Genomic DNA, 144,179 nt, shown 5'->3' with positions numbered 1-144,179 from the left:
AGTAGTTAAGCTTCCTGAGAGCTTCCAAGCCCCTATATGGAGGCTAGGTCAGTAACTGGAATGGGCACATACCCGGTTTTCATCTGGTATGGTGGCTGCAGACTCAGCGGGAGTAGGTGAAGGAGGAGTTCTTAGGCTTTTCTCCACACTAAGGGGCTCAGCCTGGCTTGGTGAATCCTCTTTCAGCTCCACAGCAGCTGCCTCAGGCTCCATCTCTGGCTCGGGTTCAGGCTGGGGCTCAGGGGTTACAGACAGCTCCTCCTGAGGAACCTCTGGCTCCACACTGAAATGACACACACTTAAAATATACTTTGACCTCTGAATTGATTGATGCTGCACTACATGCCAAACTGTAGCCTCCTAGACAAAAGGTAAAGACTACCTTATTCAGACAATTTTGGCTCCCACAAACAATTAAACGATCAACTTCAAGGCATGTACACTTTGCTCAAGTTGGCTGACATTAGATATTGGCATCAATTGACTTCAGTGCATTAGGTAAGATCAGGTCTCTAACAGTTACCTAGGTGGATTCAACTTCTGAATTAATTTTTTTTTTTTTTACTCCTTGAACACACCGACCATTCCCACCCATGCTCACAGACCACAGCCCTGCCCCAAGGATCTACGGTGGCCCGTAGAGTCGAGTGTTTATACAATGACTGACAGGAGGCACATCATACACAAGCATTCGGGACCATAAACTAGCTCTCCAAATGGGTTTTCTCAGCCACTTAATACACTTATGCAGGGGCCATTGCTTAAACCCTTCAATTGCATTATGTTTTCGATATGCTCCAGGTTATTTGTACAAAGACTTTTTAAATTTTATTTATGGGCTTGCCCTTTAAACCACAAGCTCAAGCCATGTGTTAACTGTATTTCTAACACTGTGAAACAAACATGGCTTCATTAAACTTAATGGGAAATAAGTCAAACTTAGCCAAGCAACTGATTAATCATGACTTTAATAACAAGCAAAATTAAACCATACCATAAAATAAAACCCAACCTTGTCCACACATAGTACCTAGAAAAAAAATAAATAAAACTCCATGTCCCACATTCCACTGAATGTTTTCATATTAACAAAAATAAACCACCCCCCACTGCACTGTGTGGGTAAATATGTAGTGTGCAAGTATGTGACTGTGTGTATACATAATGCATAATCTGATTACTGCAACAGCCACACTTTCCCTTGGGGATCATTTAAAGTACAGCCATCTATCTACAATTCTGGCCATCGAACTTAACTACTGTGTTACTGGCACAAGACTTCTTTTCCGGCAAGTGGACAAAAATAGAAAATGGGACATTACCAAGGACTCTGTTCATAGAACGCAGCCGCCTCTTCCTGCTGCACCTCAGGCGAGTTCACCCTCTCCTCCAGCTCCTCAACTTCCTCCTCGGACTCTGGAAAGGTAAGAGATGAATGATGCCATCTGCAATGCACAGAGGCTGCCTGCATGAAAGCACCTTAAAACAACATGCAAGGGGCTCACCCTCAGGAGGTTCAGAGTCTGAGTCCCCAAAGACCTCATCCTGATAGCGGAAGATGTCATTGTGTACGTAGAACTTGTTTGCAACAGTGCCCTGAATCAAAGGATATTTGGAGCAAACAACAAGTAAGTGTAGCTGACATGATCGAAAGATCACAAAAATACAGATAAACACTAGCCACCAAAATATGCATCTTCACCAACTCTACTGGTTGGCTGCACAAATGTACTAACAGTTATATTTTGAGTTTATATTTATAAAAACAATGAAACTTATGGCAAATTACATTTCTAAGAACTCCAGTGATGCATGAGGTTATAAAATGATGAAAGCTTTAGAATGTTGGATGCTGTACCTCTGGTGCCAACACAAAGGTCTGCATGAACTTCCTCATGGGCTGCATGTTGTTGGACAGCTCTCCCATCACCTGCACCACAACCCCCTCATTCAGAGTGGCATGAGCATCCACATGCCTGATTTTAGTGTGGCAGTCACGGAAGCTCAGAGCCATCACCTTTTTATGAATTTCCTATCCAGAACGATAATTTTTTTACAAACCACCACACTTTAAGAAAAATAAATAAATAAATAAATAAATAAATAAATTTAAAAAAACAGGCGGCGTACATACCGATTGGCCATAGACTGCCTCTGCAGGTTTGCCATTGTCCAAACCACCATGCACATAGGAAGAATTCTTGCCATAGAACCTGAAAAAATTTTTTTGATTAAGGCATAACTTATGAAGCAGAGTTCTACTGAAATATTACTTTGCTACGGCAATAAATTACATAATTGTTTCATTTCATAAGGATTTTTCTGAAAAGTTACATTATTTCAGAAACAACTGGTCAACAGGATATAAACATGCATTTTGGATGTTTTTGCAGAGTTCTTGTCATTTCCTCATGAAAAGCCATACAATCAATTTTATGTTTTTTTTTTTTTTTTAACTTTCCAGGCTTGTTCTTATTTAGTGAGAGCACTTAATCTTTAGAGGTCATTTTTAACCAAAACACATGAGACCTCCATCAGGTCATATTTAATGAGAATAACAATGTATAATAAGACATTTACAACCAAAGGGACTTGAATCTGTATCAGTTCATCTGCACAACACCCATAATGACAAATGTTTCTTTAAAAGTTGATTAATTTTTCTTAAGTAATGCTTTTTGCAGACCCATACAAGAACCCAAAAACTATCAAAGACTTTGCCTCGACACAGTCACACCAGCCACCCTGAGGTCCAGCGTCTGTGTAGAATGAATTGTGTCAAAGAACAAGATCATAAACCTACTAAGTCTGCACAAAATTATTAATGTAACGATCTTCGTTTGTTTGTCAGTGCAACTCAATAGATGTTGTACCACGTGTCCTCAAACCTGAAGTACAGTGAATCTACAGGAGGAAAAGAGGGACAAAGGTTTTTACATTTTAAAAGTGACCCAAACACCTGCTTGTAATGAAGGGAAAATTTGTCCCAAATAAGATGTTTAATACTTTAGACCGAATATTAACTCTCCTGTTTTCAAAATAAGTTATTAAATGTGTAATGAAGGAATGAGGTGAGGGAGTCATGGCTACATGTGTAGTCTTGTCAAAAATTGCCAGTAACACATTATACATGCCACATGTTAATCAAGACTGATTTTCTTCCACAAGTGGGCTAGGAATACTTTTCAGCAGATCAGAAATACTACCACAACTAACTGTTATTTATGATTAATACATAACTACTAATCACTTAACCAGCTGTTATTTCTGGTTTCCTAACTTTAGATAACACACTGCACACTCTTAGCACACCAATATGATAAACTTTACGACACTAAATAGCAATTTCCTAGCTCAGGATATAACCTACTGCAGTACAAATCAGTAATTCAAAACGCAGATGAGAAGTCGTACACAAAGAGCCAGTAGGTCCGCTACTGCAATACAATAGTTTAATATACACAAATATAATAATATAGTTGTGATCTCATTTCACCAAGAATCAAGGGCAGAGGAGTAGGACAATATAAACAGTATAATTCATTTTTTTCTTGAGATATTACAGGTATTGTGATGGATAGTATCAAAAAATAACAATGGCAAACTCTAAAAGTAGTTGATTCAATGTAAATTTTTGCTGTTCTGAAGGTCTAAAAAAGGTTACACAAATTTATGAAATTATTAGATTTGTAATTTGTTCACAAAAATTTTAGTTTTCCTCCTTGTCAGGTTTTCGGCAGCAGATTGGCATTAAACCTATATAGTGAGCAGAACGTACTGTAGAAATTGGCAAGTATCATGATGTGATATTTTTGTTACAGATTCCACCCATAATACAATTTGACGTAAACATGTTTATTTCCTTCTTTTCTGCCACAAAATGTCAGACCCTTATATTTTTGCCTTGATATCATGATACCATACATACTGTGCATCATAAAGATGTCCAGGATCATGATATTATGTGAGATCAACCACCCCTGTGGGGGAAAAAATGAACATTTCATTGTCTTATTGGGTCATATTTTGAGCATTTACCTGTGCAGGTAGTCAGGAGCCTGGTTCAGAAGGGTGTAATACTGTCGGACAAACTCTCGCCCGACAAGCTGGGCACTTGGCTTCTCCATCACCATTTCTTTGGTCAGCGGGTTTAAACTGAAACAGAAAGGCTTCAAAAATCACACCTGCTGGCAAAAAAAAAAACCAAGGCCATCTGCCCCATTACCAATACAAGTAAATCCTTTAAGCCAAGATGGAGGCGCATGGTGTGCCCTTATTTAAGATCAACTCAACGTCAGCATCAAACCTGTGTTTCCGACCTTCAGTAAACGTTTGTTTCCATGGCAACACAAGACACATTCAGTTGTAAAACAGTAGCGGGGTTACGCGTTACCGCTGGGGCTGACGGTATGCAGGCCAGGCCTGAGAGAGTCGGCCATGGGGAAGGATGCCTCGCTACTAGCTTGGCTTTGCTATAACGTCAGGTTGAGAATCATGATCGATCTATGAGATACTAATTAAGACAACAACAAAAAATTCGGTTGATAGACAGCGTCGAATAAATTTGATAGTTTTTTTTTTTTTTTTAAGCACGTGTTCCCCATTATTTCAGATCAGACTCGATAGCTAATTAGCGAGGCGCTGCGTCGGATATCTGACACCGCAATCGCAAAGTACGTCACGCTTCATATCCAACTACACGCGAGTGATATAAAATAAAAAAGTTCCGACTCGTATTGGAAAAAAAGCGACAAGCGTCAGCCTGGCGATTAACTTCACACTGATATGCTACAGCTAATTTCACTGTATCCGGTTACGTGAATGCGGCGCTGCGTTCAGTACAATGGTTTAGCTTAGCGCGCTAGCGGTTCTTACAGTCTAACACACTGCATTTCTAATGTAGTGAAATTCAATTAGACTACCTGATACACGCAGAAATATCAGATATAAAAACCAACTTATTTCCGAGTCAAAACTGAATATGTATTTCACACGGCCGGTGTTAGCAATGCCGCTAATTAGCTTGGCAACGTTATACAGCTAGCTAATACACTCGTACACCGATGTCGCTAAGCTAAGACGAAACGTTAGCCAACACGGCTAACTAACTAGCACGCTGTGTTAGTCTTAAAAAAACCCGCAAGTAATATTCTTACATGTCCTCTACTCATTCACACTACTCACCAGTAGTAAGGTGTTGTAATTATTTAGAAGAAATCTGGAGAGAGCTGAATGACTTCGCCTCGCCACCGGGTGGAGTAAGAATGGCAGCGCGTGCTTAGCCGGTTTCAAACTGGCACTAACTGCGTGCACGCGCTGGAGCGGGCCGCAATTAATGAGAACCAATAGATGGCCAGGACAGGGCTGCTCCGACCAATCACTGATCTAGCTGTCGAAACGTTCCAAGAATTAACCAATCATCTCCAACTTTCTTATTTCCAACAACCTATTAAATTGAATTGGGGTGGTATAATCCACAAGCAAGGTTGTTAGAGCGGCGCTCTCCAGGTGGCGTTCAAAGACAGTGTGAGAAGGACGTAGATAGCGTATCCGGTCGTATAATCGTTGTATAAAATGACAACAATATTTTCAGAGACCAATGATAAATATGTACCAAATACCATTGTATTAAAATTGAAGACTGAAGACTGGACATTCTCCTTTCGAATTTTCTGGTAGAAAGAAGAATTCATGTTTCCCTCAATTATTGCAATTTGCCCATGCCTTGAAGCAGCAAAAATCCAAACCAAAGAATCCCATACCATCACCACCATGCTTGACCGTAGGTATGATGTTCTTTTTGTGGAATTTGGTGTTTAGTTTACACCAGATGTAACAGGACCCCTGTCTTCCAAACAGTTCCACCTTCGACTCATCAATCCACAGAACATTCTCCAAAAAGACTTGAAGATCATCAAGGTGTGTTTTGGCAAAATTCAGAAGAGCCTTAATGTTCTTCTGGGTTGGCAGTGGTTTTCACCTCGCCACTCTTCCACGGATGCCATTTTTGAGAGGCCTGTAGGTCATTTGTCTGTGGGTCTTTTGTGACTTGCTGGATGAGTAGTCACTGTGCTCTTGGAGGAATTTTGGAAGGTCGGTCACTTCTGGGAAGGTTCACTACTGTGCAGAGTTTTTCCATATGGAGATAATGGTTCTCACTGTGGTCCTTTGGCATCCCAGAGCCTTTGAAATAGCTTTGTAACACTTCCCAGACTGATGTATCACCTGAAATCAGCTTCTTCCTCATAATTTCTGGAATTTCTTTCAATTTTGGCTGAGTGTGTTACTGGGTAAGACCTTTTAACCAACTTCATGCTGTTGAAAAAGTCCTATTTAAGTATTGATTTGATTGAACAGGGTTTGCAGTAATCAGGCCTGGTTGTGTCTAGTCCAACTGAACCCCATTATGAATGCAGTTTCATAGATTTGGGGAATTAGTAACTATATAGGGAAAATACATACTGAAAAAAATACATACATGCATACAGTATTGAATGCGCCAACATTTTTTTCAGTAATATATATGTCCAATAAGGCTATTCACATGAAATGTTCACCAGACATCAGTATTAACTCAAGAAATCTGGAAATATAAAGAATACACAACATTAAAGACCATAAATAAAGTTATGTGTAATAAAGTGGAATGACACAGGAAAGATGTATTGAACACGCTAAGAAAAATCAGTTCTCCAAGGTAAGGTAAGTAATTATACCTCCTATCTGTGCAAATTAATATCAGCTGGGTTAGTAAACTGATAGTCTATAAAAAGGCTTTTCATTACCAAGGTGTCACACAAGAAACATCTCATGATGGGTAAAAGCAAAGAGCCCTCCCAACACGTGTGCACACTTATTGTTGCGAAACATATTGTCCGCAAGTGGAAGCAACATCACGCGGTCATCAACCGGCCACGCACAGGAACTCCTTGCAAGATTTCTGAACAGGGAGTCAGAAGAATAGTCAGAAGAGTAGTCCAAGCGCCAAGGACCACTCGGAAAGAGCTCCAGAAACACTTGGAGGCAGCAGGTGCCATCGTCACAGAGAAACAATTGGCAATGCACTCCACTGCTCATGCTCACCCCGCAAGACTCTATTACTAAAGAAAAGGCATGTCGAAGCTCACTTAAAGTTTGCTGCAACTCATTTGGACAAGCCTATGAAATCCTGGGAGAGTGTAGTCTGGTCGGACAAGAGCAAAATTGAACTTTTTGGCTGTCATACTACACACCATGTTTGGAGAAGAAATGGCACAGCACATCACCCTTAAAACACTATACCAACAGTGAAGTGTGGAGGTGGAAGCATCATGGTGTGGAGCAGTTTTTAATCACATGGTACTGGCAGACTTCATACAATTGAAGGAATGATGAATGGAGCCCTTTACTGGGAGATTCTTGTGAAGAATCTGCTGCCATCCACCAGGATGATGAAGATGAGAAGTGGGTGGACTTTTCAGCAGGACAACGATCCAAAGCATACAGCAAAGGAAACTCTCAACTGGTTTCAGAGAAAAAAAAAAATCAAGCCATTAGAATGGCCCAGTCAATCACCTGACTTGAATCCAATTGAACAAGATTTAAAGACATGTTTAGAAGAACAAGCCAAAATCACACCTGAGGCCTATTAATTTCTTCATACAGGAAGCATCTTGAAGCTGTCATTACAAACAAAGGCTTCTCCACTAAATATTAAATAAATTTCAGTTAGCGTGTTCAATACTTTTTTCCTGTGTCATTCTGCTTTATTACACATAACTTTATTTATGGACTTTAATGTTTGGATTTCTTTACATGTGTGGTATTTCTTGAGTTAATACCAAAGCTTGGTGAAAATTTCATGTGAATAGCCTCATTGGAAATATGTTTACTGAAAAAAATGTTGACACGTTCAATACTTATTTCTCCCACTGTATATGTATATACACACAGTAATATATATACATATATATAGCACATTATAAGGTACATATATAATTATTTAATCATTTTGCGCATTCTTGTTCCTTAGACTTAGAACTTAAGTCCATTTTTTTATTTTTTTATTTTTTACGAAGGTGAGAGTACAATTTTTAAAATTCCTCTCACTTTCCTGTTGAATATTTTTGGTGGGATACCAGATACACACCTGACATTTTCAGAGCAATAAGTCCTCTATAATAACATTCTGCTGTACATATTTTGTGCTTGAGATTCCACTTGTTACAAAGCTAGGGCTAGTAGAAATCTGGGGAAAAGCCTACCTTATTCATGCATTTTGAGATATGTAATATAAGCATAACAAATAATAAAAGTTAATGTTATTTTACAGTAATTATGTTTGAGTCACAATGGAGAGGCTGAGATGGATGTAGTTACAATTGAACAGTTTTTAATAGAGAATCAGCAGACAGTTCCTAAACAAAAGGCAAGTTCTGAGTCAAAAGCAAGCAGAGGGTCAGGCGAGCAACAAACAGGATATCAGTATCAGCAGATATCAGAAGCTAAACTCTGCACGACAGTGGACCTCAAGGACAAGATTTAAAGAACCCTGATCTATCATGTTACATGTTACAGGTATACAGCTGGTATGTGTAAATAGATTTTATCCAAATATGGAATTACTGTGTTCAGATGGGGTTTTTACAAATGAACAGTGTCATAAACAGAGCTATGGAGTTGTTTCACTTGTGATAAAAGCAGTATGTGACTATTAATGAGACACTAAAGCTTTTGAAAACCACATTATCACTGAAAAAATAGTGTTTAAGCTTAACATTTACTGGAATATTGACAGTAGGTCTTTTTTGTTGCAACATTTCAGATTTAAGGGAGAATTCTGGAGAGTCAGGAGCTTAGTTTTTTTGGTTGTTTTCCCCACATATATTTTGGTGCAAATCACAGTGCATGCATGTGTATATATACAGATAGGTGATTGCACATGAAATGTGGAACTTTACAAAGAAATACATCATTCACCCCCTTGTTTGTGTAGTCAAATATGCTGTGACTTTTGTTAGAAACTGATTGAATCTGACTGATGCAAATTTCGTAACTGAATGTCCTCCAAATACAGTATGTACAGTACACTATGGCGAAAGCGATTATTTATACTTCTGAACACTGAGTGCCTTTTCCAACAATCTGCATTTTTTTGGTAAATATATGGAAATATACTGTATCTCTGCAAAAAATTACTGTATTTATAGAGTCCATTAAAATATTCACTTTTTTAGTGTGAATTATCACTGTATCACTCTTATAGTGTTTCTGTCTCACAATTCCAGGGTCCCTGGTTCTATCCTGAGCTTGAGTTAATGTATTTGCAGAATTTCTGTGTCTATGCGAGTTCCCCGTTTCCTTCCCACTGCCCGAAAAACATACCAGTGGGGGTATTTACTACTCTAACTTATCCCTAGGTACTGTTTGAATGAGTGTATGAGCATGTGTGGATGGTGCACTGTGATGGACTGGCATCCCATACATGGTGTATTCCCTCCTCATGCTGTTCCCAGGGATTAGGCCCTGGAGCCACAGTGACCCTGACCAGGAAGTGGTCACTGAAGATGAATGAATCATGTCAACATTCAAAGTTTTACCGTATTAGCTGCATTACACAATAGTATTTGCATGTTTAAATAGCTCACTTGTCTAATTTGTTTTGTGTACCATTTTTTGTGTTATGTGTGTTTGTTTATGTGTGTCCTGTGGAACGCATGTACACAGAGTAGTACACTAGTACGTGCAGAAATGTATGAGTGTGCTATTCAAATAAACACAAAATCGTAATGGAAGCTGTTCTTCCACTTGGGGGCGACACTTCCCAGTCAGCAGGGAAAAAGTCTCAACATAATCTACTTATATAAGGTCAGCCATTCAGTCAATGGGTAATGATTAATTTTTGACTAAGTATGTATCTGAAAAGAATAGAAGCAAACGTTTTCATGTTTAACAGGGCACGATTCAATTTGTATTTGCACTAACAATCTTTTAGGCCCACGTCTACACTAACTAAATAAAAATGCTTTTTAGCAATGTTCTTTGATAGTACATTCCTCTTGTACAGATTTACATGCAAATACACTTTTCTGACTTTTTTCCATGGGCTTAAGCTATTCTGAATTGCATTTTGCTCATTTGCTGCCATGTAGGAGGAGGACTGGAAAGCTGAGGCTCTCTCCTCCCTGCTGTGTAAGGGGCCGGGCCTCTCCGTCTCCAATTCTTTGTGTTTGGAGCTCTGCCATTGTTTGAGATTCCTGACCGGCGTGTCTGGCTGGAAGGGTAAAGCTGGAGACCGGGTGAAATTGGTTCTCTCTAGAGCAGGGCCATTGCCTTACCTGCATTGCTACACTGTAACTCAACACAGAGATGTGTCTCACATTTCCCAGGATATGGTCTAACAGACATGTGTTTACAGAATAAGACAAGGTCCTACATTTGGTTTTTAGCTTTAGGTAGAAAAGGTAGAATTTAGATTTTGACTGGTTATTACAACACTGACCCCAACATATACCTCTAAACAGCAGTTATGGCTGTTTTTATATGTATATCCTTAAACATCAATGTTTGAATTGTGGAACAAGCAGGAAGTTCCTTTTTAAAAATATTCTCTTAAGTATAGGATACAGAAATACCCTCTTTGCCCAAGAGAAACATAACACAGATGCTTACTCCACCCTTGGTCAAAAGGGAAATTGCACATGTGTTAATCGTTGCTAGATTTTTAAAATGCAAGTTCCCAAAGTTCTAACTAATATCATTTTGGATTGCCCTTGTTTATATACAGTAGTCTAGTTTTATGTAGCTCTCACAGTTATGCTGTCCCCTTGAATACTGTGCTTTAACCCTTTCAAGCATAATGTCCACACTTATGGCCAGTCAGCTAGTTTAAAATTAAAATATAAGATGTAAATCACCTCCAAATCAGTTGAGACTTTAACATAACTGTTTTATGTAAAAATCTTATTTATGTAAATATTTATGTACAAATTTATGTAAATATTATGATCCTGATTTCTGCTGCTGTCTCGATTGTTTGCTGTTCTCAGTGCTGGTTTGTCTTTAAAAGCATTCTATACAAAAATTCAAGTTAAGTAAAATGAAAAAAATGTTCCAGTCTCCAAGGAACACCTTAGCTTTTTATTTTTTTAATTATGTGTTTTTTAATGGAAGTTCTGTTGTTGCTGTTTGAACTTCAGAAATCAGCTGCATCATATAACAGTCCTAAACTATGTAGATTTTGTACTTGACCGTAATATTACTATATTGTATTTACAGAACGATATATTCTATAATTTTGGTAATCAACATTATATATTTTAGACCTGAATGTTAAGAGTTTTTGTTTATGAACAAATTTCATGTAAAAGGTTGAATCCTTTTTATACATGGTATTCCAAAACATGGACAGTCAAGAAAAGTGAATAAGTTAAAATATAAGTTTAAGATGGAAAGAGTCTGGATATGTTTTAAAATAATTTATGCATGAAAGGGTTCATAAGAACTATTAACATATAATTATACAGTTACTTGATCCAAGTCCCAAAAAATAAGCAAGAAAAAAAGGGTCATTATATAACACTCAGCTTGTTCATAGTGTTTTGCAAGCTGTGTTGGATACAAACAAAGATATGGGAAATCTCATCGCTGAAGCAAAAGGGAGACAGTGCAGATATCCAGAGCAGAAAGATGAAACATTGAGAGAATGCATGCAATGTTTGGGTTTGGACACTTCATTAGCTTTATTCGTGTAAAGAAGTTCAAAGAGCTCACATTGTGGCAAATACTGCAAATGCACGTGAACATGATCGAGGGAGAAATTTCTCATCCTGCGAGATACTTTCCTCTTTGAGTCCAATTAATATTTTCTTTTCTTGTCCAAATTTTTAAAACGCTCAACATTTCGCCCTGACAAGAATCAACAGGAAAATACACATCAACTGTTTTTCTACTCAGAGCTCAAATCTAACAAAGAACCAAAGACAGTGTATCCCCCAGCAAAGAGTGCAATAAACAAAACTAAAAGGTTTATAAAGCAAGCAGAAAGGACATTTATTTGGAAACTTTATTTTTTTTTCCTTTTTACAAGTTCTCCTCAATATCTTTAAAACTGACATTAAAATCAAGCCCTGATTCTTTGAAAACATATTTAACTCTTTGTGCATAAACATCCAAACAAGGCTTCCGACGTTCAAAGTCCATCGTTTATCTTGCCATTCTGATGTTCAGACATTTTAAATGTCCACTCTATTCATTCAGTTAGCTTTACCATTTGCACATTTTGGAAAAAATAATGCCAACAAGAATTTTTTTTTAATGGGAAGCTATTATCACTTACTGTGATTGTTAATGTGGACTGTGCATTTTTCCTTTTTAATTTTTTTTTTTTTTTTTAATCTTAGTGGTATACATAGGTTACTGGAAATTGCAAATAGCACCATTAATGGGAATTGTTAGCACCTCGTCCCAATAGCAGGCTAACTAGAAAGCATCAATGGTGGCCAGTTTTTAGACGATAAGGTCCTTGTCGACATCCTCTGCAAACAGAAACAAAAAAATGGATTAAAGTCAATAAATCGTTTTTTAAACTACAAGGAAGAAATCTCCAAAAATATTTGAAACTCACGCTCTTTAATGCCGAAGCAGTTGGCCCACTCCTCTAGAGCGATGTACTTGTCCTGATCAGCATCACATGCCTCGAAGAAGCTGGTGGTGCAGTGCTCCATGGGAATGAGAGGGGCACGCAGAGGGGCCAGCTCAGTGTGGGACAGAAAGCTGAAACACATCATTCACACATTTGTAATGAAGATGGTCTTTTTTTTGGAGGGGGAGCGGAGAGTATTTTGAGAGTATTGTACCTGTAAAATAAGCAAACACTTATAGCAAACGGATACTAAAACCTGTGAGAACATACCCATCAGAGGGGTGCTGATCGAGCTGGCCGAACTGCCAGTGCACAGGGAAGACATACATGTTGTAGTTCTTCTCAAAGTCCAGGACCAGCAGATCCAGAGAGTGGTCACCAGCCTGCAGACGCTTCTCGTTCTCAAAGATCTTCTTTACCTGGAGACAAAACACACCTTTCTTAAAACCTAGAGCATTTCAACTGTGGTCAACAGTTATAATGCAACGTTTGTATAAAAAGTACTTTGCATCCTTTATTACTATGCATTTTATTTTTCAAAATAATCCTAATGCATTCCAGCTAACAATTTTAGGTTTAATCTGTCATTTTTCCTGGGTGTTCTGGTGACATATTTACTTATGGTTAGACAAAAAAACAAACATTATTGAAACTTTAAGACTGATACAAATAAAAATGCTACAGCAAAATTGTAGGACTCAATTTTTACAAAAACGTTATATGTACATTTTATATTATGACAAATGTTCGCTGAAACTTGACACGTTGAACAGTCTTAAAACCTAGAACCAGAACATTCAGAAAACATTCTGCTAAACTAAAAATGTTAGTTGGGTTGTGAAATGGGAATTTATTGCAACATGTACTTTGCAAACATTGCAAGAAAATTCGTTCTGAAAAATCATTGTGCTCTCACCTTTAAGCCTGCTTAATACCTTACTGAATATTGAAAAACGTTCTCTGTTAGCTGGCATGTTTGATATTAGTGCATGTTGAGGAAATTTATAGTACCCTCACTGGAATTCAAATATGCAATAACGTATTAGGGATAGTATGGGAACTAATGAGGTTCTGAAGGGCTAATGAGGCAGAGAGAACTTGGACAAACCCTCAGCTTCTGTTTCTCATTCAGCAGATTGTTGTCCTCATCACGCTCATACAAAGTGACCATCACGTTCTTCAGCCAGTCCCTCATACGCAGGGGGAACTCACCCAGTTCATTCTCCAGGCATGGAGCGATGTCTAGATTAGATGAAGACAAACAGTAAAAAGTAATTAACATGCTTCTTCGCACTTACTGTATAATAAACATCTTGACAGACTGTAAACCAAACAATTCTTTATGAAACATTTATGCAGCCATGGTCCTGGTGCTAAATATATAATTAAAGTATAATTTACAACCTTAGGGCCCTGGGTCGCATTAATGATATTAAGTCATGTCAAAACAAATTTTCCTCAGTTTATCTGTGACTATGCAGCTCCACTTTGTTGCATGGCTTTACCAGAGGAGTAGCTCCATCTGGACCCTTCAGGCCAGACAGTCAGGTGATTCTGCACACACACACTCTCTCTTGCACATGTTTAGAAACGAATTCTCCTTGCTTTGTGGGATGGAGTAATGCAGACTTGTCAGGACCTGTATTTTCCCTATGAGGGAAGCCTAGAGCCTGGCTCAATCACAGTGAAACACTCAGCTTTGCACAACGTTTATGGATGATGCTGTGACTGGCTTAAATGTTAAACATTCTCTGGAGGAAAAGGCCCACATTTTGGCATGATGGCATTTTTCTGAAATCTGCAATGATGTGCACTTACATTTGCAGGGTCCAATGTAGTCCAGGTGCAGCTTGTGGCCCTTCTTGGTGCCCTCCAGAGCACATTTGGTTGCAAAGAAGTGGCAGGAGGAGTCATAGGTCTTGTTGTCGGTGCCACAGACCTGTTAGATACAAGGACGTGAAAGTAAATAGGAGAGCATGACAGGATTGATACTCCTCAAAAAATTTTGGGCATGTCTGGAAGAGGTCTGGCTGTTTCCTTTGTGATTTATTGAATGGAACTTGTTGAATTAAATTTTTCTCTCAGAAAAATATTGTCTCTGTAGTGCTAGGCATCATTGCTAAATCCCGTTTATAGCCTTTTAAAGTTAGAAAGAAAAGAAATGTGTCTCAGGATCACTTCAGTAAAAACTCACATGCTCAAACTCTCCTACTGGGGCAGGGCACGTCAGGGGATCCTGGCACACACACAGGGGCTCGTTGTTGTCATCAAGCTCACACACCTTGCCCTTCTTGCAGTGATAGTTGAGGCAGGGGTCTGGGAGAGGAAGCGCAAAAAAAAAGTTTTTTTTTTTGGTGCCCATTTCCGTCTTGAGTAAATGTTCTAAAATACAGTTTTTTTGGTTAAGACATTTCTATGACACAACTGTGAGACATGCCATGTGGCTGATTTTCCAGACTCACAGTCCAATGCACTCCATAATTATAGCTAGTCTAGTTTAGGCTTAAGTGAAGCCTATCATTACCAGAGCTTTCATGAACTTGCTGCTATATAATTTCCTCATGCTATCATCACACAAATGGCACAGAGAAATAAACACAGATTTTTATAAAGTAAAGAATTCAGAATATCGTAACAAAGTAAGATTCACTGGAGAGCCTGTGTTCTTACATGCATCTGTACTAATAACTCCAGCTCCTGAGGTTTTTTAGGATTTTTCAGCTTACTTACTCTCTGCAGCAACATCCTCCACAACCTCAATGGCTTCATCAAACTCTCCGGTCTCCACTTGAACTGGGTTGGATCCTACTTCTACCTGCTGGGTTATGAGATAAAGAGCAGTGTTGGAACAGTGTGTATAATTGATGGTGACTTGATATTTTTCAGAAACATTCAGTCACTATTATAATCTGCACACTGTTTTATCTGAATGAAGACTGAAAGAAAATAATAGGTGTGAACCGGAAAGGCAAGGAGGTTTGAGGGGGGTCAGGATTGGATGATGTCCTTATACACAAAATGACTGATCCCATATAGAGGATGTGCTCATTCTCTAAAACCCAACAAACTATTGGAGAGAAACTGAGCTGCAAGATCTCAACCTGATTGCTCTGTTTTATATCCAGATCAATGGCACTTACCTCATCAATGACTGGCTCCTCTTCGGCCTGCAAAATAAATGTACACAGTAAAAAAAAAAAATGGTGTGATTAGATGCTCACTTTTGTTTGAGTCCTTACAGCTGACCTCAGAAACTTGGGCTTAATTTAATTAACTTAAGCAAATAAAACTCCTCATAAAACTAGTGAATCATCACCTTCACTTTTTATTAGTGAGAATACTACGACCTCCAAGTGCATAACACACATGTTTGTCTTAGTATTCTTGTAAGGACCTTCCAATGACACAGTTATGCAGCTATTTTTTTTGCTATGCTACACCTAAAGCTAACCCTAACTTTAACCTCAGTAAACAAATGAAGACATTTTGGCTTATTTCTTTATGTATGTATTTGTTTGTTTGTTTTACCATTTAAGCTTTTGTAAAAAGCTTTTCTCATGAGAACCAGCCAAATGTCCCCACAATGTCAAAACTGTCAGATATTCCTATCCTTGTGGGGACACTTGTTCCCACAGATATATAAAATAAACATGCTGTACACACACATACACACACACACACACAGTAAAGGTAGTGAACTTACTGGGGCAGCCAGGGCCTTTCCAGCAAGGCACAAAAGGAAGACGATCCACACCCTCATGTTGGGATTCAGGCTGCAGTAAAACAAACCAAAAGACCCAAGTATATCACAGTACTCTAGTGCATACATTCATATCAAGGATCTGGCTACAGGAACATGCTCCATGTATTTTACATGATGTTTGTGCATTTCAACCTTGACACGTTCACAATCAGGCGTGAACGTGCCCAGGTCTGTGCTGTGAGATATATTACTCCTGTTCACATGCATATTCTTATATAATCCTTATAGCTGCCTTCAGTGGACAGATTAGAAGTGATTTCACCAACCAGATCGGCCATTTATTCTCTCTGAGAGGCAATTATACACAAATGAGTCAGCTTGCTTAACTCTCACATCTGGGAGTCCATAGCCAGGAGGTGTTTAACACTGAGTTCCTGTGTTCTGTTTGCTTCATTTTCAGGGAGATCCCTAAAAGAGATGTGCTCTCTTTATGAATACACACACACACAAGCACACCCCCACCAGATGCAAATGAAAAATGAGGTTTGATTTTCTCGATAGGATCTAAATCTATATCTGGATTTCTGTAAAGCTGCTTTGTGACAATGTCTATTTAAAAGCACTATACAGACATGTCCCTCATATAAAAGGTAGATTGTGAGTTCAGGAGATCAATTTGAATCCAAAAGATGCCACAGCCATCCATGTCTGTGAGTACAAGAGACCATAATCATGGGTGTCTGTGAGGTTAAGTATGTGGAGGAGTGCAGTTAGCACTTTCCTCTGAACATGTTCAGCTGCTCTCTGAAAATGAGCAGCAGTTTCAAAAGCAGTGGTAGTGGTGGAGAAGGAGGAGGAATATGCTAGCCCTCATCCCTGGTTGGTAGGCGTATGATAGTGCCGAGGCAGGTAGTGAGCAGGAACTGGCAAATGACCAAACTGGGAGAAAATGGGAGTAAAAATAAGTGAATAAATAAAGGGAGACTTTGTTTATGTTCAAAAAAGGAAATACATCTGCTGTGCTGTGCTAATGCATCAGATGATCATGGTTACATGTTCTAAAAGTCAGCATAGATGAAAGCTTCACAGTTGAGAAGCTTTTTCATGGGACTATGACATGGCAGACATTCACTTTCAAATAGAAACTGAGACGTTGCAAGTGTTTAAGAGGGATCTGTGCTTTGTGTGGTGGCTTCTCATTGGGACCACAGGAAGCATGTATTCTTCAAACTCATTTTGAATATGAATAGGCTACACAGTAGAAGGGTATTGACGATTATATGCTTGGGAAATGCATTAAAATTACATGCTATATTGACTGAATATGGAGAGGGATTATATCACTTTATGTACACATATATGATTGGCAGAACTGTAACATTCTTCATGGGATTTACAAGCTTCTTGATTAACTTGGGGAGGATCTTTTCTGGTGCTTTGCCACAGACAGAGGAATCCTTGTTCCATGAACAAAGAGTTCACATTCTTTAGGGAAATGCGCGTGGTGGGATGAAATTAAAGATGTGAATCACACTTTGTGTGCTTTGTTATGTTATATCTTTAAATATTATACAGCCATTGAGTGTCCATTGGCATTTCAATATCTTCTGAAAAAATTCAGAGTAAGCGTTCACATGACTCAGTAGTGTGCAATGTTCAGGGAGTAGCCCATTATTAGTATTTAATCTGATGAGCACTTTAAGATTCAACACTCCAAATGTGCCTTGACAAGTCCTGTAGATGCAGATGTTTGCTCTTGTGTCGATGTGGCATGATCTCACGTTTCTCCAAGCAGCTGCTGGGGAAAAAGACTTGTGCCAAATGGCACTCAGGCCAGCCAAACTCAAAACAATCCCAATCGAGGCCTCTTCCCCCATCTGTTTTTTATTGGAGAGGGTAAAAGTGAGCTTCTGCTCAGGAACTGATGTCAGCCAGCCATCTCTAATGGATTTTGTCGTGGAAAAACACAGAGTTTGCCCTGCAAAGGCTGATGACTCCAAACATGGCATACAAGGACTCTTCTCACCCAGTTGCTCAGGAAGGGGAAAATAGCACAATTTCCCTAGGAATACACTGCCCTATAAAAAAAAGTTAAATACTTCACATCATCTGTAGTGTTTAGCTTGGAAGGATCATTCCTTTCCCTTCGAGAGACATTTGTACATAAATTTGCATGTTTATTTTCACAGATGAGGCATGTCGCTGTTAGTTCGATGGACCTACTTACGTAAGAGCAAAACAAGCTGTTTTATTTGGAAAGTAGTGCTCATACTCAAACAAGCTTGAAATTAAGGGGTGGCAGCAGCATAAAGGATGCCTTTTTTGCATTCACTATTTGATTTAGAGGTTAGTTAGGTAAGCAAGCTGTGAGACGAAAACAGAGGCACAGTGCTCTGCTTCTTCAAAGACACTTTCTCCCCTCAAAGTGCCAGAATTAGGAAATTCCTTCTGCTTTTCTAGAGTGACTTAAACAGGTGGTCTGGAAAAACAGTAGCGTTGACACACTGTACAAATCCACAAATAAAGAGAGTCACTCTTTCCCACTGTCCATGCAATTTGCCCAAAGAAGCTTGTTTCTTCAAATGTGAAACAAACAAGTTTATTCTAAATTATAGAGTCCAAAATAATTAGGAAAGAATATTTAAGCCTATTCTGTATCATTCATGGCCTCAAAACATCCACGCTAATATTTACCCTTCTCAACAAGTGTTAAAACACCATAATTTCTGCCTAGTCCTGCATCTGTGGGCACAAAGGGTGGCACAAGAGTTCAGTATTTGGAACAGGAAACCACTGAGCAAGCCACCTGTCCATTTCCAGGTAATTACTGTGCTTCGTCTGGATGATGTTCATTGCTGAGCATTGATATCTCCACTGAGTATACAAAACAGAACACTTGCCAGCAAGTCAGCTGGTCAGATACAAATACGATCTAACCTGACAAAAGCCAGTAAGGTTTTTGAAAGAGGTACAAAGGACGACCACAGACAGCACGGCAGGCGCTCTATTCAAAACACCAAACTTGTTTTGGTTTGACTCTGATTATTTGTAGCTTGAAGGTAATCAATGGATACTTATCTCTCCTCTTTTCCCTGCATTTTAAGAATATCCTTCAGGTAGCCTTCATTTTACTGCAATCGAAAGTCAAGAGAAGGAAGTAGTCTTTGTCCCACCCTCTGTTAAATGGGTTGATAGAAATTAAGCATACTGATCCCAGGGAGCTCAGACATGGACAAAAGAGAGTCAGAGAAGAGCAATGGAATCCATGTAACCTGAGTTTCTAGTCAGCTGACCTTTTGGAGCCCTTTCGCCCTTCCCCCAGTGCTGCTGGGACATTAAAACTCTAAGTGATTTACTCTCTAGGTCAAATTTTCTTATGCCAAAAAGAACAGCTGTGGAATCTGTTGAAATGGGAAATTTTTCCATTGAGGAAATTTGGGCTCCCATGGTTTTCTCTAAAAGTGGAATTCATGCTAAAAGCAGTCTCTTATCTCAACAAGGCTTAAAGGCGATGGTGATGAGGTGATTATGATGAAGTCAGAAATATAGCCAGTTGGTGCTGGTCCTTGACCTGATTGTTTATTAATTTCATATATGTCCCACTAATAGATTACAAGACACATCCATTTTGCATTCTGGCTCCATGCCATGGGATTGGTTTGCTCTACAGGTCAATCCCCCTTTGGGGATTATAAACCAGAAGCCGTCTTTGCCTTCATCCAGACTTCCATTTAACTCAGAGCAGACATCAAGCCAAGCTGTTACTTGCTGAATTTAACATTCCCATTCACATGTCAGTGTAACCCAAGTGAAAAGGTGATGGCATGTGGAAAGCCCTGCCCTCACTGCACAAACGCTTTATTTGGCGAGTCTTTAGACCAAGACGTTTCATATATGGTCTTCTAATATTTGCAGCCTGGTCGTGGCTTTCAAAAGATCACTATTAAGAAGTGACAAATGAAATGAGCCTTTTACCCAGTGGCTTTGAAATATACCACAATTTCAGTTTCAGATTTTCATTTCTCTTTCTTTACAGTCCTAAAGAAAAGCTGAGATAAAATTGTTATTATTGGGTGACATTTTTTTCCCTCTCTAATGATACTTTGAAAAACATCTGTGCAGGTGTCTAAAGTAAGCCTGATGTTTCCCCATTAAATAATAAATGAATATTGCCTGGATTAAACCGGCTGCTGTGTAAACACTGTTTCTTTTTTTGTTTTTTCTCATTATCCCACTTCCATGTTTTTTTTTTTTTTTTATCAGACAGGCCATCCAGCAGCTGTGGACATTTAGTTTGTTCTCACAGTGTTGTTGTTTGTCAAGAGAACTGACATCTCACAATTTTAACAGCTGGTGTGAATGGCCATGGCAACTCGCATTCCTTTTCATAGGAGTAACTGGGAGGGGAGGGATCTATGTGAAAATGGACCTGCTTTCTTTCTCTATGTCTGCTTTTTTTCTATCTCTCTCAGGCTTTGTACTCCTTTTCCCCTCCCACTTTCCCCCAAATACATGGTCACCCCTCCCATTGCCTATGTGGCACACAATACTTTAACATAGCTCCTTAGTTGAGTGTCAACAATAGATAGAGATGTTCTCATTTCTGGCAAACATTTTATTAAAGTGTCCTCAAATGGTTCCTTTAAAAATTGAGAGATTGTAACATTTGGAAGCAAAATAGACACAAGAAGCTCACAGACATATAACATAACACTGGAACCTTGAAGCTGTTCTCAAGAAATCTATGACAATATCAAAATAGTTTATCTGATATATTTAAGTTGCATATAAAAGCATTAAACAAAGCATCAAAGCAGTGATGATATTAGAAGACATGTATTTCTCTTTTGCAAGTTAAAAAAAGAAACAAAACCTCACAGCCAGCATAAGAACTTAGGAGTCAGGAAATGATGGAGTGGTCTTACCTTCGCTTCAGCAAGCAGGCAAGCCAATGGAGAAGTCAGCTAGAGCAGGGGTCTGGAACTATCTAACAGCAACACAAGTTGACACAGAAGACATTTGCAGTGGGCAGGCCCAGTCAAACCATGGAGTGGGACGTCCCACTGTTTAACTCTATGTAGTCAGCTGAAGCTCCAATTCAGGCCATATAAATCAGGCCTGCTGTGCATGTTTAAATGGGTACAGGAGTGGATTTTTTACTCTAATGCTTTAGGTTTGCTTTTAAATGTTTGCAAATATTTAATTTTTTTAAAGAAAAACTAAATTACTTTGGGAGAATGCATCAAAAGTACAGCTTGCAAAATTGCAAATGTTTTATTTCAGACTTGAACCGACCAGATTTGTTGTTTGACTGAGACATTGCTCCTGAAATGCCATATCTTTATTGTAATTAACTTACAATTTGCCTAAAATCATGATGTTGTAGTGTCACTTTATGTTGTGTTTTGTGTATTGTTTTTACAGGATGAAAAAAAATCTTAGCAAGGGAAGATATTTAATAATTGAATAAAGGAAAAGTTATCTAATGCAGTATTTCACATTATGAGACTATGATATAAAAAATGTAGGACAATTAAGCCTATTTCTAGACATATTTACTAATTTCAAGTTTAAAATTGCTTCCTTCTAGAACTAAATGCTTAAAATAAGCTATTTATCTGCCAATAGAATAGCAATAGAATAGACCATTCAAGCTAGTCTATCTTTACTTTATTAAGCTGGTCTTAATAATCTTATATTGTTTATTTATTATTATTTTTAAACATTCTAGTAAAGAGAAATTTTCGTTGAATTTGCCTATATTAATATATTTGAAATATTTCACTTGCCAAGATATTGTTTTTTGCACTGTGATCATCAGTGTTAATTCTGTAGGGATGTTATATTGATTTCTCAAAAATGAAAACATGGCATACAAGGACTCTTCTCACCCAATTGCTCAGGAAGGGAAAATAGCACAATTAAAAATAAATAAATAAATAAAAAGGCAGTGGGTGTGATATTTAAGAGAAAAACACATATGTTTAGTAAATTTTCAACAAAAGTAATTAGTGGTCCTCGTATATGAGTCTAGAGTCATTAATGGTCATTATACTTCATATAAACTTGCACATATATCTTAATACTACTCTTTGTGAACATACTTGAAGTAATTATATCTAGTATTTCTAGAGTAAACTTTCATATTGTCTCTGTCTTCTGTCTTTCTGTCTGTCTCCCTCCCTCCCTCTCTCCCTTCTGTGTGTGTGTGTGTGTGTGTGTGTGAGAGAGAGAGAGAGAGAGAGAGAGAGAGAGAGAGAGAGAGAGAGAGAATGAGTGGGGGAATTTGGGGGGGTGGACAGAGGTTGGATATGTGTACTGTGGGTTACTAAGAATTTATCAGGCTAAAGTAATCCTATATGTTGTTCCATTCAGCTTTTGGCACCCTTTGCCTCAGAGACTGCAGTCAGAGACACTCTGCTCTGGATTGCTAATGCCTGTCCTCTCAGCGTCTGTTGAGGAGTATGTAGAAAAACATCTGGATGTGAAAAAGGCTGGGAAAAAGTAGCAGCTATGCAACGTGGCATTTTCCATTCTGGCTGCAGCAGACACAGAGCGTCAAAGCAGATCAAACCATAGAGAAGATGTAATTACTCACTTCTCCAAAGCTGCAGACGTGGCATTGTCTACAATAGCCTAACATGTCTTCACATGACCATAGGCTCAGGGAAACCCAACCATCCTATACCCATACTCCCCACCCACCACCCCTGGGACCCCATCTAATTACAATTAAGCCTAATTATACCTGCTGCCATCTGCAAATTGCAGGCACAAGGACCTAAGCTGTGTGAGGTTATAAATTATGGGACACCTTAGCGATCACCTTAGCGATTTTGGATGCACTCAAAATTTGATAATGCTACTTTAAGTTATAGTGGAATCAGCTTGTTGCATCACTGCTGTGGGGGCTTGATTTAAATGTAGCCCCTTCAGAGCCAGTTTATGGGAAATACCTCTCTAGTGGCTTGTGTGAACATAGTTAGATTCTGATTCATGCAGCAAATGATACAACATCGACCATCGTTTCCTACCCAGACTCTTAAAAGGATCACAACCTCAGCTGAACAAGGCTTCTATTCATTCTGGTTCCTGTTTTTGCCTCTGTGTAAACTCTGGGCATACTGAAATCCTGCCATAGTAAATAAACTATAATATGAGCATGGGAGCAGAATAAACCATAGCACCTGTGCTTATAATGTAGATAAACCAGCCTTACTGTGGCTCTGTTTGGTAAATAACCATATAGCTTCATCATCATCACATGAAAAACACATAATTGTAAACTTTGGCCTCAGAGAGAAATCTCCATTGAGAGTCTAGTAGGGTAATACAATATAACATGAAGTTCCTCAGGGATATGAAACATTCCTGTAACACAAATATCATTTACATTTGCAGCATTTAACAGACACTCTCATACAGAGTGGCAGAGAGAATTCTCTATCTTAAACATTAGTACAAATAAGTCATAATCTAATGCTGTGTCCGACTTAATTTGGAAGTCTCCATGTTCGTCTTTTGTTAGCAACAAAATGAGTGATGTACTGTATCCTTTCCTCCTCAAACACTAAACTGTATATTCAGTGTTCAGTGTTTTCAATTAGATAGATTTAACAAGCTAATATTTCGGTGTGTTGATTGATCTATTTGTATTTATACCACGGTCTGTCTGAATACTCGATATTGATTGGCTGGAAGGTGTGCGTTCAAACAGTACACTGCACAGGTAATTCCAGTCAGTTTAATCACTGCTCTAAATTAATGTGCTGCCTGTAAACTGTAAATATAGTAACATACAGTTACGGTTGTATACAGTAGTTAAACTCATAGCTTCATCATTAGTAGAGATGAGGCATAGATGTAGGTCATTCACACATGCACACCTCTCTCTCGCTCTCTCTCTAATAACTATTTATTATAATAATATTCATAATATTCATTCAAATAAATGTAATCTTATCACACTACTTTATCTGTGGGTATGATTTAGAGCAGGCACAATTCTAGATCTAATGACCCGTATGTAAAATAACTAACGAAAATTAACTGTTATTTTTATCCTATCAAATTTTGCACTGCACACATCATTGACAGCTTTAACTTGTCAATGCTGGCTAGTGACTATGCTTTAAGCGGGATAATCCACAGCTAGGTGTGCGTTATATGATTGTAATGCGCGCCTAGCCATGGACTATCCCTTACATACAGCTTAAATCACTTAAAAATAAAGAAGTGCTACTTTTTTATGGTTGATGCTGTGAGCAGCCATGTTGATTTGACATCACATGCTTAACTTGGGGATGAGAAGACCTTCAAGACTTTTCTGAGTAGGAATTCCAAGTTAAGCAGATGTTTTCTTTGTTTTTCCCTAGTCCCAGATCAAAAATTCAGATTCAAGAGTTTTAGTCAAACACAGCATAAAAATTCCATAAGGCTAAAACCCTGTTACATAAGAGTTAGTAAGTAATATGTTTTATTTTATAAGCCACATAGATAGTGTTTAGTGAAGGGCTGGGTCTTGAGTCTTCATTTGACATCGTATGACATTCTTCATTTTTATAAAATGAGTCTCCATTACATCTCCTCAAAAGCAGCCCAAAAAAGTCTATTTCAGGATTAATTTTATCAATGTCTCAAAGTCTTTTATTCTGAAATGGCCACATTATAGGAAATTTTAGCTGCCATTTAGGAGATGATTGAGATTGGCATATTAAATATCATCTCATGTTCTTCATGTTTACAAAATGACAACACTCCACATAAACTATAGCAACAGTATAACAATAAAAAACAAAGGGTGGGACAACGTTTTTCTTGCAGGACGTCTGTCGGCTGTTAATGGAGAAAGAATCTTGAGCAGACTATGAGAAACACAGTGGCTGCTCATCCTTTCCTTCCCCTGCGTACTTTCCTATGAGGATTGACAGCAGCGAAATGAAAACATCTGGAGAATCCATCAAAGCAGAGAATAATGACTAGGAGCCAGATGGAGGATATGAGCAGAATAGCAAGCGTGGTGGGTTTGCGTTGTCGGTAGCTTTCTCCTGCAGCTGTTAAGTGGGTGTAATAGCAGCAGGGCAGCACTTTGTTGAAAAAGAAGGGTGGATGAGTGGTGTGATGACTGTAAACGCAAGAACTTCACTGTTGCAGAAGAGGTGACGTGTACAGCAGACATGGCTTGCACATTCTTTTTTTTCTGTTTTAGCTATTTTAGCACGAAGTTAAAGTTCAGAGGATGTCTGAAAACAGCAAGACATATTTATTGTTTGCTGGTATAATGAAAACACTGCAATTTTGATATCTTCAGTAGCTTTTACATATGGTGGATATGAGATAATATTTCACAATTTTGGTTTGGAATAAACTGGGTTATGAAAATTTATATTTTAGATGATATTTTAGTTTAGATGACTAAATGATTTATAGCCTTGGGAGGCTTTCTGTTTCTCTAATTATTTTTCTTTAATGCCAATTTAAAATTAAAATAAATGTATTGGAAAATTTTAGCTTTTCAATATATTCCAATATATCATTCTTCCAGATCAGCAAGAGGATATGACTGGATTAAATGTTATGGCTGGAATAAATGTTTTCCAATTGAGCAAATTATAATGTTTTCATGATTATAATTTTAAGAAATGATACACAGTATAAAATGTCCTATTGTCACGTCATCAGTTTTATTTCAACGGTCTAATCTGCATTTAAATATTGACCCAGCAAGTCTGCGCACTGACTGATATTTAAAGAACATTATATGGATTAGTGTAATATTGTAAAGTAAGATAATCACTTTTGACCTTCTGGTGACTGTAAAAAGGAAACATTTGAAACCTAAACTGTGAGATGTGGAGAGGGAAAATCCTGAAACTTTGTGCACTGTGTGATGGACACGGTGGAGTCTCCAGTGCATGACTGCACTTGCCTCTGCTTGTACGGCATGCCTGCATACACACTCTGTCCTGTAGACTTAAAAATGAAAGATTTTTTAAAATTGTGAGCAGCAGGCTTATCAACTAACACTTTCTTTAACAATTTCAGTTTTCAGTAGCAGAAAAGTTGAAATGGCTTCAGTTGGAAAGCTGAGGCTGTGATACCTCCCAATTTGCCATGTCATATCCTTAAAGACAAGCAAATTAAAGTCAACCTTTCTGTCAGTTGTATTGTTGTTGTCTTTTGAATATAACTGAAGTTAATAAACTTTTATTTATCCTGCCATTTGTTAAATGAGAATATTGACCTTTATTATCTCCAAGGTAGAACAGATGTACATAAAATTAGCATCAGAAAATAGCAGCAGCAATAATAAAGGGAGCAATTAAAATACAGTATACAGTATATCAGGGTGAATGTCGTTGTCATGGAGCAGTAAACAATATTAATGTTTATTGGGTTGTTTGAAATGTCTTCTCTCTGTCCTGATGCTGATGCCCAACTCAGATCTCATTATAGAAGTGAAAAGACTTGAAAAGATTGAACAGAGAGAACACTGTTATGGCATGCCTGCCACTCTTTCCCTTTGCATAGATGAAGTTACTCTCAAGAGGGTAGTCTAAACAACAAACTGTTGAGTCTTTGGCTCACTTAAATACACTGATTTAATCACATAGTCATTGCCAAACCTTTTATATATAATAAACCTTGATAAATAAATCTTCAGATTTCAGACATTTTTACTTTGTAATGTGTTAGATATTTATGCTCTTTTTTTTTTGTTCTGCATTTTCACTCTGTGATCTATTCATCATATACACTGATCTACTGCAGATATGATTAGTTGTACAGCAACTAGAAAGCAAGCTGAAATGATGGTCTGCTGCATGTTTGTCCTGCATGTTTGTATCAGGGCAGGTACAGCCTGTCCTTTAATTCTGCCAAAGTACATGGAATGTAAGTGGAATTTTTCTGATTGGCTACACACTGCTACCTGCTGGTGAGACAAGATGGGTCTTTTCAGCAGCCATCTGTTTTATATGGAATCTCGGGGTGGTGGTGGTGGCGCGGGGGGTTGGGAGGAGAGGGCAGGGGCTTTTTAAGGCAAGTCAGTCATGTTAAGGCAGAACACTACTGGTAGAATTTACGATTTTGTCCATATTAATCATTTTCAGATTTCTGGTTAAACTGTATTTACCCTTAAACTGTAGCAATAAAAAAAAAAATCAGAACTCAGTAGAAATATGCTTATTTCACAGTTTTGTCCACTTTTTGTTACGATAGATTTATGATAGATTTCATACTGACAATGGCATAACAGTTCATGCTATTTTCCCGATTCAATTATAAATATGATATTCCAACAAACTGTTACATAAAAGTTCTTCTTGCTTAGCTTTTTGGTTTTATAAAATATGAAAATATATGAATATTTAATTATATAAAGCATTAAAGTTTTTAAAAAATGGATTTAAAATTTTGAAAAAAGATTGATTGTGATATCTATTGATTAAAAAAACAAAACAAAACCTAATTCGCCTTGAGTGTCCTGACTTACAAATATGATTATGTATGATTTCACCTAATGATCTGATTGTCTTACCATATAGAGTAAGTATATAATTAAAGAAAAATTGGATACAAATTGGTTAATAATTGGTTGAATATTTTCCCAGATAGAAGAAAGTGCATTAATGTGTTGCTGTCAATTATGTTAAAATGTATTTAAGTGCTATAAATAGTCTGTTAGATAACACGTTATTATTCTCAGGCAGATAATGCACAAAGGCCACAGAGCAGCGTACATATGTGTTTGCAGTGTGTCAATATGTGGTGTGTTTGCTGAAAAGCATGAAAGCAAACAGACTCGATTTCAGGCAATCTGGGTTCATGATTTGTCTCACCTTCTTTATGCTGAACATGCTCTTTGGATTACAGCCTGTGTGAGAAGAGCATCATCATCATCATCATCATCATCATCACCACATTATCTGTATTATTCAGTAAAAAAGACAAGACGACACTTCTCTTAAAACAGCAATTCATCTCCTTGTGGATTGTCCAGGAAGAAAATACTGAAATCAGCAGACTCTAAGAGATAAACCTGCTCAGGATGGTGATGAATTGATATTTAATTCAGAATACTGAATAGGACGTTTCGCAGACCTGAGCAAAACAGGAAGAGTTGGATATTGATCATGAAGAACTCAGTGAATGTGATGAGTTCTCTGGTCTGTGTGGAGTTCCTGTTGTATGGTGTATGTCTGTGTGCGCCACAGTGGCTGGTGAAACCAGGGGGAGTATGCGAAGGCCTCTTTGCTATCTGTAACACTTATGAAGGCTTCTCCAGCTGCACTACATTTCCAGCCTGGATGGGTGAGTGTGTCTTGCATCATATCTTTCCATTCTGTAGACATTCCTGATAACAGACATACTTGACAGCAAGGAATTTGTACTTCCAGATCATTACTGTACCTTCGTTCAATAGTTAATATGAAAAACCAATGCAAAAATGTTTTACATTGCTTCTCCTGATTAGGCTCATACAGCCTGACTTGGATATTCCTGTCAAGTTCCTCCATACTTTCCCTGTTCACACTTATCACCATTAGACCAGCTCTTAGCAATGGAAAACGAGCCATTGTAGCTCTTCTTTTAAACATTTTTTCAGGTAAGAAGCATTACATCTTCTGCTTTCTCTTTTGTAATTTCAGTGATTCATACAATTAACAAAAGGGCATTCGTGTTGCATTACTGAATTCCTCCCTCACTCAGCAACATCTGGTGCCTAATAAAACAAAATAACAAATATCATAGATGGTGCCTGTGCAGTCATGCACAGTTGATCTTTTTCCTCATTACAGATGTTCTTTATGATTCGCTCAGAAGGTGGTGTGTCATGGGATACCTGTATGTCAGCAAATCTGAAATAGTTGCACCATTATTATTAAGATATACAAGTATAAATTATGGACTCACAAATATATTTCCAAGCATCTCGTGAAGAACATATCAGGGGGAAAAACCCCTGCAACTTAGCTAACTAAAATGATACAAGTGTACTGTAGAATTCTTGAATCTGATTGGTCAGAAGGTGTGCACTATTTTCAACAGCAAGGCTTAGAAAGTAGTTCCAGCTGTAACAGGAATAATAGCTTAATATTAATGTGCTCGTTCTAATACGTTATTGTTTTCTTTAGTAACAGCTCATACACATGGAATTTTAAGGCAGACGCGCAACATAATCTAAGACTAATAATAAACGGATTTCAAAAATGTATTGTTTAAAAAAGTAAAACCTGTAATAATTGATGTGGTGATGTTTTTTATGGAAGGATTGTAAGTGCTTATTTATCCTGGTTGTAAAGGATTTGTAACAGTCATAGTGTTTTGCGAAGTTTATCGAGAGTTTACACCAACTCTAATCAGAGTATGCTTTCTGGTTTGTCAGTAAAATGACAAGCTGAGAGTGAGAGAGAGAGAGAGAGAGAGAGAGAGAGAGAGAGAGAGAGATTTGCTGCAAGCACGAGCCCACAGGGCAAGTGCCTTAGGTAATCACAGCCATGCCAATATTCGGTATAATCACACAATTGCAAGTGCAATATTGCTGTTATACGACAGTTCTATAAACAAGAAATTAATATCAAGTAAGTGATATTTGGGACACAACATGGTCAAATGTTCTGTTTATTTTTCTTCCGCTAGCAGAAATAGATCTTGAAGCAGTTACACTCACTTTATAACCCATTAGCTAGTTGGCTAGCTAGCGCTTTGATTTGTACTTTCCTGTTAAAATTAGCATCCCTTCTTCCTTTCCATCTTCATCTGACGATCTTTCATATTTTAAGCCAAAAGTTATATTCCTGAAAATTATCGTTTTTCATGTCTGCTGATGATGTCACTAACACTACTTTAGTAACTGTTTCGAACTACCAAATGGAATTTTACGTGGTGAACACAGACAAGCGGAGTGATACACAGTGAAATGTCCCAGTGCGGTTATACTAAATATAAGCACTCTTGGAACACCACTTGACCAAACAAACTAGTGCCCTGGAACTAACTGTTGAATAATCATTACATTACAGTAGGTGACCGTGACAGTCGGTCCGGTAACACGTTATTGATTCTATAGTAACAGGTGGACTTGTGTGGTGGACACTACACATAATCTAAGCCAAATATTAAATGAAATTAAAAAACGTGATTTAACAAAGAAAATAATTATTGTTGAAATGGTGACGCTTTCGGTAAGGGGATGTTTAACATTTATGGAAAAAGTCTTTACTACATTACAAGCTGTGTATTTTGCTCTTATTAACTCTTATTAAAGAAAAAGGCTGGTGAGGGAATGACTGTTTATAGCTGCTATAATGTGAGTGATAACAGGAACTTGTCTTGAGGACTTTCCATAACATTGAATGATTACTATAAACTATAAACCATATACCATGTGATAGTGGCTTGTATGATGAGAATCCCATGAAATTAGTATATTATTTTATGTTGTGTACTGACTGGTGTTTCTATTTTCTCAGTTGCTTTTTGTGCCAGTGCTCTCATCACCTTCATAGTGTCCATCGAGGAACAGATGCCTGAGATGGCCAAATTCCTTGGCTGGGCTTTTTACATCTGCTGTGCTACTCTTGTCTATGCCTCACTGGTGTCTGTGGCATTGGGGTTTGTAGAAGGCTCTTCCAGTGTTGATCCAGTAAACCCAGAGCGAGGTCAGGGCTCGCCAGTGCCAGCCATATTGCCTTCGACATACTCCTAAATGCTCTGTGTACATAAGTCAAATGGTTTTGTTTTATAAATTAATTACCTTAGTTTGCAGCAAATAGACTGGATTTTTGTGTGTGTTCTACTGTAGTGCGTTACAATAATCTGATAATATATAAAATAGCAAAGAATTTACCAGTGTTATTTATTTTATTTTGGTAGGAAACACACACAGGGTTATACCAATTTCCCCCCAGTGTGGTTTACTGTAATGAAAGTGTAATATTGCCCCCCACTGGAAAGTTGAAGGTAATTATATTTTTCCTATAATATGCATAAGCTTTGGAGACTCAGCAAATATATTTAATCTAGATTCCTTACATTCAACTGTTTAATACATTACATAGTTTTTCAGGTTACATGTAATAATGAATGTTCAACTAGCATGAGCCCAAGAGCAAAAAGTCCATAAAGTCACAAATATTACACAACCCAGTAGCAGTGTGTGTCAACATAATAAACTGGTATAATGCACAAATATATAGAACAGTTTACATTATAACAATTTGGCATGAGACATAAATATGTCCATTAATCAGCTTATGACTAATTTCACATATGTCCAGCCTTTATGACCTTCTTCATGTTGTCAGCATAATCATTACAAATGAGTTGGGCTGAACCTTAAGCCTGAAAAATAGTATATAGACATACCATTAGTAGTACAATATGGAATAACATGCAACTTTAACATGCAAAAGCAATGTTAAAGTTAAAAATTATACAAATACTAAGGGATTACAAATGGAGGATGACAGGAATACATGTTGGAATATATGTTGTTGTTCCATATGGACAGTTAATGTTTAACATCTGGTCTATTTAGGACCAATGTATGTCACAGTTTTGCCGGTTTTCTTCAGGGTTTCCAGCAGTACTTCTGTGTCTTTGTCCGACTCAATGAAGACCTTCTTGTTAGGAAGATCAATGTCAAACTTGACATCTGTTGATGGGGGGGGGGGGGGGGAGAACACATTTATGGCAAATGCATATGTTCAGAATTAAACTGTATTACGTATACTGTTACATTAATTGCTGCCGTGCTGCCATCTGGCCAACGCTATAGAGTACTGAGCACTAAAACAAGAGCAACTTTTCCCCCATATGCCATCGCCCTCATGAACAGTTATCTGCCTCCTGTAGATAGACTCTTATTTGCAACCGTACATTCACTGCTATTATTTTATTACCTGTACATACTCCTACCTTCTGTACATTGCATTACCCCTTACAGCACAGCACCATGCCATGTCCATTCTGTCTTAAGCTTATTGTGTCATATATATATATATATATATATATATATATATATATATATAAATAAAATTATGCAATTGTCTGAGGCACATGCAAAGAAATGCTGTAGAGCAAAGATGCATTCAAACATAATGAAATTAAATGTTTCTACATTTAAAAAAAAAAATACTATAGCGAGCAGTACACAGAAATAAATGAAACAAAGTCGATATTTGGTATGTCAAACATTTGCTTAAAAAAATGTTATTAGTAGTCTCCGGTACAATTAGTAGTCTCTGGTACAGGATATCTTATAGCTGTTAAGTTTTATTGACCATCTTGCAGAACCAGCCACAGTTCTTCTGGAGACTTTGATTGTTGCACTTGTTTCTTATTTTTGCAGCAAAAGCCAGCAGCCTTAATTGTGTTTTTGTCTGAAAAGTGGCCTCTTATGTAATATACTTCTTTCTTTACTGACATACAAACTGACATTTTTCTATAAAATTTAATGTTGTGCTGGAAATCTGACTCGATAATATATGTCATAAAATAAAAATCTATAACAAAGTTTGTACTGAAAAAATAGGATGCCTAAAACTTTTGCAATACTGTATGAGTGTGTGTATATATATATATATATATATATATATATATATATATATATATATATATATATATATATATACATATATACACACACACACACACACACACACACAATCACTTATTTAATTCTTATTATATGAGTTACTGTCATATTTGTATACATGTTGTAGGCTTGCTGCAATAGTCGGTGCTCCCAGTGTTACACAGTGTTCTGGCGCACACTGATTACATCACTTGCCCACCGCGGGACCACCCCCACCTTTGTTTTGCCTTTTTATAGTAATAAAAATCATTTAGTTCAGTTACAGAATGGGCACCACAGTTAAAAACTGAATGTATCTGCTCAATTCAGCATGAGCCTAATGAGTCACAGCACAGATCAGCAGGAGTCAGATTTCATTTATCACGTGACAAGAGTGAGGCGAGCTGACTGACAAGACGATGGCGGAAGATTTATTTTCAAAAGTTCTATGTTTAATATAAGCAAGTTTGTTTAATATAAGCAAGTCTTTGTACTGTTTTGTAGTTGGTGTGTTTTCCATTAAGAATAATAATGAACCCACCATTCAAGCAATTGCCTCAAATTCGAAAGTGAAAGGGCTGCACAGGAATTCATAAACAGGGGAAAACCATGCCCCGCCCCTGGCCCCACCCTGCAGGTCATACCGGTATTGTCACACGTCCATTAATTGGTGGGAAAATTTCCTCACTGTCACATCCCTAATATGTTGACATATTTGTGTATGCACTGGAAGCTTCACTTACCAACTCAAATTTCTTGTGTGTATGATTACTCTTGGCAATAATGCCCTCTTATTGTGAACTTCACTGAAGTAAAAAAATACTCTTACAGATAAAAAGGGCTGCATCTCAAAGTCATTTACATGGAATGTAAATAATTTGTTAATAGTTAAGGTGCTTCTAATATGGCTATGTAACGTGCATTAGCAAGTTAGAACAATTGTACTGATACTGTGGATACAATAAACATAATTAGTTTAAGGTAGTTAGGCCGAAGTCTTATTTGGCAAAAAAAAAAAAAAAAGTAAAATACATCACATTAGCCTATGTTGCGTTAACGTACCTATTTTTTTAAGGACGCGAGTTACTGCACCAGAGCATCCCTCACAGGTCATATCAACATAAAACTCGTGGGTCTGTGAAGAAAAAGAAGAAAAGATGAGTCCACTAGAAGAGGTGAAATACTGAGTCGACTTCAACAAACTGAAGTTACCTATAAACTGCTCATAGTAGCTAGCTGGTCTAAATGATCTAAACACAGAATTCAAATTAACTATTGGTCTTCAAACCAATAGCAAACCCATCGGCTTTGGTAAACTCACTATTCAAAGACCAAATACATACTTACAGTCATGATCCGATCAGCGTTAAGTCGATATGCCGCTGAAACACACAAATGAATAACAAACTCGGGCACTTTGAGCTGACTGTAGACGTGTGACTTTAGGGACAATCGATAAATTCCCGGAACTTTTCTAAAGTGTTTATGAACATACACTTGATTTGGTTAAAGGAATATTATGCTTATTGTTTGAACAGTAATTTCATATTCTCAGCACAGGCATAAATCCGTAGATTTATTTATATTAATATGTACCTTTCTATAATTATGTCAACCTTTATTCGGTTTGAAAAAAACTATATACTTTAATGGAAACACTGTATTCCTACTTGAACAAACACGTGACCAGTGACGTTCAACGCCGCGTTTTCGGGGACACAACCACGTGGTTGCTTTGAACTGGTTTAAAGCAACACAAACCACAGAAGATTGAATTAGTGATATAAAAGTATTTTGTTGTTATATAAACAGAAAAGAAACGAGAGCGTTCTGAAGTTTTGGGGAAGAAACTCATAATCCACTAAATAAACATGTATGTGCATAAGATATTAATATATTAATAATTTTACTGACAAAATCAACAAGCACAATCAAATCCTCATACTGCATTTTATTCACTTAAACTCACGCTTTTCATCTATTCATTCAGAAATAAGAGATGGACTAGAGCTGGTTAAATAAAGATGTATTAGTTATTTGTGTGTGTGTGTGTGTGTGTGTGTGTGTTTGTCAGTAGGTTCACTATACATAGATGCATTCAATGCTAGAAATGTCATATTAGGGTATTGTTTTTACTATATACAGCATTACACAGTTGCCTTTCATTGTTCATTGTCCAAAACCAACTGCAGCCTCCACGGTATGCAGTAGATTATTATCTGCGCTTCAGCCCTTTAACCACCAGATGTCACTAGTTTGCACACTCTCGAAAAAGCTTCGACTAATAATGAATTATTTTCCGAAACAGTCCGGAGTTCCAATGCTTCACAAAGCGTCAGTTTGCCATCGCTGCTTTATTAATCGATTCGACTTTTCCACGCAGATAAAAAAAGGCCCCATCGCAAGCAGATTGAGGTCGCTGTACGCTGACACACTGATATATTTTACACAGACGCTCCCTGGAAGTTGTACCAGCTGACTGAGCAGATCACGTGACTGGACACAGTCACGCTACTAGCAGGAAACAACCTAACCGGGAACAGGCTTGTTGTGGAGTGAAATGATCAGAAGTCAGGGTTTTGTTAACACAATGTCCAGTTATTGTACATGTATATATTTTTGCATAATATTTTAAGCTACTTAAGTGATAATATTTGACCGCTGCTGGTCTCGACCTTGTGGTAAGTCTGATATAATAAATGCAGTTCACACAGTAAGATCCAGCCTGTGTTCACTGATTGTGCTGAAATGACTGAGAAAATGGTGAACTGAAATATATGCCAGTAAAACGCGTTTTTTAATGGAAAGGATAAGTGTTATAATGATCACATCGATTATATGTGACTCAGTATTATGAGAATATAATCTAGAATATGTTTCACATTTAAACTCTATATGATAGATGATTTGAAGCTCATGTGAACTTGAACTATATTCAGGTAAATGATGTTCCTAATGTTTTCTTGTGAAACGTGTTATTGTGCTGTTTATTAATGGTAAATAAAGCACTAATTGCCTCATTCCTTGAATGAGTAACAGTAGTTTCTTCATAGGACATAAACCTGGAAGCCTAGGAAGAAACTGCATCTCAGCAAACCACTGCTTAGTAAGCAGTCAACAGTTTCTCCTTGTGCTATATGAAACCAGTACTTCTCATACTGACTGACTCAAGAAATTCACACATTAAAGTCCATAAATGAAGTTATGTCTAATAAAGAGGAGTAACACAGGGAAAAAGTATTGAAAATTCTAAGAGAACTTTATTTAATACTTAGTGGAGAAGCCTTTGTTTGTAATGACAGCTTCAAGACACTCCCTGTATGAAGAAATTAATCAGCTGCAGTATTCAGGTGTGATTTTGGCCCATTCTTCTAAACATATTGTCTTTAAATCTTGTTCAATTGAATGTGATGTGCACTGCCATTTCTTCTCCAGACATGGTGTGTAGTATGACAGCCAAAAAGGTTTTTTGTTTTTTTTTTGTCAATTTTGCTCTTGTCTCACCAGACTACACTCTCCCATTATTTCCCCACTATATCATAGGCTTGTCCAAATGAGTTATAGCAAACTTTAAACGGAGTGGAGTGCATTGCCTGTTGTTTCCTCTGTGACAATGGCACGTGCTGCCTACAAGGGTTAGGGTTAGGGTCACTAAAGATTACCTGAAATTAGCTTGACACCCCTTGTATAGAGTATTGATCAAATTTTTTTTTTTTTTTTTTTTTTAAAGTGGGATTTGTAGTGCTGTAAGAAGCATCCGAATAATTGAAATATGACTTGACATGAAGCCACAGTCATATGTATATTATTATTTACTGTTATTTTGGAGATTTTTGCTTTTTTTTTTTGTATTTAAATCCAATTTGATTCAGCAACTGTGATACGCTATGCACATAATTGTTTTCATCTAGTTCAAAGTTAGAACCGGATAAATAAAATAAATCATTCCTACATGTTCTTGCATTTCTCAGACACCGTGGTTTCAGTGTTGTCTTTTGTCCTTTGAGCAAATTTTGCGTGCACTGAAGCTCAACTGAGGCAACCGGCACTGTGTCTGTGTAGCAGATGGGTTAATAAAAATAATAATATTTGATTTGTCTTTGATCTTAGTGACACTGCATGCAGGATCTCCATAGTGAAGCTTCAGAGTGCTGAGTCAGTTTATAGCAAACACAGCCAAGCAGCACAGCCATGGCTTCAGATATCAACTATCAGGACGGTAACTGAATTTAATGTGCATTAGGAGCCTGTTTTTCGCAAGCCTGCTCATTTTAATCATATGATGATTTTAGGTGTTTGGAGTGTACTTGGGTTTTTTGTTTTTCCTCTTCTTACTGGTTATAAGAATGTCTTTATTCACAGGTTATTTGTGACTGTTTTGTGCTTTGGTGTGTTTATTAGGGGATTTATTTCAAACCTAATTTAATTGAGAATGTGCTTTTTTATTTTTGTCTCTAGAAAACATAAAATGTGTACAACCATATGTGCACATCATGATATTTATTATTAGTTATGCATTTTTGTATACCTGACACAGGACCAGTGTTTTCCCAAATAAACGAGAGCCCAGAAGATAATGATGATGATGAACCCATCCACCCGAACAGTCCTTCCCGCAGGCAGAGCGAGTACGAGCGAATTGGGGGCAGAGCTGGATCCTCGTAAGACTCTTTTTTTACATTTGTTATTCTTGTGTGAACAGGTAGATGATGTTTCATGGTGTTCTATTTATCATCTTTGCAGTTTCTTACAGATATTAATTCATTTACTGAAAGGAAACATCGGTACAGGACTGCTCGGCTTGCCTCTAGCTGTGAAGAACGCAGGGCTCGTGGTAGGATACAGCAAATCATTTCAACTCTATTACATTAATATGCATTTTCAGCTGTTACCTCTGCTCTGCAGTTTGCATGTGTTTGATTGTGCTACATTGTAAACTCTGTAAACTTTCAGCCATGTACATTCTATTGAAAAGACCGAATTTATGTGCAACTTGTTAAAATAACCAATGCATAACCGTTTCAAATGATATTTCATTCATCTCTTTAAATTGTTCTTGGCAGTTGGGCCCTCTGAGTCTGCTGGTGATGGGCATTGTGGCTGTACATTGCATGCACATCCTTGTGAACTGTTCGCATCATCTAAGCACAAAGTAAGAGTGCATCCTGGCCAAAATGGGTGCTTACTGTTTATTAGTTGCCCGTGGAACTTGTTTATTAAGTCAAATTACACATATTAACACTTGCACATTAATGTGCTGATTTGAGACAGTTTTTAGGTTAAAATAAGCAAAATGTAAACATAATAAAAATAGTAGCTATAACTAAACTTATACGTCAGAATGTGAAACATATTGTCCTGGCTTGTTCAAAAGACAGGAGAGAGAAAGGAAAAGTCAAGTCTAGACAAATCACTGTTTAATACATGGTCACATGAATCACTTGTGCAGTGGTCAGCAGTTTTCTGTATAGAATCTCCTTGGGCTATGTGAAAATTGTACTACACATACGAGAGTGAAAAATACTCAGCTAGAATAGAAACACTGCATAACATGATTTTAGGTGCAAGCAAATCTAAAGCTTTGTCATGTTCACTTTAATTTGTGTAGTTTGATCATTTAGGTAAAGTATTATTTAACTAAAGAGAAGACACATGATTACTGGAGGGATCAAATTTAGTAGAGTGTCAGAATCATTAGGAATGTATGAAGCCTCACTGTCAGTGCTGATAATGGACTGAAACACTGAACCAGTAGTGAATCGGATATGGCTTATTTGATTTTACTGACGATTATATGCCATGAATTGAGCTTTGTGCTTAGTGCAGTGTGCCTAGAGGCTTAATAAATATAATGACAGGTAATTTGACTTTGATCTCGGTGGATATGGATGCAGGATCTCCGCAGTGAAGCTGCAGAACCCTAAAGCAGTTTGTGGTAAACACAGTAAAGCAGAACAGTTAGCTCAAGGAAAAACTCTATCTGTGAAACTAAAATGTAAGCGATTAGACGTAAAGGGTGCAAAGCAGCGTCTGACCTATTCCCATCACTTACATTTATAGTCATAGCTTCTCACTCTACTATTTGACAAAGTTCAATCATGTGTATTTAGAACTATGGACAATTGCATCTAGCTAAATTCGATGAAAACCGAAGCAGCTTAGTATGGCAAAAAACACAATCATACATAGTTATTCATAGATTTGCATAACTACAAAACTACGTTTTCTGAAAAATTCATTCTTAGCTATTTTGAATTTTTTGCTGACTGTTTGCTGATATTACTTTTGTACTTGTCATTTGTTCAAGTTCAACAGGTTTGACTGAAATATCTAAAACATCTGTGCTTAGGGACATTTACCCAAATCCTCAAATTAACAGAAAGTTTGACTTGCTGTTTCTTTTTTTTTAGGTTAGGAAAGCCATTTCTGTCCTATGGAGAGGCAGTGGAATATGGGATGGAGAATGTGTCTTGGTTAAGAAGGCATTCTATATGGGGAAGGTGATTGTGCGGTTATTTTATATTTGAAAGATGATACATGATTGAAAATATGTGATGGTGTTGTATATCCTCTAATCTTCTATTTGGTTCTTTTGTGTTGCTGTAAAGTAGTTTCAAAATCATATGCACCTTAAAGGAATAGTTTGGTGAAAAGTCAAATATGCACAATTTCCCGCTTAGCCAAATTGTAGTGGATCAGCTAAGACATGTATGGACATGATTGGTATCCAGTACTTTGGTTTTGCACTTGATCTATGAGGGTAAGAAGTAATAGAAGTCTATCTCAGCGAAAACCTTTCTATAACTACATGCCCAGATCTTTTCCTGTTCGTACTTGCTTAAAACAGTGTGTGTGTGCATGGTGCAATGTAATGGCCTGGTGTCTTACTGAAGATGAATGAATGATTGAATGTTTAAAGTGAAACTAAGTTATCAGAAACATAACATTCAGCATTTTTAAATACAGTTCTACTACCATACTGTGCTAATAAATAAATAAATATAAATAAGGTGATTCAAGTGTCCAAGATGGCTGCCCTATAACAGTATAGCATTTATCACAACACAATGGGGCTCTATTGTGCAGGAATGTCAGCGGGAGAAGGCGGGAACTGGTTTTAAAAAATAATCACCACTACTTCTGGTACACCGTGAGAATGATAATTATTATCAAGACACTGCAAAAGTATCCTGTGGATGCATGCTAATGTTAGTAGTTTGGTACTGATCTTGCAAAAGTTTAGCAGACATATCACATGACTTTTATATAGCAGACTTATAACTTTTAACAGACTGCCTGAGCACTTGTCCTAAACCACATCGATATCATGTGATATTGAAGACTCTTACTAATTTTCCTGCTTGTTTTATATTATTAAGTATTAAAAATGTGGATCATGGCTAAATTAGCTAAAAATACATTTGAATTGTTTCTGTGTTGCTAGACGTCTGGTAAATTTGTTCCTGATCATCACTCAGCTGGGCTTCTGCTGCGTGTACTTTGTATTCCTGAGTGACAATTTTAAACAGGTCAGTAGTCAGTCAGTAGACATGCCTCAGTCAGTACTCATGCTGTTGCTGTGTGTGTGTGTGGGGGGGGGGGGGGGGGGGGGGTGTCTGATTTCTTGTTTTTGTGTATATCACATTCTAAATAGTTTTACATCTTCAATGAAATACAACATAAAATAAAGGCAACCTGGGTAAACACACAATACAGTTTTTATTATTATTTTCTTTTATTGAAGCAAAAAAAGTTATCCAACACCTATCACCCATGAGAAAAAACGAATGGCCCCTTAAACTTATAATCTGGTTGTGCCACCTTTAGAAGCAATAACTGCAACCACACGCTTCCGATAAGTGGAGATCAGTCTTTCACTTACTTCTAGGACTAGGATTTACTCCTATGCTTTGGATCATTGTCTTGCTGCATAATCCAGTTGCATTTGAGTTTCAACTTACAGACTGAAGACTGGACATTCTCCTTTAGGATTTTCTGGTAGAGAGCTGAATTCATGTTTCCCTCAATTACTGCAGGTTTCCCAGATTTATGTATTTCAATCACCCTCTTCATCATCATTTCTGGAATTTCTTTCAATTTTGGCATGGTGTGTTACTAGGTAAGACCTTTTAAACAACTTCATGCTGTTGAATAAGTTCTATTTAAATGTTGATTTGATTGAACAGAGTTTGCAGTAATCAGGTCATTTTAATAGATTTGGGGTATTAGTAACTATGGGGGAAAATACATTTGCACACAGGCCCAGTTGGTGTTGAATTACTTTTTTGCTTCAAAAAATAACGTTTTCATTTAAAAACTGTATTTTGTGTTTACACAGGTTGCCTTTGTTTTATTTTGGATTTTGTTTTCTGAAACAATTTAGTATGAGATACACAAAAACAGAAGAAATCAGCAAATACTTTTTCACAGCACTGTATTACATTTATTAAACAGTATGGAGTTTGACCCAATATCAAGAATATACTGTATGTTGGGTCTCTTTGCTTATTATGTTGTTGCGATTTTCCTTACCACCAGAGGGCACTGGAGCTGTTTGTTGGTATTCTTGTTTTTGTCAAAGAATTAGGCTAGTCAGTAATGTACTTGCACAACACTGTGGTTCCTGTATCCACCCAGAATACAGCTGTTTCTCGGTAGCAAACACTGAGAAACACAATAAGTGTGTGAACACAATTCAATTATTGTCATATGAACAAAAATATTATATTACATACTGGCCTATAAAAATAAGTTTTCCTGCAAAATGTGTAAAACCTGTCAGTATATAGGTGTATATACTTCTGTGACTGGATTTATTTAAATGAATTACTTTTAGACGCACACCTTCAGAAATTCACATTAAGTCATGTTTTGGTCAGGTAATTGAGGCAGCCAATGGGACCACAATGAACTGCAACACTAATGAGACGGCAGTGATTGTTCCCAGCTTTGACTCTCGCATCTACATGGTTATCTTCCTCCCCTTCATCATTGCTCTGGTGTTTACTCGCAACCTTAAGTTCCTGACCCCTTTCTCTTTCATGGCCAACGTGGTCATGTCTGCCAGCTTGGTGCTCATCTATTACTACTGCCTAACGGTATATATACACACACACATACACACTCTGATGTGCTTTCAAGGTTGTAATAGTGATGTACAAATGCACCAGTTATTAGCATCCTTTCATAAGCTTTGAGATGCTTTTCCTATTTATTTATAGTGAATAAGAATTAGTTCAATGTTTTTTCACTATAAAAGCCCAAAATATTATATCATAACTTTTATACTACTTGAATTACTTAAGCATTATTCTCATCAGTTCAAGTTTAATGAAATGTTATTATTATTATTATTATTTTTTTTACAGTTTCTACTGTGATTTTATTTTTTTCTTTAATAATTTTTCATGTTTGTTTTATAATACATCTAGGTGCCTTGATTTAAAAATTAGTTTTGGAAGGAATAAAACATGACGGGACATGATGTTCTATCGGCGCTGAGGTTGAATATTTTCCAATAACAGCATGTCCCGAAGTGTGTTATTCTGTTAAACAGCAGCAATTTGCCAATGATGACAATTAGAAACGTATTAATGAACGACACATCATGTTTTTTTTTTTTAACTGTTTATACTTACATTTAATGTCGTGGTACATTGTGGAAGTTACTTACATTATAACATGTATGTATGCTATATAAATGGTCATTTTGTCACCAGCCCTTCTTCATTTTCTTTAATATAACTATTAAGACAAAAAAATGCAGCTTGTCTTGTTATTGAGAAACCACAAAAAGTGCAAAGCTCTCTGTGATGAAAACTTTCCCATGGTGGAAAACGTACTGACCTTACAAAGTGTACAAAATGTTAAAGCTTCACAATATCAACAACTGTACACTTTTCTTTGTTAAATAATATGTTCTTATTATTTTATTATTAGCCTTAGATTTTATGGATACAAGTCCATTTGAATGAGCTGTTAATGAGCGATAATGTAAACCTGTGATTTGAATTGCAGCCGGCACTGTTGTCAGAGCTGCTGTTATAGAAAATTAATCAACACCCTCTGAAGAATCAAAGTTGAGAATTCAATGGCGCTGTAGTATCATTAAGCAATATCGCACTAGCAAGAGAGCAATTATACCGAATATCAGCATGGCTGTGAGTGGGCGTAAGCACGAAGCTGAAGTCTGAGTGCCGTAGCTAATCAGTATAACCGCACGATTGCGAGTGCAATGTTGCTTTTACACAACAGTTCTCTAAACAAGAAATTAATATCCAGTAAGTTACATTTCAGACACAGTATGCCCAAATGTTTTGTTTATTTTTAGTGGATATACTTGATCCCAAAGAAGCTGCCCTCACTTTATAGCTTGCTAGTTAGCCCATGTTGATTTTGTACATTCCTGTTAAAGGTGCTTCCAGGTGAAATTGGCATCCCTTCTTCCTTTTTCATCTTCATCTGACGTTGTTTGCCTTGTCTGCTGATAATGTCACTAGCGCTGCTGTAATAACGGTTTTGAACTAGGAAGTGGAAATTTTACGAGCAGAGTGATGCACACAGTGAAACCTAGTTTCACAATAACTATAAAATATCTAGTAGTGAGTGTGCTTAGGTCAATTCTCTCCGGACACACTTCTTCTCTTTCTTGAGTGATTGATATGGATGAAAAGGCAAGTGCAAGCAACAGCTCCTTGAGAGGTATTTCACTTTAATCTGCATTGGATTTGCAATGGTGCAAGCAGTTTTGCAGCACAGACATTTTCTCCCTTATTGAGATTCAAAGGCAGTACACACCTCGTCCTCCTCCTCTTCCTCCCCCTCCCTGCAACATGCCGCAACACACCACTGACCTTTTCTCCTTGTTAGGTATTCAAGTGGCTCAGAGGTGAAGATTTGACACTAGCAGGTGACAAAGAAAAGACCATAATTACATGGACCTAGCTTGAGAGAATACTTTATTGATCCCCAAGGGGAAATTTGCTGAAAATTGGGGGTGAAAAAAGCGACTCTATTGTTCTTCAAAAAGGAGAATCATACATGCATCCTTATGCATTCTTTTAGCTGATAAGCTCTAAATGGGCGAATAAGTCTCACAGTTTATTGGATAAAAATTAATCATTTAAATTCCACAATGTGCCCCATTTCACTGCCTTTCAGTTGTCGATTGAAGATTTCTTTTTCTCAGTGCTATCTTTCTGCCAGCTTGTGACACTTCTCATGGGGTTACTAGTGAGCTACCCTGAATCTAGCATTGATTTATTTGCTTGAAAATTGTCTTTACTCAGAACCCACTCTTATTTTGTTTTCATGCAGAACAATGTACTATTCACATGCTTATCTGACTAGCTTTTTCAATATGCTTTGTTGTTGTTTTTTCCTCCTCAGCATATTCCACACCCTATTAACCTTCCATTGGTTGGAAAACCTGGTGACTACCCTTTATTCTTTGGAACTGCTATATTTGCCTTTGAAGGAATCGGTGTAGTGAGTTGTTTTTTTTGTTTTTTTTTACACCATTTTACAGCTTTTAATCCAATATCTTGCTAGAATTATGAATTATTAAACCCATCAAAAGTATGTGTGTGTGTGTGTGTGTGTGTGTGTGTGTGTGTGTGTGTGTAATTTATAATTTATTTATATTTTTCTTTTATAATCTCATATGTAAACCCAAAGGTCCTGCCACTAGAGAACAAAATGCACAAACCTCAGAACTTCAGCAAAGTGCTGTACTTGGGAATGGGCATCGTCACCATGTTGTACATCTCCCTCGGCACCATCGGCTACATCTGCTTTGGTGCGCGCATTGGGGGCAGCATCACACTCAACTTACCCGACTGCTGGTGAGATTTGTGCACACGTCTGCATTTTACAGTTGGCTGAACGCCACATCTTGCCTGCTGATGAAAAAAGTGTGCTCTTTGTATTTTAATCTCCTCAAGACTGTATATTATATAATGCTGTATGGTCTGGACAAGCAAAGCACCACCGGCTGAATGAGTGTTCAGGTGTTGAAGGCAAACACAGTTTCATTTCAATTTGCAGGAGTGTGCCAACTGCTGCTCTCTGTAATCGAGTTCGACAGTGTAGGCAGGAGGTTGCTCTCAGCCTCTCTCCAGCCAGGTGCGCCAATATGTGGTCTAAACAGGTCACTGAGAATGGAGCTGACAAGAATAGCTATTGCAAACCTCAGCACGTGGCTCAGAATACAGTCCGACCTCTCAAACCTGTATGTGCGCTGTTCTCTTCAGGGAACGATGAAGATGTAAACTGTGTGCAAGTTACACAGGCAGAAACAGAGATGTTAGCCAAAGCTCAGATAAACCTATAATAATGTCAAGGAGCAGTCATATATCTATGTTTCTTTTTGTATTCATATTCCAGTTCATCAACTGCATTTTTACACTTTCAAAATGTAAAAAATAAATTGAATTACAAATAAAACAAGACTGCAAAGGCACTCTTGACCTTTCTCATAAATCAGTATGAGCTCAATTGCAAATGTTTATTGGGTTATAACATGGATTTGAATCAACTGAATGCCAAAAAAAACACTAGGTTCTGGGGCAGAGCTTTGTGTATGTGGGGGCATCCTAAAGGAGTAAAAAAAATATTAAAATTTCATTTAACCATTAGAGACATAATCTTGACAAATTTTTACATATCTCACCTAATACTTCTTTAATGATTAATGATCTCTTTAAAGCTGAAACATTATTGTGAGACTCTTGTATGGTAGAATCAAAACTGACCAAAGAAATTACACTTCTAACTTTTTGTAAGAAGTAGCACTTGGTTGTGGTTTAAATTAGTTTTTAGTTAAAAGTAGTTTTAAGAGCATCAATCGCTTGTGAAGAATAAGTAGTGTGCTTCTATAGTAAGCCAGTATGTGATGGGGTAGCATGACTACCAATGTTACTGGTTGACCAGCAATTCAGAAAAGTAGCTGACTAGTCAACTAGTCCTCTTTTTCATAGTTAAAGTAAAAATTGTTTCAAAGCATAGCTATTTTTAGACTTTTTTTTTAGTGGGATTAAATGCAGTACACTGGCTACACTGTTAATGATGAAAATCAATATATCATAGTAATACATCGGTGTATCATATTACATTATTTAAGGATGCACCAGTTCTTCGCACTTGCACGGATGCATGGCAGCTGAAATTGTGGGTTCCGCAAATGAGAGTGCGCAGCATGGAAGCTCATGTCTGTTTAAAGTGCCCTACTTATTGATTATCCTTGGATGGAGGATGGGAGGTCTTTCAAGGTTGCCAGGGTTTTGTTTGGTGGCATATTTGCTTTGTGATTTACTGAACCTGATTTTCTGGATCTACTGTTTTTGTATTTATGCTTCTGTAGGATGTATCAGATTGTGAAGCTGCTGTACTCATTTGGGATCTACATCACATACGCACTGCAGTTCTATGTGCCAGCCGAAATTCTGATTCCCCCAGCAGTGGCACGGGTCAGGCCCAGGTGGGCACTGCTTGTGGACCTCAGCATCCGTGTGGGCCTCGTCCTCCTTACATGTGAGCCAAAATACAAAAAACACATCAAAAAGCCTAGCACATTCCCACCTCATAAAACCCCACAAGTATAATACTTTGTAAAAATCTATATATGTGGCAACCTGTAAAAACCTGTTGGATGTTGTTGTGGCAGAATTTTGGAAAATGGCCAAAAAAGAAACGCTGTAGAAATGTGGAGAATCTTATTTACTTTCTAAACTTGCCTTGGCTATCTATCTGCAAATATTATATTGGGTGCCAGTTTAACTAACACATCAATAATAACAGTCCTATCTTAGTGTAATTTCTTGAAACCATGAATTCCAAGCTTTCATCAAGTTGTCGGATAGAAAAAGGCATCAACCTAATCAATTCAGGTTGATACCAGCTGTCAAAAATATAGATTATGCTCATATGCCGCAATTAGAACAGAATCTTTAAAGCAGTTTTTCACTTTTGGGGAGTGACCAGATTTTAAAATGCTTACTGTTTAATTAAGTTATGTGCAAAAGAAATGCTTAGTTCAGGAAAGCCTGTACTTTTTAATATGTAGGTATACCACATGGAAATTGTTGGCTTTTTTGACATATTTGGAAAAGCAAACATTTGATCATCTTTGAAACAATGCCTATTAATGAAGTTGATATACTTGAATGAAACCACAAGTAAAATAATTTATTCAACAGAAATATCAGACCAAATGGGCCATTCCATAACCCTCCATTTCTTATTTTTGAGCAATTCCTTGGTGGATTTCCAAGTGTGCTTAGGATCATTATCCTGTTGAAAGGTAAACTTTCAGTTCAACTTCATCTTTTGAACAGATGGACTCACATGATCTTCAAGCACTCTTCAATATGATGCAGAATTCATAATTGAATCAATAAATGCAAGCTGTCCAGTCCCTTAGGCAGTGAAGCAACCCTAAACCATAACATTTCCACCACTGTGCTTCACAGTTAGTATGAGGTGATTCTCCTAAAAAGCTGTCTTTGATCTGCACCAAATATGTCTGCTGTTACTGTGGCCAAGCAACTCTCTTTGATTCGTCTGTTCAGAGTATATTACTCTGAAAAGTCTGGTCTTTGACTATATGCTTTGACTATATGCTCATTGGCAAACTGTACTCTCACGTAGGTCAAATTCTCTTTCTGATTATAGAAGCATGCACTTTGACACCAACAATTGCAAGACTTACTAGCAGATCCTGTGATGAAATATTCGGGTTCTTGTTGAACTTCCCATTGGCATGCAGTCTGTGTTCTAGTTCATTCCAAAGGTGTTCACTGGGATTGAGGTCATGGCTCTGTGCAGGCCACTCGACTTCCACATCATCCTGACAAACCATGCTTTCTTGGATCTCGCTTTATGCACAGAGGCAATATCATTCTAGAGCAGGTTTGGACCCGTTAGTTCCACTGAAGGGAAATTTTAATGTTTCAGCATGCAAAGACATTCTGTACAATTGTGTACTACCAACTTTGTGGTAAGAGTTAGCGGAAAAACTACATATAGGTGTGATGGTCAGGTGTCCACAAACCTTTGGCCATAAAGTGTATTACACTACACTAAACTTCAAATATACTATATCTTGCATCACTTCACAACTAAACTACAACTAAACCTCAAACTTAACACCTATTACACATTGGACATATTACACTTCTCAAAAGCTTACATATTCTTCATCTCATAAAATCTCTCATTCCACACTACACATTACAACACACTGTGTAATGGCACTCTATAACTGTACCCTGTACGCATCTTCCACAGTCCTGAAGCAGATATTGATATTTGTGCTATTTACTTTTCTTGGGTAAAATTTAATCTCTGTCAATTACATGCCGAAGGAGCTTGAAATGTTCTCATCATGGATCTTCATACTCTACGTGTGTCTAGCCTTCACATCAGTTCATTATAGACTTGAAGGGTTCCAATAATTCTTGAGTTGCCTGTGTAAAAGAAGCGTAGAAAGCCCTAACTGTCTGTAATACAACAGCTTTTGGTTAGATGACACGGTGGTACAGCAGGTAGTGCTACCACATCACAATTCCGAGGTCTCCAGTTCAATTCTGAGCTTGGGTTAATTGTCCGTGTACAGTTTAGCATGCTGTCCCTGTGTGCTGAGTTCTCCGGTTTCCTCCCACTTCCCAAAGATATACTGGTAGGTGGGTTGGCTACTCCAAACGTCCCCCTGGATGTGTGTGAATAAGTATGTGCATGGTGTCCTGTAATGGATTGGTGTTCCAGGATATAGTAATTACTGAAGATGAAAGAATGAATTTAATGAACTTTCTTACTCCGTGAATTTTGTTGCAGAAGTATGGACTTGTATAGCTGGAGAGCTGTAGACTTGCTTTAAAAGTCAAAATGCCATTTTCTATTCTGAACTACCTTTCACAAAGTATGAAAGATGCGCACTGTAAAAGGTTCTTTTCCTTGATACCTTGTTAAAATACTCATGTGAAGGGGGAAAAAATTAAACCTACACAATTGTTGGTGTGAGAGCCCTCATTTTGGGTGAATTGGAATATGGTTTGGTTAGGAGCAAAAATGCCATCAATCCAACATCACATTCTGAACCTCTGTGTTGTGGAAGTTTATCCTTCAGAAATATCGTATCAAAGCATGGATCAACTTCAATCTTCAGACGATGGTTCATTAGATATCTAGTTCCCTCAATCTTTAGCTACCATTCATTTTTTGTGTCTGAGGGTAAAGCTTTACACCTAATATAAGGTTTTTGAATGGAGGACTACTGAAATGTCCTCACTGTTGTGTGATGTTTAGCTGATGGGCCATGGTGTGACTGTATGGGTGTGTGTGTGTATGTGTGTGTGGGTGTGTGTGGGTTCTCAGCAGGACACTGACAGTTGCAGTGTGCATTGTGAGTGTGTGAGTCTTTGTCTGAGGTGAAAGCAATCACATTCAATCCCGCTGAAAACACAAGAAATTGCTGTGTATTGCCAGTGATTTGCATGGCACGTATGCTTACCATTCCCTTTATAGGTGGCCTATTTTTAGGAGCTCCAAACCATGACATTTCCTATTTTCATGATGTATTGGTTTTTGGATTTCTTAATCCCCATCAGGCTGTGGACTCTTCACATGGCAGCTGACATGGTCCATATCATTAGTAGAAGGCAGTTTTTTTTTTGCATCCAGAATTGTTTGTTTGTAAGCTGATTGCTTTTGCTGTTCCGCGCTCTTGGAATAACTTTTTGAAATTGGGTAGGAGTTACACAATGTAATTTGTATATGAGAAGGGAAGTTGGAAAAATCCTTTGGAAATTATTTTCACATCTCTGAACATCTCTTACTTAAATTGTTACATTTTTTAACATATTCAAACTAGGCATAAACAGACCAAATGTAAACATAGTCATTTTGGTTACCAATGATTTTTTGTGATTGAACGGCTAAATTGAAGGATGCAGGGGCACTGATTGTAGGTCAGTAACCTGAATCTTTATCATATGCAGTGTGAATTGTTTTGAAGTATGTTGCTCTGTGTAGAGGGGTTTAAGATGGAAACCTTTAGGAGTAGTGTGTTTAATCGAAACATGGAGCTACTACACATTTTAAATTGGTACAAGATCACCAGTAGCCATTGAAAACTCATGTTGCCACACATTTACAGTGCATTTATAAGTATAGTAAATGGAGTAGAGAGAGGTGGAGGCCAGAGTACACTAATTGTGCTCAAAAATAGTAACAGCACCAGATTAGACAGAAGTCATTAGTTTTATGAAGGAATATTAAGGGAGTAATACAATGCCACTATCTGCATCTGTAACTGTTTAGTGGCCCAAACATTTTTATCTGTATTCGGATTTAACACAGATGTTGATGGTTATTTTTTGGTTGTGTTTTGGGGTTTTTTTGTTGTTGTTTTTTTTAAAACTAAATATAAAACCTACAACTATGCCCACAGACACACTGAAAAACAATGTGTCGAGTTCATAATTGGTCTCTATTATAAATGTTCATGCATGAGACTGTTCATGCAATATTGTGCAGTTATTATTTTTGTCTCTGCCTGTCTGGTATTTTCTAATAAATTTAGTTGTTCTATTTCTCAAAATAAATAAGTAAGTAAGTAAAAAAAAAAAATTAAAAATAAATAAATATATATATAAATATATATATATATATATATATATATATATATATATAATATATATATATATATATATATATATATAATATAAAAAATTTTTTTTTAAATAAATAAAAATATATATATATAAACTTTACTTCACTTTGAATCAGTATGCACTGATTGATGGGTCAAGTAGGTCAAGGGTTTTATAGCCACAGATGAGATAGATTATTGATTAAGATCCTGTCAAATTTGTTAAATCAAACTTGGTTGGAATTTTAGATTTAGAATTCTGGAATTAATCATTATCAACATGGATTGCATTTTCCCCCACCATTGATCTCACCATTATCTTATCATTGTTTTTAATGAATAAATTACCAAGATGCCCAGGTATGCCTTGCAATCCTGAATTCCAGATGATACATGATTGCAGTTCACTAAAAGATAGAAGGGGCATTATTGAGAAATGAAAGAACATGTTAGATGTAACAAAAATGAAAATCTGTTGCACAATATCTTAAAGCAATATTCCAACATCTTTTAAAATCTTCTAAGGAATATTTGGATTCTCTTTCTTGCAATATAGGGAAGTTTATAAGATTTACTACTAAGTGCATATTTTTATTTAATTGGTTGATGGTTATCTATAGTGAAATATAGCTGTGTGGATTGCGATGTTAGAAAATAATGTAGAATACATTTCGGACAAATCAGCAGCGTTTTTTTGAACTGACAGGTATGACAAATGCACTTCCAAATATTCCAGCATTACATAAAGCAGAGCACTACTTCAGGACCATCTATAAATAAAGTCAAAGGTGTAGAGATAGTAGAAAGGGTAATGGGTTTTCTACCACTTTGACATGTTAATATGGCATAACTAAGCCTTACATTTTTGCCTGGATCAGCATACAATACACTCTGGGCCAGTTGCGCTAAGCTGCTTGCATCTGCTTTTAGGTGAACTTGGGATGCATTCGGTTCATGCGTCATGTTATGCATAAGAGTGGTGTTCAAACTTAAATGTGCAGTTTAGGACAACACACAAAGTGCACTTATCGCCTTCATACATATGCATCGGATCGCAAACAAAGACAGAAATTGGCATGGGGTGGAGAGATGTAAAGAGCTGCTGATTTACATATTCTGTTTCATGTGCTATAGTTTGGCCAATTCGCGGCAGTCAGTTTGTGTGTTGCTGGAAGCCTTGCAGAACTGGGATACTTGTCAAGTTTTGAAATATATGACAAAATATTTGTAATACTACAGAACCATTTTGGAACCTTGGTAAAAGAACTCCTGGTTTCAGTTTGGCCACTTTTCTCAAGCGGATCTGGCAGCCGTGGTCATAGCATGTCTGGCAGGAACACGCATCAGTTTTCCTCACATTAAACAAGATTACATGTCCAATTTTTCAAATATTATCAATAGTCGATCACAATAAAAAATAGAGTTTAATTGTACATTTTTATATGAAGTAACTAGCTCATTCTGTACACAGACATCTTTTTATTTAAATCAATTAAATTGACATAAATGGCGTATCAGCCATATTAATGCTCTCCACACTGTTGTCCTGACACATGTATTTATTTTTTAGCCTAGTATCTTCAATACTGCGCTTCCTCTTAAGCACCGACCTTTTTGGCAGTTCTGGTTGATCATTCCCACTATTTCCCCCACAGTGCCTTTTAAACAATTTGTGCTTAATGCAGAGCACGTGCAGTAGGCAGTCCCACATGCAGTTTGCATGGTGAGCTAGTACCTTAGTTAACTGAATGTTATTTCAGACATACTATAAGCACATTTTGTATCTGTTTGCTGTGCCTCCTCATATATGTACCGCTGTGTTACTAAAGTTTTGATTCGATTCCTATAAACCAATCATTTTATCCCCAAATACTGAACTAAACTTGACTAAAGCTAATATTTGCTTCCATCTGAAAGAATTTCTTTTCAAATTTACCTCCCATGTTTCTTTGAGAAAATATATTATTATTATTATTATTATTATTATTAGATAGTATTTGTAGCCAAGGATCAAATCTGATATAGGTGTTCCTGAAAGTCATTGATGCAATCCAGCACATCATGGGCAGGTTTTGTAAGTCTGCACTCATGATTGGTGCTTCTCTTTTAAAAGATTTAGGGATCCCCAGAAAGCTTGTTCAACCACTTGTTTGACAGGACTAGGCCTAGAGCAGGGATCATCGGTTAGATTTCATACAAGTTTACCTTACATTGATTGAACTGTTTCCATTTAAAAACAGTGCACTTCCTCTGAACTAACATAATAGTTTTGTACCCAATGCTCACTGTTTGATATTCAGTCACAGAAAAAATATGGAGGAAAGTTTATATAAAGTACATATGTACTTGAGTAGGTTATAAATGCTATGACCTACTAAAGGATTAAATTGAACATATCACTAAATGAAACAAATTACCCAATGGTATAATTTTATGAATACATATTGACGTTATCACTACCTGCAAAATAAAAGCAATGCATATGTAGTGTGATAAATAATAAATTATTATTAACAATAAGGTTAGTAAAGATATTCATTTTCATCAGAAGTGGTCCTGTTTAAACTTTTAAAGGATGGGAAAGGATCTCACAGACAATGCTTATGCACAATGGTGAAGCCCTGTTACTATGTTCATACTCAAGTTGCACAGTGATATAGAATCGTGGTGACTGTGCAAAGGAGAGACAGCTTTATCCATCCATTATCCATCCTACAATGCACAGGGTCGCAGGGGAGCCTGGAGCCTATTCCTGAGAACTCTGGGCACAAGGCAGGGCACTGTACAGGGTGCCAACCCATCGCAGGGCACAATCACACACACACATTCTCACACTACAGACAATTTGGACATGCCAAACAGCCTATCACGCATGTCATTGGACTGGGGGAGGAAACCGGAATATCTGGAGGAAACCCCCAAGCAGGGAGAGAACATGCAAACTCCACATATTACAGAGCCAAAACAGTAGAAAAACTACTTAGAGACTGCACTTAATACAATTTTTTTCTATTCCTTAAACTAAACTTTTAATATCTTTTATACCCTCCGGAATGGTTCGTCATTAAAAACCTTCCACACAGAATAAATGGGGGAAAAAATCCCTCATCATATGTGTGAATGTTCACAGTGAAATAACAGCACTACAAGTTTGTTAGACTCAGCAAAGTCTGAAACCAGCATCAAACACCAAAGACTCTCCACTGAATTAATCACTGGAGAGGGCTGCTTTGAGCTGCCTTTTTTTTTTCTTTAGGGAGATGAGAGAGGGAGGAGGAAAAGTATTCTGGCATGTACTGCAGGAACCTCAGATCTGCTGAAAAAAGCCACAGGGCTTCATCTGGTGTGTGGAGCTGGAGCTCCGTTCCTACCTCAAAAGATTGCATGTGTACACTAAAGGAAAATCAGAGCCTGGGTCGAGCTGATACTGTGCAGAGCAATAAGAACAGTATTTTTTTTTAAAAGACGTGGAAATGGGACTGGCTTATTCAGGGGTAGCAGTATAGTTGCCACTTGACTTAACTAACAATGCAATGGAAACTTATTTTGACTTTGTAAGTACATGGTTTTTGAAGGCGGATAAAATCTGTTATGCAATTTTAGCAATAATATCAAGAAAATGCACAAAAGAAAATAATGCAATAATCAGTTTTGCTCCTATAAAGCTCGCCGCTACAAATTTCTCAAGGTTTTTGTTTGTTCTCCAAGTCTGTATGGGAGTTGGAAGTAGCCAATTCAAAAATAATTTGTAGATGTGTCCCTTTTTCTCTTCTTCATTTTTTGTTAGTCCAACCTCATATTTTATTGTTAACTCACAAGGACATGCAATTTAGCCTTAACAAATGGAAAAAATATATTGTTTTTTGTTATTGTAGAAATAGTCCACCTTTTTGTATTATTTATTTGCAGTTTGTTCTACCTCAATATCAGTATTGTATGGAATGAAATTTGTGCCAAAAAGAACATAACTTTTCAAGAAACAAACAAAAATATACAACGAGACAATAAACTTGTGGAACGTAAACAAAAACTCCAGCAGCGCGTTCATAAACCATTATTAGCGAAAAGGAAGCTAAGAAAAGTGGTAACAAAGAGTGCTGTTTATTTGAAGACCATGTAAAATCTTTGCCACTGAGTTCACAGTTTTCCATTTCAGTGTTTTTCTTCTTTCTCATTGTATATTTTTGTTTGTTTCTTGAAAACTTGCATTCACTTCTTTTGGTATAAATTTAATTACATAGTATTGTGTTATTCATATGTAATTTTGCATATTCAAAAAGTGATATGCATGCTTCACTAAAAGAAAATGAGGCAGTGTAATTGATGCATTTGGTCGTTGGAGAGTTGACTGGCCTTCTCCATGGTGCATGTCAAATGCATGAGTTTTAATTTTTCGCCTGTAATAAAGTGATGGTGTAAGCTTCATGTTCCAACTGTCATAGTCTTTGCAGCACATGGTTAAACTGAACATTTATCACTTGACTAAAATGTAAATTTTCCAAGAGTGTTCCCTGTTGGTTCCTTGCTTGCAGTTGTGTTTAGGTATTGATGGTTCATGGACAAATAAGCACTGTTGGTTAAATTGTCACTGTATAAACTTGTAACATGTAATACACATTGTCTTAAAGCAGCTTTACATAAATCCAGATGAATACATAATGAGCAAGCCAGAGATTGTAGTGGAAAAACTCCCTGAGACAAAAGGTTGTTGACAAACATGTTTCATTTTAATTGTTACTGACAAAATTAGCACAATTATTATTGTAGCAGAATGCATTCTCCCTACAGGAAGAAGTGGTCTTGGCTCAGGTAGACCTGTGTGTATGTGTATTCTGTTGATGGAAACCGGAGGGATCATTGCCCGTGCCCACTTTTGTCAAGTACTTTGTCCTGGATTCTCCTGTCACCATTGGCAGAACAGTGACTGCTGAGCACCTGGAACATGGTGTGTTGTTTGCCCTGGAGCTGCTTGACTGACCTCCTGTAGATTTTTCCCATCAGCACGACTGCGTGCTATTCAGCCATGTGTGGAGCTAAAGCAGATGACTGAAAATAGAGAGTCTGTGAGAATGCCAGATAAGAACAGGTGAACATCACTGAAATACATCTTCTATCAGAATATGCAGTAGTCACAAGATGCACACTTATGTGTTGGAGGTTGCTATGTTTATATATCTTGCTGGGGACCAAAAGTCTCTACATTGATGGGAATATCTGAGAGTTTTGACATTGGGGGACATTTGGATAAGCATTAAAAAAGCCACAAAGTTTTAATTTGGTTTTAGAGGTTAGGGCATGACCTAAATTAGCTTCATTAATAATAATGTCATTGGAAGACAAATGTGTGCATACAAACTCTGGGCATACTATAAACCATGTCTGAATTTGGACCAGGATTTTACAGACTTGGAACCCATTAAGCAAGGTAATAATTGGCAGACAGTGGAATTTTAATAGAAAGCAGATAATGATAGCTTATATTTCAATCCATATTTGATTTACTGTCCTAGTTTTGAATGATTTCTAATGTACGTGTGGGCAGTTTTACATTTCACTTACTAAAATCCATTTTTCCAGGTGTGTGTAAGTAGATTTCAGTGATGGAGGTGCTCCATGGTGAATCTCATTAAATTTTGTAATGAATTTTTTAAGTCAAAATATTAAAATGTCAATTATAAAGTCTACTGATAATTAATGACTCAAAAGGCTCAAAATGACTCTAAAGATCAGACAAAAATAATGATAGAACAGTTAGAGAATATAGAGTGAAGTTTAAAAGTTTCAACTAAATTGAGTCCCTAAAAATAAATGATTGAAAGAGTACAAAACACACTGACTGTAAAAGTGTTGGTATTCTAGTCTCATTATTAATTTAAGTAAAAGTAGTCATCAAGAAAATTACTCAAGTAAACAAGTTATTTGGTGAAAAACTACTTGAGCAATTTTTACAAATTACTTTTTCATGTCTATTGACACAACTAAACGAAAAACGTTCTTTTCATTTTGTTCTTATGTTAACTTTGCAAGTAAGCTATGCTGAAGTGAACGCCACCTTGATTATCAACAGCATATAAAGAAAGGTATCATTAGCTGTCTAGCTAACTTGAAACCCCAACTGAAACGCCAAAAGACAAATGCCGTTGAGGTTTCAGTAGAAAAGAAAGAAGAAAGCCTTTATTTGTCACCAAACAAATGCATACAGCTATTGTACACAACTCAAACCAGCTATAATAATCATTATTCTCTGATGCGTTTTAAGAACCCAGTTAGAAATTTGAAGGATCTGGAGAGATTCTCTATGGAGGAATGGTCTCATATCCTCTTGCCATATATTCTCCAACCTCATCAGGCATTATAGGAGAAGACTCAGGGCTGTTTTCTTGGCAAAGAGAGGTAGCACAAAGTATTGACTTTTTTTTACAAGTGCATCAGGAATTGAAATACGTTGTTTTGTCAACCCTAGTGGTTGACTCTATTCCACTCTGTTGGGTGCACAAGTCTACTATGTCAGAGTAATAAGAGCACTTGCTTTGTCATTGTGTACGTATTCCCATCACAGCCTGAACAACAAAATAAAACCTATCTACCTATCAAAATAAAACCTAATAAAAATCCTGTGGGTTTTGATGCCACAATCTTTGGAAATAAAACACCTACCTGTGGATATCGAGGAATGATTGTTAACAGTAAGGGTTGCTACTCCATTCTTTTGACATGACATAAACAACTGAGAATAATGATTTAAACCCCAGACAAGTGCTTTATACTTATTCAGGTGCATGGAGGTAAGAAAGCTGGTTATCAGAATATGAAGAGTGTGACGTGTTTACCACTTCATAGACAAACATAACAGTAGAAGCATCCAGGAATGTAGTTGAAGCAGTTGCTTGTGCTGTGCTATGTTACATAGAAGGTACCTCTTGTAAAGGAGGAACATGTTATTTGGAATGATCAAGTCACAGAAAAGTTTTATTAAACAGCAAGAGCTATGAAATAGTCGAGCAAGAAGCTAAACAAGTTGAAATGTATGAGATTACAAGAAAGTAAAAAACAAAAAGTAAAGAACAAAATTACACATGCATCAGTTATTGATTTCAAAAATGTAATTGTAGAATTATTTGGTTGCTGCAGTTACTTTGCAAGGATGTATCTGCCAAAGTATAATTTATTTTTTCCTAATAGTGTAATTTCATCTTGTAATTTCAGTATTTGCTTTTCAGAGTGTATGCATCCTCTTGATGCTGAGAAGTGTTTTATTAGCTCTCATTTACTTGGCTAATAGTGGCACTGTCATGTCATGATTCTTGGACATTAATGTCTGTTTTCACAGGTGAGAAGGGTGAAGGTCACAGGTACAGAGAGAAGTGCTGTGGTTGGAGCTGAGAGGGTTGGTACGGCTGAAGATGATAGAGTTGGTGTCAATATAGCTGAGAGCATTGATGTGTAGTTAATAGAGGTCGACCAATTGGTCGGTTTTACAGATTAATCGGCACCAATGACCAATTGCTGGAAATATCGGTCATCTGCAAAAATCCACACGATAGTTTTTCCTGGTTGTGTCCATTTAGAGAGCGGCTGAGAAGGGTCCACTGTCATTATACAGTACGAGAGTGGCCTCTAGAGGCGAAATGAAAACTCGCTGACAACTTTTGTTGTGTTATTTGAAGTGTTTTTTTTTTGTTTGTTTGTTTTTTTGGATGTCTCTATTTTTATTTGTTATTTGGAGTGTTACTTTTTGGTTCAGTTTGGATATATATCTTTTATTTACTTTAATATTTATTAGTTGATAATATATATTAATATTTATATATTTCATTTAAAAAGTACAATACATTTTCTTGATACAGTAAGTACTGTTTTTTGTTTTACTTTTAGTGTTGTTTTCATTCAGTATCAATTTTAAAAACGGTTGATTCATTGGCTATCGGCAGGTACTGCCCAATTAGGTATTGGTAAAATCCACTATCGGTCAAGCACTAGTACAGTAGTTAAGAGTGTTGTGTGATTGTAGCAGAGGGGGTTAGTATGGCTAGACCTGAGAGATTTGGTTGTAGATGTAGCTGTAATTGTTGATGTCCATCCAAGAGTGTTGGTGTATGGAGCCAAGAGGGCTGGTGTGTAGCTGAGGGTATTAGTGTGGTTGTAACTGGAGGACTTGATGTTGCTAGAGCTGAGAGGGTTGGTGTGGTTGGACATGAAGGTTTGTGTGTAGCTGAGTGTTGGTGTGAATGGATTTGAGAGTGTTGGTATGTAACTGAGATTGTTTGAGTGGATGGAGATGGGTGTTGGTGTGTTGTTAAGCGGGTCAGTGTGGCTGAAGCAGGGTCATGTTGCTGGAGCTGCAGCGATCGGTGAGAACACTGGTGTGTAGATGAGAGTTGGTGTAGCCAGAGGTCATTAGTGTTGCTATATGAGGAGCAGAGTAGGCTGTTTGAGGAACAAGAATCCTGCCCAACTATGTCATGACTAAATGTTGAAAACATTTTTTTTTTATTCCATCTCCAGCTGAAGTGCATTTTTAAAGCACTCAATTTCTTTGTCCCTCTCTATATACGGAGTGGAGTACTGAGGGGTGAACAAAATGGAGTGATTTTAAAAATACAGACAGCAGATGACTTTCGACAAATATTGGTGTTTTTTTTTTCCCAGTTTCCTTATTTCTCTACTAAACATTTCTGTTCTTCATTTTGACCTAAAAAGATTTCCAATAGCATCAAGGAAGGCAAAATGACTCCCTGATGGTATATTTTGTCTCATTTTATTTTATGTTCCTAGTAGCAAGATCATTAAAAATTTATTTTGTTGAAGCAGATTGAATTTTTTCTATTACTCAGTCAGCCTGTGTAGTGGTTTGAGCTGAGGCATTTCAGCCTTAGTGCTTTGATGGACTCTTTAGGTTTGAGATAATTATTTGGTTTCTCAGCTGAAGGAGAAAAGCTGTTTTCATTAAATTGTGTATGCTCCATTTTTATTGGCAAGTAAAAGTAATTACTGTAACGTTGGTAAACATTTCAGCTGTCCATGAGCTCACAATGAACTGGTCACATTTAAAAAAGGAACACTTTGCCTTGCCTTCACCCATATTAAATCATGGTCACTCATGGACACAGTCAGTTCAGCTGTGTATGAATGTCTGCTGCCTTAAGTAAGGCATTTTAAAGCAAACGTTTAGATAGGTCAGTAGGAAATGCTACACCAAGTCGAACAAATCTATTTTTGATGGCGGGTTTCAGTTTAAAATGTCTTAGTATATTAATTGCTGATATGTTACCATGAGTCTAAAGTGTCCGTAGTGTATGAATGGGTGTGTGAATGTGTGTGTGATTGTGTGCCCTGCGATGGACTGGCACCCTGTCCAGGGTGTACCCCGCCTTGTGTCCGATGCTCCCTGGGATAGGCTCCAGGTTCCCCCACGACCCTGAAAAGGAGTAAGCGGTTGAAGATGGATGGATGTTACCATGAATACCATTGAAAAGGGTCTTTTCCAAACTCATCCACAAAGAGATTAAAGTTCTACCTTTTGACATATAATGAACCCTGGACAAGCACGTCAAAAATCTTCATTAAGTTGTGCAAAGGTAGCCATTAGATACAAAGCTCGGTCATATTTCAGTATGAAAGGGTTCTCCGTATGTCATTTTTTTTTAAAGGATGTCTCTCTCCAGTCTTCTGCCTTATCCAGAACAAAATAGTGAAACTGGGAGATAGATGAATCCTCTAACAGGAGACACTTTACATTAACACTGATTTTATTTTTACATCCACACGTATACTACATTATGCCAGTATCTAACTAGTATAATAGAATCAAACCAATTCTCTTGGAATAACCGAAATCCATTCAATTAATTTTTATATCTGGTTTGCATTTTCTTTTCTGGTTATAAATTGTGTTTGTGATCTTAAAGCAGAGGTGCAAAACATGCAGGATGATGAGTCAAATATGGGGGTAAATCTCCTTAGACAAAACTGACTGATCTATTAGTTTCTGAAGTGGCTCTGCCCTAGGATTTTAATATTTGAAGGCACTATAAAGCCAATCAAAGTAATAAAAAATCATGGCTAGTATTCTGGGCACATATACTCACACTCGTAGACATATGGGTCTGAGAACTTGGCACGGTCCACTTCCACCAACTACAATGTTGAGTGGTAAGGTAGTGGTGTTGAAGCAAAGTATTTATTTTAATAATTTAGCTAATATTATTTCTTATACTTCTGTTAAAGGTGAGTTCATTAGTTCATGCCAAGATTTTCATACATTAGATTGATGGTGTGTAATTTATGTTCTCTGGTGCTAGTATTTCAGTAAATCTGTATCAGATGATTTAGCAAGGCAAATTCATTGTGTTCCTTCTGTAAACAATGACCAGGAAGAAACTCGTTTCCATAGCTGTGTTATCCTTCAACTTCTGAATAGTTGTTTGACAAGTTGATTGCCCCTTAATGATGGTTCCACTTGAGGTGATATCATGGCAAAGCGACATACAGACGAAGCATAATGTACCAGAAGAACATGTTGATAAAATCTCAGTGAAGCTGCAATATCTATCATAGATTTAGTTTGACAAGGAAGCACTGAGGCCTTGAAAGACATAAACATGGTTTCTGTTCTGTGAGTTTTGATTTACAAACTATTTCATTTAAACACTTTACAGTCATTGTAATTAGGGCTGCAACTAACGATTATTTTCATAATCGATTAGTTGACCGATTATTTATTTATTTCCGATTAATCAGATGGGGCGGGGCAAACTTTCAGTATCCTTTTTGTTGTTTATTTAAAATAAAATCCACAAACTGAGTGTTACAAATATAAACTTCAGACTAAAACTTTACACAACTGTTTGTCCAAAACAGAAAAGAACCCAATACACACGCACACACACACACACCAGAATATATATTATAAATGTAGGACTGTAGTTTAATTCGGTGCTTTTTATGCATCCATAAACATAATGCATAATTACTATAAAACACACACACACACACACACACACACACATACATATATATATATATGTAGAATATTATTTTACTTGTGTTTACTTTTGATCATAATGTTTTAATCAGACATTACAGGTCTTACTCGCGCTCCCACACACTACACTGCGCGTGATCAGCAACACGGCTTTGTTACTAATAGATCACTTCCATTATAATAAACAACACAATTTACACTGCAAGCGCGCAAATACAGCATATAATGAAGATAAACTTAAATTAAACTAAACCTTTTAAACAGCTTGCACCAGTTTCCCCTGCCCCTTACACACAGTGGAGCATTTTGGATATAAACATAAGTTTGTCCTCGTGCATCAGTTTGATTTCTGCGGTGTTTAAAATGCTCACCTTAGAGGACTTGGAGGTTATACACGTTCATTCTCAGTCACGTGACGATTTCTCCTCCGTCTGTTGGTAACTGAGGTCATGTTGGGTATAAAAGGGACAGAAAGTAAACTTTAGAAAGTCATTATCAGTAACTCTGGGTGTTTGCTAATGATAGCGTACATAAGACGTCATGCGCCGTCGTGGCTTGTACTTCCGGTTAGTAAAAAAAAAACAAAAAAAAACGCTAGTGTTATATTTGAGATGATATTACGTTTCTAAAATCCACACACTAGACGGTAGTGCATAGTGTAATTGTACACTACTTCATTTGTGACACAACTTTAGTATTTACTCTCCGAAGCTTGTTTTATGAACAGAAGTAACATAATGAGTAAATCTCCCCCAGGCCGCGCGCAGACCGACTAATCGATAATTTCGTTGACAATGATTTTCATAATCGATTATTATCGATTTTATTGATTAGGTGTTGCAGCTCTAATTGTAATTATGATTTGGGTCACGACTTCTAGGAAGCAGCTGAGTCCTCTATATTCAAAGAACATTTACATATTGAAGAAGGCACACACATTAATCTGTCATTCTAGGTAGACTGAGCTTTGATGCTTGTTTACTGTGATGTTTGCTTACGTGCCTATGACCAGATGTGTTATTCAGCTTTTCTTCTAGTATAAATAGCATGCAATTTTAGTATATATTTTAACATTTAATGCTAACCACTGAGCCACCATGTCCACCTCTAAATAATGACACTGTTACCTAATAATGACACTGTTACCCCTGTAACAGTGAGCAGGAGGTGGCACCCTGTGATGCTAGTCCATTGCATGGCACCATGCTCACACACTTTCACACACTCATTTACACATATGGGCAGTTTAGCATAGCTTATCCACCTGCATGCATGTTTTTGAAAGGTGGGAGGAAACCGGACAACCCAGAGGACCCTGAAACTCTGAGGCAGCAAGAATACATAAAAATGAATCCACACCTTCTGATTATTCAGGATCGAGAATTCAACTTAGCAGTATTATAGCCAAGAGTCTGCGAACACTTGCCCATCGCTCTCGTATGAGCTTTTCCCCAAACTGTTACCACAGCATTAGAAGTGCACAGTTGTATAGATTGTCTTTGTATGCTGTAGCATTACAGTTTACTTTCATTGGAACTAAAGGGACCAAACCTGTTCCAGCAGGACAAAGCGACGTCCATAAATGACATGGTTTGCCAAGGTTGGAGTGGAAGAACTCAAGTGTCCTGCACAGAGCCCTGACCTCAACCCCACTGAACACCTTTGGGATGAACTGTAACACTGATTGCATGCCAGGCCTTCTTGCCTGACATCAGTGCCTGACTTCACTAATGATCTTGTGGCTGTATGTGCATAAATGGCCACATTTCATAATCTCTAAAAGGAAATCCTGTTATAGCAGCAAAGGGGGAACCACCTCCACATTAACCCCCATGGTTTTGGAATGGGATGCTCATCAGGAATATATAGATATGGTGGTCAGGTGTCCACATACTTTTGCCTGTTAATATTAATAAGATGAATAGTTTTAAGAGCTTTCATGAGAACTGCCTTTCAATCACCTTGTTATTCAATTACCTCATGACCATGGCCCTGTGACTTGAGAGCTTTCAAAGTGTCTGGGACTTAAATTTGAGTGGACTTTCTCCGGTTTCCATATTCTGTGCTCTACATCTGACCGGCCTTTAAAAGAAGAGATTGGTATGGGCATAAGTTTCAGTATAGATTAACTGCTTTGACCCAGGAAGTACAGTTTTAGTGCATCAGATCTGTCTCCCAATGAGCTATAGGGTTTGCATTTGTTGCCAGTTGTCTCTTTCATTTCTGTGATGATACACATGCTGTGGTGTATTATTGGAGACTGGTCATCAGTGTGTCATGCTGTTTTTTTTTGTTTGTTTGTTTGTTTGTTTTAAACTCTTTTTTGAAGTTAATAAAAAAAATGTAGCTTGACACTAGAGTCCTTTCGTAAATGTTAAATAAACCTGCCCTTCGACATAGCCTCACCACATTAAAGATTATACGTTTGTTAAATAATTGTTTACTAGTCAGCTTAGATTGAATGAGTTGTTACTACAGAAATGATAATGTATTAGAAAGAGAGCATTAATGTACATAAACCTATTTGAATTCTAGATTGCACTACTATCAAAGCTGCTGTTATAGAAAATTAATCAGTACCTTCTGACCAATCACATTTGAGAATTCAAAAGTGTTGTGGTATAATTTATGGTACAATCTTGCATACATTAACTACAGTACTTCCTAATGAGTATTATTATGGCCTAATACATATTTGTTCTTTTATTTTTTATCCTGACTTCACCCTTACCATCATCCTTCCCTGTTCAACACAAGGTCCTCTGAGTCTGTCTTTAATAGCTAAGTAAATATCTACTTAAGTGCTTGCTTTTTGATGAAAAAACCTTGAATGGATTTTCTCCATATAGATTCTCTTTGTGTCCCTGACAGAATGAAAATGTGCTGTTACACACACACACACACACACACACACACTGTTCACTGTTACTGTGACACTACAAGGTTAGCCAAAGCTGTGAAATGGACGAGTTGAACGTGGGCCACAAATGAATAGCACGGATGAGCCCAGCCAATCAAAGGATGTCTAATGGACTCTGTCTTCAGAAGAGTCTTCGGGATGTTCTGTGGTTGAAGCAGTTAAGACTGGTTTTGTCAGTAGCCTAAATCACAGTGAGGATCCTGTGAAAGTCAAGCAAATCACAGAGAACGGACACCATTCAAGTAGACAGATGTGCATTAAAGGAAACTCAATTTTAGTTAAACAAGCCATTGTGAACAGTTTGCAAGCTGATTAATGACCCAACAGAGACAAATGAACTTTTAGATGGTCTTCTCTGAAGAGGAATTCAGGTGCTGATTTATAAATATGGTTGGAGGCCTTGGTGAGGAAAAGACATCATTATGAATCCTCTCAAAAGCTGCAGAAACCCTCCAGATTTGCATCCATTTGTGGTCAATAATTTGCAAGTAATTTCCTCCAAGTATTGTATTAAGTGAGGACCATTATGCACTGGTTTCATTTGATGGCCTTGGACATGTCATAGAATTGAATTAATTTTTCACTGCCTTTTTGTGCTTTATCTTGCTCACATGGGGATTCAGTTTTCTATTTAGTTGTATTCTTTCTGTACTGTGGACAAGTTTGCAGTGTGGTCGATATCCTGATCTGGCAGAGCATTTTACCTTTCCATGTTTCTGAGCCCGGAGCCTTATAATTTAGCCTCACAATTTTCTTACACCACCAGAAACCTAAGGCTGGCTGTAAATGAGATTTTTTGGCCTTAGGGTGGCTTTCTGGATTCCAAATTAAAGGGCAACTGTCTATCTCCCTTCTGGCTTAATTTGAGAAATTTTCTGAAATGGACTACAGCCTCTAGAGTTAACATACAAGTGTCTTGCATCAATTGCTCTAAATATATCACGTTTGCTCAACCGGCCTTTTAACAGGCACTCCAACAGCAGTTTATAAGTGGCAGCAAGGCCCTAAGCAGCTGTGCGTGCTTAAGTGCTGAGGGTAAGAAATTAGGATTTCTTGATTTGCTGCTATTTTTCTAAGCAAAAGAAGAACCCATCAGTGAAGAGCAGCATGACCACAGAGTCAAGATATTTGTATGAGCGAAGCTGCGTGTCCATGCTTCCTCCAGCCTCATTAGAAGTTGATTAAAGTCCATCAGACATGAAAAGCATTCACTTATCAGCATAATGCTTGTTAGGATGCCTTTGGCATCTATTCATTGCCCCCACAAACCTTTAAAACATAGCTCCTCAACCCTGGGGATTTTTACCAACCTTTATTTGCAATGCAATTGTAATGTATATAAAAGTGATGCATGTATTATTTATGCATTATGTTAGATGATGATGATGATTGTTGCTGTCAATAATAATAATAATAATAATAATAATAACTATTATTATTATTATTTTATTTTATTAGCCTTTAGTCAGTTTATAGCTCTTCAATTTTACAACAGACGTGTTTATGTTTACCAAAGTTACCTTGACACTGAAAACTGACCAAACAGCAGCTATAAAAAAAAAAGTTAAAAAAAAGAATAAAAAAAACAAAAAACAGTTTTTGTGGTACAGCCATTGTTTGAGTAGAAGTACTACAAAATAATAATACGCTACAAATTAGAAATTCATACTATATTTGCATAATCTAAACAGCACATCAGAGATATTTCAGTCTGTAGTGTGGTGATGAACCCAACCATTTGCAAGCTCTTATGGGATGCAGGGACCTGTGCTCATCAAATTAGATTAATGCCTATAGTTGAGATATTGCAAGTTCATATCCTGATGATGCCACAGACATTTGGGAGCTATGGGAGCAAGATTGTCCATACTCTCTTGGATGGAGGGGAGTCCATACTCTTGCTGTCAATCACAGTGACGCGGATCAGTTATGTGCATCTTTGAGCTCATGTATGTGGAAGAGGGCAGTAAGCTCTTTCCTTTGAATGTGTTGTGCTGTTCTGTGACCCAGCATGAGCAGCAATTTGAAAGATGCATCTGCCTGGCTTCACACGTCTCAGAGGAAGCATGTGTTAGTTGTCGTATGTTGTTGAGACCTGGCTAGTAGGAGAGAATTGGGGAGAAATGGGGGGAAAAAAATCGGATTGGATTGGATGTAACAGTCATAATGCATGCATACAAACAGTGATCAATAAAAGCATTGTTAAATGTGTTAATATAGATAATCCATGTGCTGTCTTTCCTTCTTTGGTGTATAACCATTTAATGTGATTTGTGATGCGTATTTTTTGTTTTTGTGTAATTTTTTTTTATCCAATATTAATATCAATCTAAAACAAAACATTCTGTGGATTCAGAATAATGCACTGTGAATTTCTAAAGTAATAGGCATATCATTTCTACTTGTACTAATATAATTTAATTTAATTAATTTCTGCTTCTATTTATATTTTCCACTAGGAATTATTTGTTGGGGTCACAAGAATTTTGAGTCCTTATAATGGGGTCAGTGGAGAAAAAGGTTGAGAACCCCTGCTTTGCAATGTCCACAGATCATATTTTCATCAGTATGAGAAAATAACTTCCTTGCCCTATTTATTTTTTCTGCAGGTGCATTGGCTATTCTGATTCCAGAGCTGGACCTGGTCATCTCATTGGTTGGTTCTATCAGCAGCAGTGCGCTAGCGCTCATATTTCCTCCTCTGCTGCATATCCTCACCTTCCACACAGAGGGAATTTTAGTCTGGGTGATAATTAAGAACATTGTCATCAGCTTTCTTGGCCTGGTGGGCTTCGTAGCAGGGACCTATGTCTCCATCATGGAGATCATCAAACGTAGTTAATGTTAAATTTATTGCTCACTGCCATAGTACATTTCTCATTATGGATAATCAGGGGGAAAATATTGAGCAGATGCAAAGTGCAGTTTAAAATGGTCACTTTGACCTTTTTTTTACGTCACTATTTGTTTACAGTATTATTCGGTCAGTACATGTCATGTAATGTGTGGCGGATGCAAGTGCAGATTCACTGAAATAAAGTGCAAAACAAACAACAGAACCTTGAAAACAAGGATATGAACATAACAATGGATACTAGGCAAAAAAACAAAGGCTAAGAACTAGGCTATGGCAGTATGACATGACATGACATGACATGACATGACATACACAAGATAACAACAAAAGCTTGACCATGAAGTGCAGAAACAGTACAATTTATATAGGGGTGCTAATGAGGGTGAGACGAGACACTGGTGTGAGTGCTTGGTGAGAGATGTGACAGGGTCATGTGACATGCTAGGGCTGATGGGTAATGTTGTCTTGTGCAGATTTTGTTATATAAAATTCTTATTATTTACTTGCAGGGAATAATTGCCATTATATTACAAGTTACTTTTTATCACCCTTTTGGTGATAAAATCTATTCTTTATATATATATATATGTATATACATGTGTGTGTGTGTATATATATATATATATATATATATATATATATATATATATATATATATATATATATATATATATATATATATATAATGTGTGTGTGTATAAATAAAATCTTTTTTTAACTCACTGCTTAACAAACCAATCTTTAAAATTGTTTTAATTTCCTTTTTCGAAAGACAAGTAATTTGAAGAGACTGGTAAGGAAAAAAAGATCAATTTCACACCTCTATTTTATATATATATATTTGCTTTTTCCCCCCTCTTTCGGTTCCTCCTGCTCAGGGTTGCCACAACCAATCACCCGTCCGCATATTTGCTTCTGATTTGATCCGAATTATGTCGGATGCTCTTCCTGACACAACTCTCCCCATTTTCTGGGCTTGGGACCAGGACTGAGAGTGCACTGGGTAGGTTCCCTGACCGGGAAATGAATCCGGGCCGCAGTGGTGAGGGCGCCGCATGATGGCCGACAGTGATGTCGCTAGGCCTATTAATATTCATTACCACAACCCCCCTAAGGAAATCAATATATCAGCCAATATATTTCCTTTATTATTTTTTTCTTCAACGGTATTATTCCATCACATTTTAAACCTATTCCCAGGTAGGCACTAGGACCTGAGGGTGTACACACATCCAGCGGCTTTACTGTGGGTAACTCCCGTCGCCGGACAGCAAGCACATTTACATGCACGTTGAAAGTTCGATTTCAGTCTAGCTAAAGCGACAATTCTACTTTTTAAAATGTCATGTAAAGGTGTTAGTCAAACTGAAATCGGACTTCTGAAATCGAACTTGTATACACTTTAATGTATACACTTTAATCGAGCCATTCTGTTGGTCAGTGAATGATCCACACACGACATAGTTTACTGTTTAGACATTTTACATTGGTTTTATTAATTATGCTGACCATTATCACAGTTACAGTTCGGCTGCTCACTCACACACACAGGCAGAGAGAGCACAGGATGTCTTCTCATTTCCCCCTCTCTATGTAAATTTTTCAGTTTAAATCATGCCTTTATTGGCAATTTGTTTTTTTTAACAATATTGCCAAAGCTTTAACTCAAAACAAATAATGACGAGAAGAAATATACAATATAAATGCAATATAAAAACAACAATCTCACTCACTCACTCTCTAAATATAATCCAAAAAGTATTTTGGTTACATAGTACAGCCATTTTTGCCTTCTGTTGGTGTTGGATGTATGGGGACAAAGTGGACTTTAATTTCTTTATTTTGATATAATTTAAGATCAGTCTCTAACACGTGAGACATATGAGACAGGTATACCTTGACCAAAATAACCTTATTTCTATATATTTTACACCCATTGTTACTCTAAAATATATATGACTAGAAATATGTTTTGGTGGCTTTAAAAAATTTGTGGGGGGAGTATGCCCAGATCCCCCTAAAGGAGGCTTAGACACCCCCACCCCACCCCCATTCATAAATCTCCAGTGACATCCCTGATAGCCACTAATCCACCAGGGAACCTGGAAAAACAATTTATATGATTTTATCCATCTATCCATTTTCTATAGAGTGTATGCATGTGACGTCACAGTAGCCAGAACTCGCTGCGGTCATGCCCACAGCAGCATTAGTGTACAGCGTGAATAAGCTGTTGTGACTGTGCTAGCAGATTCAAGAATAATTCAGAGCTATCTTTTTACAGAGTGTCAAAAAACCATTCAGTCCTTAGTTGTTTTGGCATGTGGTATTCATGTACAATGATGAATAATTTGCTACATATTTTTTTTAAGTGCTACCTATTTCCACTGAAATTTTCTTTCCAATTGAAACTTATGTTCTTTTCTTAGATTAAGACTTTTACTATTTAAAAACTGGTTTAAAGTGAACACAGAAGTCCACATGCTAAAGAAGCTCACTGAATTTACTTCATTCAAATTCGTACATCTCCACATGTTTGAATTGAGTGGCTCTCCCCTTCCCCCCAACTATTATCACCTCTCTGTAGCGCTTCTCTTTGAGTAAAATGATTTTGCCTCCATTGCGATGTCATAGACTGTAAATACATACACATAACTTGACCTGGATAGAATTTATGTGACTCTCCAAGTTTTATGCTTCTGCTCCTCCCCTTCAATTTGATGAGCCAAATATAAGATTACTTAAAGATGATAATTTCTTATTAATCGCCCAGTACATTTACATGTGAATCCAAAGCTATTCAAGCTACACTAAGTGAGCATATGCATTTTACTCCCTAGTTTAAACAATTAAACAAACTGCATTACTTTTAGAAAAAAAAAATTGTCATTGTAAAATAATATTGCAAATATTACTTTTATTTTTTGATCTACAGTTAAATAAAAGTTAAACTGGAAAAGTAAATGGTAGGCTATAAAACTGCACCTATTTCTGGACATTGCTTGGTCTAAATATTCTATACAACGAATAAAAATCACAAACTTGTGAATATAACAATTTTATAGGCTATGTTAAAGTCAAAAATATATAATATAGTAGTCTTGAATATCTCTGCAGCTCATCAAAAACATAAATGGGGTGTCCATCAACTGAAAGCACGTTGTCAGTTACCGTACCAACCTGACCCGACCCGTACCATTCTGTTCCCTTGTAAATGTAAAATGTAATGAAGAAAGTTGCAATCAGCTCCCAGCAAGGGATGACATAGGCCTCAGTACTAATGCTTAAGCTCTGGCTGTGTAACTACAGTAGATCTGGGGAGTTTTCTTCAACCAAGCACACCATGTAATATGAAAGAGTAAACATAGTGTTGAGAGACTATCATATCATGAGTTTCTGAGTGAAATCATGCAGGTCATTATAGTATTTTCTTTTTCCTGTTGATTGATTTTATTATTCATTTACTTTTCATGATCATCCAACATCAGTGCCAATAAAAAAGATGTCTCTGAGTCTCTTATGCTGTACTTTATATTGCATTACTGTACTGTTTGTTCATTTTTGCTGTAAGATATTAATGCTGTTTTGTGGAATTTGTATTCACAATACTTCCTTCTAGTTAAATGTATAACTAATTAGTGTTATGTGATCGTAAAAGACATAAAACCATGTAAAATTTCCGTCTAAATGTGTCTGTATGCGTAAGATAAAATTTCAACTCAAGATAGTTACTGTCAGATACTGTTAGCTGGTCTGTAAATACTGAAAGCTAAAAGTGAAAGCACTGTGTTCCAGATCATTGCATGCTTTTTTTTTTAGGGCTTCCAGCACATAGTGCTTGAACCCTACTGTAATTGTTAAGATTATTATTATTATTATTATTATTATTATTATTATTATTATTCTGTATAAATTGTGTGTATATGATTGTACATGATCTGATGTTTCAGAAATACACATATTTGTAAACTATATTAGATCTCCTGATTTTGAACAAATTTGCTACTAGGATCACTGCTGTCAATCAAATCGTTCATTATATGTTTGAGATTATTTTTTAAAAAAACTCATTTTGCAAACTAGTCCTAGGTCTTTCGCTCAACTGAAATGAAGCTATTGCAGAACAATTCTTTGGATGCCTTAGATCAATAATTATCAAAAAAAAAAAAATGTTATCCTCACAAGGGCACATCAAAAAGTTTGAAGTGATGCCCACTTCAAACTTTTTGATGTGCCCTTGTGAGGATAACACTTTTATTTAAATGGCTATAACTCTCAAGACCTTCACAACCTTATTTTTGCAAAACATATTGATGGAATTGGATACAGACGTATTTCAAAATTTCTGAATCTTCCAGTAAGCACAATTGGGGCCATTATCCACAAGTGGAAGCAACATCACTCCGTCATCAACCGGCCATGCACAGGAACTCCTAACAAGATTTCTGACCAGAGTAGCCAAGAGCCAAGGACCACTTGGAAAGAGCTCCAGAAACACTTGGAGGCAGCAGGTACCATCGTCACAGAGAAAACAATAGGAAATGCACTCCACCGCTATGGCCTCTATGCACACTCACCCCGCAAGACTCCATTACCAAAGAAATGGCATGTCGAAGCTCATTTATAGTTTGCTGCAACTCATTTGGACAAGCCTATGAAATACTGGGAGAGTGTAGTCTGGTCAGACAAGAACAAAATTGAACTTTTTGGCTGTCATACTACACACCATGTTTGGAGAAGAAATGGCACTGCACATCACCCTAAAAACACTATACCAACAGTGAGGTGTGGAGGTGGAAGCATCATGGTGTGGGGCTGTTTTTAATCACTTGGTACTTGCAGACTTCATGTAATTGAAGGAACGATGAACGGAACCCTTTACTGGGAGATTCTGTCATTACAAACGAAGGCTTCTCCAATAAGTATTAAATAAATTTCCTTTGCCATTCCACTTTATTACTCATAACTTCATTTATGGACTTTAATGTTTGGATTTCTTTATATGTGTGGATTTCTTGAGTTAATCCCAAAGTCTGGTGAAAATTTCATGTCAATAGCCTCATTGGAAATATATTTACTGAAAAAAAAAAAGTTCAAAATGCTCCAGAAACTGGAATGAAGTAGTCTGCTGTGTCTAAATGTCATGCTTAGTGGAGGCCTGTGTTTACATTTACTTGCTACAACACTGTCATCATCTGAAGTGCTGTTCGTGAGCTCTAGTTATAAATGTGTTCTATATTTCCTGTTTCCTGTAATGCATGATAACTGGGTTAATTAAAAGGTTCAGTTTTGATAAAAATGACCAACTGTTGAAGTGGCTTAATATTATTTTTATTGTTAATGGTAAATGTTTGTCAGCTGGTAAAGCATTACAAATATACAACACTTTCTTTTTCACTTATGTTTTTTAACATAAGTATTTATACATTTTTATGTAAAGAGCAAGTTCCTAGGTTCTGTTATTAACATATCTGTATACAGTGAATTATACCAGTATGTTAATAACATATCAGCACCACTCCTGTACCCAATGCAAACACTCTTCATAATCTACTGGAATATATCTATAAAAAGTATATATACCTGAGAAATTGCATGTCAAATCTGTTATATGCTTATTGTACACTAATATGTCAGAAGGCAAACGCCAAATGACATAAACACCTTTCCCATTAGGGAGCATTTTCAGAAGATCACAAAAAAAAAAAAAAAAAAAAAATCACATTTTTATTTTCACAGAAAAAACAATTACAAAACATTTTCTTTTTCTACAAGTGAAGTCAGTATGTACTATAATATGCACCAGTGTCTTAATGTTCTTAAAGATAACACATTATTTAACATAAATGTATAATCACTGAAATTATGAATCTTTTAATATAAAGTGTTGTTTTAACATCAAGATAGAGAAAAAGACAGGATCAGGGAAGGAATGTTTATAGCTGCTATAATGTAAGCGATAACAGGAACTAATTTGTCATGTGTTAAATGTTAAATATAGTAATAAACTCTTAAAAGCAGAACAATTTATTACATATTAATTAAAAATACAAATGTGTAATGGTTGGCAAATTGCTGTAGTATAAGAGGAATAAAAGATTTAGGGACATGCTGTTATCGAAGAATAATCACGTTCAGGGTGTTAACAGCATCACACCATGGATCTTGCATGGATTGTTTTACTATAACAACATGCCCTGTTGTGTTTTATTCCTTAGTTAATACTTATTAAAACTGACTTTTGGATTAAAACTGACTTTTGGACTACTTATTAAAACTGACTTTTGGATGCTACTGTATCTCCCCTCATCTATATGTAGCTGTCCTGAACTAAATGTTTAGTATAATAGTGTAGTATAGTATTGTATAGTGTAATGCTAAATCTGTGTGTGAAGGATGATTGTAGAGGGCATCATTAGTTACTCAGCAATACAATCACAGCCACTTTCACCAAAAACCTTTGGTGAGATGCAACATTCATGTTTATATGGTAGAAAGATATGGAAGGGAAACCATCAAGTGATTCTCTATTCTTTGCACCATAATTTGTGTTTAGATAACTGGATATGCCTCTTCAGTTGCTGGGGTATATGTTAGCTGCCTTAGCTGTGTATTTCATCTACAGCTTTCTCACTACTTCTGATTTTTTTTTTTCCTCCTTTCCCGAGGCATAAATCTGCCACCCAAGGTATCCTCCATTGAGATTTACACTGTGATGAGCACTATGATGACAGAAAGGCACCATGCAAAGAAATGTCTTCCAAATTGCTCCTGTCAAAACAGACAGACATTTTTTATGAGAGTTTTCGGTATTTTTTGCATTTTATTTTCTTTGCACAGTAGCTGGTTTTCAGGCCAAAATAAATAATAACTGGCTGTAAAACTAACAATGAATACATGTTTTCACTGGGGGAAAAAACAGTTTGCAATTCAAAAATAACGTATTCAATTAATTTCTTAAAGTATGAAAAAATAAGTATCATTTGGTCATCTTTGAAACAGTGCCTAGTAATAAAATTGATATACTTGAATAAAACCACAAGGAAAAGTTCAACAGAAATATCAATTTGAAGGTGTGATAAATGTAGGGTTGTACTTACTTATTCCATTTGACTGATCTGTTTTATTTTTTGTTAATTTAAATTGTGAAAATTACCACAAAATGTAAGTTTTATTTGTCATTTGATAGTGTATCAACTTTATTAATAGGCACTGTTTCAAAGAGGATCAAATGTTTGCTTGTCCAAATGTCAAAACGCCAACAATTTCCATGGGGTGTACTTATTTTTTCACATGACAAATGTCAGTGACAGTATGTCTTCATGTGACAAATTAACATTTTAACATTTCACAGTGAGGTAATATGCATATTATAACATTGCATAGTGATAGCCATTATTTTATTGAACATTTTAACTGACATCATGGACATATAGACATTGCAGATGTCTGTAGTCATGACATTACCTACATTTAAATGATTCTCAATTCTTTTTAAACACTTATTAACTACCAAGACATGTGTGAGGATGGAGAGTGAAATAGTGCTTTGTAGATTTCTGTAACTGGATCAATCTTGTTTCTCTCTCTCTCTCTCTCTCTCTCTCTCACACACACACACACACACACACACACACCCCACTACAGTGTACACAGTTTTCTTTTTGGTAGGAATGGGATTAAAGATCAAGCAAATGCAGAATAAATTAATCATTGCTTGTGCATTTCAAAACATAGAATATTTAGTTTTCTTATGGAGATAAACTCACTACTTATTGGCTTTTGTGAAGATTAATTTTGGACTGGAATTTTGCGTGCAGACTCTGATATGCATTCATGACACCATTATAAGAGTTCATTATGACCATTGTGAAATGCAAATAAAAGATTATTACAGATAAAGCATGCAATAATATCAAATTGAGGAATTAAAGTCTTTAAAGATCCTTTAACAAAGTGTTCATACAGTAAGATAACATTAAATCCTTATTATAATATTCGCCATTCTCTGTACAAACACATCATCCAATAAGATTCAAGTCTTGACTTTCTCTCTTGTCTGATATGTCTATAATGACTTAAATTTTTGATTAATTGTGGTCTTTATGCCTACAATGTCTGTAATAATCTTGTGCCTTTGGTCTGGAAGACCTGTTAATTCAGCTCTGACTTTTAAAATTACTGTGTTTTCAAATGATTAGGTTGACCTGAGTCCAGGCTGACATGCATGTGAAACAGTTATTTTTTACAAACAAAATTAACTGCAGGAGTGGGTGGATAAAAAGTCCTCCACGCTTCATCTTTTGCTCGTCTGAAAGATTCCTGAGAGGATGTATTTGTTCATTTTGAGAGAAAAGACTTCTGACAACCATAAATGTTAAGTCTGCTATTTTTTTTTTAGTTTGCATAAAAAAACTGGACCTTTATTGTCAAATAACAATTTTGGTATTGTTACACATTATTTTTGGATCTCTCAAAAATCATTTAAATACCTATAGTCAAATTATGGAACATAATTCGATTAGATCCAATCTCTGTTTGGAAACATGTGTTTCTACCCAACACTCATTTCACTGATGGAATCCCAGTGTTTTAGCTGTCAATTTTTGAAGTTAAGGTTAATTAAGTAAGACATTATGATAACTGAAACATTCATTTGGAGATGCAGCTGCCATTTCTCACAGTAGCCGCTATCATTCATCATTAGGATGGGGGTATTTCATGCATTCATCCAAGTATATTGTAAAGAGGCATGTTGTTTACTCAGTGCAAACCTAAGCTTACTGTATATAATATTTTCAAATGTACATGACTGATTCTCTGTCCATGTAACGTTTAAGTAAATAGAAAGCATTCTGCCATGAGCCTATGGAAAACAAATAGTCCATCTCTGTCTGGTTGAATATGATTTGTATTCTAGTAAATTCACAGTGCACGTATCCTCTTTGGAAAAAAATACCTTAACAATGAAAATTAAAAAGACAGAGCACAATTCTTTTGTACTCCTTTCGAAAATTGTTGTTGAGTACGCCATAGATAACTGCGTTCAAGCAGCTGTTGAAATAAGCCATAAAGTAGCTGGCTGTGAAGAGCCACACAGGAATGGCCTGGCCCAGCGAGGGCTGGATGGCCACTGCCAGGCCAATGAAGTTCAGTGGCGCCCAGCACACAGCAAACAGCACAAACACCACAAACATGGTGAGAAAGTTGCGAAAGTCATGTGGCTTGATCTTGAGCTGGTTGTCGGGCTTGGCGCGTTTACGCACCTGGATGACGAAGATCCAGATGCGCAGGTAGCAGTAGGTGACAATGCTGATAGGTAGAATGAAGTGCACCACCACTACTATGATGGTGTAGAGAGAGCTGACTGACTGTGAAAATGTGCACGAATAGACACGTGCGTCGTACTGCAAAGACTCCATGAACCAATTAGGCATAATGGCCAGGATGGTGAAGACCCATACAATCACTACGTAGCACACAGTGTTCATTTTGGAGAAGATCTTGTCATAGTTAAGGCTGTGGCAGATGTAACAGTAGCGGTTGATGGCGATGCCCGTGATGTTAAAGATGGAGCCGATGACACTGAGCCCCATCAGGAAGCCACTGATTTGGCAGTGCATGTTTCCTGCAATCCAGCCATTGTTGAAGATAGCAGTTAAGACCATTGGGTAAGGGTAGATGGCAACTACAAGATCTGCCACAGCCAAACTCACCACAAAGGCATTTCCTAGGGAGGGGGAAAGGGAAACTGTTGTAAATTTGTCATATCTTCTTTGACTGTTAAAATAAAAAAAAATCCCTCTGATCAATTCACATATAAATATTTATAATTAACATGTACTCTTCAGTGACATCCAAGATTTATTTTGTAATGCCTTAGGTTCCCTTCCTGCTGATAGTGATATCACTGGAATTTAGGACTGATGCAGAGATGCAGCAGCGCTTTAATCCTTCAGTCTCTTCAGCTCTCTCGACTCCTTGATAAGTTTACTGTGAACACTCTTCCCTCTCTGTTCCCTTGTTAAACACTTTCTTTGTTCCTCTGTTAACTCTTCCCAACCAGGTACAGACAGATAAAAGGCATTATTGTGTATGCTTTATTTGGCTCCAGACGCTGAGTAGTGTTTTGGCATTATTGTAAATAAATAGTATAACCCTATTTTCAAAGAATTTTAAAATATGAGGATAAACCAAGTCCATCTTGGTCGCGTGCACTATTGTTTTCTTTTTTGCTGTTCCTCTTGCTGTTTGAGCATACTTTACCACCACTCTGCACCTTCCTGTTGTCGTTGTTCTGTCTTGTCTTTGCTGTATTTTTTCCTTGTTGTGTGTTATTTGTTCTGTATGTAACTCATTAGACATGGGTGTAAGTGGTCAGTCTAAATCAGTGATAGCACTCAAACTGACAACTATTCAGGAAGTACAGCTAACTCCACTACCCTCATGCCCTCTAACTATCGTAACTCTGATGCTCATGCTGAGTTAAAGTTAACACCTTTTACGCAGGATAGTAATTGTTTGGTGCAAGAGATGGCTAAGTGGTCTGCCAGAGGGCTGACCCTCTCCTCACATCCAAAAAGCCAAATCTAATGTCTCAATTATCTCCTTTTGAAATCATAATGGGCAGACCAGTTCCAACCCCGTGGACTAAAGCTAACCCTAGTGTTTCTTTTACAGGACGCCTGGACATGATTGTCAGCAATTACACTCAAAAACTAACTGAAAAAATTTAACAATATGCATCTTGTCTTTGTGATGCATATTTACCTGCAGAGAAACCTACTCCCCTTTTCTGCAGGTAATACAGTACTAGAAAACCTTTGGGCCTCCCACAACAGTGATAGCCATCGCTCGCACAGCCGTACTTACTGACTCTCAACAACAGTTGATTTATGCCAGTAGACGGAAACGGTGCCTGACCAGAACCAGCTCACTTGAGAAAGGAGAAAATTCACACTCAAGCAGCCCTTAGGGGGGCTCTTCTCTTCTCACCTTAACACATACACATATATATTTTTGAGAACACAAGCAATGACTCGTACCATGTCTGAAGGGAGCTGTTCTAGGCTCATGGATCCCTAGGTGTTCTTCGACACTTATGGGAAGAATGTATGCAAGTCCTGTTGTGACCTAAGAGGGCATTGATAAGTTTATTGTGAACACTCTTCCCTCTCTGTTCCCTTGTTATCACATTCTTTGCTCCTCTGTTAACTCTTCCCAACCAGGTAGACAGATAAAGCATCTCACCATTTGTGCATTCCTTTGTCTCCTCAAACACCATTTGTGAGTATTTACATACCTTCCCAAATAACATTTGCTAGTATTCCTATGATTTCCTGAAAACCATATATGGAATTGCTCCTGTCTTACATTGATATGCTTCCTGTTTTAGGCAAATATGCCCTTCCACCTAGCCAATCAATAATTAACCCACTGTCTGTTGTATGTCAAGCATGATATATACTCTGCCTTACTGTGAATAAATGAGAGACCTTGCAATTTCAACTTTGTGTGCCATTTGGCAAACTCTCCCAAGCGCTTGGTGCAGGAATTGTGTAGCTGAGTGACAGCACAATTGTTTTGTGTACTTTCATTTTCTCTCTTCTTAAGAATCGTAACCCGAAAATTCTCAATTCTCAAATTCAACACCCGGCATCTGTATACGCTGCTCAAACAGATCAGGTTCCAAAGCTTCACCTTTTATGCTAATATGATTATCAGTTCCATTGTGTTTGTCAAGCTGTAGATCAGTGACACTAGAACTTTGAGCCTGATGTTTGCCGCTATTTCTATGTTGGATTTCTCATGAATATGACAATGAATGTCACTGAAAAATGGTGAGTGAGAAAAGCAGCTCTAGCTCTTTTGTTTTTAGGAGCCATCAGTAAAACCTGACCATTATCCCTTATGTTTGAGATCACTGACATTTTTTCTCCTATTAAATGCCATTGTGACTGTGCTAACAGTACCTGCCTGTGGTACATGCAGCGTACAACTGCTGACTTCTCATAGCAGAAGTGAAAATACAGCACCAACCAACAAATCAGCACAAGAATCTCTAAGCACATCACAAATATTTCAATATAAACATATTTAATGCCAAGGTGATGGTTTCCTTTAAGTTTACAGGTTCTAGTTCCAATTGCCCACTAACACAATTAAAAAAATTATAAAATCAGAACCTCTCAACAAAGAGTTCTGACTTATTATACCAAGTGCCAAAGACAGCTATTGTGCTAATTTACGCTATACATGCATAGCATGTTATTAAACAAATAATCCCAAATTAATTTTGGGAAAACTAGCCTGCACCAGTTTGATTAGTTAACCATCACATATTTTTTTTTATTGTAGTTTGTAATTCAAAGTCAGTGCTTGCAATAACAAAAAATTGGGATTTAAAGGTCTGTTTTAATCCCATTATCATTACCGCTGCCACACAATCCACAATCCATTTTCAGACTAACTGAAAATTACATTCATCTTACCTGCAACTCATGGCTATGATGACACCCACTCAGTATTTGTGTATGTGCACAACTCTACTATTTGTTGTTTATTGCTGTGTGTATGTATGTTGAATTTTCCTTTGTTGAATTGCCATGTCAATATTTGTGAGTAAAGATATTTTGATTCTGGCTCTATAAATAAATTAAATTGCCTGCAGAAGGATCCAGGAACCATGTGGCTATTAGTACATCTCTGGATAAGACCTTGAACAGGCTACAGAAATTACAGAAGTTTCAACACCATACAAGTTAAAGTGACTCAAATCAAGAAACAAAATGGTGCTTTTAGAAACAGCTTCCCCACACAGTACTGGACCAGTCTGCATCCTGCTGTGAAATCATGAGGAAACTGACTGCCTTTTGTGAGCAATCAACACTACAAAATTGCAGGAAAATCAATTAAGAGAAGCTCTAACAACCATTGACTCACAAATGATTGCCCTGTGCTCTCAAATTCAATATATTTTTTCTTGCTGAGCCCATTCACCTAGATCCCAAAGTGTTAATAACAGTTTCAATGAAAACTTTTTCCATTAAAAAAAGTTTGTCATTCTTAGATGAGCATTGCTTCCGTTGCCTGCTAAAAAAGCAAATATAGGCATGATTTACTTTTTTGAATTTGTGTCACTGGAGGCCATGCTTTGAATTTTCAGAATTACTGAGTATATATTTCACACCTAGCCATGCCACAGCTAATCAGTATGAGCCTGATGGACTGCTACGTGGACTACATCACTAACATTATATTCACCAGTTCAGTTTTAGGGACTAACAAAGCTATACATACATGGTTTTGGAAGCTCTAAATGTGGAGAGTCAGGTATGAGTAGATTCTGCAGCTTTCAAATGCATTGCAAGTCATCTTGGGGAAAACCTGTGAGCCACAGTGTGAATTTTTCATTGAATTAAGACACTGCCTGAGGTCAACACAGTGAGTTAATGAACAGGCTCATTGCTGAAGTGCTGCATTGGTCAGGGTGGTTATACTGTCTCTGGTTTCAGCAAGAAAGCACTGAAGAAGAAGCAAGAATGCAAATCTATTTTGCGAGTGGTCTAAAATGCAGACTGAGAGAATTTGAATGCTGTGGAACAGGGGCGTAGTTTCCAAGGGGGGAGGTAACCCCCCATGATCAACTGAAACATATGTAGAAGTAATTTATTTTGTAACATTATTGGTGTTCCAAATTGATAAATCAGATAAAAATACTAAAAGCCCCACTCCGTTGCACAAGTTGATAATGCCCAACTATTGCCTGGCAACACAACACTTCTGCCATTTGACTGGGAGAGCACAGGTAGCTTTGAAGATGAAGATAAGCACTGCCCAGCAGACTATTTTGCATTGCTTGTCAGAGAAGGACAGTAAAAAATATCAAATGTACTCAGGAGGTAGGATTATGTGGTGCAATCTAGCTAACAACACTCCACATATATTGTAGCTGTCTAGCTAATTCATTGCAATTCAGCCGTAACTATCAATATAACAAGTTAGAGAAAAATTGCCTTGTGTTATCTTAGCTAAATTCTATCTTAATAGTTCCCATTATTATCAACAACAAGGTTATTCACACTAAATGATGTGTATAAGTTTTAATCAGTTATAGTGTGCATTCATTTGGACTATAATTATGCCGTGTAATTTGTTTTAATGAAACAATAATTTGATCATAAATGCTTCATTATCAACTCCTTTGTCTTGCTGTTGTTCAGGATGAGGTTGTTCTCCTGGCACCAGTTCTCCAGGCTTTTAATATCCTCCAAGTAGGCTTTTTTGCCATTATCCGATGTTAGGCCCACCACAATGTCACAATGGCCACACACTCATAACTGAACAATAAGTGCAGCAGGGGGCTCAGGACACAACCATTGGGGACTCCAGTTCTGAGGGTGAGGGAGGGTGAGACATGTCTGCCCACCCGTACTGCTTGTGATCTGCCTGTCAGGAAGTCGGAGATCGACTGATGCATGGGCAGGCTAAGTCCCTGGTCCTCCAGCTTGGTCATGAGTTTGGCAGGAATTATAGTATTATATGCTGAGTTGTACTCAACAAAGAGCATTTAATCCTTTCATGCATGAATTATGAAATCCTGATCAAGGATTTTTTTCTCTGTGTGTTTTTACTCTTCTTTAGGCATAAAAATAATAATTTTACCTTTTGCATTTACATTTTTCAAAAAGTTATTGAGGTGTCCACTCCAGTGCACTGCATATGTTCAAATAAAGAATTAGTGTCCACTCTAGTGACTGTTGTGCAGTTATTCTATTGAAATCCTTGCAATAGCCAGAAAATGGCTTTTGAATAGCTGTTCACTGTAGCGACCACAATGCATGAAAGGGTTAACATAATTTCCATTCATGGTGTCCAGATACCTCAGGGCTGTGTGTAGAAGGTGTGTACTGATATCTTGGTGGAGTGATTGGGACAGTATGCAAATTGTAATGGGTCCAGAGTGTCAGTTAATGACAAGGTGATGAAGTCTCTAATCGGCCTTTCAAAGCACTCCATCACAACTGAGGTCAGTGCTACTGGGTGATTGTCATTGAGGCAGGCCAGCTGGGGTTTCTTTCAGACAGGAATTATAATGGACTGTTTATAGCATGTGGGAATTACTGACTGTCCCATTTAAATGCTACAAACTATCTGAGTATTGTTGCTGACCATGTGCATCCCTTTATGACCAAAATATGCCCAACTTAATGAATACTCCCAGCAAGATAATACACCATGTCATAAAGCACAAAGCGATTCCATGAACATGACAATGATATAAAATCAATACCCGTTCAGAGTACAGTTTTCCATGTACAGTGGCCTCCCCACTTTAAATTCATCGGTGCACCTTTGGGATTTGATAGAATGGGAGTAGAATGAATGTGCAGCTGACAAATCTGCAACAATTATTGTGATGCAATCATGTCAAAATGAGCCAGAATCTCAAAGGAATGTTTCCAGAACTTTGTGGATTCCATGCTATGAAGAACTGAGGCTGTTTTGAGAACAAAGTGGGGGCCCTATCCACTTGAAAGTATCGAGCCAGTGAAAGTATCGAGTGTGAGAGAAAGAGTAAGACAGAGAAAGAGATATGCAAAGATAAATAAAGATGAATATAATTCTAAAGTGTGTAGTACAAATGAAGAGTATGTACAGAATAGACAGTTCTGAACATGTCAGTATGTGCAAATGTAACTATAAGTACTGAGTCTGAGAGAATGTGCACTAGGTGTGAGGCTACAGTGCAGTATTTCAGCAGTACTCTAGTTTGTGTTAATGAGGTTTGCGCTAATTGAAATTTGTAACATAACCAAGAAGATATCTGATCCTAAACGATATTAGTATGTTACTATTAAAAAAGATATTAGTAGATTAGTATTATATTAGTATTAATCCTTCAACTCTTTAACATTATAGCATTGACTGAGATTGGCCAAACTTATAGAACCCGGCCTTAGGGTATTTGAGAAACAGTTATCTGGTGTTAGCTCTGCCCCATGTATGACCACACCCCCAAGCCGTGCATATAACATCAGATTCTTGTCCTGCATATGAATTTCAGGTTTTGTATGAAACCATGCAAGAAATCATGAGTTATAGCTGTTTGAGTAACTTAGGCTCCACCTCCTTAGACATTGATAGACATATGGTGGCCATATTGCTTATAAATGTAAACATGTTTTTGATCATAATTGAGGTTCAATGTCTCCTGAGTATTTTGACATTAAGATTGTAAAGATTTGCCAAAAGGTCTAGGACTAGTTCAAATGAACAAAAATCTGAGTGGGTGAAGCTAGATGTTTCTTGAGGCATTTTTGTTTGGGAAAACCCAAGGAATCAGTGGGACTAAAATTGTTTGTAGGACTCACAGTTTATGAGATATGGAGCAAAATGTAAAACCCTGCTCTACAGGGCCTCCAGTAGGCTGATTTAGCCCAGAAGAAGAAGAAGAAGAAGAAGAAGAAGAAGAAGAAGAAGAAAGAGAGAGAGAAAGAAAGAAAGAAAGAAAGAAATTACAATAAAGTACCAGAACCAGTGGTGCTTGGACCCCTAAATAAGTCTTCAGAATAGTAAGACATTTCCTCTATTTAGGCAAATAGTATTTACGTAGCTAGAAATTGTAAATCCACCAACATACTAGAAACATAAGGGGGAAATTTCCAAATTCATACTGAGAAAAAACATGGTGTATGAAAGGCTTACATTTTATGAACTGATAATGTCACAAGTTCCTCAAAAAAAGTAATCCACTACAGATTACTAATTACTACTTTAAAACTATAATCTGATTTCATTACTGATTACTGTTTGTAAAACGTAATCGGATTACTAATTACTTTACTTTCACAGTACTTTCAAAACCTATCAAACCTACAACAAAGTGAAACTCATAGTTCATTCAGTAATTTTAGCGCATCAATGTATGACGTGATCAGAAAAGGACATAATTATAATAAAAAATGTCTCAGTTGTTGTCACTGTCTGTAGGCCTACCAAACCGATAAAATATAAAACTTTTCAAATTAGGCTAGTTTGGTGTCACTAGCCAAGGGGAGGCACAGCTAAACTATACTCATATAGACTGGAAATCACATCTCGTTTTCCTGCTCAGCATCAGAGGATGTTAGTGTTTCAGTTTCAACCCCTTTACTGGTTTAAAAAAAAAACAAAAAAATCAGCATATATCCATTTTCCTCACACTGACTGTGTGCTAGCGTTTGGCAGAATTGAGAGACTGTCAGCCAATAAGACACGAGTATTTCCACGTATTTTCCTGTAAACCCTGTCTGATTGGTCTCGTCTCCGTTCATTGAAGATATAAAATTACAGACGGTCTTCTTCTACTTACGTTCAGTTACGTAGTGACAAACCGCTCCAAGTGGAGAAATATTAGGGGCTAAAGAAAAAAATATTCGGGGCAAAACGTGATTTATTTTAAAATGCATTTTACTTTAATACTGTTTTCTTAACAATAAATTTGTTATGAAAATTTGTAATGTAATGCAACATAATTTTATATACATCAATAACTATAATCAAATTACATAAATATAAAATGTAATGCATTACATTACTGTGTTATCAGAAAAAGTAATTACATTACAGTAACACGTTACTTTGTAACTCTACACCCAACTCAGTTTATAATTTAACAGACCCCTTGAGAAATCTTGAACAGTTTCAGTCACACATTGCAAAGTGCACAGGTTCCCAACCTTGGTCCCTTGTCCTGCACATTTGAGTGATTTCCCTTATTTAACACAGCGACTAGTCAGGAATGGCTGTTAATTATGATTAACTGATTATGCAGGATAAGGGGGTTCTCCAGGACCAGAGTTTGGACGTGTGGTATAGCATGGAAGTATGTTTTCTAAGACTATTCACTGATCATTATTTATAAAGATTTCTTAGGCTAGGAATCTGATTGCTGATATTAATAAATCATTTGCAGATTAGATATAAGAATAAGCCCATGTGAATGGGGGTCAAATTAATGAAAAACAAATTGCCTACCTGTTTTCCTGAGTTTCCTGTTTCTTACAACCGACAAGATGACCAACAGGTTGCCCAGCACGTCTACTGCTATAGTGGTGATGAGCACGCTGGCCAGTAGAGTGAGCGTCCAGGGGAAGGATAGACTCTCGTGGTTTCCGCGGGAGGACGAAGCGTTCCTGAGAGGTGCGGAAGTCTCCTCCACCATCCTCACATCATGCTGCGAGCAGCCGGACTGCAGCACGCGCCTCAGCCCTCTGCGCAGCTGGCACATTCAGGGCGAGTCCGCACAGCTGTAATAGCCCCGGAACACTGAAGCCATGAAGCCACGCGCGTCACTTCACTACAGGAAAAACACATTCAGGGAAGTCTCTGCGGTCACAGCGTCACTGATGTTCTGTTTAACTCTCAAGCAACTTTGCAAACATTTCAAAAAGCTTCAGGCTATTATAGTGAATGTCCATATTAGAGTCGTGATATAATTTAGAAGGATGCAATGTTATTCATGAACTAAATTTACTTCATTAATCTGGTAGAAGTGCAGTTCGGCTCATTCAGTGTTTCTACGCTCTTTCCATTCACGACAGTATGTTTAAAAAAATATTGTCTTTTTTTGTTTGTTTGTTTGTTTTTGTTTGGTGCAGAATTTCACAGAATCAAGAAAGAAAAAAAAGCACCAGATGCCATGGTCTCTGCGTGTCTTCTCCATGTGCCCGCACGTCTGCTCGCGCTGCTGATGTTGCGCGCGCTGAGTGTTCAGCCTCCCTGTAATCCAAGTTCCTCTGACTCGTGATCTTCCTATAATAATGCACGTCCTCCCAATGCCAGCATACAGCACCGACCTAAGTAAGCAGTTTGTGCATGGAAAATTTACACCTACTGTTTAATATTCACATCTACTTCAATGTACTATACTATGTATTAGGCACTATTGGATATATACCTAGTGGTTAGACACAGTGTGCAATTGGCATCTGCTGTTTAACATGATTGCATTAATTTATTAAATCGTACACTGGTAAGTGGAAGTAAAGATACGGTATACCACGAAAGAAATATCTAGCTCCTGCAGTGCCACCCTGGTAAATAAGCCTTTCAGGGAGGTCAATTACTTGAGTGTAATTAATTCAGACTTTATTCCACTATGCAATTTTATAGCCAATTTTTTCAATTTTTTTCAATCTTTATCTTAGTTATCAACTGCATATACAATATTTATGGATATAGTAACACAAAAGCACATGGGCATCATCTTGATGGCACATGCATGTGCACTGGCAGGATTAATTCCAGTCGTTTCAATCCTTTCTTCTCAACTTTTTATTCTGATTTCAAGCACCTAAAATAGAGGGGGTTTAAAGGGACACCCAGGCAGAGGATAGAGATGGGCAACAGTGCATTAAGGTGTCAGGGAGTTGAACTAGTGCCTCATTCATATAGTGCTGGACTGCTGAATCTAACACTATGAAACCCATCATATAAAGCTGTGTGAACATCTTCCTTTGGATTCCATTACCAGATAAAAGCTTTCCATGAAAAACCTAGCACCCTTTCCTCTAACAGGAAAGGGTCTTTCCTTGCCATTAACAGATGCGTCATTTGGCTTTTGCATTATAATCCAGGGAAGGTGCAGTCAGACTAAGAGTACACAAGTTTACACATGCTTACCAGAGATGAGTAGGTACAGTGACCTAGGTGTGAACAGGCCTTCAGAAGGGGTGTACTGCAGTTCTGTTCACTGAGGTAGGCTGTAAAGAGTTCAGCAACAGAGTTTATTATAAAGCCATGAGTGACAGGTCAGGTGCTGGAGAGAATTGGTGTACTTTAATGTGGCATATGATCTTGCTATGAGTCACGATTATGCCATAGGACACTGAGTTTACTTGTTGAGTTTCACTGCATATAATTTACTGCAACAACTGCTGCATGACTGTACTGACAGAATGAATTAAATAAATTGCATTAGAAGTTTGTCAAACATTATTTTGTCAGTGAAATGGAGTAGAGTTTAAATGTAATTCAAGGTTAATTTATTTATTAATGTTAAAGATGGAGCTAATGGGGCTCCTGAGTGAAAATTCACTGGTGGTATTCAAGCTTGCAATCTTCTGATGGTCGTGAGTCCAACCAAGCAAAATTGGCTGTGTTATTTGGGTGGGAAGGATGGTGTTACTCTCTTCCCTGTCAATCAGAGCAACATTAGCCAATATGTGAGCTCATGTTTGTGGAAGAGGGCAGTAAGCACATTCCTCCATGTATGTTCAGCAGCTGATGTTGCATGATCAGCAGTTTGAAAGGATGTGGTCACTGGATTTGTGTGTGTTTGTGTGTGGCAGGTGCCAAGTCCTGCGGGAAAAGGAAATCAGCATCTCCATAAAGCTTGTCAGCAGATGGAAGCATGAAGTGCTCTAAAATCTCCTGGTAGACACTGCATTAACTCTTGACTTAAGAAAACACAGTGGACCAACACCAGCAGATGACATGGCACCCCAAATCATCACTGACTGTGGAAACTTCACACTGGAATTCAAGCAACTTGGATTCTGTGTCTCTCCACTCTTCCTCCAGACTCTGGGACCTTGATTTCCAAATGAAATGCAAAATTTACTTTCATCTTTCCCATGATTGTGGTTGTGTTTACTGAACTGGACTGAGAGATTAAAGGCTCAGGAAACCTTTGCAGGTGTTTTGAGTTAATTAGCTGATTAGCGCTCTTCTCAGGTCGACATTTCTGTATCATAAATTCTTTATTATAATATTTTGAGATACTGGATTTTTGATTTCCATGAGCTGTAAGCCATAATCATCAAGATTAAAACAAAAAAGGCTTGAAATATATATTACTTTATATATATTAAAGTTCCACTTTTTGAATTAAATTACAGAAAAAATGTACTTTTCCACAATATTCAAATTTTTTGAGATGCACCTGTAATGTCTTTGTATTGAAGGCCAAGTTTAAAATATAGCTCTATAAATTCATGCGCATCCATGCTCTCGGTTTCTTTATGTGTAAATGAATGATGGCAAGGACGCAATCGGAAGAGAGCTACACACACTGTTACTCAAACTGTAACATAAAAAGTTTCGGGTGCACACGCAAAAGTGTCTGTGATTTATTTTATTTTTTGCACAGGTCACTTCAGGGGCTGCATAGCTATGCTATGGTGTTTTTGGTTTTTCTGATGTGTTTTGTGATTTTAAAATTTGTGACATATACATTACAGCACAGTGAAATTCTTTTCTTGTTAGTAAGCAGGGGTCAGCGCGACGGGTCAGCCATGATACAGTGCCCCTGGAGCAGAGAGTGTTAAGGGCCTTAAAAACACCCAACCTTCTGATCAGTAACCAATAGTCTTAACCATTGAGCCACCACTGTCCTAACTGTTTGCTGTTGTGTTTTTGTTTTTGCTGTCATGTTTGTCTTTTGTGGTTGTGTTTTTGGTTTGTTGTGCACTTATAGGCTACTGTACATGAGACATATTACTTGGAATCACCAGGATTAAACAGGAAAAAATGGAATCAATGACACCTTTTGACAACACATTAATTAAACATGGACATTTATTCATATAGCATTATTTCATTTCCAGTGATGATGAAAACCTAAAGGAAATTATTCTCTCACAGAGGAACAGATTTAAAACATGGGATTCGTCCCACATTGAATTTTGAAAATACAAAAGCATACATTCTTTCTTGAACTCACTGAACCACTGCACTCACTGTATATACAACAACGGCTTTGTGGCCAACTGAACTGACAGAGCTGCCATAAACAACAGGACAAGAACATTTTATTTGTGTCCAAACACGACACACAATCCACCACAACGATGTAGCGATCAGTAGCAGAGAATAGGACATGCAATGAGCGTGTAGCTGTGTGTGTACAGCTTTAATACGATTCCCACATGTCCACATCACAGAGTCTAAACCCAGTGATTCTGTACTGGGCTGCAAATCCCTACTGATGACATTACACATGTAAACAAGTTGGCAGATATAGAACCATAAACGACATTTAAAGCAGTGACAAGATTGATAAAGTAACAGAATTGTGAAATAGCAGGGTCAGTATTATACACTTTCACACTCCATCAATGCCATAGCAGATACCAGTAGGCAGGAATGCATGGTAGTTGTTCTACTAGGTTGCATATTAATGGTTTTAATGTCTAATTTTAATTTGATCATAAATCTCTTCACATTGGCAACATTAGGGGAAACAAAACAGTGCATGTTTTCACATTCAAAAATACTGCATAGAACTGATAACTATTCACAAAGCACTTCTTATGTGCTTGTGAAGAATGCACGAATGTACATCGGTCACTTATAGACTCAGCATTTGGAATCTATTTTGATATATAGAATATTTCTACAATATATGTAAATATCCAAGGACCAGCCTCAGCTTCAGTCTACATAAATGTAATCTCCTTTTTACAACAACAAAAAAATGTTCCTCACAATTTGTAGTCAATTTAAGGTGGCCCTTTTCCCAACAGGTAAAAGCTGACAAATGCCTGAATTATAACACAAAGTTGAACACTACACCGTTTCAATCCACCAATCACATGGTAATATCAAGTGCTTCAGCATGCTCTGAGGAAAACGTTAATAATGCAATCAAGCACTAGTTATATGGCTTTAAGAACAGGGAATATTCTTACTAACTGAATCCTTAGTTATGCACAGCATGGGGAAAAGCTTGGATAGCTCCCAATAGAAGGGATTATCCCTCTCAGCTAATTTTTATTTAATATCCTCTGTATCTGTACATACCTGTATTTCTTTCAAAATAATATCTAAATAACTTTTATTTTTATTTGCAGACCCCTAAAAAATTTAGTCTGCTGGTTAGCGCAAGCACGCATGAAGCCAAACATGCTCTCAGATTTATGTCTCACCAAGAAAAAGAAAGCGTGCAATTTATAACATGCTGAGGAATAACAAATCATTCATTTTGGTGCCATGATTTCAAATTTGGACATAATATGCGACCGCTCTCTTTTTGGTGCTAAATAAGGATTAAAGTAAATGCAACACACAGAAGCAGTATTTATCAGCTCAAACACTAAAAGATGCCATTTAAAACCTCATTTATGACTTCTTTATAAAGTCATGCAACATATACTACATATCAGTACATGAATGAAACTGTAAACACCAACCACGATGGAGCATTTAAAGGGATGGATACTCTGCAGATCTACACAACTGCCATCTTCCCAAAACAGCACAGAAGAACAATATTTGCTGTTCTTGGTTGAACATTTACAAGCAATAGTTGTTCAGTTTACTTGAAAAATAATAATACTGTTCAGTACAGGGAGATTTAGTGCCTCTGTAGTATTTTTTTGGAGTTATTTCTTGTCAAATATTTATTGTAAGAAAATACATTGATGTGATTGTTAATTGATTAATTTTATGCATCTTAAGTCAGTTTGAAAAATCTACTACTGTGACTGTGACTCCAAGGATCATGTGCACAATCCAACTATAGTTAACAACTATGAATTCATGTTGATATCTGTAGACCATAAAGTTATTCTGTGAATAACAATTTGCAAATGTTGCACGATGAGCATACAGATAAACGTTGTGTAGCAACTTGTACCATGGATTTGCGATTTAAAAACTGTGAATTACCTTCACATATGACTGCTTTAGACAGGAAATAACTCATTAATTTCTCTCTATCACAAATCTCCCTGAAATTCATAATTCATCATCTACTCTTTAATCTCAGTCCAGATGGGAGTCTTTCGAAAACATGTGCTTGCTAGAACATGACCTCTTCACAGCTGCCGTAGTCACTCTCCACCATGTCTGAGTCAGCACGGCCTCGAGAAGAGCGAGTGGCTATAGCAGAGCGTGTGGAGGAGCCACAGTCTGCATATGAGGGCTGGGCCACACTCAGCCGCACGCTCAGCCGTTTATACCCAGCTGAGACGTTGTCCATGCTGCGTGTGTGATTCGTGGGATAATAACTGATGGCCGTGTACTCGTTAGGACACTGAGAGCTGGGCAGTGGCAGGCCGTCCGGTCCCAGGAAGTCATCCAGGTTTTGATGGCTGTAGCAGGGTGGTAATGGGGCACGACGCTCATTGCGCTCCAGTGGGAATGGGAAACCCCCAAAACGAGAGTTCCGCCGAGAGTCTGTGGAGGGCAAAGTGGGGTATGTGCTCTCGACAATGTCAAACTGTGGGAATTCCTGCACAGTGGGTCGCCCAAAATAGTCTGGGTCAGCAGGGTACACTGAGAACAGGGAGGAGAGTAAGATGAACTTAACTTGCTTTAAAGCTCCAGTACATACATTTATTTAAGTCAACCAAATTCCCCACCCTCTTAATTACTGGATAGTGGGTAAACACTTCCATACTCACCTTCATAGCTTGGATCCCAGTTGTTTTTTCTGATGGACTCATTATCTGAGTTAGATGATGGGGGATGAGGAAGGTTAGGGGCTACACTGCACACTACAGGGCCCTGAGCCTTGTGGCCCCGGAGGTTCATCTCCCTCTGCTCACGTGGCTTCAGAGAACGGAAAAGATTGTGGTCCAGGTCGTTCTCACCAATTAGTGTGTTCATCTCCATAGGAGGTGAGTCTCCTCCATCACGCAGCATGGTTTTGGTCAGACCCGTAGGGAAGTAACCATTTGAGTCTTGCACGCAAACCGGCTTGTGCTTCTTGTAACTGATGTAGCGTTTTCGAGCGCACACAAAAGCAGCAACAAGAAGGATGAGGCTGAACACACCAGCACAGATCTCAGCAATCTCTGCATATCCAATTCCTCTTGATACCAGAGGCAAAGAGTTGCAATGGATGGAGCCGTCTTCCATTATACAGCTAAATCCATTGAGACAGGAGTCTTTAGAGCATTCCTCCTTCATTAGCTCACATCTGTACATTAATAGAGACAAGGGATATATCTGTGAGTCATACAGTCTCACAATTTAAAATTTATACAAGCCAACTTATATGAAAAGTTATAATCAGTTAAGTATAGTGTGAATGATGGGGTTAGTTTTTCTTATGACTTTATTCATATATAATGCCACAAATTCACTCTTGCTCATTAGAATTTTTGACAAGTTGTGTTGACTCTGTTACTGCGGAATTTCAAAGCTAACTAACTAAAACTAATTAGCAATTATAGCAGTTTTGGTTCTTTGTTATTACTTTACTTTTTTCAGATTTCAGCTCTGTGACATGCACAGCATACCTGCTTCCAGGAATTTGTTCAGAGCAGTTACATATGTAAGCTTCAATCTTTGGCACACACAGGCTGCCATGGCCACAAGGCTGAGATGCACAAGGGTTATTCAGCTCACAGCGTGTGCCCATAAACTGAAGTGGACAGCTACAGCTGAACTCTGCGAACAAAAAAAAATCCCAATCATCCACACGTAGTCCACAAGGAGTTATTTCACTTGAGTTCAAAGATGGATGACGGAAATCACTGAGCCGTACTTGCTAATTTTTGAAGGGGAAATAGGTTAGGGTTTATTACTGTGTATCCTAAGCTCCATTACCATATTAGAGTTGCAGTAAGTAGTGTCACTGCATACAAATATACTTAGAAATTTGCTGAACAGAAATTTTAAAAAGATAGCACCTCGAGAACAGGGGGAAAAGGGAGAATACTTTTGCATTAAATACAGATGTCAGGCTTATATCACCACCATACTTAGAAATACCACACATAGAAACTAAATGCTTATTTTCATGTTTGATGGTCATATAAACAAAAAGCCAACTTATTCTCTACTATGTTACTAGACTGTATTTTACATAATGCTAATTATGTAATTTAGAGTTTCATTTGGTTACAGACAGACATACAGGCTATGTTTACATTTATATTAATTATTTGGCAGACAGTTTTATCCAAAGTGACATACAAGTTACAATTGAGGCTGAATACTGCAGAGCATTTGCGAAGCCAATAATCTAATCAATGCTAGAAAGCTTTTCATCAGTTGATGGAAAACAAAGTGAAAGCGGGCAGACCACCACAGTGAAATACAAATAATGGGTTTATTCAAGAATGAACATTAGTCGCAAGCAATCAGTCAAACTACAAATGATAAAATCTTGGCAGTTAAAAACATGTATTATTACATAAAAATAATAAGTTTAATCCTTACCTCTGTTAAAATTTTCCTGACAAGTACCTCCATTCTCACAAGGGTTACTGGCACAGATTTCCTCTTTGCAACATTGGTACTTTCCGAAGAGTCGGTTTCTCTGCGAGCCCTCGTCTGTCATCACAGTTTTCCCGTTAAAGTACAGTCGCTCCAGACAGCCCTTAAAGCCTGGAGAGTTGGTATTAGGGCTGGCGTTGGCAAGCATCAGGACCCCTTGGGCCTGAGTCAGCCTGCAAGGCTCCTGCAGGTCTCTAGAGATAGAGTGTATGTGGTCCATGGTGAGCCTCAGGTTAGTTCCTTTGACTACCAGGGAGACATCGTGCCATTGACCGTCAGCCACCAAATGTGTCGCTAGATGCAGGACATCAGGATGCAAATTCCCACAGCTGTACAGGAATTGGAGCTTGTTCTCCACCACCTGCACAAAGTTTAAATAGTATTTTTTTTTTAAATACTCTATTTTCATCAACACTTTTTATCTTCATACTATTATTCAATTTGGAACAATGAGCTCCCATTGAATTTCCAGAACAAGAATAATTGTTCCATGTTCCATCCATTCATCTATCCATGTACTAAACTAGGATTAGGATTTGTGTCCTAGTCTATAAAAATATGAACACCCAGAAACCTTGTCCTGATTTTATTAAAACAACTGTTCCAGACAATTGGCCAAGTATACAGAAGCCATCCTTCACCAATAACAGGAGTACATGTGGTATATTAAAAAAAAAAAAAAATACAAGAACAATATACATAATGATTAGAATACAACATTTCATTCTAAAATTATTCATTACACTGGGCTCTGACCTTTAAAACACTGACAACTATCAGTATATGGGCTTTTAGGTTTTACTTCCAAATTATCTTTCAGATTGTCATGTATATCAGAGAAGGAACTATGGACTACAGTTCCCAGCAGCCACTGCACCTCACTGCATCACTGTCACATGACCACCTGCACCTGAATCATTCATGTTAGGAGCACTTGTGTATATAGCCACAGTTTGCACTCCACTCTTTGTCTTACATTTGTCTTTCTTTGCCGTTGTCTCTGTTGTTGTGTTTATGGTCTTTGTTTCACAGCTAGTCTTTGCCTTAATGGTTTGCCACAAGTTCTGTAGATACTGTTTTGTTTTGTTTGTATTTATATTAAAGCTAATCTGCACTTGCATCCGTCTCTGCCTCCAGTCATGACACAGATAATATGGCGTTGACACAAATATAGAGATTAACCAAATGCAGATTTTGTCCAACATGACTGTACAAACTAAATTAATCTGTTTAAAAACCCTGAATTTGCTGTGAACATACTGGTTCACTTTAAAGTTGAGGGGTTAACAGTAAATAAAATGAATAAACAGTTTTTTTATGTTTTGATGAAGTAAGTCATTACATTTTGGAATTTCTGAATTTCAGCCATTCAAACACTTTTTTGCCTTTAAGGAGCCAAGTAAAAGCAGCACAACTGTGCAGAAAACCACACATTTCAGCTACACCAAGGTCATGCTGAAACCAGGACAGGTATTACAATGCACGTTGACAGTTTTTTGCCTCCTCAGCCATTGCACTTATATATAATGAAATTACTCGGGCTTGTATACGCATATGCTTTATACCATGTATCAGCTTCTTTGCCTTAAATTAAAAATGCAAAACCTTGTGAATATACATAAAATTTGTAAGCATAACAGTGATTTTGAAGCCAGTCAATGTATTATTAATGGCAATCATCTTGGTGCCAGACATTTAATTGCTGCAGCAGAATCCTCACTCAGAGTATGATGCCCTTTGATGTATCAGCACTCAGCCTCATGAGATTTGTCCTTCGTTCACTTTCATTGGACTGGTCGCTTTCTTGCAGTTCTGTTGTGCTATGTTGGCCCAAGTTGGATGAGGCACTTTTGCCCCAGAGGCCTCATAGAGAAGTTTAAGCTCTTTGCTTGTGCTACTGAATTTGACAGGTAAGAACTTCGCTTTCTTTCCAGAGTCTGCATTAACAAAAAATAAATAAATAGAGCACTGGGCCTCAGATAAATTGTTGTCTGCCTACAAAATAGCCTGTGGCTAAATCTTTACAAGTTGCAACAGAGAAAGTTGCTGCTGTTGGTACATGTGTGGATGAATGCAAATTACTCTAAATCTACTTAAGATGTATAGCTAACTTATTAGGCAACGGGCAGGAGATAAAAAAAAGAAAAGAAACTGATTACATCTTATTGATGAAGTCAAAGAAGATAGTTAGCCAGAATTTGTGCTTTGAAAATCATCTGATATTCTTCTTTTTTATTTACAAGACCAGGGTAGGAGCGCATGAGTATGATACTGTATATGCCTGATCCGCAGAAGTCCACTTAGAAAGAGAAGCATGATTCAACACATTCAGACACATTCATCTCTTTTTTTTGAGTTGACTGAATCATTTAAATGCATCGGTTCATTTTACATATTTTTTGTAAGACATCAGAAGTATGTTTGCTTCAATGATAGATTGTAGCTGTCAGTTTCTATAGATATTACAGCTACAGAAATGATGTCAATTTTTCTTCCCTCCATCATGGATGGGTATAGGAAATTATAATTAACTGGCAAATATACTGTCATCCAATGCTGTTTGTGAATTGCTCATTATTAAATTATAAAGATGCACTGGAGCTTCACATGCAACTTATCACAAGTCTCCACAATTAGAATCTTTAATATGAATATCACTGTGATCATATTACTCTGCGGTTAATACGAACCAGCATGCTAGGATTCAAAAATATGAAGCATACATCAGAGATGCAGAGACCTCTGCCAGCCTCGTCAATTAAATATTCTATTATGATCTGTATTTGAGAGCCCCTATGGGTACGGTTACATTACTTTAAAGCAAAGGTTATAGTTTTAACAAGTAGTACTCTTGGTATTGTTACTCTTTTCTCACATACATAGCTGGGGGAATCTTTTTTTTTTTCATCCTACATTTAATCCAATATCCAAACACTGTCAGACCCACTAGACAAATACTTTAGATAGAGGAAGTGGACCCACATCAAGCCTCTAAAAGAATGGAAGGACAGCAAAACTCATTACAATTTAGCCATAACAGGGATTCTGGGAAAGCTTGATTGACTGATATACCAGGCAGTTGAATTAAGAGATATAGAGCCCACATAAGTGGCAGGCTAATCTACATCTGAATTTTCTTTTTGAGATTCACATAACCACCTTAAAACCGAACATTAACAGCATGAAGTGGGACAAGACATTTGAAAACTATACTCAGCAGGCAAGAGTCTCTTACAAGCCACCTGTTATTATCTTGCCTTGGTTGCAGTATGTATTGATTTCTCTAATCTGAAGTGTCTTTGAGTTTTGTAATGACTGTTGTTAGTGAGCTGAAATACCTGTAATGTTCCCCAGTCAGAGGCATTAGTCGTCATCACTGTGCCTTCAGCATCAGATGTTTTGATACGAAGAGAGAGGTGAAAGGTGTGTTTTTCCTCCTCAGTCTCAAAAAGGTATTTCAGATACCCATGTCCATCAAATCTCATGGCTGAGTCTGAAATACATAGAGTGCAAAATGCTAGTGGAATCAAAAAATGCTATCAGTTAGCTGACAGCCTAGCAAACGAACCAGTGGCCTAAGCAGAAACCACTTCTAATGATAAATTGATGATAAATGATAAAAAAAAAAAGAAACGCAACTCATGATTATGTCGTGATGTCATTGCAAAACAATCTTTGGCTATAATGTTGATGAAATATAACAATAGACAAAACTGATATATGACTATTACATGTCACTAGCACAAAATGTAAATATTTAATGTCTTTACCCCACACATAATACTTTTTTTATTGTTGGATTTTTATTGTTTATTTGAGTTGTTCTTCTTTATTGTCTCTGCTGATATATCATATTGAAAGGAATATGGATAACTTTTCCTCTGTAAACATTGTCATATCTTTTGAACTTAAATTGCTGACTCTGAATGAATATTGGTCATGATGATTCTAATCACTCTGTTAATCATTATCAAACCGTAACTGATGGAGGGTTTTTTGCCTACCATTACAGCTGCACACGCTCTCCCAGCTGTGATGTGGAGTGAAGAAGCTGGCCCGAATAGTGCTGTAATGCTTCACCCTCTCCTCATTCATCAGTACGGTACTTCTGCAGCCTGGTTGAGGGCAGCCATCCCCAACACAGCCATTTCCCCTTACTCTGAGTATACTCATTCCCAAAGAGCCATTAACGCGTTCCAGTGCAGCCATTAGGTGCTGGGCATCCACAGGCCAAGCCGAGTTGTTCTGAGCCTTGTACACCAGCAGGACCTGTACCTCCGAGCTGTGAGACAGCTGTTCCTGCTGCAGGCTAGCAATGTGCAGCTCCAGTTTGGGTATGTCCAGATTGTGCTGGAGCATCCTCCAGTACTCGGACACAAACTCCTCAGCACTTAGGCCGGCCAAATGCAGGGAGAAGCCCTGATCAAGCTCCTGCTGAGATGCAGCCCATATATGTACTCGCACTCCAGAACGGACGGTGAATTTGCCATCTGTCACACTCACGTTGAGAAAATAAACGCCTGGCCAAAGAGCCTTCTCCGCTACAATCTTTCCATCCACAGAGTCCATAGAGAAGTGACCATTGTGTGTAGTTTCTAGCATGTAACTCAGAACATCCTGGGGGTCCTGGTCAGAGGCGTGTAGCCTACCAATTACCCGTCTGGAGAAGATTTGCTCTGTTGTAGTAATGAACACATCCAGTGGGGCCACTGTAGGAGCAAACTTGCTCTCTTCTGTAACGTTGATTTTAATGACACATATGGAGGAGAGAGGCGGGTGGCCACTGTCAATGACCTACAAAGATATTCAAACTATTAGCTATTATATGACAACAAACTGTATTAGTAGCTTTACAATATGTAGTTTGAGTTTTTTTTCTCACAAAAACTACTGAGGTGTGAGTGAGATTTTTAAAAAATTGCCATACATCAAAATCAGTTTTAACTCAACATCATAATACCTGAATTTTGAGCACATGCTGAGACTTTCCTCTCTTCTGAAGTGAGGAGGACAGAGACAGGAGACCCCCCTGGTCTACATGGAAGTGTCTGCCTTCATTTCCAGAGACAATGTGGAAAGTAAACGGAGGTCCATTCTGAGGTGTGTCCCTGTCGCTGACCAACAGTTGCAGAATGCTACTGCCCACAGCTTCCTCTTCCTGTCACACAATTAAACATGATTAAAAACATAATTATGTCTAAAACCAGCATAATTATGCCTCAATTTTCTGTTGTTACCACTCCAGGCAGGGCTCCTCTTATTATCTACTATTATCATCCAAAATCAGGAGCATCGTGGCTTATATAAAATTTGACCCAGACCAAATCAGTGTTTTTGTAAGACCATAATGTAAGGCTATTAATTTTTAACATATTCCATATTCTGTCATTTAACACCAATAGTATAGCAGAATAAGATGTTTCTATGAAATAGAAAGATTAACACAATCTATTCAAACTTATACACTATTAGGACTAAATGATAATGTATTACATTGATTCAAGTTTTTTTTTTGTAATATTTATGTTTTCTAAATATTGACAATATAACATTAAGAAAGACATTTAAGAAGAACTCACAACACTCAAATACTCAGACATATTTGTAGATCTCGCTGAGTGATACATTTTAGGATTTGGAGTCATAACCATATGACTCCATAATATATTGTATAAAAAAAAAAGTCCAAGAATATAAAGATATATGTATTAAAATGTAATTTAGCCTGAATATGTGCACCTTGCCTCTTTGTGCTCCACTCAAGCTAATACAACTGGAGCACCTAATTGAAACAAAGTGCTCAGCGGGCAGAGATAAGCCTCACTATTACTAACTACCCCTACTGTGCCAAATACTCTGGACACTGAGAAGACACCTTGGGTGGAGGTAAATGGATGTGAAAAGAGTTTCCAAGACAGCAAAATTGTTCCTGTGATTAGACGACAAAATGGCAGACAAAATGGCACTGGAGCAGGTCTGTTGATTTATTAGGCATGATTCAGACTGCTGTCTAGTACACTGTGTCCAAATATTTAAGGCAGTTTTATCTCAAAACAAAGATGAATATCCTCCCATACCTGTAGCACAAGGTTGTGGCTGGTCTGAGAGAAGACGGGCGGGTTGTCGTTGACATCAGACAGTGTGACTGTCACTTGGACAGCCGAGGACAGAGGAGGCTGCCCCTCATCAGCAGCCTGCACAGTCAAGGAGTAGTGTGTGATCTGAAAGACACACGTCAAGAGGATTAACACAGCTTATTTGTGACACTGCAATCACACATGCTCCATTGTGTACAGTGAGCCAGCTTAAGATGCAAATATGGCAATTAAAACTATAGGAAACAAGTCTGTGCTTGTCAGTTGAAGAAAGATGCAACAAGTCGAAAGATGCATGTTGAAAGAAGTCTCATTACTTCTGCTTTCTTTTACTTGTAGCATGAATGAGCTCACCTCTTCCCTGTCCAGCATGGATCTCACTTTGATGTGTCCTGACTGAGGATCAATGCTGAACTGCTGCCATGGGTCGCCACTCACGATGGAGTAGCGGATGAGGTTGTTCTGTGGTCCATCAAGGTCAACAGCTGCCACCTGAAAGGCAGAGAGAGAGAGAGAGAGAGAGAGAGAGAGAGGATGAGAGATCTGCTGTCAGCAAACATGACTACCTTATGGAAACCTTATTGTGGTTGGCTAAAGCTGTGTAAAAGGTCTGCTACATTATAGTCTAGTTCACATTATCACAATATTAGTTCACTGAGAATCCTGGGATACACACATTGTGCTTCCCAATCAATAGTTATTTTTATGAGATCACCATGTTATTTGGATTTAATCAATTACTACAAAATGACAATATGTTAGCATTTAGTTTGAATAATGTCAGCTCTTATTTCTGGAAATGTGAGAAATAACTGCTACAATGAAAGTGAGAAATGTGAGACTGTCAGACTGGATGAGCATGTTCATGTATATGTAACTGTCACTAAATCCAGAGGCATGAGAGAAAGGCAGGTTGGAGCAGGAAGCCCATTGGCCCTGAGCTCATTTGATAACGTTATCGTTAGGCAGCACTGACAGGTGAGGGAGCCTCGCAAAGATACCTGCATCACTGTGTCTCCAGGCGAGAGATTTTCAGCGATCTCTGCACTGTAGTCTCCACGGCTGAAGACTGGAGGGTTGTCGTTGATGTCGGTGATATTGATTATAACCATAGCAATGTCAGACAGTGATGCTTTGCCTCGTGTTCCCTCCACTGACAGGTAATACTCACGACAGAGCTCGAAGTCCAGAGGAGCCTTCACCCACAACACACCTGCAGCATAGAATAACAAAATTACTTGGGGCATTTCTTCAAGATCAAAGGACAGAGATCCGTTTGCTCCCTTTGTTGGATAAAAACTACAGTATGTACAGTACAGTGTGCGTGTAAACCTATTGTGCACTAGGATTAAGACAGCAGAGCAGCAGGCTGATTCAAAGAAAAGCGGTACTACCATGAAAAAATTTTATTTAATGATTCATTAGCAATGACATTCAGTTACATATTGGAATGCTCTAAGCTGAGAAAAGTCTAGGTGATGAATGATCTTGGCTTTCAAACATGCATGAAATATGTATCTATCAGTATCTAGATTTCAGATAGTTACAGACTAAAATGTCTTCATGGGCAAGTCAGCACAAATGTTTACTGATTAAATCAGTTCTACAGGGACAGGATCATTGGGGATTTCCTTTCTCAAAGACAACTACTAAATCATAATCATTGTACTAAACCTGGTCATTGTATAGTGTGTTTAATCAGGTGTCTTTGAGCAGGAAAACGCTTCTGTAGTCCAACGTTCCAAGATTAGAATTGGGGATTAAATGCTAACTCTTTCCATTGAAAATGTGCACAGAGTCAGAAAGACTCACTGAATCGAACAACTTTCGAGCAATGAATCTAAACCAAAGTATTTACAAAACCAAAAGTATTGGTGGAATTTAAATAAACTGATCACAGATGGAACCACAATTTACCTAAACCATTTTACATTAATAACTGGTTTACTTAATGTCAGTTAAACAGCTGGATTGAATATAGGCCACTTAGTTATTGCCTTTTCATTTACGATATTGGCCTAAATTTGACTTCAGTTAGCAATCAAATATTTTATTAATTAACCATAAAGTTTTATTAGTGTATTTTTGCCGAAGGGATATGCTGATGTGTGCTTTCTGAGTAGGCTCCTCTGAATAACTGAACAGTGAAATTGGTCAAAAATATCTTTTAGCTTGTAAAGTGATAATTGCACATGTACATGTCATTTCTTCTTAAATGTGTGGGAAAATGGTCTTTAGTACATTACATTATTTACTACATTATCAAATCAGTGCAAAAAACATTTACAATTTTAGATAAATCAATTAATTTTCCAACACAAAATTAAATGTTACAGAAACATGTTTGTATGTCAGTAGAGGAAGCAGCATATTATGTATGAGACACTTTTCAGACAAAAAACAGAATGAAGGCTGCTGGGTTTTGCTGCAAAAATAAGAAACAAGTGCGACAGTCAAAGTCTCCAGAAGAATTGTGGCTGGTTGCCATTGTGGGCCCGAGCCTATAATGTCCATTGGATAATCCATCCCAGTGTATATCATAGGAAAGTTGACAAAGTTGACTTAAGTCATGCATACATCTCTATTTCTTTGCATGTTTGCATTTTGAATCTTGGTTAGTATTAAAACGCCATGGCAAGATTGTACTGATTTTGAATATGCAAAGAGCCCTATCTTTAAAGCGTGGATGGCAGCGACAGCGAGCCAGCCCTTTGGCTCTCATCACGTGGTGCAACCCTAGGGTGGATGAACAGGTCAGCAGGTGCACACACATACATAGCTCTCATGTAGGAATTTCTCTGTCTAGACTCATTGTAAGTAGGCGGGTACCACCCCTTGTATTTTTGTACAGGCTTAAGGTAAAGTAGTAGCTAGTGTTATCTTGGGAATTAATCTAGAGTGAATCCAGGGAGAATCCAGAATAGGGTCTAGAAGCATATCTTTCTTTGGTGCAGTCTAATTCTCTCCCTAGGGGAGCACCTTCTACATTGGTTGTCCTGCCAAGCTGTCCTTAAAGCTGCTTTACACACTTAGCAGGGCTGTAACAGGTATATGTAAGTTGCAATATTTGTGTTACGGTTCAAACAAATGTACTGAAGTCAAGCAATGTTATATCTACTTTCATAAATAATGTCCTAAATGTGCTTTTCAAACACACAGATTATTGACTGATATAATCTCAGTGGGTGAAATCCAAAAGGATATGATTTTACTGTATAGTATAGCAGTTTTCATGTTTAACAATCTAGAAATTTGAATATGCAAATATTAACTTTAATGCATCTGTCATAAATTTCAGTATTATGTTTGCCTAAAAGCTTAAACAACTACCACTTGCTCTCTTCTTTATCACATGTTGAGTAATACATTATTTTTACTCTTTTTAAATCTGATTAACAAGAACACAAGGGTTAATGAGAAATTAGCTCTTTTTTTTTGTTGTTTGAACTAACAGAATGACCATAATTTTCCACAAATTCATACTATAGCTAGGTATATTCACTGTATTCTTACTTGCTATTAAACTTTTTATATTATGTATTTCAAAAAAGGTCTAATGTTTAACTTAGCAAAATTTTAGCCAACATTCTGTTACAACTTCAGCAGTTGCAGTTGATGTTCTTGTCTTTTCTCTTGTTTTGCACAATGAATACACCAAATTAGAGCAGCTCCTGCCTTGGAAGTGTTGAACAAGGTAGAATGAATATGAAACCCCTGTCAGTAGGGGGAAATGTGTTTTTTGACTCATGAAAAACGAATGACTCATGAAAAACGACAGATCCATAAGTGTAACAGGCAAAGCCACACAAGGGAATAAGGTTTCAGCCTATTCTCATGCTTATTTAAAGGCTTATGCTATTGTTGAAATCGCACCCATAGCGTCATCTCTGTACATTACATGGAATCAAATGTAGTAAAGATAAAATACAGAACTGTGACATCTACTGGCTGATGCCAACTTATGCAACAAGCACAAGCTCATTATCTGGTTTTTATTTTGGATTTTTAAAAATTATATACATTTATCATGTGACTATTTGACAACATTTGACTGTGACCTACCAGAAAATATGATTATTTTATTTATGGCTGATTATATTACGCTGTCAATTATATAGTACATATTGTAAAAGAAAAGAGGGGATGATTAAACATAACTAGCAAACTTGTGTTAACCTCTAATATCTATTCGTAAATCTATTATTCCCCCCAAAAAAAACATATGTATAAGTAATAATAATAATAATAATAATAATAATAATAATAATAATAATCTAATGACATGTCTTTAGTAATTGTACAATTCTCAATTGTTTGAAAAATGTCAAATAAATTGTCTAAATTCAGAGAGAAAAATCATGTCAGGAAAATAAAACACAGATTGGGAGATAAGGAAAAGCAGATTTGGAGGTGGAGAGAGCTTTGATAGGTGGTAAAGAAATGAGATAAAATGAAAGAGAATCCAAACAGTTCAAAAACAAGTTAGTACAGGCTCTCCAGCTCTGCCCTTACTAATCCTCAAGAAGCTTGGCAGGCTCTGTAGGTGCAGTGTAACTTACCTGTGAGAGCAAAAGAAGACAAAAGAGTCTACGCTCCCTATCTCTTTAGTATTTTGCGATCCTATTTTTGTTTTGATGTTTATGGATTGTGAAATACTCTTTGAACAAAGGTCATGTTTAAATGTAATGATGTTACATTCTGCAGTTGAAACGTTGATTAGTACTTACTTGCATGAAACATAGTACTTTTGCTGCTGGTTATACATGTTTGCAGGAAATTCAACATAAATTAGAATATGTTACATTTGTGAAGATTACATACCGTATACATCATATAACTCAATAAAGGTTAATGAAATGTAATGAAATTATTATTAGTTTTGCATTATTTTCATGTCCTTTCTAATTTAATCTAAAAATCTAATTGTTATAGGCTACAGGAATAAATTAAGTTAATTACAAATTCCAGATAGCAGAATATATGCAACATACTGTATTGCTAGAGTTGTCATTAAATAATAATCAAATTCATAATTTTCATGCATTTCTAATGTTAGATACCCTTCAATATGTAATCGCTCAGGGGACTATTTCTTATATTATGTTCATTATGCTGACCAGCCTGTGCAGCTTAATACCAGACATATATGAAATATCAAGTAGCCTCACCTGTATCAGAGATAATCTCGAACCTTCCGTCCTCATTGCCAGAGATGATGGAGTATCGGACAGGTTCAGTGCCAGTGCCATCTCTTGTTTGGGCAGAAACACTAATTACCTCTGTCCCCACAGGCAAGGATTCTGGGATTTCGGCCATGTACTCAGAGCTCTGGAACACAGGCTGGTAGTCATTCAAATCGACTACATGCACAGTGACCTTGGCTACAGAGAAGAGGTGATTAGGAAGACCTCTGTCCGTGGCTTTGACTCTCAACTCAAAGGTAGATTGAGCCTCGTCAGCCAGAGAATGCTCTAGGCGCAAAATACCCGAAATTTCATCCAGAGAGAAGAAACCACTGTCTGCTCCTTGGAGGGAGTACCTCACTTCTGAGTTTATACCTGTTAGAGTGTGAGAAGAGGACATCTTAGATAAAGGATGCAAAGTTCTATGTCCAGAATAGAAATAGAAAATATATGAATTCAATCAGAACTGCACTGTAAAAAAAAAGAAAAAAAAAAAGAAAAGTTGACTTAACTTAAAATTTCAAGGCAACATGTTGCACAGCTTTTTTGAGTTTACTCAACTTTTAACCAAAGTAGTTCACTTAACTCAATTTACTGAGTAAGGTCACATGTCTCCCAATATGTACTCTTTTGTTCAGCTGATGGAGTTTTTATAGTTAAAAATATAATAAATACTCCTTATAAAAACTACTTTTCTTTTTTTACAGTGTGTCAGATGGTTTGTCCTAGTGAATCTAAAATTTGTGTTTCAATCTGTGAATGTGATAAAAATCTCATTATTAAAAAAAAACAAAAACAAAAAAAAAAAACAGTGTTAAAATTGCTTTGTATGCATCAAGGTTGTTCACAAACAAATAGGAGCCCAGGGCAAGGAGCCACAGTAGATCCTGTATCCTATGCATGTTCCCACACATCACAAGGTGTGTCCTGACACTCCTTTAGTGTTTCTCTGTACAATTCTCAATCCTAGATCAAACACAGCACACCTTCTCTCTGCTTCATTCTGATCTGTCATAGAGCCATCAAACAAAAGCATTTAGCAAACTCTAACTTTATATCAACTCCTTGTTCAGTTTTGTTAATGAAAACCATCGTGGATATGCTTTATGAGACAACTAGATAATTGGATTACATTTGAATCATTGTGCTTTACAGCCATTTTACATGAACACATTTACAGCAGTTGGGTACATACCTGTGTCTGGGTCTTTGGCATAGATCACTGTAATAGGTGTTCTAACAGTGGTGTTGTCAAACACCATTATCTCATAGTGGTCACTGGAGAACCGTGGCGGGTTGTCATTTATATCCTGCACCTTAAGTATAATGTCTGCTTGGCATGAACGTCCTCCTCCATCAGTCGCCTTGACGACCAGGTCATACTCTGTTTCCTTCTCCCGGTCCAAGAAGGCGAGAGTGAACAGCTCACCTGTTTATGACAAAGACATGATTATGTCATGACTTACTCAGAAATGTTAGGCAGTAACAAAGAATATAAACATCTCAAAGTTTTCAACAAGGAAATCAAAAAAAAAATTTCCCCAGAAAGTTCTTCTATACAGGTATTTTAGAGTTTTTTTTTTTTTGGCAGCCTATCTACACAACACTCTGCTATAGCTACATACTATAAATAGTCCTTCATGCCCAAGATGACCTTTAACATAATTCCAAACTATATAGATTTGATCTTGGGAACCTGATATGCCATTCTAGGGAGATAATGGGCTTAAACAGGAAGCACCAGGTCAGATGAAGATAAATTATACAATCACTGAGGTAAACGCTAAATTTTAAAAGGAGTGGGTCTTTAAATACCTAGACTATCTAGTGTTATCTAGTGTACACAATCAAAAGAATTTCAAGAAAGCAGACTATATAGTAATTATTTTACCAGTTATGGGGTGAAGATGAAACTTGTCTGCATTTGGCCCATGAAGAGTAAAAGAGACTTGTCCGTTCGTGCCAATATCTGGATCAGAGGCAGTGATCTTCAGGATGAAGAGTCCCGATGGGGAGTTCTCCATGACTGCTTCAGTGTAAAGCAACTGGAAGAATTATGAACAGGATATTTTACATTAAATTGATTTAGTTAAATTCAGCTAATAACAGCACACAGGTTTCCATTCTACAGTTCAGTTAAATAAGAAAAAAGTATTAGTTTTAACACAAATTAATTTTGTGTACTTCTTGAATAATAATGCATTACTTACTTGTTCACACAATGGACTGTTGTCATTGCTGTCAAGAACATGGACTTCTACTGTGGCAGCAGTTTGAAACTTTCCATCTGTGGCTATTACTTTTAGGGTGTGTTTGTCTTTCATTTCCCTATCCAGTGACCCTTTTGAAGTAAGTCTACACTGTTCTCCCACAACAGTGACTGAGAACTGTCCCAGTGGGTCTCCATCTTTAAAGAATTTAGGCACAAAATATGAACATTTAAAATACCAACTCCAAAAATAATTTGACTGACTTATTGAATAGTGCAAGTTTAAGACAGCAACCATTTTATTAGGAACACCTGTATACCTGCTTAATCATGCAATTATCCAATCAGTGTGGCAAGAGTGCAATGCAAAAAATCGCACAAATACAGGTCAAGAGCTTCAGTTAATGTTCACATCAAACCTCAGAATGGGGAAAAATGTAATCTCGGTGACAATGACCAAGGCATGGGCCACTTTGAATATTTCAGAACCTGATCTGGAATTTTCAAATACAACAGTCTCTAGAACTTACACAGAATGAAATAATAATATAAAAAATCCAGTTAGTAGCAGTTCTGTAGGCAGATATGCCTTAATAATGAGAGAGGTCTAAGGAGAATGGCCAGACTGGTTTAGGCAATGTTTTTCCAATCTTCAACTGCCCAGTTTCAGTGAGCATGTGCTCAATGTAGTCTCAGATCTCTGTTCTTGGCTGACAGTAGTGGAACCCGATGTGGTCTTCTGCTGTTGTAATCCATTCACCTCAAGGTTCGTCATATTGTGCATTCCAAGATGCTTTTCTGCTCACTGTGGTTGTAAAGAGTGGTTATTTGAGTTTCCATAGCTTTCCTGTCAGTTTGAACCAGTCTGCCCATTCTCCACTGACCTTTCCCATCAAAAAGCATTTCTGCTTATAGATCTGCCATTTCTGAAGCACTCAAACAAGCCCATCTCCCATCAACATCCACACCGTATGGGTTGTCATTAAGATCTCATTTTTTCTACAATCTGATGTTTTATGTAAAAATTAACTGAAGCTTTTGACGTGACTTGATGACGTATAAGCATTGTGCTGATGTCACATGATTGACTGATTGGATGAGTTTACAGTTATTTTGCTTGACTGCTAGGACTATGATGGTACCCACCTGTTATATAGCATGTGACTTGTCTGTTGTCAGGTGACACATCGTTATCTGTAGTTGTCAGAATGACTATCAGCTCCCCAGGCCTGCTGTTCTCAATGATGGACCCGTGATAGACTTCCTCTGTGAACTGAGGTGGATTATCATTTTCATCAGTGACTGTCACTTCCACAAGAGCTGATGAGGAGAGCCTGACAGTGCCTCCATGGTCAGTGGCCACCACATAGAACCTGTAGAATTGTTTGAACTCACAGTCTGTCTCCTTCATGGTGGTTATCCAGCCAGTTTGTGAGTCAATGTTGAATATCTCACTGATATAATCTATGTCTGGCTCCAGAGTGTATGTCACCTCTCCATTAGCATCTTTATCTGGATCATTAGCTGTCACCTGGATCACTGTGGTGGCAGCAGGCATATTTTCAGCCAGTATGGCTTTGTACAGGTCAGCATCAAAGTTGGGCTGATTGTCATTCACATCCTGAACTTGGATGTTAACTGATACTAGAGAAGCTATTCCTGTGCCATTGTGACTACCTTGAGCAATAACATCAATCTGATACCACTTGGTTTTCTCATAGTCAATATTTTTCTGCACCACAAGGGTTCCAGTGTCTTCATCAAGAGCAAACACTTGGTCTCTGTTGCTTTCCACAGTGTTGCCATCTACTAAGCTATATATGAGCGGTGTGTCCGCATCAGCCTTGACTGTACCTATCTCATAGCCAATGGGGAACTCCTCAGACACTGAGAATGTGTATAGTGGTTCTGTAAACCTGGGCAGAGGGACCTCTGGAGGGATTACTTTAACCTGGACTGGCACGGTGGAGTTGTAAAATGGAATTCCTCCATCCCGAGCCTGGACTTTGAAATTAAAGATCTTGTTTTCCATACCAACCAGGCTCTCTTTGACACTAACCACACCAGTAAAGGGATTAATCTCAATCACCTCCTCAGTCACTTCCTCAGCTTCATCCACTGCATAAGTGACATCTGCATTCTTGCCGTCATCAGCATCATAAGCCATTATTTGAATAACAGGAGAACCTTTATTTATTGTGGACTTAATAGACACCTGGTACTGAGAGGCTTTGAACTGAGGTGCATTGTCATTCTCATCCGTGAGAATGATCTTCACAGTGCAAAACGCTACTCTTCCTCCTCCATCCTTAGCCATGACCTTGATGGCAATCACTCTTTGTGAGGGATTCTCTCTGTCCAAAGGCTGAGAGGTCACAATTTGTCCTTCACCATCAATATTGAACTTTTCATCTGCTAGTTTGTTAATAATGGTGTAATCTATGCTGCCATATGGACCATCGTCAGGATCAATAGCAGCCAGGCGAATTACACGTGTTCCTGCCTCTGCATTCTCAGCCAGTTCGGCTTCATAAACATCCTGGCTGAAGTATGGGCTATGCCTGTTGCTGCTGGTCATGTCAATATTTACCGGAGCAGTCGTTTGGAACACACCATCCGAAACAGCCACAGTAAGATTGTAAAAAGGATGCAAATTTCTCTTGCAAACATTGGAAAATGAGATCAGACCTGAGGATTCATTCATAGCAAAGTACCTTCCTTCATTACCTGAGAGAATTTTATACTGCAGATCGTCCTTGCTGTCAGGATCTGAGGCCTGGATTTTGATCACAACCTGTCCACAGGTGGCCATTTCATCCAATGAGGCTCGATACTGAGGCTCACTGAAGTTTGGAGGGTTGTCATTGACATCTATAACATTCACAATAATTTGAGCTTCACTGCTCAGGGGTGGAGTACCATTGTCTGTGACTATGATTTTCAGATGGAATGCTTGTGTGATCTCATAATCCAAGACCTGTGATGTTAGCAAAAGTCCATTGAGTGGATCGATTTTGAAAAATTCTGTTTCATTTTTTCCTGTGTCAACTATTTCATAGGTTAAGTCTTTGTTTCTACCTGAGTCTCTGTCAAAAGCTGAGACCTGTATTACAGATGAGCCGACTGGAAGACCTTCTAACAATTCTGCTTTGTAGGTAAGCTTCTCAAAAACAGGAGTATTATCATTGATGTCCTCAACATCTATCTGTACTTTGGACTCACTAAAAGAGCCAGTTACAGAGTCTGTGGCCCGAATGGTCAACAGGTGATTTGTCTGAGACTCATAGTCTAAAAAATTAGTGACACTTAACATGCCAGTTTTGAAGTCAATGTGAAAATATTGTGTGGCATTTTCTTCTTCTTCGAGGTTATAGATAAGACGATAGCCCTCCGGGTTTTTTGCTTGCACATGCAGGATGTTTGTGAAGGGAGGAATGTTCTCAGGTAGGCGTAAAGGGTAAAATAGACTTTGAAATATCGGATGGGAACGGTTTTGCACTTGGACATATAGCTCTGCTACTGTTGAAAGACTAGGCTCGCCTTCATCTGAAGCTCTTACATTAAGCACATACTTGTTCAATGTCTCATAGTCTAGGGGTCGTTGAAGAGACACATCTCCAAGATAGGGATCAATCCTGAAGAGACTGAAATCTTCCTCTAGTGCAAATATTATAGATCCATTTTCACCAGTGTCTTTATCAGTCGCCAGCACTTGGAAGAGAACATCCCCTGGTTCTGTCTCGTCAGATATCATAAGAGTATGGGGAAGGTTTGATATGATGGGTGTGTTGTCATTGATATCATCTACATAGATTTTGACATAAGTCACATCTATACGTTGTGGATTTCTCATGTCTCGGACCTCCACAGCCACATCATACTCATCCTGTTCCTCCCGGTCAAAGGCAATGCCAGTCGTCTGCAATACGCCTGAAGACTGAACCACTGAAAACCTATCAACTGGGTTCAGAACTGAGTAGATCAACGGTTCATTGAGGTAGCTGCCCATGGCTCTGAGTACAGTTAAGGTTTTTATAGATGTAGTGTTTTCAAGTACAGTACCAACATGAATCCTGTCCTCAAACTTTAGACTAGTCCTTTTCATTTGAGTGACATTGATATTTACTAAAGTGGTGTCTTTGTATACACCATCTGAAGCTATAACTTTGAGCTCATAATAGGATTGAAAGTCAGACCCATTATTCACTGAGATTTTTCCAGTTGATTCATGTATTTTAAATGCATCGTTGTGATTGCCAATACTGTACAAGACCAATGAATCTGCATCATGGGCCATTACTTGGATGACTTCCATGTCTTTAAAAACAGGGAACATGATGGAAGCTGTATAGACAGGTAGTGTGAACTTAGGAGGACAGTCATTAAAATCCAGGACATGAATGGTGACTTCACATGGTTTCACAGCACTTAAAGAGGGCTCTCCTGAGTCCCACACTTGAACCGTGAAGCTAAATTCAGGTGCAGTCTCAAAGTCAAGTGCAGATATCAGAGAGATTGTGCCCATGCTTGGATCTATTTTAAATATTTTCGTTGCCTCAGGCTCTTGGATTTGGAAGATCAGCAGAGCGTTAGAGTCCTTGTCAGCATCTGAGGCCTTAATGACCAGTGGGGTGTTGTTCTCTCCCATTACCATGCTGTTTATAGGTGCAGACTCACTGATCTGCCCATAGTAACTGCCCTGAAGAAAAACAGGGGCATTGTCATTTTGATCTATGATGTACACAAAAACAACTGCATCTGATGAGACCCCTGCTGTATTTGTGGCTCTTATTTGGAGTCGATAAGAGATGCACTCTTCAAAATTGAGGGCTTTTTGGACAGATAGCAGTCCAGAGTTGAAATTGATGTGGAAAGTTCCATTAGGGTCACCATGTTTGATCCTGTAGTTCACAGCAGAAGGACAGCTAGCTGAGACAGATAGCACTGGAAAGCCCAAAGCACTGGTTTCACTTATTTCAGTGAAGTACTCATCTTGGGTAAACTTGGGTGCTGTGTGCTCAGACAGCTTAAGATGGATGTTAACAGTGCAGAGGTCACTGCGTTGGGGAAAGCCCTGGTCTGTTGCCTTCACCACAAGCTGGTATTGTTCCTGGGTGAGCCTGTCTAATGACTTAGCCACACGGATGCTTCCTGTCTCCTGATCAATTTCGAAAGCTCCTTCTGCCTTCCCTCCTGGAGAAAAGCATTGATTTTATACATTGTTATTATGTTTCTTAAAGTAAAATTCCAAGATTTTCTCAGCATAATTTTTTCCATAATTTTTCTCCATGTATAGCTTATGTGTGAATACCAGACACATAGTTCCCCTTACTGAGAAAAAAACAGAAGAAAATGTTTACTTATTTATAGTAGTCTAAGAGCAGTCATTGAGGTAGTTAATAAACATTAATGTAAAATGCTTCAATAATTGTTTTCAGTTAGAGGTATTTTTAAATTAAGCTCTGAAACTGAATCCTTGATTTTAATTTTTTATTTTGATGACTGGACATGGCATGCATCAAGGTTCTTCTCTGTTCTGGCATGTAGGTGGTGGAATGAACTTCCCTTAAGCTGGGTTTGCACTGGGGCTGCAACTAGTGATTATTTTTATAATCGATTAGTTGGCCGATTATTTTTCTGATTAATCGGATGGGGTGGGTCAAACTTTCAGTACCCTTTTTTTGTTTATTTAAAATAAAATCCACAAACTGGGTGTTACAAATATAAACTTCAGACTAAAACTTTACACAACTGTTTGTCCAAAACAGAAAATAACTCAATACACACGCACACACACACACACACACACACACACCAGAATATATAGTATAAATGTAGGGCTGTAGTTTAATTCGGTGCTTTTTGTGCATCCATAAAAAATAATGCATAAATACTTATATACAATATAAACTAAAATAAATGAATTATATATATATATATATATATATATATATATATATATATATATATATATATATATATATATATATATATATGTGCACAATGGATACACAAAAATCACCTAATTAAACTACAGTCCTAAATTAATAATAAAAACTCACTTTCACTGCACCACGTTACTAACACATCACTAACACATCACTTCCATTATAATAAACAACAGAATTTACACTGCAAGCGTGCAAATACAGCATATAATCACAATAAACTTAAATTAAACTAAACCTTTTAAGCAGCTTGCACCAGTTTCCCCTGCCCCTTACACACAGTGGAGCATTTTGGATATAAACATGTTTGTGCTCGTGCAGCACTGTTTAATCTCCGCGGTGTTTAATATAAAATGCTCCCTTACTTTAGAGGACTTTCTTCCTCAGTCACGTGATGACTTTGCCTCCATCTGATGGAGACTGAGGTCATGTTGGGAATAAAAGGTAACGCTGACAGAAAGTAAACTGAAGAAAGCCATTGTCTGTGACTCGGATGTCTGCTAATACTAGCGTGCGTATGATGTCATGCGCTGTCGCCTAGGAAGTGGTTTATACTTCCGGTTAGTAAAAAAAACCACTAGTGTTATAATTTGAGATGATATTACCTTTCTAAAATCCACACACTAGACAATAGTGCATAGTGTAAGTGTAGAGTACTTCATTGGGTATGCAACTTTAGTATCTACTCTCCGAAGCGTGTTTTCGGAACAGAAGTAACGTAATGAGTAAATCTCCCCCGGGCCGCATGCAGACCAACTAATCGATAATGAGATTCGTTGACAACGATTTTCATAATCGATTATTATCGATTTTTATCAATTAGTTGTTGCAGCTCTAGTTTGCACTGTACGGTTTTGGCCACGATTTGGTCGTCTGAGACAAATTTTGAGAATCCTAAAAGATTCCTATAATCCTAAACCAAAATCTGTAGTCTTTGATCGTTAGTTTGACATGTTCCCTGACAGCAGAATAATGCTGTTGCGATCAAATTTTTCCTCCGTTAAAAGTCTGGCAGTGTCAGAAGATTTGAGGCACTGTCCTGTAGTGTGGCTTCTCCTACTCCGTACGAGTCTTCTTGCGTGCGTCCGTTTTTCGCATCTTTTTTTTGTTGCACAGTCTGACATTAATGACAACTGAGATCCTTCAGTGTGACGTGGCTTACAGCAGGGCATACAGTCTGACAAGCAACAGCTGCAAAGGACTATTAAAAATCGCAGAGTGTGGACCCGGTTTAAGCCTTCTTCACAGTACACGATTTAAAGCTCGGTTTGCAAGTCACCAATCACGCTGACAAAAACCCTTTGATCGGAGGCAAATCAGTCAGCAGTCGATCATTATGTGTGAACCACTCGATGGCAGACAGATATTTGGCATGCTAAATATCATAATATAATATAATAGGCTAATAATAAATATAATATAATAGGTTTCCTCAGCACAAATCATCACACAAACAGCTCGCACCGCTGGTTTCTGTCCTACATCCATCTTCAACTAAACAACTCCTGTTTCACACATGGTTTTCGTGTCATATATCCGTGTCACTTCTTGCGTGTGTTTGCGTGACCAAACATAGTTTGGACACCAGATAGAGTAGTCGGGTGACAGAGTTGTTGTCAGATCATGTAATGTGTGACTACATCTCACTACATGTCGCCAAGCAATCATCTAGTGTGAACACCACAATGACTTCAAGATTCCCGATTACAAGATAGCAAGTCTTGTTTGCCAACGTTGGAAGTCATGTAGTGTGAACAGCACAGTGATTTGCCGATGTTGGAAGTCATGTAGTGTGAACAGCACAGTGATTTGCCATTGGAAGTCATGTAGTGTGAACAGCACAGTGATTTGCCGACGTTGGAAGTCATGTAGTGTGAACAGCACAGTGATTTGCCGACGTTGGAAGTCGTGTAGTGTGAACTTGGCTTTAGATGTCCGAACAAGCTATCTTCAAAGCACAACTAAAAAACTGCCACTTCATGAAGTACTTAAATTACCATTTTGTTATTTTAAAAAATCCTTGATTTGGGTGTTTTGCATACTATACTAACCTCACCCCATGGCTTTCAGACTGATAGTACTCTTAGTTCCAGACCTAGTGAACCAGTATGAGGATATATTTATTGATAGAGACTTCCAAGCACTTCTGTGAGTCATTCTGGTTAAGGGTATACTTAGTTTTCTATTATATATTTGAGATTAGGTCAAAAAGCACTGCAGTTTTTATTTATTTATATGATATGATACATGATGTGTGTCTATGCTAATACATAACGTTCAATCATCATATTTTACTTGCTGGCAATTAAGGCACTATAGTTATGGATCTGAATTGATTTACCATAGCTGATTACAACCATAATATAGACCACGGACATAAAATTGTAGCTCCTATTTTCTTACCTGAGTGAATAGAGTAGACAATCTCAGCATTACTACCCTTGTCTTTATCCAAAGCTTTAACTCGAAGCACCTCTGTTCCAGTTGGAGCCAAGTTGCTGATGATTCCCTCATAATGGGTGCTCATGAATGTGGGTGTGTAGTCATTACAATCCTCCACATGCACTACTGCTTTCACAAAGTTCTTCTTTATAGGGATCTCTTGATCACGAACCTAAATAATAAAAAAAAGTATATAGAGATTTTTTTTCTTGTCTTTCGGTTTTGATGAAAGTCTTGAAACGACTTGTCACCCAGGGTCCGTTGAGGAGTCCACACTGGCTATACATCAGCTAAAATTCCATAAAATTCTATAAATTTTTAATGATTGTAGATCAGTCAGTGTTACTCAGAGTGTACATTGCCACATGACAAATAAAACAACATGGAGTGCAATACTCTTGCTTCAGGTGGGGATCAGCTATGACGAATGGCAAGGGAGGCGTATATATCTTAAATATTTTTGCCATAAGCAGAAAGTGGCAACTAGAATTAAACAATTTTTTGTTAAAATCTGTCTGAGCACATTCAAGAAATGATTCTATTATTGATCAAAGACTACGACTTGTTGATAGAAATAAACAACATCAATAACCACCTGTTGTATGTATAGGTTATTTGTATTCACTAATTTGATTGTAATTACCTCTTTTATGGAGTAAACATTCGTACCACAAGATTTTCTCATTCTATTTATAAAATTACTTTCTATTTATTGAGAAATGTTCAAATTAAATGTATAGAAATGTTGGGAGAACATTTTCCTCAGTCTTAGTCATGTATACACATATTCACCTCATGCCAACATTCACTTGTTTATTCAAATGAATTGCAATAACATGTGTGCATGTCTGCACACATTTCCATATGCATAGCAGATAACCCAATTTCATTTACTAGTTATGTCTCCATGACAGATGTACAAACATTGAATCTGAGCAGATGATCAAGCACAGCAGGTAGAGACAAGATTTTGAATGGTGTGTAGACTCCTAATCATTACAGAAATAATCTGTTATAAACAGCTATGCCAATTCAAGTCCTGTATATTTTCATTTGTGTGCTGGTTATAGTTGGATCGAAAACAAGCCACGTTCCCTGTGCGTTGGCCCAGACCCAACACTTGACACTGCCCTAATTCCTAGATTATAATTGCTTAATTATCATCTAATAGCTCTTGGACAAATTTGCTCTGTTAGCTTAATTTTAATATGTTTTGAGATGGAAAACTATTTTACCATCACTAGGAGACTGTGTGTGGAGATGGCCTCATAGTCTAGCTCCTCGGTTAGGACAAGAACTCCACTCTTTGGATCCAGGTGGAAATGTTTAAGGCTGTCTGGGTTGAGACTGCTGTGGATGGTGTAAATGATCCTGCCCTTGCTGTCTGCATCCTGGGCACTGATCTGCAGGATCTCCTTCCATGGAGCTGTGTCCTCTGGAACGCTCACCTCATACATACTCTTCAGGAACATGGGTCGATGCTCGTTCATGTCAAGCACTCGGATGTATGCCTGTGTTTGTTAAGAGGGGAAAAAATGCAGTGATTATGGGTGTAAGTTTGTTCAAATAAAATGTTCCATTTATGTGATGGGAGTATTTCACAAGACTTGATTTCATCCCCTTTATTGGACTTTTTTGTGTGATAAAATTATGAAGAACCTTCAGAAATTTTAAAGCGATGACTGTTGTCTCTCTTTAGGAGGTTTGTTAGATAGCTAACTAGCTGGTTCACGTGTGTTTTGTTTTGGAGTTTTTTTTTCCCCCTGTTTAGTGAAATTTCTTCAATAGTAGTCAGGAAAATATCCATTTTTCAAACTTCTTCTTCTTGTAAAATGGGATTTAGGGCATATCCAAAGCTAGATATTTGGGAAATGAAAGCTTTGTTAGCTAAGCAAACCATTTTCTATGGCTAAAAATAAGTAGGGAAGAGCTGGTACAGTTGTACCATTTTTTGATTTAAGTTAAATTACTCTTTGATTTAAATTACAGACTTCATACATCATATTTTACTTCATACTTCATAAATTACAGACTTCATACCCACATAACACCATGCATATGTTTACATTTGCAAGTGGAAGTTTACCCATATTATCTTTCAGTTTCACTGAAACCAAAAGGACATGCTGTAGCAGGAAAAAAAATTGTGTTAGAAATGTGCCGTGTTCTCAATTATACCAGCTCTCCCATATTTAAATGTAGCTAGTAATTTTTTTCCCATTGCTTGTTTTGTCCACTACCTACAATGACATACACAGCAGCCTTTTAAAATACCAGTAACATTTATGTATGTTTGTGCTGGATCAAAAGTTTTGCCAGAGGCAAAAAAAAAAAAAAAACACTCAGTTTTGTGAAGGTATGTATAATGAGTTATCATAATGTCTTCACACCAAATGTACACATGATCTTACCTGAGTTGTTATGGTTTGTGAACTATCTGTAACACTGATGGTGAGATTATAATTAGATCTTTTGCCAGCATCCAGTTGCCTAGCTATCATAATACTCCCAGTGTTCTTCTCAATGTAAAAGTCCTGATCTTCATCACCACCTAAGAGATGACACCAAATTTGTTTCAGCACCAGACCCATCAATGGAGTCACAGGGCATATGAAGAATAAAACTTATTGTCTCTCAGTAGAGCTCTACAGACTTTAATATATAGTTGAGTGAAGAGTGCAAAATATTATGACAGTAAGGCACAGGATGGTTTGCAGTAAAATTTAACTAAGCAAAGGCTATTTAACAGAGTGACAGCGCTATTCTTTGTCCACAGTCAACCCTTTTAATTGACATCCACTCTAGCATTGTAGACCTCAACAAGCCTCATTGAAAAGCACATTCCATCTACATGCATGAACTAGGGTTTCATTGTATGTGCATGAATGTCCAGCTCTGAGATGACTTTCAGCACTATCACTTCTGTTATCTACATTATGAACAAAAGAAGTCATATAAAATGTTCTCCATGAGTTTCAAAGTATGCAAAATAAAAACAACTGATTCAGGCATGCAAACACTCAGACCAGCCATCTTAATCAGTAGGGGTAAACTCATGCCTGCTTTGGCATATGGTGTTCATTAAGAAATCCACTTTATGAAGGATCATTGGTCTTCTTTTAGTGAGGTTGAAGCTTCTGCCTTTAATTTAGTTCACAATAAGTATAGAAATCCATTAACTTTTAGAGCATTTTTGAGGAAAGAATGTGTTTGACATTGTCTCTGTTTCTAATCAATAAATAGGTCTTCTCCAGGCACGGGCCAACACTTCACACTACCACAGTGAAGGCACACACTTTATAGTAAATAGAGTGGAATATAAAAATTGGTTATAATGACTTAGTGCCATAAATTATAATAAGCTAAGTTCATTTAAATAGACAAGTGACTGATGAGATTAAAGCATTGGGCTTCAGCATATTTCAAAGGACACTGAATAACTTTAGGCGATATACTCTGTGTGTTATGTGGAAAATGAATATTCACAGCACGGTGAATGAGCCGGCATGGTCTCACTGTGTTACATCCTACATATATTAAGAACTACTTCAGGTTTTCACTTTTCTTGTTGAGTAGATGGAACCTTGTGTTGTTTTTCCTGTAGTAGCAACCTTCTATCATAGAACCATTACACATAAAGGTGAGCATTGTCCCTGGCAGTTAGTTCTCTGGCTGCTGACTATTTTCCTGACTCTGACTATTTCCTGAGTTGCAGGTGGTTGGAAGCCGATCATACACTTATCACTGGCATTTGGATGGCTCTGGTCACCCTGCCACTGGGAGACTGGGGACTTTGGCCTGCCATCTAAGAAAATATGGCATGGTTTAGCTCTGCCACCTGGTTCAGATACCGACAGCTAAACACTCAACAGCACATGGCGAGAAACCCTTAGTATTCTATATATAATGCACTTAACACAAAATCACTAGTGTTTAGGGAAAGCGCTAACAGCAGATATTAGCATAATGAGATTTATATTATGATCCTTTAAGAGTTGCTTAGCTATTATTTAGATGACAAAATAGAAAACTAGAAAACTGCATCTATACTGTTTTCATCATATTCAGTTTAGCCTAGTAACCAATCCTCTGCAGAGCAATTCCTGATTATCACAAAGATGACCAATTTATCACAATTCATAAAGCTGTTTCATAATTTACTAAAGTCCACAATATAATGTTTTATCCCACTATTATATCACATTATATATATAGTGGATATGGGACCTATCTAGGGTATGCTGGGCGCTATGTGGAAATATACCCTGGATGTGACACAGGCAACCATGCACACAACCTCAACACCTACTGGGGGATTTAGAGTAGCCAATTCACCAACTGGCATGTTTTTATGAGGTAGTGGAATCCAGAGAACCCACATAGATATGGGGAGAACAAATTTCAATCCATGAAATATAATAATTTTCTGCTGAATGTTTGAGCCCGTTATGAATACATGATTATTTTCACTGATTAGCATTATTAAAGTGCGTAATGCAAAGCATCACAAAAGTACTGTTAATAAGCCATTGAATGCACCCATATGGATTATTATAATCAAGCATTACTCTCTTCTTATTAAACAACAAAATGCTACTACAACATTGTCATTTGTTTTAGCTTTGCCAGCTTTGGCATCTGTCACAAACACAAGATTATGTTAACACAAACAGTGGACTGGGTTCTCGCCAGGTTGTCTTGTTTGTGGTTACTGAAGCATGCTGAAATGGAAGAGAGGATGATATCAGTGTACTCACCTACAATGTCAAACCAGAGGAGGCTCTGTGTGATCTCGGTGCTGATGATTCCCACCATTTGAGTGACAGGGTCTGACTCCATGACCGCAAAGGTGAAGTGGGCCTCGTCGAAAGCCAGAGACTCTGAACTGGGTTCAGGTTGTGGCAGCCATTCAACATCCAGACGTGACTTGGACATTCTCTCAGGATGGCCATGATCTGTAGCTTTTATCTGAGACACGAGAGATATAAAAAGGGGGTAAGTTGAATTAGGGTCCCATTTTCTAAAATTGTTCATAATTCAGACTATTAATTATGCTAACTAAATGTATAAAAACACACTGTGAGTTTTAAATAATGTGCAGAAGGAAGTCTTAACAACAGTATTATTTGTGATTTTGTACCGTTAGGATGTTGTAGTTGCCTCGTGCAAACTCTCCCCTGGCAGTCACCACCCCTGTTGTGGGGTGGATTTCATATCTCCCCTCCATGCTATCTTCCAGGCTGTAGGTGATCTGGCTGTTGGGCCCTTCATCTTTATCAGATGCAATCATCCTGTAGACTTCCTGGGACAATGCCTTGTTATGGCATTCAGGCAGTTTTACCTGGAAGAGCTTGTGACTGAACTGAGGGTTGTTATCATTTTCATCTAGCACCTGAATGACCACTGTGGCTGTGGAGCGCAGTGGAGGATCTCCATTATCCGATGCAATCACCTACACAAACAGGAATAACACCAGTGATTATGTTTCAGAGGAGCAAGGTTATTTTGCATGTGTAAAATGTAGCTGAATTCTATTATCCATTTAGGTTCCAATTAGCCTCCAAAGTCATTCTTGGCTTATTAAGGTACATCTGAATTAGACCAAACTACTTATTTGCGTCAATTTTGAGCGCATTGAAGGCTGTATTTAGAGTTGAGTTAAGTGCGTGCTTAAGAGGAGATCCAGGGGATCTTGATGATTGCTCGGTCAGCTTATCCTTCAAACTGTTGATCCTTCGAACAAAATCATTGGCATTGTTTTATTAATTCGGAAAACCCAAATATCAAACGGGTGATAAAATAGTCCACATGCCAAATGTAGATTACGATTGCATGATCTCAGTTTACTTGGTTACCTTGTGGCACAAGTTAATTAATTGTCTACATATTGTCTAATTTAAAAACATAAAATGTAAAATACTAAGAAGTGCAGAGCAAAGTGCTGTTTTATAAGATGCTGAAAAAAGGGCAAGAAGCTATGTTGTTAAATTAAACCAAATAAATATAATAATTAATGCAAAAATTAATGTGATAATCACAGCTAGGATTATTCAGGTAGCAATAAATTGGCAATTTACTAGACTCTTGCATACTAGACCAAGTCTGAATTTGTACAACTTCCCCAGCATAAATATTAATTAAACTTTTTGGACTTATGTTGCCAATTCTAAATAAGGCCTTAAATCAGTAAAAACAGATATTAAGCTTAACAATAAGAACAACAACAAAAAAATATAAGATGTGTGACCCAATTAATAATAAATAAATAAATAAGATAGAAAGAATAAGCAGGCAAGCTCACCTCAATAATGTGCTCTGCTTTTTGTTCACGATCTAGGGCTGAGACAGTGCTGATCGCACCTAAGCAAACACAGGCAGAGGAAGACAGCAGACAGGCTAATCAATGGCATGACACTTGATGGAATGACACTAGATGGAAGGTACACCTGTTTGTAGACCTCAAAATAAGGGTTTCACTCTCACTTCCTACAGTTTTGCTTTTAGTGTTTATCTAGATCTGCCGTCCAAATTTATTGCAGTTGTCAAAAGACAAAGCAAAGTCTTTACTTTTAACAATAAAGAAACTATTACTATCAGGGAGCTATGTTGGCAGAAAATCAGAGCTGTCCCAACAAGTGCCATGGGCTAAATTGGCACGTTTTTTCATGTAAGAAATATTTTATGAGGACACAGATAAGTAATTGTTGGGAACTCTATGGCAAAAAAATAAAATAAAATGCACAGTCAACATAAGTTTGTAGTCTTTGCAGAAGTTGCAATATGTAAACATCTCATGCTGTGATTTCTACAAGACAGAGGAGTAGATACCAGCAGGGAGCTTCTGCCTTTACAGCACTCCAAACAAACCCTGCTGGGCTTTTACACTACTCCGTATTTTGGCAGGTGTCATTTTAGAACACATGGTATTAGCATTACTATCCAGCTGGACAACAACTTCAACTTCATTACATACAGAATTTGGGAAAGGTTCTAATATATGTAGGAATGCAAGCAAATTTGTTGCCTAAATTCAGATTCTGTAATTAATACACATCATTATATAATATATTACTTTGGTTTGTTTCAAGATGAGGCTCTAATCCCAATCCACCCCAGATTTGTTTTGTCTTTGGCAAGGAGAATATTTTGCTACACTGAGCCGTTAGCAGTTAGCTTAGTCACACTGGTCTCTGTGGATGTGAGTCATCTAGGCCCTGTTTTAACATGGGGCTATTGATATATCCAGCCTCATCTGCCTGAAGAAAAGATCTGAACAAGAGAGCAGTTAAATGTCTTGCTATTTTGTGTCAAGTTGGCTTACATCACATCTTTTCATTTATAATTCTTATCATTTCGACTTGCATACAGTGTTTACCAGCTGTCTGACTTTTTCTTTAGTCATTTAAACTTCACAACTTGACAATGAGAGTACTGCCTGCTATACAATGCTTCAAAGTACAGTGATGTAGACTGCTCTAAAATTATCATCCCACAAAATAGCTGTCTTAACCAGACCAGCAATCTGTGATTTGGAGCTTCCCCTCCATGTGCCATAGACTCTTGTAATGTCCTCTTTGCAAGATGGAGTGAGTTGTGCGTGGCCTTGTCTAGCCTGGGGTGGAGCTTATGAAGCAACAAAGAAATGAGAAGCTGTGAACGGACAAGTACAAACTTGTGATGTTGGTTAATGTTGTTCTAATTTTCTAGACACACTTCAAAGACCCTGATTGAGCTCTGTTGCAATCAAAGGCCAGAGATAAGTTGTTTTAGAAATTTTTTGCATGCTCTAGGGTCTTGCATTAAAGTTTTCCATAGAATAATAGAGTTTTACACGCTGTAATTATTTATTATTAAGTCAGTGTTCTTCTTTCAACACACCTTGGTTACACCTAGCTTGTGCCTGAACTTGTTTCTGAACCGTCGAATGCTGCAGGTGATTTTTCTACTCAAATTGTTTTTTATCACATCTGATCAAATATACTGTCTCAAAACAGAAACCTAACTTCTGCACGACTCATCACTGCAATTGTATTACAATACATTTGCTAAATGGATAATTCAGTCATTTAGGGTAAATCATGAGTAAAAATGAAAGACCTTTAGATCATCCAGTACCTGTTTTTGAATTGATGTTAAAATACGTCCGCTGAGAATCCGGGATTTGGAACATTATCTTCCCCTCAGATGAGCTGTCCACATCTGTGGCGGCCACTTTCAACAAAAATTTGTCTTTGGACAAATTTTCTTGGATTGAAGCAAAGTAGATAGGTTGGGACAGCTCAGGAGGATTGTCATTGATATCCAAAACTTCAATGTAGACTTCGGTCCAGGCCACCAGGGGAACCGTCCCCAGATCAGTGGCATACACAGTCAGCCAGTAGTGCGTTACAGATTCCCTGTCCACTGTGTCTGCCAACTGAATCACTCCTGCAATAGAGAGTTGTACAGTTTTCAGATACTGAAATATGGTGTATTACCTAATAATATATTTAGGATCACAACTACTCTTTGATCATCACATTCAAGCATTATATTTGCCTGATATCATCAGGTTTTATACCACAGCACTTTTGAATTCTCAAATCTGATTGGCTAGAAGATGTTGATTAGTTTTCTTTAGCAGCAGCTCTGATAATAGTACTGGCTGTAATTCACAAATTTATATTGAAGTGCTCATTCTAATACATTATTGTGTCTATAGTAACAGCTATTTCACAGTGACTTGCATTGAACAAGGAAAAACATATAATTATTGATATGGTGAAGCATGGAGATTTTTCTACAATATTTAACAGTGATATTGAACAGTAATGTGAAAGGAGTGTCCAGAGTCAGCACTCTGTAACAATCAGAGGTAAGGCTGTTGTTTTCATTTTACAGGCACAAGAAAGTCTTCAGGACAGACAACTTGCGGTTTTGCAATTTCTCGGTAACTCAACCAGCAGGAACTAACTTCTTTTTAGACATTCCACAACTTAAATGTAACTATAAATGGTTAAAATATATGCTGTGTTGTTTATTAATAAGTAAAGAATTCTAATCATTAGAATTTCTGTGATATAAGAGATCGTTATGAATATGGCATTATGCAGTAATCTAGCATACCTGTTTCTTCATCAATGATAAAGACTCCAAGTCCTGTTCCATCATGAATGCGGTATCTAACGACTCCATCTTTGCCCAGATCTTTATCCACTGCTGTCACAGTCAGGACTGAAGTGCCTATTTTGGCATCTTCCATAACTGTAGCGTTGTGTACAAATGAGCTGAAAACTGGTTTATTCAGATTTTCATTGACATCCAACACTTCAACTTCTATAAAACATGAGGATGACAAGGACCTGGGTTTTCCATGGTCCACAGCACGAAGTGTTAGATTATAAAACTGTTTTCTCTCAAAGTCCAGTTCTTTCTCAAGAGTGAGTAAGCCTGTGGATGTGTCCAGCAAAAAGGTGCCTCCTTCACTATTCTTCAGATTATAGCTTACAGTGCCTCCACTGCCCAAATCTAAGTCATAGCTTTCAACCCATAACAGCACTGTGCCTGGAGGGGCATCTTCAGGAACTTTAATCCTGTAGACCTTAGGTACAAACACAGGAGGATTATCATTGACATCTTCAAGGACAACCACTAAATCTGCTATTGAGATAAGTTGAGGGTCCTCTTTCGCTTCATCCCTGGCTTCAATCTTTAAGTCATATCTGGGGAAGGCCTCTCTGTCCAAATTCCCTTTCACGCTCACATCCCCAGAGATTTCATCAACTACGAACAAGTTAGTAAATGTTAGCAATGAATATTTGATCATTCCATTGTCATCTTGGTCAGAATCCACTGCATTCACGTTAAAGATGCTTTTGTCAATCTCTGTGTTTTCAGGGATGCTCAGAACATATCTTGGTTGAGAAAATAATGGTGGATTGTCATTTACATCCAGGACATTGACAGCAAGCAATTTCCAAGCAGATATTTGTGGAGTACCTAAGTCATACACAGTTATGTTCAGAATATAGAATTGTTTTGTTTCTCTGTCTAATCGACAGATGATTTTCAGTTCTCCTGTGTTCATATCAATTGTGAAACATCCATCTTCATTCCCACTTGAAATTGCATAGACAAGCCTGCCGTTAAAGCCACTATCATTATCAGTGGCCGTAAAGTGTAATATAGACAAATTGAGAGCAAAGTCTTCCCTCACATCAATGGAGCTTGGAATGCCAAGAACAAATTTTGGAGAGTGATGATTGATTATATGGACATCAGAGAAGGTCTCTTCCTCTTCAGCAGAGAGGATAGGCTTGATTGTTTCAATGAGCTTCTCAGTTAGTTGCCTGGACACTCCGGTTTCATGACAGTGTCTCATAACTTCCTTTCCTTTGTCTGTTATATATACAGTGACTGTAGTGGGCTCAGTGCTATATTTTCCATCAGTTGCTGTGATTTGTAAGGTAAATGAAGGATGATTTGTCACTACAATTTCAGTTGGGATAGGTTGAGCTAGAATGATGTTGCCAGAAACCGCATCAATTGCAAATAATTTATCCTCATTTCCCGACAGGATTCTGTAATGTATTTGCTCTAGCTCATCATAGTCAACTGCGAAAATATCAACAATGCTCTTTCCAACTTTTAAATCTTGTGGTATGGAGACATTGCATGCCACTCTTTCAAAAAGTGGAATGTTGTCATTGATGTTGATCATAGTGATGGTCACAGCACACTCACTGACACGGCTAAAGGGACTTCCACTGTCAGAAGCCCAGATCCTAAGATGGTACCACCTTTTCATTAGCTCATAGTCAAGCTCTTCAGAGGTAGAAATGACTCCTGTTAATGGATCTATTACAAATGGTAGTGGAACTGTGTTTGCAATTGCATAGGTGACAAAACCATTGTTGTCCCTGTCCATATCGATAGCAGAGACATGTAAAATGCTAGTTCCTATGGGAACATTTTCTTGCACAGTGGCCTGGTATGAGGGTGAGGTAAATATAGGAGTGTTGTCATTCTCATCAGATACGTCGACTATTACGTGAGCTTCAGTTTCACCAGGACTGACTGTGACATCAAACTCATAATGAGATTTCTTTTCAAAGTCAAGATGCTCAGAAGTAACAATAATGCCAGTTTTGGGATTAATTTTGAATTTTTGACTCTCCATGTTGTTTTTGATCTGGTAGGTGACATTTGCTAAATGTGGATGGACAGACACTTTAAGTACATGGGTTTTTGGTGGGGAAAATTCACTAAGGGTTACTTGATATATGCTCTGCTCAAATGTCAGTGAGTTAAATTGGGGGGATGGAATATGAACTTCCTTAATTGGTGTTAGCAATGGGGGATTACTTCTGTCTTTCACCTGAAGGGAAACATTTAATCCGAGTGTGTTTTCTGCCCAGTTAATCCGTTTTATTGAGACCACTTGAAAAACATTATTCTGTAAGGCAGATGGAATAATCTCAAAAGCCTTCTCTGAATCTCCTGCAACTATACTCAGAGAGGCAGATCCTGCCTTCAAATGGGGCTCGAGCTTGACGTTCACACTTATTCTTTCAGCATCCATTTGAGGAGCCTCTGAAGTGAGGGGTGAGATAAGAGTAAAATTGTCAGTGACCTTTTCAACGTTTACAACCACCGTTGCGACATTTCCAAACTTCTGGACGCCAGAGATTTTCTTCGTCCTGTCCTCAGCCAGAATTGTGAGCTCATACCTGTCTCTCAGACTGGCATTAAGCCTTTTAACAAGTGTGACAGTGCCTGTGAAAGGATCCACAGCAAATGGATGTGATCTAGTGGTGAAGGAGTAATAAAACTCTGCATTGCTACCAATATCAGCATCTGTTGCGCTTACTCTCACCACGCTCGACTTCACGGGAGTGTCCTCTCTGATTACTACATTGTAAGAAGCAGGGTAGAAGAGGGGTTTCAGGTCATTTCTATCAAGCACCTGGATCAGTACTTTTGTTCTGGACTGGTACTCATAGGTGCTCTCTGTAGCTTCAACAGTCAACGTGTAGGCATCTCGTACTTCTCGGTTGAGCAGTACAGGAGAAAGAGAGCTGCCACTGCCAGTTGCTATCCTCAGAAAGCTGAAATCCCCTACGGTTAACTCCTCTGCTTTGAAAAGCCCATCTTCATCACCAGTGACAACTCTGTACTTGATGTTCCATAAAGGATCAGAAACTATAATGCCCATTCGTACTAGGCTCTCCACATAGGTCCGAGGGGCAGAGTTCTCATTAATGGTGGCATTATATAAGTGATGGGTGAACCTCAAGGGAGAGCTGTCCTTTTCAAGGCTCCCCTGACATAGGGATGAGTGCAGTAGGACTGCTAGAAGGCTGAGCAGTTTAGCCCTGTCTTTCAAGGCCATTCTCAGTGTCTGCTCATGGACCCTCAGACCTGAAAAGACAAGATAAGTGAATATGTGTGTGTGTGTTTGTGTGTGTGTGTGTGTGTGTGGTCAGGGTCACAAATGCTTGTAGACTTGTTAATTAGATTTTTATTAAGTATGAATGCACTCATACCATAATTATTAAATACATATAAAATATTTAATACTGAGCTCACAGCACACATACCACACACACACACACACACACGCACACACACACACACACACACACACACACACACACTAAGTGAAAGGCCACAGGCAGGTATTCTCACTCCTGTTCTAACATGCCTTGACAAAAGCAACATTTTACGTGCAAGCTTATGAAGTACCGTGTGCTCGACAGGTCTGCTCTCTTTAGCTCTGATCATTTCACTGTGCCCTAAATATATATTTTTTTTCTCTCAGTTTTCTTTTTCTCTTTGTAGAAGATATGATGCGAACAATAATTTTCACGAGTTATATTCTGTACCATCTTAAATGTATAACTTAACTAGATCTGCTTCAAAATACATGTCAAACTGAGCATGTTGTTGATAACACTTGACTGTTTCCTTGTTCTTTTGCCTGTATAATTGGAATACAAACTTTTGGCTGTATTTGCGAAACTGTGGGGGAAAAAAACCCACGGGGAAAAATCAGGTTATAAAAGTGGGAGAGCGAGTGAGTAAGCAAGTGAACATATCTGTTAGTAACAGGATGTCCTGTGTTCTTGCTCAAAGTCACAGTCTACAGTATCATCTACCTGTAGCCACATGCTCAGACCAGAATTTAACCCCATAGTTTCACCATGAAGGCATATATTAATAAGTGGTATTATGTTAGCCATTTGTATGTGCCACAAGGACCAATCTATAAATGTTAGCAGTCAATGTTTCCACATTTATACTATGTATCCGGCTAAAAAATATAGTTATTTTTGATATAGCTGTGTCTTCATATTATTCATTACATTTACATTTACATTTACATTTATTCATTTAGCAGACACTTTTATTCACAAAGAAAAATCTCAAAATCTTAACAGCCTTTTTTTCTTCACTTATACTATATGGGGAGAAAAAGTGAAGATTTAAGACATTTGTTGCTAGAGCTAGTGGTATCTATCAAACTCCAGGATGGTATTTATAAATTGAGTCAATTAGCATTATTTTTGATATATCTATGTCTTCATGTTGTACCCTAAGGATAATCTAACATTTTTAGCAGGCTTTTTTGTGTCCACTTACAGTGTGCGTATACTGTGTATAAGTGCAGAACATAGTCACATGAAAATGCAAAGCAAAAATGGCATTTAGTATTAGCACTAGTGGCAGCTATCAAACTCTGGCATGGTAGTTTCAAATTGAATCCATAAGCATATAGATAATTTTGATAAAGCTGTGCCTTCATATTATATATATTATACTTTCATGATTGAGCTTTAGAATGTATGTTATATGCATAATAAATATTATAGGTCTCACAGGCTATATCATGCGGCTTCTTCAGGAGAACCAGGAGGCCATGTGGTTACAGCAGAGACCTACTACTGGGTTCTTGTTCCTGGTTTTCATGATACACCTTGTAAAAAGTTGGTATTTTCAACCGACTGACTGTGATAATAAATTATAAAAAGAAACTAGCAAAAAATTCACAAGATTAAGCTTTTACAAAGCATAATATGGGTAGAGTAATTTCATTAGCAACTTCATTGTGTTGCTTCCACTTAATGCACCGAACATAGGCTTAGCAACTGTTTTCACACCCAGTACCACAATGACCCATATCACCAGGAACAGACCACAGAAAAGACCCTTAGGCAAAACAGTTTTATTTAAAAAATCAAAAAGTCATTTAATAATTTTACTTACCAATTACACCATCCTGTCATCTTTAATGTTTAGTACAAAAGGACAAACCTGATCGTCTGAGAAGTGTGTACAAATTTGAATAAACAGGAGTGATGTTGTTGGATTTGGTTCAATTTCTTATAAATGAGGTGTTAATAAAGTGTACAATTTCACCCCGACTCTAGCCCTTACCATTGTAGACTTACATACAACTCGAGATCTGCACATTATCACACATTTTCAAGTATTTGGTTAACTCAAGATCTGTTCTTATCTCTTCTGAGGTCCATATTAGCTTAAATAAACTATGTGTCTGGACTGGAATGGGGGAGAAGTGGATGTTTAAATCATTTGCAGTGCTGCTATCTGCACTGTGCATCTCAGGTCAGCTCAGCCATGCATACAGATCAGTTTGGAGCAAGAGAACTGTCACTGATGTGGTAAATTATTTTAATACAGAGTCAATTCCTTTTGCATATATTATGTAACTGATATACATATGTTACAAAAAAAGTACAACTGTTGCAAGTTTACATAACAGTTACATATATTTTGTATTTTCTACTTTCAGATTGTTTTAGAGTCTAAACTTACTTTTAAACCCCCAAAATTCTGAAGTCACACACGCTGTCCTTCATACAAAATGTAACGTCACAGAGCAAAATGAATTTCTTTGCTGAGTTTCTCTTAACAAAACCATAGAGCAGATAAATTATCCCATTATTGTCTTTTGCTTAACCATAAAGAGGAAGCAACCAGTCACACAATCAGTTAAAGCCAAGTAGATATAAAGGCACTGAAAATCGCTAACCACACACACCTGTGACAGCAAACATACCTGAGGTCCAGAGTAGAAACTCCTCATGGAACCTTTCCTGCAACACCCTAGAGCTTTGTTAATTTCAGATTCCAGTGTGGCATTACAGGTTGTTGTCTTTTGTCCATAATGTAGTTTAACAATAAAGTGGAAAGAATCCCAATGAATCAACAGTTAGGCTCCTCTCACCGGCTGATCTGTTTTTACACAAGTGAAAAGTGATATAGAGTGCCGTGCTAGTGAGACACCTTCTTCCCTCAGGACGTTCATCCCTCCCCAATCTGTCCCTCCCTCTACCCCACACCCTCCTTCGTTCTCCAACACCCCAGCAGACACATGTCTGTCTCTCTCACTCTTTCTTTCTATCTCTCTGTACCTTCCTGCATTTGGGCTTTGGGCCACGGATGGATGCGTGTGATGCAAAACCCTTTGTATAACAGTACCATGCAGGTAGTAAGGATTAAACTCTTGGTCTGTTTTTAAAAGTTTACTCCTTGCTCTTTAAGATTACAATCAGAGAGCTTAAATTTCCTTAAAGGCAAGAGACTGCTTTGTGAGATGCTGTAGAAGCTTTGAAGATTTTCAATCACTGGTTACAATTTCAACGGACATGACTTTTTGTTTGCGTTAAAATCATTTCAGAATTAGCCTGTAAGTCTAATAATACATTATAAAAAAATAAAGCTGTTCCAACTGGTACTAGAAAGTGAGCTTTTATTGGGTCCTTTGCTACCACTTACACCATAAAGCTAAATATCTTCAGTTTATTGTTATGTAAACAAAGCCTCCTACTCCTGGTTAGGTTAGTTGCTGAGTGAGTTGTGAGACATGGACAGGTTCTAAATAGATAACTCAAAACTTCAGGTCTATCATACCTCAAGTCACAAATGGTCTTGATAGGATCTGTTTTAGCGTTAGCAGCTTTATCCCCAGCCATTTTAATCTAGAAAGTCATCAGCTCCAGAGCTTTGCTAGGGGGTGGTCTCAGTTTTTAGCCCCACTTGTCTATCTAAGTTGAGATGATATAATCATGGGCCAGGCACGATGCCAAACTCGACAGGAATGTAACCATTATGAATGCATTATTTGAAATGAATAGATAAAGTCTCAGATTTGAATGGGAGACGGACTTATGTACTAGTTTTTTTTTCTATAAAGCTTTCCCAAAACATTTATAGGGCATTTGGTTGAGAGTAAAGGTGTGAATCAGGGCTAGGATCCCCCCTGGACACAACAAGTTGTGTAAACAAGAGGTTTTTACTATCAAGCTTGGAGTCAGATTTGAAGCTTGTGACATAAACAAAGACCATGTTCATTAATTTAACAAATATTCATTCATCCTTAGTAACTGCCTGGTCAGGGTCATGGTGATTACTAGTTTGTTTATATTTTGAGATATATTATTATATTTTGAGAAAAAGAACTAACCATATTCATTAGAAAATATCACAGGTCAGTATAAACAAAAATAATATCTGCACATGGAGAATTTTAAAAAACTAAATTACAGAATAATAATGTTAAAAAAATAACCCCTCTTAGGTTAGGCCGTGACCACTTGGAGTTTAAATCCGAATACAGATACAGATATTTGGATATTTGAAACAAAAAAACAGATACAGATAGTGTCACTGCATTACACCTTTACCTTGGAGTGGAAGTGGAAGTGGATGAGCACATGGACCCAGCAAGCAAGCATGCATGGCCCACAAATAAGACTCAACAGAAGGTGGGCATCGGGCCACTGGCAGCAGGTGGACCTAGCAAAAGTGCACTTTGAAGACAGTGAAAAATGTGCATCCTTTAGGGCATGATAGGACAATTTAGATAGAGAGGAACTCTCAGTTTATGCAATGCCTCCGAATGAAGAAAATATTTGGAGTGGATCAAAATGTGTTTTCATGGCAGCATTTGAAGTACATACTGGTACAACAGTATCCTTGTTTGTGCTCTGCTGCCTCTTGGTGATTTAAATCTCCTAAAGCATTGGCTTGTTTGTTTAAAACCTCAGATGTTGATTAATGGATGAGTCATGAATCACCAAACCAACTATTTAGACAAGAAGTCATTTTTAATACACCTTATAACTGAGAGGCTTATTGTTAGCTATCAAAAGAAGTTATTCTCTGGATTTAAAAGAAGAGTTTAAATGTTTGAATGACTCCCACTCTCATTCCCTCTCAGATGTCCTGACATGTCTTTCCACAAATAATACCCTTTCCTTTCTTAGAAGTTGCATGATTTATATCTTGTATCAGATTTATTACATCAGTAGGTTAAAACGTTTAATTTATCATCAGTTGAATATAATACTGTATTTGTTCTTCTTCATGAAGGATCGTCTCCTAGATTATCATGATTAATCAGCAGATGAAAAAAGCCACAGTGGCAAAAAAATTAGAACCCCTTTGGTTTAGAACAATGGATTCTCAAACTTTTTGCAGTCAAGATCCAGTTTAACTGTAAAATAAATAAAACACAGCCCAACATTAAATGCTTAAAATAAGGCTCATTATTTAAATGTGTAGACCATTTTATTCCCAACCTTTTCACTCACAGAACACATTCAAATCTACATTATTTATAGTCCTACTTGTGTTTGAGTAAATGAGGTTTGGATTAAACCCATTAAATTCAAGTAACTGGTCAAACCAGGCCTAATAACTATAAGAACTCAATAAATATAATAGCTTTTTTAAAATAATGGATTACAATTTCCACCACTGTCAGGAAACAAGGCTCCCTGGTTATGCTTTATGAGCCTCGCTTTGAGAAACACTGCTTTAGAAGACCAATGGATGAAAACACCATGATCAGTGCATGCAGATGGAATATAATACATAATATAATAGTTTCTCTTTCCATTTTAGTTCAATCCATTTTAACTAAGTGTGTGCCAGGCTTTCAAGTGTCTGTCAGAGTGAAGAGATAATTGATGGTCACAGCTGTCTGCACCAAATAAACAGTGTCCAGCAATCAGTGACCACATGGCTCCTGATAGTTGGACACTTAATAACATAGTGTCGTAGACAGAGATCATGCCTTCATACCTTCCATCATCAGCTGAATTGTGGCTATCATGGATTGTAATTGTGATTTTACCCACTGCTGTCTTATTTTTTCTGAACTGCCACACATAATTACCCAAAATACAGCTGGTACATTAGGAACACATTAGAAGTTTGAATAGACAGTCTATGAAACTTGTACTTGAATTGTATGAGCGCCTGGACAGCACAAATTCGGCGGTTAGGAGGAGAAAGTTGGGAACTGACAAGAGACATAACACCAGACCGTATATTCACAATATCAAGCAACATATGTGCATGACACAGAACTGCCATTTCAGTGATGACAGCAAGTGACATAGCGCCAACATAACAAACAACATTTAAATGAAGATTTTAACATTCTATGCAAATAAGGTATGACACGAAAATGCAACAAAGACAAATGATGATTCCTTGAATGATTCCTCAGACCAATCCTATGGCATATGTGGTCACAAATTTAGTTTCTACCTGTAATTATCCTATCATTAAATACGTATAGCGACATCAAGCATGGAAGGAAAAAATATATCTTGGAACAAGTTCTAAAAAAAAATGCAGCTTCTTTTGTTTTGTTTTCTCAGTTAGCTTTGTTACTTGCTTGCAATCATATTGAACATATTGAAATGAGTTAATGTAAAAGGAATCAATAACTGAAATTTGAAGGCAGAAATAACTACTGGAGTGACAGTATAAAGAGAGAACAGCAAATGGGTATTGGGTAGAAGGGAATACAGAATCTTAGATGCCCAATTATACACTCTTCTTTTCTTTACCTTTTTTAAATAATACAATATTGCACACTTACGTATATGTACCTTTTAATGCGCCTTTTTAAATACTCTCTACTGTGTCTGTAACCTTAAATCATTACACTACTGACCTCTTATGATCCTACCTCCCCAAATAAGGCTCTGAGTAAAAGTAATAAAGCTTTGGGAATGGTGTTCACTTTGCTTTCACATTATGTTCATTTTCATTGTATTAATACTTTTTACATTTTACCATTTACCATTTAATACTTGTTAGTGCTAAAAACCTATCGCTGTAAAATGTAAACATAAAATTTAAATTAACATTTAAACACTGTAAATGTTAATAATAAATCTCTCAATAAATCTGAAAATAAAAAAAGCCAGCAACTAAAAAGTAATTATCTGCCTACTGGCTTTTGTCGATCCTGGTCGTTGTATTATTTCCCTTCCTCCATTGAAATATGCAAATAAGCTAGCTAGGTAGCGTCTGGGTGTCAACATGGCGGGTGTAGGATCAACTGACAAGAAACAGCCATTTTCCTGCAGGGTTCTTTGTTTATTTATTGTATCTGTGGGCAGGCGTGTTCTCCCTAATGTTACTCAGACGTGCCAGATAAACTACACATTAGAACTGGTGTTTACACCTGACAAAAATATGCATTAAAGAGTGATGTACAATTGAGTGATGGAAATTGCAGTGAAATAAGGAAAAGGCCAAGGAAGAGTTGGATCATCAGTAAATACAGTTTTCCTCAGTTGATATAAATTATTTCTCTTTAAAAGTATTAATACACCCACCTAACAAATAATTATTTTTCAAGACACATTTCAAGTCTTCAATTATATTTAAAAAAAAATACAAAAATATTACCTTCTTTTCCAAAGAACCTGTATAATTGAAGCTAAATGCATTATTTAATCAAAACATGCAATTGTGAGATCAATATTTATTTTTATTTTTAAAAAAATGTTATCTAACAAGAACATTGTCTTATTGTTTAATAAAAAACTGTAAACTGTCAATAAAAAGTAACCTAAGTTGAAAAGACAGAACAGTCTTCAAAAGACTGCATGACACCTATAGCATATTCATCCTTTAAAAGAGATAAAGGCACAAAAATATTTTAAAAAGGTTTATTTCAACAGATGTCAGATGCCACAAAGACTTGTCAATGTTTATGTCAAATTGGCAGAACATCTGAGTCAAGTTGTTTCCATAATACAAGGTGGTGTTAAAACACATTTGTGACGTCTTTTAGAAGGTTATGACTTTTGGGTTCAGTAAGCTTCTGGCATGTTAGAATCACATTATGGTGATGATGTGACAAGCCTTGTTGAATGATGTTTTTTTGGGGAGTACAGTGTCTCCTGAAGTTAGCACTTGATAATAACAAAAAAATGAAAACCTGCTGTTTGGCATTATTGCATGCTGAAGGTTTTGACACTAACTTTCATCGTCCTGTAAATAAATAAATTGTGATTTCCTACTTTCTACTACTAATTTCTTCTTGTGTATGAATGCATGTGTATGGATGCATATGACAATCCCGTAATACTATAAGTACTATACTTACATAAAATGTATTTCATTAACTCATTACTCTTCAGTAACCACTTTATCCAGGTCAGGGTCACAGTGGATCCTTGGAGGAGGTTATCCCGGGAAGACTGGGTGCAAGAAAGGGACACACCCTGAATCAGACACCCGCTCAGTGCAAAAACACATTCAAACATTCATTCACACCTAGGGGTGATTTATATTGGGCATTTGACAACCGGAATTTTTTTGGATAGTCGGAGGAAACTGTAGAACCACGGGAAACACCCGTGGACACAGGAAGAACATGAAACATTACACAAAGGGTAAACCTAGCTCAGGATTTACCCTGGAGAAGATTGCGATGAAAACCTATGACAATGTCATAACTCATTATAATAACTAAGTAATGTTATATGTATGTGATGATAAAACAAGTTTATATATGTGTTAGTTTGAGTAAGAAGACTTTTTAACGTTCTCATTTTTGTTCATTTTTTTCCAACACTGATATACAAGAAGTGCACTGAGCCATAGTCATTCTAATGTAAATCAACCAGGAACGTGTCTTAACACAGCCCTATATCATCAAAAATCATTGTCACTTCATTCAGGTATTATGTCAACTTCACCTCAAAATTGATTTCAAAGAAAAAAGAAAAGGCACTTTATAAATGTGCTTACAGTTCTTTGTAAATGACTGTTTGTAAGCAAATTCATGAACTTAAATAATGCCTCATAAATCTCTAATAAGTAATTCCTTGATATCTATAATCGTGTTCTAAAGTGTGGTGTACTGCAAAAACATTATCATTATTAATGACCGGTCAATCATTTTAAAACAGTTACATTATTTATTAACAGTTATAAAAACGTTACAAATATTTCAAATGTCATCACTGAGTGCTTAAAGTAACGTAAATAATATATCACATTATTCCTTATTATTAGCCAATTATAAGACACTATTTATTTGCATCTTCTTTATTTGTCTAATGTAATAAAAAAAAAATACTTAATTCCAGATGCACTACATGGCATTATACTTATTATGACATTAATATAAGTTATAAAGGAATTACTTCTAGCATTATTAAAGCTTTATGCTACATTATTAGTGTTTATAAAAATGCTTACAAGGAACTAACAAAAGAATTATAAGCATAGGTATTATGATTTATGAATATGGGCTTGATAGAAAATATTACTGAAAAGGCTTTATGAATGCTGATACTTATTGGAGTAAATCTTTATGAATTTATAACATTTTATAAGTGTATAATAGTTTATGTCAGCTTATGAGCTTATGTCAGTGTCATTTGGCCTCATGAACACCACCCTTAAGTGTTACCCAAAAATGTCCATGGCTGAATGCAACTACTGTAGGTCAATTTTTTGGAGTGGGATAAAGGTAAATGGCACACTTATATAGCACTTTTATCCAAAGCGCTTTACACTGTGTCACATTCACCCATTCACACACACACACACCAGTGGTAGCAGAGCTGCCATGCAAGGCACTAACTTGCCAGCGGGAGCAACTTGGGGTTCAGTGTCTTGCCCAAGGACACTTCGACATGTGGAGTCATGTGGACCGGGAATCGAACCGCCAACCCTACAATTAGTGGACAACCCGCTCTACCACCTGAGCCACAGACGCCAGTGAAGGTTATTAAGAAATGTGTAGTGAGACCATGCTGTTTGAGATTGTGTCACAGCTGATTGTGCAAGTACCTGTTAAAATTACTCATCTCCTATTTATGTCTGGTATAACTTTAGTGGTGTCTGTTTCAAAATTAACATCATGAATTGACACTAGATTCAGAGGCAACATGATCTCTCAATTGTATATGGGAGTATTGAATAATGACTATATTCTGGTAGCTACTGTATATCTGAATAGGTCAGTACATCTCCAGGGTTCCTGGTATGATCCTGAAATCAGGTTACATGCCAGTAAGTGGATTGGTTAGTACAAAGTGCCCCTAGGTGTTTCAGAACTGGCTGTAGATACTGATACCAAAATATTTTTAAGCTATTGTTGAAAATAAATCCACAGGTAATAAGGTTGTCTCTGTTTTTGAAGGAGTCACACTGTAATCCAAAAACTTGGTTGATTCAATCACTGTTTAAAAAACATTCAAAAACCATTTCGTATAAGTTAAGGTACTATGACTAAGCCACGGCTTAGTCATAAAAGTAAAAGGGTTTCATAACCTTTATAACATTCTTCATTGATCACTTGAACAAGTGACAGATATGCACCCAGTTTGCACTGTGTTTAACAGCAAGTGGACTGACCTCTTAGCATGTGTCTATGCTAAGCAATACAAGGAACATAAAAGGAACGTGGCAACTGTCTCATAAAACCCCACTGCACTGAGTAATCCATTGTCACGTTGGCGCTGAGTGAGCCACAGTCACACTGTCGCTGAGTGAGCCACAGTCACACTGTCGCTGAGTGATCCACATGCACGGTCCTCCCTCCTGCACTCTCAGACAACTAATGCATTTGCTTAGTTTGGTTTTGGGTGTTAAGAGATATACTTGTTAATTGTTATACAGGAGTAAATGACAAATCAGTAGCATGGGCATCTGTGAAAAGAAATGTGCTTCACCAATGCACCTCCATGCTGTACCTATAGCAGGCACCACTCAATCTCACCCCCTACTGCACTATACACACATCAGCTTTTACTAGTCAGGTTACGCATGACATAGATCCTATTCAGAATCAGGAACATGCTGGAATGTGGAACACTGACAAAACCGAGCATAATAAAGTACAGCATAAAGTTGTTCTATAACTCTCCTGCTTACTACACACAGTTACCTTGTAGTTTAAGCGACTGCGAAAAAAGAAAGATGCTAGGCAGACTTGAATATCTTTTGTGTGATGTGAAGAGAATCTTGAATATCTTTTTTGTGCAATGTGGCCAACATTTGGTTCATAACCAAATGTTGGCCAGTGACTTGCTGACTTTTATCAAGGATGCTAACATGCTGTTCTACCTCAGACACTTTCTTATCCTTTTCTAATGATAGAAAAGGACATAAAGTAAGCAAGACTTTGGCAGAGTCGTCCACTACACATGAATTTCTATACTTAAGTATCGAACTAGCATTCCATCTTTAATAACATTACATTAGCTATCATATGTTAGCCTAATCACTCAGCTTTCTGGGCTACAAAACATAGGACCAGTCAGGACATTGGAGCTTGGAGCACACTGGGCTAGCTAATGAATTCATTATTTTTCCACCCCTGATTTTTGTATGATGATGAAAATGTTTGAAATAATGTGCTGAAAATCCTTATTCAGAGCTGTTTCTAAGTAAGCAGATTAATCTGACGGGACTCCTTCTTCTCATGGTGGTGATTATAATTTTTTGCACCTGTCCACCCTTAGTTCAAACCTTTTCAACTCTGAATTTTATTTCAAAGGGTCAGTTCATTTACTGAACTAAATAACATTATCATTTAAACTGTATTAAATTGTATAAACTGTATTTTGTGTTTGTTCAGGTTACCTTTGTTTTATCTTAGATTTAGATATACACAAAAACAGCAAATCAGCTGAAATCAGGAAATCAGCAAATCAGCAAATACTTTTTCACAACTGTATATATTTGTCAAAAAAGAATGCTCAGTTATAACATAGTCAAACACACTATATTATGCTATTGGAGAATAATCACTGATGGTTAATAATGTCATTACAACCACTGAGTTGATTGTTTTCCAATAACAGCATGTCTTGAAGAGTTACATTCCTCAGCAAATTGCCAATGACTTTTTTTTAATTAATTAAACGACACATTATATTTTTTCTTTGTTTAATAGATATATTTTATGTTGAGGAACAGTCATAAGAGAAGTTCCTGTTGTCACTTACATCATATCAGCTATAAACAATGTTTCCTTCACCATTTTCTCTTTTTCTCTCATGAAGTTAAGAAGACAATAAAATGCAGCTTGTGTTGTTACTGAAACTGCAAAGCCAATCATTATGAAGACTTTTCCATGTTGGAATACATAAAAACAGCTGAACCTGACTGTTGGAAAACTGTGCGATTAAAAAATGGCAAAAAAAAAGTCTCCTCGCAGAAAACTTTAGTATATCAACAATTACACATTTTAAATCCATTTAACCATAAAAGTTGTTACTATAGAAACAAAAACGTTTTAGAACAATTGAGTTGCTGAATCAGTGAACCAACAACTTCTGGAGAATCAGAATCAAGAATGCAGCAGCTGTGGTATACTTTAATACATGTGAGGGGGAAAAAGTTTTGTTTAACATTTAATTCCAAAGAACTGGGAAAGTATAGGGACTGTAGACTAACCTAGGAAACAGAACACCTGAAGCAATTCCCATTCAGGAGAATACTGCTAGGCAATCTTTTCTGTCTAAGCTGAGAGCAATTTTCTGTGAACAAGATCCTTTTGTCTGTCACAGATTGAGCTTTTACTAGTTTATACACAAAAAAGTGGATCAAAAAATACAGCAAAATGGGAACATATATTTCAGCATTCCTCAAGGCGTATATTGTTGTTATGATTGTGGTTCGCTGATCGAGCTTAACTGCTGAAGTTGAAATATGAAACTTCACAGGGTTAAACCTGTTGATAAAACTTCAGAGAAATTTGTTGTGAGCCAAGCCTTCACAGCACAATCACATTCTGCACTTTCACTTATAAAAGAGCTACTTTGTCATTTGTGGCTTTACACAATAGACCATCTGAAGGTTTATTCTTTAAAATCCTTGCCAAATAATTTATATGACTGGAAATGGAAATAGTCACATGAGAAAGATAAACCTATGGATTAGAATAACTTTGTTTTTAACATAATGCTCAATCAGCAAAACTGCAGTTGCAAACTTTAATACACAATATTTACTCCTCGTTGACATACACATTCATTTAATGTTTAATCAGATTTGTGTATGCAAAGGCATAATCTCCTCCTCAACAAAATACAAAGGCCTTTCCACACGTTCACTGTGCAGCAAACTGAATAGAATGTAATTATTGGATGTGAGTCTGAATCTCATTCACCAAAACCCCCATTAGGATAAAATCAAAGCGCTCAGACACTGAATTCCATAATCCGTATTTTATCCTCACTTGCTGTCCATGATCCTGCCTTACTTTCCACCAGCAAGCTCCTCGGGAGTGCTGCTCATTCATGCAGGACTAAAGCCCATAATTAAAAATGTGTTCCAATGAGGAGGAGGAGAACGATCATGTAAGCTTAATATTCTAGCTTAAGAAAGTGCATTCTTTTTTTCTTCAAATCATTTTGTGGAGGATTTCATGGTCAGGGTGCCATTTGGTCCCACTGATGTTAAATTTACATATATGTATTTAAAGATAAGGGTATATAAAAGACATAGTTAAAGTGTCCATGTGCACCTATGTGCATATTCAAAAATCTATTATTTTTGCATTAACATGTGAATTCTTTTAATATTTACTGCTTCAAACATACTTTTCTACAAGTGATCCAAGTTATGAAACATATACATTATAGTTGTGTCTAACAACATTCACTCAACCCTGTTAGCTGTGAACCCTGTGAACACATTTACCAATAGAAAATATTTGGAATATACCATAAGTCACATGTTTTGAATGTGAATGTTCTGAATTTTGTGGAAAACTATGGGAAAGGAATGTAAGTTCTCTCATTCTTTCTTCGTTATTTTCAATGATATTGTGATATTGACTCACAAGGTTCTTTTGAAAGTACATCCCTGTTACCCAAATTATAGATTGAATGTAAATGATTAATTTACAATAATTAACTTATTAGAACACCATCAATGTCCTTGTGCCATTATGTTAGTTAACAACATTTTGTGTATTTGCTAATTCTAAAAAAAAATAGAGAGAGAACAAGAGAGAGATGTTGCCTGAGATGTGCTAATTAAGGTTGAACAGTTAAATGTTTTTTGTTAGATATAATGTTGAATAAAGTTTCATTTTTAAGAATTGTAAGGGCTACGTGGCAGTCCAAATGTCATGACGAAGTGGGAAGCACTGTTTTTTTTTTTGTTTTTTGTTTTTACTATAACCGCATATCATTCAGTTGACCAATGTGAATGCAGTTTGTTTCATGTCTGTCAGCTCGACACATGAACCCCATTCATGTTTTCATTTCCCCGTCCTTCAACACTCTAATAGCGAGAGAAATGGGGAAGGGGGAAGGGCAGGGCAGAGCATTCGGCTTGACGTGACAACACTATCACCTGCTCCTGGCTTGGGCAAGCCAAAAGGAGTGGGAGGCTCCTCTGTGCTGGATGTAGTCCAGAACAAGGGGCGAAAGAGGGAACAGGAGGAGGAGGGAGAGAAGGGAAGGCAGATGGAGGAAGGTAGGGGGAGAGGGGACAGGATTCAGCCCAACACAGCAGGCACAGGAAACACAATCAAACTCCCAGCAGACCTGCTGGGCCTAACACACACTACCTAACACAGCCTGCTCTCTTCCTCATTTCTTCTCTTTCTTTCCCTATATGACTTGATTACAGATCATTAGGATTGCATTGTTAGCTTATGGAAATATTGCCATATGCTTCTCGATGAACATGTTGCTGATCACTAGGGAACTCTCAGCACTCTCAAGTCATGCAATCAATGTGTGGACCAACTGGATCAATATTAAAATGATTTACTGAAAGCTTTAATAGTTCTGCTTTAATTGTTATGTTTGGATAGTGTTCAAAAGGAAGTTGACCAATTAAAGGAATAAATAACACAAGTGTCTTAGTAAGGTGTCTGGCCACTACAGGCTGCCAGAAAAGCGTCGATTTGTGTTATTCTGGAACAGGCACTGGAACTGTACTGGAGAGATGAACACCATTTCTCCAAAAGATATTCCCTCAAATGGTGTTTTGATGGAGAGCACTATCTAAAACATCACTCCAAAATCTCCTATAGGTGTTCACTAGATTGAGCTCTGGTGACTGTGAAAGCCATAACATGTGATTTACATCATTTTTATCCTTATTATACAACTACAGAATTTATTAATGACTAATAGTGTGTTACTGTGAATTATATAAAGACAAAGAGCATCTGCCAGATTACATTGAGTACCTTTATCCAGTACAATATCCTCTTTAAATCTCTGGATTATAATAGGACTATGAGCTGGTGCACAGGCATGTTTTATGGCTGCATGCTGCCTTTTTGTGTAGCCCCCAATGTTTGTTGGCAGGGTTGAAAACTGGTTTAGGCAGGAAGTTCCACTTTCTGTATTTGCATTGCACGGTGATAAGCCAACGTATTTCACTGTTGATAATTGTTGATTCAAATTCTCACGAAAGATTTCCTGTATCACCAAAGATTAAAATCTGTTTTGCCACTGTGTTGACACCATATGCTAACAATGGGCCTCATTTATCAATCTTTTAGTAAATTTGTGTGTAAAAGTTTGTGTAAGCCAAACCGAACCAGATTCACAAATTTTTCAGAAAGGCAGATTTTTTTTCATACTAACTTGCTTATGTTGATTGACCGTAATGTGCAAAAGGTGTTCCCAACACAGCTCATTTGCATGTTCAGTCATGTGAAAAAATAAGTACGCCCCAAGGATTTTTTGACATATTTGGACAAGCAAACATTTGATCATGTTTGAAACAGTGCCTATTAATAAAGTTGATATACTTGAACAGAACCACAAGGAAAATTAGTTTTTTCCAATCATTTATTCAACAGAAATATCAGTAGATATAATAAGTAAGTGCACCTTTGGCCTCAGAAGCTAGTATTACTACCTTTAACAGAAATAAGTTCTTGTAGGCGATTTGAATAATTGTCCAAAAGGCTTGCTGGAATTTTTGATCACTTTTCCATGCAACATTCTTTCAGTTGCAAGATGTTTGAGGGTTTTCTTGCAACCTTTCTTTCAAACCCCGCCGAAACCCCCCCTCCCCCCCAAAATTTAAATGGGATTCAAATCTGGGCTTTGACTAGGCCATTCCATAACCCTCCATTTATTCTTTTTGAACCATTCCTTGGTGGATTTGTTAGTGTGCTTAGGATCATTATCCTGTTGAAAGGCCCACTTTCAGTTCAACTTCAACTGTTGGACAGATGGCATCATATTATCAACCCCAAACCATAACATTTACACTACTCTACATCACAGTTGGTATGAGGTGCTTCTCCTGAAAAGCTGTCTTTGGCGTGCACCAAGCATGTCTGCTGGTACTGTGGCCAAATACCTCTATCTTTGATTTGTCTGTCCAGAGCACATTATTTCAAAAGGCCTGGTACTTGCCTATATGCTCATTGGCAAACTGTAGACTTGCAAAGGCTTTTTCCTGGCACGCCTCTCACGTAGGTCAAGTTCTCTTTCTGATTGTAGAAGTGTGCACTTTGACACCAAC

At 37.4% G+C, this 144,179-nt stretch overlaps 6 protein-coding genes across 10 annotated transcripts in view; 1 reads left to right on the top strand and 5 right to left on the bottom strand.

The window, feature by feature from the left end:
- Nucleotides 1-5,326, bottom strand: part of g3bp1 (GTPase activating protein (SH3 domain) binding protein 1) — a 7,810-nt gene extending 2,484 nt beyond the window's left edge. For all 4 annotated transcript variants that reach the window (XM_053630985.1, XM_053630986.1, XM_053630987.1 and 1 more), the window contains exons 1-7: nt 5,185-5,326; nt 4,039-4,155; nt 2,135-2,213; nt 1,859-2,032; nt 1,506-1,596; nt 1,323-1,416; nt 73-283 (exon numbers count right to left, since the gene is read on the bottom strand). In XM_053630985.1, the coding sequence (XP_053486960.1) occupies nt 73-283; nt 1,323-1,416; nt 1,506-1,596; nt 1,859-2,032; nt 2,135-2,213; nt 4,039-4,133 (744 nt within the window). In that variant the 5' untranslated portion in view covers nt 4,134-4,155; nt 5,185-5,326. The remainder of the gene's footprint in view (nt 1-72; nt 284-1,322; nt 1,417-1,505; nt 1,597-1,858; nt 2,033-2,134; nt 2,214-4,038; nt 4,156-5,184) is intronic.
- A 7,015-nt stretch (nt 5,327-12,341) lies between these two features.
- sparc (secreted protein, acidic, cysteine-rich (osteonectin)) lies at nt 12,342-21,358 on the bottom strand. The gene is made up of 10 exons (XM_053630989.1): nt 21,251-21,358; nt 16,326-16,395; nt 15,763-15,789; nt 15,353-15,440; nt 14,817-14,938; nt 14,441-14,561; nt 13,731-13,864; nt 12,893-13,041; nt 12,605-12,753; nt 12,342-12,515 (listed from the first exon to the last, which is right to left on the bottom strand). The coding sequence occupies exons 2-10, from the start codon at nt 16,380-16,382 to the stop codon at nt 12,487-12,489; spliced, it is 876 nt and encodes a 291-aa protein (XP_053486964.1). The 5' UTR covers nt 16,383-16,395; nt 21,251-21,358; the 3' UTR covers nt 12,342-12,486.
- A 9,971-nt stretch (nt 21,359-31,329) lies between these two features.
- Nucleotides 31,330-34,362, bottom strand: atox1 (antioxidant 1 copper chaperone). Its single transcript, XM_053631587.1, has 3 exons — nt 34,252-34,362; nt 33,967-34,039; nt 31,330-31,983 (listed from the first exon to the last, which is right to left on the bottom strand). The coding sequence occupies exons 1-3, from the start codon at nt 34,255-34,257 to the stop codon at nt 31,859-31,861; spliced, it is 204 nt and encodes a 67-aa protein (XP_053487562.1). The 5' UTR covers nt 34,258-34,362; the 3' UTR covers nt 31,330-31,858.
- A 288-nt stretch (nt 34,363-34,650) lies between these two features.
- slc36a1 (solute carrier family 36 member 1) lies at nt 34,651-67,856 on the top strand. Of its 2 annotated transcripts, none has more exons than XM_053630984.1 (12): nt 34,651-35,585; nt 37,015-37,123; nt 37,442-37,565; nt 37,648-37,738; nt 37,968-38,056; nt 39,315-39,404; nt 40,349-40,433; nt 41,784-42,002; nt 44,293-44,335; nt 44,581-44,747; nt 46,265-46,434; nt 67,065-67,856. In XM_053630984.1, the coding sequence occupies exons 2-12, from the start codon at nt 37,096-37,098 to the stop codon at nt 67,210-67,212; spliced, it is 1,254 nt and encodes a 417-aa protein (XP_053486959.1). In that variant the 5' UTR covers nt 34,651-35,585; nt 37,015-37,095; the 3' UTR covers nt 67,213-67,856. The 2 variants fall into 2 exon arrangements, with proteins under 2 accessions (XP_053486959.1, XP_053486957.1); XM_053630982.1 differs by having other exon boundaries at nt 44,293-44,391.
- Nucleotides 67,857-76,272: 8,416 nt separating this feature from the next.
- Nucleotides 76,273-86,018, bottom strand: mtnr1al (melatonin receptor type 1A like). Its single transcript, XM_053631649.1, has 2 exons — nt 85,331-86,018; nt 76,273-77,042 (listed from the first exon to the last, which is right to left on the bottom strand). Exons 1-2 carry the CDS (start codon nt 85,581-85,583, stop codon nt 76,273-76,275), a joined length of 1,023 nt encoding a protein of 340 aa, XP_053487624.1. The 5' UTR covers nt 85,584-86,018.
- Nucleotides 86,019-88,855: 2,837 nt separating this feature from the next.
- Nucleotides 88,856-130,713, bottom strand: fat2 (FAT atypical cadherin 2). The gene is made up of 24 exons (XM_053630981.1): nt 130,462-130,713; nt 124,506-127,799; nt 123,516-123,827; nt 121,702-121,760; nt 120,541-120,852; nt 120,158-120,368; nt 117,812-117,951; nt 116,636-116,911; nt 115,362-115,572; nt 108,157-112,203; nt 107,012-107,208; nt 106,693-106,846; nt 105,997-106,230; nt 104,787-105,176; nt 100,620-100,831; nt 99,973-100,110; nt 99,601-99,744; nt 98,484-98,681; nt 97,528-98,317; nt 96,862-97,016; nt 93,467-93,884; nt 92,542-92,692; nt 91,702-92,219; nt 88,856-91,573 (listed from the first exon to the last, which is right to left on the bottom strand). Exons 2-24 carry the CDS (start codon nt 127,768-127,770, stop codon nt 91,098-91,100), a joined length of 13,008 nt encoding a protein of 4,335 aa, XP_053486956.1. The 5' UTR covers nt 127,771-127,799; nt 130,462-130,713; the 3' UTR covers nt 88,856-91,097.
- Between the last annotated feature and the right edge of the window lie 13,466 nt (nt 130,714-144,179).

The sequence above is a fragment of the Ictalurus furcatus genome, chromosome 8 (assembly GCF_023375685.1).
Source record: "Ictalurus furcatus strain D&B chromosome 8, Billie_1.0, whole genome shotgun sequence".
In the NCBI taxonomy this organism is placed as follows: Eukaryota; Metazoa; Chordata; class Actinopteri; order Siluriformes; family Ictaluridae; genus Ictalurus; species Ictalurus furcatus.
Note: the sequence above shows the minus strand (reverse complement) of the source record. Positions and strands in the feature narration are given on the sequence as shown.

What these genes read in the sequence shown, in the direction of transcription:
- sparc (XM_053630989.1), bottom strand. Translation starts at nt 16,382, where the DNA reads ATGAGGGTGTGGATCGTCTTCCTTTTGTGCCTTGCTGGAAAGGCCCTG. An exon ending in ATGAGAAACAGAAGCTGAGG is followed by an intron (nt 13,042 to 13,730) that starts GTTTGTCCAAGT and finishes TTTTGTCTCCAG; the next exon opens with GTAAAGAAGATCTTTGAGAA. An exon ending in GATCAGCACCCCTCTGATGG is followed by an intron (nt 12,754 to 12,892) that starts GTATGTTCTCAC and finishes GATGTGTTTCAG; the next exon opens with CTTTCTGTCCCACACTGAGC.
- atox1 (XM_053631587.1), bottom strand. An exon ending in TCGCGTCCTTAAAAAAATAG is followed by an intron (nt 31,984 to 33,966) that starts GTACGTTAACGC and finishes CCCCATCAACAG; the next exon opens with ATGTCAAGTTTGACATTGAT.
- slc36a1 (XM_053630982.1), top strand. Translation starts at nt 37,096, where the DNA reads ATGGCTTCAGATATCAACTATCAGGACG. An exon ending in AGGCATTCTATATGGGGAAG is followed by an intron (nt 39,405 to 40,348) that starts GTGATTGTGCGG and finishes CTGTGTTGCTAG; the next exon opens with ACGTCTGGTAAATTTGTTCC. An exon ending in TCTATTACTACTGCCTAACG is followed by an intron (nt 42,003 to 44,292) that starts GTATATATACAC and finishes TTTCCTCCTCAG; the next exon opens with CATATTCCACACCCTATTAA.
- mtnr1al (XM_053631649.1), bottom strand. Translation starts at nt 85,583, where the DNA reads ATGTGCCAGCTGCGCAGAGGGCTGAGGCGCGTGCTGCAGTCCGGCTGC. An exon ending in CAGGAAACTCAGGAAAACAG is followed by an intron (nt 77,043 to 85,330) that starts GTAGGCAATTTG and finishes CCCCCTCCCTAG; the next exon opens with GAAATGCCTTTGTGGTGAGT.
- fat2 (XM_053630981.1), bottom strand. Translation starts at nt 127,770, where the DNA reads ATGGCCTTGAAAGACAGGGCTAAACTGCTCAGCCTTCTAGCAGTCCTA. An exon ending in CCATGCTGGACAGGGAAGAG is followed by an intron (nt 99,745 to 99,972) that starts GTGAGCTCATTC and finishes TGTGTCTTTCAG; the next exon opens with ATCACACACTACTCCTTGAC. An exon ending in CTGACTGGGGAACATTACAG is followed by an intron (nt 93,885 to 96,861) that starts GTATTTCAGCTC and finishes AACTTTGTGCAG; the next exon opens with GTGGTGGAGAACAAGCTCCA.